This window comes from Aedes albopictus, chromosome 1 (assembly GCF_035046485.1).
Source record: "Aedes albopictus strain Foshan chromosome 1, AalbF5, whole genome shotgun sequence".
NCBI lineage: Eukaryota > Metazoa > Arthropoda > Insecta > Diptera > Culicidae > Aedes > Aedes albopictus.
The window spans coordinates 37,484,759-37,585,860 of record NC_085136.1 but is presented as its reverse complement, the minus strand read 5'-3'; the positions used below and the strand labels follow the sequence as shown (position 1 = coordinate 37,585,860).

Sequence of the window (101,102 nt, the reverse complement as noted above, 5' to 3'; positions counted from 1 at the left end):
CCAAAATCGCAGGGGTTGACGGTTCTATAGTGAAGGAGAATGTGTTGTAATTATTCTTGTTTCTCAACGCTTTAGATTCATAAGGGAACTACTACATAATGTGTTGTTGAAGGTCGTTGTCCAATTATCCGGTAAGTTCAAACAGCTGCTCAGCTGCCTGCCACTATCAAATGACTATTTAGGTTGGCTTGACGGGGGTTTAGAGGTTAATCTGGTTATTAAACCGATGATTAAGTTCATATACAAAAATACGGCAAGGCGCAAAACGATATCTCGGCAAAAAGCGGAGTGGCGCCTAGTAGCGCTTAGGTTATAGGAAACGTGTAACTCGTGAAACAATTAATAGCGTTTTTTTTTTGGAGTATCTTTAGGAGTTATTCTAAAACATTTTTCAAGAGTTCCGCCCATTCCCCTCGAAAATTTCCTTCAACATGTTTTTTTTTGTGATTTCATGTAGACATTGCTGCAAAAATTTTCCCAGTAAAATTAATATTTTTTTTCAACGGTTCATCAAGACACATCCCCGGCATTTTAAGCGTAGCTTCAAGAATTCTGAGTTCTCTGGTGTCCCATTAACAGTACTTCAAATTTTTCCATTTCACGAAGAAATTTCTTAATGAATTCTTTGGGAAATGTCACAAAAAAATCCTACGGAAGTTCTTTCATAAAGTATAAGTGTTACGGACATTTCTGCAGGAATAACTGTTTGAGTTTTTTGATATCCTATCCTTTGGAACTTGTCTAAAAAGTTCTCCAAAAATTACTCTAGGAATACTTTCAGGATTCTTTTAGATTTTTTAGGAGATCTGTTGGAACTGATTCCTAATTTTTATTTCTGGAACTTACTTCAGAAATTCCTCCAGTAGCTCCTCAACGATTAGTTTTGGATGTCTCTTGAACAATTCCTCAAAGATTTTTTATGCCGAAAACCCACCAGCGGATCTACCAGGAATTCCTCAAGTAATTCTTTCAGGAGTTCCTCCAGGAGTCAAATATTTAGGTTCTAATCTAACCATTAATTACTTTGAAGTAAGTAAATACACCTGAATCTTTTTTTGCACGGGTCGTTATTTTGCTATAACTCAGTCAATTTTGAACCGATTCTCATGAAATTTTGTACACTGATAGTACTAATCGTGCTTACATGTGTACAAAATTTCATAAGAATTAGTTTAAAATTGACTGAGTTATAGCAAAAACCAGAACCGTGCAAAAAAAAGTATCGGGTGTACATGCAAACACGTTATTCTTCTTTATGGCTCGACGTTCGCATTGGAACTTGGCCTGTCGCTCTTGAACTTAGTGTTCTTAGAACACTTCCACAGTTATTTATTGAAGGGCTTTCTTTGCCTGCCATTGTATGAATTTGTACATTGTGTGGCAAAGTACAATGATACACTGTTGCCCAGGGAGTCGAGAATTTTTTTCGACCGGAACGGAAATCGAACCCACCGTATCCGGATTGGCCTTATCCACCAGGCTAACTAGAGACCCACTCCAGTTGCATTCACGTTACATTAATGATAGGTGCTATCAGGGATCACACAATAAAACAAAGGATTCTTCTAATTTATTGCTGTTTTTTCCTGTATTTTTAAACGTTATTTTTCCTTTTCTTTTCCAGCCCGGTAGCCATCAGCAAGTTGTGACAACGACTGCCACACCCACCACTTCCTTTCAAAGTCAGTTCAATAATGCCTACGTAGACGTCAATGCAATATTTCGTCCATCAGCAGCATCACCCACCACCACTAGTACCGTTACAATGCAGCATACCTTTTCGTCAACGCATCATCCGCTGCCACACATAACGAATAACAATAGCAGCTCCTTAGTGTATATAAACGGGACCCATCATAGCTCGGCGAAGCAATCGTCGCCGGATCTTCATTCTCATAATCATCAACATCAACAGACTGTATCCGAGAGCCAGACTGCCAACACCACCATCGATTCCGCACGGTCCAAAGCCGCCGCTTCCGACGGATACGGTGAATGTGGAAACGGGACAGACGAACAACCTGCCACTGCCACTGACGCGACGGAGGACGGAAGTCTTGATGCCGCAAAATCCGGTGCCGTCGTCCCTGCTGCCGCCAGCGAAAAGGAAGAGGAGCAGGAACAGGAAGCGGAACCGGAGATCGACATTGTCATCAACAACGTGGTGTGTTCGTTTAGCGTGCGCTGTCATCTGAACCTCCGGGATATCGCACTCAAAGGTTTCAACGTGGAGTTCCGACGAGAAAACGGAATGGTAACGATGAAACTGCGGCGTCCCTACACGACCGCGTCCATATGGTCGTCGGGCAAAATTACCTGCACTGGTGCTACATCGGAAGATCAGGTGAGTTTGGCTGCTCCGTTTCCGTGAGCGGAAATTTAATCACTGTCCATTTCCCTTCATCATTTTAGGCAAAGGTTGCGGCCCGGCGTTACTCGCGTTGCCTTCAGAAACTAGGTTTTAATGTTAGGTTTAGGAATTTCCGAATCGTGAACGTGCTGGGGACGTGCAGTATGCCGTGGGGCATCATGATCGTCAACTTCTCCGAAAAGTACAAGAAGGATGCCAGCTACGAGCCGGAACTGCACCCGGGTGTCACCTACAAGCTGTACAACCCGAAAGCGACGCTGAAGATCTTCTCCACCGGTAGCATCACAGTGACGGGTGAGTGAGACGATTGCGAATTGAAGATGCTTCAAAGTTACAGGATTTGAATAGGTACCCGGGGAAAGATGGTTAATCTGAGTCTGTCCAGTGTCCTTTCTATAGGACAGTATTTTTGAGATTTACACAATATTTTAGCATACTGTCTCTAGAGAAGTTATTCAATACGTCTTATTTAAATTTGTTCCCCTGATCTCGACCATGTTATGTAAGGGCTCCCGTTTAGTTACGTGTGAGAGTGGGAGTACGTGTGTGCGAAGCCGCAAAGAAGAATATCAACAACAGCAAATCCAAGCAAATCCTTTGGAAGTGCACTCCCACTCTCACTTTGACTCGGCACTGTGGCAACGCAGTAATACCTCCATGATTCACTTTTCTTTCTGTTGAATTATTTTAGGCAGGAATTTCTTTAAAGATTCTTTGTCGCATTTTTCGATGAATTCTTCGAGAAATGTTCCAAACAAAATTTTAAAAAATAAGTGTTTTATAAAAATTTTTCCGCAGCATTTCTTCGAGGATTTTCTCCGGGATTGATACTGCCGTTCTACGCATAGTTGTCCCATGTTATATGGGATTCCCATATAACATGGGTCAATTATGCGTAGGACGGTAGTATACAAGAACTCCTCCAAGAATTGCTTACGAGCTTCCTTTCGGAATTCTACTAAAGTTTCATTCCGCGATTCCTCCACGGACTTCTTTCAGGATTCCTCTAGAGATACCTCCCAAGTTCTTCAAGTAAATCATCCAGAGATTGTTCTGAAGTTGCCTTTTCTTTCGGGATTCCATCAGGAAGTTTTGTTAATACTTTCAAGGATTCCACCCGAGATTGTTAATAGTTGTGCATCTTTTGGGTTAGTATATGGAACACTTTAAGAAGAAGGTAACGATGATTTGTCATACAGTGAAGATCTGATCCGTTGTCGACCGGTCGTCGATAAAGCCGGCTTGATAACTTCCCACGAACTCATTTGTTTTAGGTGACAGACGACGGAAGATGATCTGGGATAGCACTTTGTAAGCAACGCTCAAAACAGTGATCGCTCTGCAGTTCTCACATTCCAAATGGTCGCATTTCTTGTGAATGGAGCTGATTACTCCATCCTTCCACTCCTTCGGTAGCTGTTCCAACCGGTGCTATCCTGGCTATCAACCGGTGCAGACAGGTGGCCAACTTTTCTGGGCCCATCTTGATGAGTTCAGCTGCGATACCATCCTTACCAGCTGCTTTGTTGGTTTTGAGCTGGTGAATGGCATCCTTAACTTCCCGCAGCGTGGGAATTGGCTCATTTCCGTCCATAGATGTTTAATCCATTGCCGTGGTCTCCACGCCATTCAAGTACTGATTGACGTGTTGCTTCCACCTTTCGATCACCTCATACCCGTCCGTCAATAGGCCCCCATCCTCATCCCTACATATTTCGGCTCGCGGGTTGCGTTGCCCAAGTAACCATGGCTTCAGAGCCGTGGTTACTTGGGTGAGCTTCTGATTTAGTTCCGTGTTTTTAGGTACGATACAGTAGTTTCATTTCTTTGCTCTACGCTTCTTCCAGGCGATGCTGTTTCTGCCGAAAGAGGTGCGTCTGCTGTTTCCGCTTCTGCTTGTAGCGTTCTGCCGGGTTCCTTGCTGCAGCATTACCGTCCGTGTTGCGTTTTTCTCCTCCAAAATTGGACCGTGTTTGAAATACAGACTAACTTAAGCTCATTTTGGCTTTGTTCTGTTACTAATAAGTTTTTTTTTTTCTTTTTCTCCGACAGCCGCCAGCGTTGCCTTTGTGCAGGCCGCCATCGAGCACATCTTCCCGCTGGTGTACGAGTTCCGAAAGAAGCGTACCCCGCAGGAGAAGATAGAGATGCTAAAACAGCCCGCGTTCGATCCAGAATCGCTGATCGAAGAAGAATGTGATATCGAGTCGACCACCATGTTCCCCGTCGGGAACAACGACGACGAGGATGCGGACGCGTTCGATGACGACGAGGACGTCCGCGTCAACCCGAATGACACCAAAGCAATTAGCCACCTGCGAAGAAATCGCCGTCGATTCTGCAAGTCCCGCTACAGCAGCTCGCGGAACGGTGGCCGGCGGCGTCCTTCTGGAAAGGCAGACAACGACCCCACCGAGGACGCGATGATCGTGTCGGACGACGACGACGACGTCGAGGAGATCGAGAGTGACGATGAGTAGACAGAGATCAACCGCAAAATAATGCACATATAGTAGATTCCTATTTTCCTCTGGCTTTACTCAACTCGTTTCTTAGCGAAACCTAGTAATATTCGATGCTTGTTCAACAATGTTTTCTTTATTACGTTTCATCCATCGTTTTTCTATTGTTTTCTAATAGAAAAACTGTGGTTTCATGTGAGAAACACTGGTCATAGACAACTTACACATACACATACATACATACAGACATTGAGCAATTGAGCAAGCCTCTCCTTTGAAACACATTTACCTTAAAGAAAAACTACAACAAATCCTGTGAAAAATTACGATTATGTATGAAGCCAATAGCCAGCATGGAATCGAAACCATTCAGTTTCGTCAATGTGTTACGCCAAAATAGGGTAGCCTTATTTTTTAAAGAAATGTAACGCATAATTTCAAAAGAAAGGTGCAAATTGCGCTGTCCAACAATAGAACATACTCCCATTCAACGCCACCATCGCCAATTTATAGGAGGGTGAATGAGTAGAATTGTCAATCCAGGCACGCAAACTGTTGGCAAAGTCGATACGAAAACAGCAATTCTTCGATTGTCCAAAACGCGTTGAGATATTTACGGTTTTTGTTGCTTTTACACTTTACGTTGGCGACAAAGAAGCTGCAGTGCACCTATCGGTTCTGCTTTATCAACTCTTGTGGCACTGCTGTCGTCGTCCAGTTGACTCTCATCGTATTGAAATAATAGCACGTTGCTTCATTTGCTGTTAAGCTGTGCGGAATGCATACTCAAACTTTCAAACTGTTGCAAATGCGTACGTCATAAATTATTGAATATTTTTGAGCTAACGTTACATAAAAATAGTCTTCGTATGAAATGAGATACACAACAAAGATCACCAAAAAATCACATTCAAGCTTACACACCAAACGCTTTCAGCAATATTTTGCTGAATTTTGCCGAGCTGAAGGGTCCAGCAAAATTTTTTGCTGAACTTTCAGCAAAGTTTGCTGAATTTCAGCAAAACGTTACTGATGATCAGCAGAGTTTACTGAACAAATCAGCAAATTTATTGCTGAAACTTTCAGCTCGGCAAAATTCAGCAAAATTTTGCTGAAACCCTCAATCGATTTTTTGGTGTGTAAGTTTGAACGTCGTTCAGCTTTGGCAGCTTATTTTTTTTTTGAATGAAAAAAGTACAAGAAATGTAAAGCTTGAACGCTGCTTTACACATGCCATTTCGGAAGGCTCAGTTTGACTCATGTTTTTGACTAAATGAAAGAACAAGTATCGTTTTGGGTAGGTGATGATATGCTGTTAGTTTAATAATATTCGATTTCGTGACGTTCCCGTCTTTGAATAGACGTACTTTCAAAAACTTATGATAGAAATAGCAATATAAACCAAGTGTTTTTTTTTTTTAAGTTTTGATAGTTTGTGTATCCAAGATATCTGCTGAACGGAAAATGAAGCACCGTGCTAAACATGATGTGTGTTACATTAGACGAGCTGCGTTCCTAAAGCAACTAAATCAAACATAACATGAAGAAGGATCACCAATCGAATAATGTGACTAAACGCATGGGCATTAATCACGTTCTCTGTGACCACTTTCATTACTACATATTAGGAATGTTGGAATATCATTGTCGGACAGAGGAGGTGGACGACGACGGTGGTCCCTTTAATCACATGTTCCGAATCAGACCAAAAACTAAAACAAAACAGTAAACGATTGATATTTCCACCGCCACCGACGTCGTTGTTGTCCATACAAATCAAATCCCGTGTAGATATTGTATTTATTTTAGATCAAGTTACAAACAAACACACCGAATGCGCGAGAGTGTCGCTGTAGAATTTTGTCTCGTATCTTCTTGTCGCTTTATTTTACTGTAATTGTGGGAATTTTGATCCGCGTTTCCATTACACAATTCTGTTATTCTATCTGTTTTCTTCAGATTGTTCTTTCTGTTATGATATTCTTTATTTCAAAAACAAAGTAGAAACCGAAAGGGAATACTATGTTGCATTCGTGATGAGCACCGCGTCGAACTAGCAAAATCAAGAAGTGTTTGTATTCCATTTCGAGCCTAAGAAGGTTGTTCAAGCACTGACTTCAAAAGAAAAATGTTAAAACTCATAATTTTAAACGTTGGAATCATTTTCCAGCGGCATACTTTACTATATATTTAAGACACTTTACCACTTAAGTGGCATTCGTGTCTGAATTAACTACGGCATACTTTGTTCTAGAGTAATTGTACGCGATTTTTGTTTATCTTTTGTTTTTCTGTTTTAAATATTAAAACAAAAAAAATCCTATCGAAACCTATCATATATTTGTAATAATCAAACGTGAGAGCTGCATGCGCCCAAGTAACCACGAAGCCGTATATAAGTGCATCAATTTTGCCATATATTGATAATTAAAATTGTGCATATAATGCTGCATTACTTTAAACCCCTCATTGAAGCAATATTAAAGTCGAAAAGGGCCCCACTAAAATCAAATTAGTGCCACATTTTGCAGCACGCTGACAGCCATTGCTAAAGTAACATAAATGCATGTGCTGTATATTTGCATTTGCACATGCTGAATACGTGCAACACGAAAAACCAAAACAAAAATCTATTTTTAGCACCGTTTCGTTATCGACGGTACTGATGCCCCCACACATGACTGTTTTAACCATTATTTTTTGTCGCCGGGTCGGGAGTCGAACCAGAAGTGTTGTAGACCACTAGATGAGTTCCATCGCGCTGGCGCCTTGGACCGTTTCTGCTGCAGTGATAACAACAGATTTTTCATTAACTAAAAGGAAACTGATCTTCTGTCTCAATCATTGCAGTAAAAGCTAAAACGACTATGTCATATGTAATAGAATACAGTAATTTATCACGTTCTAAAGATATTTAATCAATAAGAAAATTAAAACGTCGATTAAAACACCCTTCTTGCCCCTAATTGTGATTTCCATCATTATTAGCATGTGATAGCAACCTACAGAAAAGAGAAAAGGTCATCTACAAAAAGGTTTTGCTGTCGTCGATCGGTGGCTCAAATGAGGATTAAGTTGGCCGGAGTCGAACCAGAAATGTTGAATGCTGATGGAGTTGACCGTAAAGTTGTTGAATCTTCTTGATTTGATTTGTTTACCATTAGAGTCAAGTTTTTATAATTGTATTGTTAGAGCAAACTTTGCTAGTTTGTACATTGCATTTATTCAGTTTTTGCAGTGCTGAATTATTGAATTATCGTATATCACCTTTTAATGAACCCTAATGTAAAGAAAAATGCAATGCATCATTACATTGATAATGCCAATCTAAAGGATTGTTGCATGACAAGTGTGGAATTACTGCATTTCACATTGCAGATGTTGATATTCAGTCTAATTCGTGCAATGCTATAATGCTTGTGGTTACTTGGGCGGAGCGAAAGGTGTTTTGGGTGCCTTGTGCGTGATAATATGTATCGGTTTTCAGTTTGGGTGTGTCGTCATTTTCCACAAGCGTTGAATGAATGATTTAAAAAGCAAGAATAGAACCCCCTGATCAACTTTTATGTACCATGTTGTTTGAGTAGTTCGGTTTTATAGCTTATCTTTGTTGAATAGAGGTTGGTCAAATTTTAACTTTGTGAATGTTGATGTTCCAGTCAGAAGGCATTTTTGATATTTCTGTCATACATCTTTCAGTGCTTTCTAGGAAATAAATACTTAAGGGTTTCAAGAATACTCGGATACTTTTTCAAATAGACCTATACATGCAAATCCTAGTTAATACGTCCATTTGAAAAAGTATTTGAGAATAGTTAAAAGGAGTTTGTGGGAAGACAAAGTATGTAGGAGAGAAAATCATCCCATTTCCCTTCATTCCATCTTCACGACATAGGTACCTAGTAAGTTCAATACATTATATTACGCCTACAAAATGGCAATCCGAGAAATGTGCCGCATCATCTTCCTTCACAGTAAACTTAACGGCAAACCACACACCAATGTGAACCTCTTCCAATCAACAATTTCCCAAACACTTCAACGTCTCTACGCGAACTTTCGCAGTGGTATACTTTCGTACCAATATATAGTAGAATACAACATCTCAAAATGGATATTTAATCAGCAGTTTTCTCAGATGACATCATGCTAAGCCAAATGGAATTATGACAAACAGAGTGGACCCTTTTACTTGACATACTCCATTTAACATAGTGGCAATCGACATAAAGTTGTGTCAGGCCATTTAGTAAAATGTTGTTTGGGATAACAAGAATACAAAATTTAAAATAGTAGTTTACGCAACAAGGTGCAGAATGACGATTTTTACAGCACGAGTCGTACATTTATCCAACGAGGCTTGCCGAGTTGGATAATTACGACGAGTGCTGGAAAAATTGAGTTCTGCACCGAGTTGCGTGCAACGTTTTTTGCAATTCTATAAATTATCCTTGAGGATAGTTTTCAACAAAATTTTTTCATCAAACTGCACACTGATGTTCATAGTCATGTTTGAGAAAATCTGAACATAACAGGTTATATGTACTGTGCAGTTGTAACAATTTTTCAAAACTGCGCCCAGAAAGCATCAAGAAGTTGACCAAAACTGAAAACAGTGCTGTAATGGTTCATTACGCAACGCAAATCAGTGCTGTAATGAACCATTACAGCACTATTGATTTGGTGTGGGAAAGTAGGCCTTTTCCTGTCAGATTTGCGTGAGGTAAAACAGCCTATTACGATGAGAAATTGCAAAAAAAATGGAACGTAATTGTTGTTAGACCAAACGTTACTACGCCAAAATGTGTTATTCCCAATCCTCGGGAAACCTCCAACCTTTAAAACTTTATCTCTGCACATTATTCTACAACATTGGAAAATGGCGTCCACAAATCCAATACATGTGTTCATTTCAGTTCCTACTTTTTTATTTATAATCGGAAACCAAAAAAGCAACCCTCATTCGTACTGATTCGCGCCAAGGCACTCACTAGTGAGCGCAATTCGTTCGCAACGACCATATCGCAAACGATCGTTATCAATTATCATCAATTCTCTCCTCCTGATGGAATCGAGATCGAGAGATTATCATTTTTTGTGTGACAGCAAGCAGCAAGTAAACGACATAATATCGGACAAGTGAACCAAGTCAATAATATCACGAAGTAAAACAAATCTATTTTCATCGAACCAATACCACCTTTCAAGAAGGGAAAGTACGTTTTTCCTGTATTTATTCCCTAATTCTAAATATCGCGGCAAATTGTCAATTGCTTATACCAGTTTTCTATCTTTTATTACGAAGGCGTTTTCTAAGTATGTTTTCTACTGGTTTTTCTTTGCTTTGTTCCGTATCCGCATTAGGCTCCCAGCTGCTGAAAACACGTTGTCCAGCAAAAGTTGTTGTGGAGATTTTAGCGGTCAGTGCCCACACTCTCGGTTTAACCCTTTCCCGCCCATGGTGTCTGTAGAGCACCATAACTTTCAACCCCTGTATCTCTGAAACTAATGAAGTTTTTTTGAATGTTTTTAATTGTAAATCATGATTTCACATGTTGTTCTTTATCTAAAGGCATTACACTAAGTATGCGTATACAAATTCAATGTTTTTGTCAAAAAAAGTTTTCTCGAAAAGCTATTTTTTCGACAAAAAAATAATGACAAACTTTGACGTCTTAATTAATGGCATAGTTATCCTCGTGGGTTGAAATAAAAATAGTTCCTTAACAGATTTACTATTTATTTGTGTAGTCTTACGTTGAAAAGAACTGAAATGTGTATTTAAACCCTTAATTTGATATAATATGAATGGTGCATATATGCACCACTGGGCATATGGCGTGCAAAAAATAAGCAATTGTCCAATGTAATCATTGTTTGTATCCCATTCTAGAATTCTGGCGTCATAAAAGTTCGAAGGTTTTGAGAACAACTTGTCTCGAATTGTAATGAATTAGCATAAAACTGGTTCCGAAAGTGATTTTCTTGGATTGTCAAATGAAGCATCCTGTGCCTTGACCATTTTTAACGAGAAAAATCATGAAATAAAGTTCTTCAAATGCCTGGTGGTGCTCCAGAGCACCACCTCATATTTCAGTTGTAATAGCCTTAAACGATAATTTTGGCATAGAAAATAAGATTTTGTTCTACCATTTTGAACAAAAATAATAAAAACTATTTTTAAACACTAAAAGAAGTCATGGGCGGGATAGGGTTAATCTGTACTAAAATAGGAGATACAATCAAAAGATTGGAGCAAATCTGTCATTAAAATTGTGGATGCAAAAATAGAACCAGAATAAAGCAAAGGAATTTGAAAACAGAGCAAAAATAAAGGACGAAAACAAAAGTGCTTTTTGTAAATTATTTAATAAACATATATAAAGTTACTCGTAATAAGGATGAAAGCTGACATCTAGTATTTGGAAGATTTGTTTAGGAATAGCCGTGCCGTAACTAAGGCAGAAAAACATTATAGAAACGATAAGCAACATAATAACAAGCCTTCCCTTCTTCTATCACACGAACTAATGGGAAACACATACTCGGTTAACTCGGAAACCCAATTGAAGAGACAAATAAACCAAAAAAGAAATCCCAAATTTTTCCCATCTCCCTTTCCCGTCCAAAAGTGAAAGCGCCCCCTTTGTGTCCAGCAGTGCTAAATACAATAAAACAAAGCAAAAACAGAACAAAAAATATGTGAATCAACATCAACAACAACACGTAAAATGCAACATGAGGTAGCGTAACAGTAATAATTGTTCAGAATAATATAACTCTTTAATGAAAACAAATAAAAATACGTGAAATGAAAATGAAAATCATAAGAGTGTAAGTGACAAACCAAAGACTTATAAGTAATTTATAGTAAAACAAAAAATAAGGCAAAGAAAACATAACAAAAAAAAACAATTAAACATTGTGAAGAAAATGCAAACCTATTAGCGACAGAGGATCAAATACACACTATGAAAAAATAATCAATTCAATTGTACTGCGAACCGAAAGAAACAACAAAATCACTATAGATATTAAGGAGCAAAGTATCACTTAGAACCAGTTTTGTACATCCCTTCCTGCATCCCCTGTGTTCCGCCTGGCGTCTCCTAACGTATATGTATACAAAAAAACAACTGAAATCTCATCCAAATTTGACGACTTTGCTCGGCACACCGTCGCTGTCGAAATGCCGAATCGGAAGGGGGTACCCCAAACGTACGATTCCCGTACAGGAAAGTGATAGAAAATATGTTTTATTTTGGAATATTTATTTAAGAAAATAAAGCAAACGCAAATTCACAAAGAATAAGCCTTGGCCACCACCCCCGCCACCAGCACCGACCGAATGTCGTTCGGTTTTATACCGATGAATCATCTCTGGTAGCATTTCAGGTTTTATTACAGCAATGATGACCATCACAGCTAGTTAAAACTTTCATAAAATCAAAAATAATGCTACGAAATTAACCGTGTGAAAACTGTTCATTTTCAGTGTAATCAAACCACGTCAAACATACAAAAACACCATGTTGAAAAAAAACAAACAGCTGGGACGAAGTGGTGGATTAGGATGAACTTCATTCATTAAGAAATAGTAGATTTTAGATGAAAAATATACTCTTTCTCAAAGGTAAGTTCATCCAAATTCATTCTAGTGTATTGAGTTTTGCATACAAATTTAACTTCAGTTTTCTCCCTAAAAGAAAAGAACGACAACGAATGTTGATTCCCAAGCCATCGGAAACGATCAAAATTCGTGTAGGAGGGAAGAGGACGGGAAGAACAAGGATGAACTGAACGTTCATTCGTGACGTTATCGTGCAAAACGTAATTATCACTTTCTCAGCTGTTTGCTTACCTGATCAGATTTTTTTTTAATCTTCTTTCACGCATCATGGATTCTAAATTCATGACGTTCATCCTAAGTGAATCGATGAAATACGTATAAAAAAACTACTGGCAAAAAACACAGGTCAACGAAAGTAGTTCACTTAAAACGAATGTGGATGAACTTATGGTTAAGAAAAAGTAGATTTTACCTTTAGAATTTTGTTTTTCTCAACGATAGGTTCATTTGCGTTCATCCAGTTCTAATGGTCTATGAATTGCTAGCATCGTAAACTCTGTATATCATTTTACAGTACTTATAACAGTGAATCATCATGTCGTGAACTTTTCTACTCGAAATTGAATCTATTGGTTTCTAACGAAATAATGAACTTTTTGCCAGTCATGAATATTGGACATGAACATGGTTCATATCTAAAACTCCGTCAAAATCATCTTGTGAAATCAAATGTGCATTTGTGGTTGTGTGTGTTTGCGCGAACCCGGTGGTCGCATTGTAAACGAAATGTCTTTTTCAAAGTGCCCATATCACTTTCCCTGGTACTCGTACCTTTGGTATAGGTACGTGGTTCCGGTAACGGATCGCTCCTGTACCCGCAGTAGGAAAAAAAATCCCAAACTCATGACGGATGAACGCCGGCGGAGTTATTTTTCTCCCAAATCTTCCTACATGGTTTAAAAACTTTCTTCAGTTCAGTGAAAGTCGAGGGAAATGTCTACTATCTGACGTTTCCAAATCACTCATATTTTTTTATTTGTGAAAAGAAAATTCCCTGAACGAAAAGAAAATCAATAAAATGGGGAACAAAATATATATACCTAATAATCAACAAGCAAACAAAATAAGGAAAAAAATGTATGCGCGGTGACAGTACGCCTCTGTTCGCACTCAACAAAAAGAGGGCACTCGCGCGTACACACGGTGAGTTTAGATATGGAATAAGGTCGCAACATGGTCGTGATTGAAATGGAATTTGGTGTCTTTATTGAAGCTTTTTTAATTTTTAATAAACGGATTATTTTGTTTCCTTTTCGTACAAGGAAAGAGAGCAATCAAGATAAGGAATGTGGAACAAGGTGAACGAATAAAAGAGTTAAACACACATATAAACACATTACACACACTGTAAAGAAACTACACGTACATACACGTAAGAGGAAAAAAAGAAAGCAAAAGAGTAACAAATTTTGTTATAAGTAGGAAAAAACTAATAATTTTATATATTGTGTTTGTAGTACGAAAACAAAAACTAAATAAAAAAATGCCTAAGACTAGAAGAGAGAAAAAATGAAAAACAAATAAAACGATAAAAAAATAAAGTCTAAACGAAGCAAAAGCAGAAAAATGAGGAAAATCTGAAAATCAATGGTATAGCGAAAAATAATTTCAAAAATCATTGATGGATGAATAAATAATTTAAAAAGTAAAATGCAACATCGTTACGCGGGTGCAATTTGTGATGACATGCCCTCAATTTATTTTAAGGTTATTATCCCAACTAACATTTTTTAGTCTTATAGGCGATAAAAGGATCTGAAAACTATCATAAAACCAAAATAAATGGTATTAGGGTTTATGACGATTCTGAAATCCTCCACAAGTCTAATCGGTTGTCAAAATGTTACTTGGACCTATTTGCTGTGACAGCCTATTTTACAAGCTTGTCTACTTGAACGTCAACAGTTTCCGAACCTGCCGCAAAAGCAGCTAGCTACCAGTTCGCGTCGGTTTATTTGGCGCGATGGTTTTAATGAGCTTGTGCAAAGGACAACTGCTGGTATTTTTGCGGGATTCGGCCGATAAGCTCTTCTCGGACTTTCTCTGCGATGGACACAAGGATGGGTATTCATTGGTGAGCTCTTCCCATATTATTTTAAAAAATAAACAATGTGAAAAAAATGAAAATATTAAAAAAAAATCTTCTGTATTTACTCAACAAGCTTTAAAAGGTCCGCTATTTGTTTTACATTTTGACTTAAGGGGTTTATGTATGTTGAGGTCGAGCGATCCCGTAACGTGGGCAGATCACCTTACAATGGTGCGTTGCGGTGTAAGATCTTACCATACCTTACCGATCAGGCTAAGGCCGGGGTGGCCTCTGCTGTACATAGTTGCCGCCTTCATTCCACTCGGTCCATGGCTGTTTGTCTCCAGTTCCGCATTCTGCGTAGGATCCGCAGATCGTCCACACGATTGCAAGAGGTTTCGTGGGGCCAGGCTGGATTCTTGGGTGAGCGCGCTACAACGAACCAGATGTTCGCCATCCACCCAGGTGTTGCAGAAATGCCGCGAATACAACGTGCCCACTCATCACCTGTTCATCGATTTCAAATCTTCGTATTATACAATCGACCGAGAACAGCTATGGCAGATTATGCACGAATACGGATTCCCGGATAAACTGATACGATTAATCAAGGCGACGGTGGATCGAGTGATGTGCGTAGTTCGAGTATCAGGGACACTCTCGAGTCCCTTCGAATCTCGCAGAGGGTTACGGCAAGGTGATGGTCTTTCGTGCTTGCTGTTCAACATTGCGTTAGAGGGTGTAATAAGGAGAGCGGGATTAAAAACGAGTGGGACGATTTTCACGAAGTCCGCTCAGCTGCTTGGTTTCGCTGATGATATTGATATTATAGCTCGAAAATTTGAGACGATGGCGGAAACGTACATCCGAATAAAGAGTGAAGCCAGTCGAATCGGATTAGTCATTAATGTGTCGAAGACAAAGTACATGATGGCAAAGGGCTCCAGGGAGGAATCATCGCGCCCGACACCCCGAATTTCTATCGACGGTAATGAAATCGAGGCGGGTGAAGAATTCGTGAACTTGGGCTCACTGGTGATCGCCGCTAACGACACCAACAGAAAAATTTGAAAACGCATTGTGGCAGGAAATCGAGCTTACTTTGGACTCCGCCAAACTCTACGATCGAACAAAGTTCGCCGTCGCACGAAGTTAACCATCTACAAAACGCTGATTAGACCGATAGTCCTCTATGGGCACGGACTCTACGTGCAGATGATCAACGGGCCCTTGGAGGTTTCGAACGAAAGGTGTTAGGTACCATCTACGGCGGAGTGCAGATGGAAGATGGGACTTGGAGAAGGCGAATGAATCACGAACTGCATCAGCTGCTGAGAGAACCAACCATCGTCCACACCGCGAAAATCGGGAGGCTACGATGGGCGGGTCACGTTATCAGGATGTCGGATAACAACTCGACTAAAATGGTTCTCGAGAGTCATCCGACTGGTACAAGAAGACGTGTTGTGCTGCGAGCGAGATGGATCGATCAAGTGGAGGATGATCTGCGAACCCTTCGCAGAGTGCGTGACTGGCGACGCACAGCCATGGACCGAGTCGAATGGAGACGACACCTACCTACTTACTGCAGAGGACACTCAGGCCTTAATCTGACCGGTAAGTAAGTAAAGCTTGTGTATTTTCCCTTAATATGTATATCATTCGTTTAATTACTCAACAAGCACTGTAAAGTGCGTCACTTCAAGCTCAAAATCTCAATTTCAACGTTTTTTCATACATAACGTTACCTAAATTTAGTACTGTTCACCACTTCAGGGTGCTGACCACGGTTTTTTTTTCGTAAAATGTTTCAGTATTGACTTCCTTAGTTTGCACGTTTCCACGACTCCGAGAAGAGGCTGCACATTTTTGGTGGGTGTGGGTGAAACTGGAAATAAAATTTTCCACAAGGATTTTACCAAGAATTCCATCAGGGATTCTTTCTGGAACACTTATAGAAATACCTCTTGAAACGCCTTTCAATTTTTTTCAAACGGTTTCTTTCTTGTACGATATTTTTCTTACTATTCAAGTCCTGTCAGAGGTTGTGCCAGATTCCTACTGCCATTTTTTCAAGATTTCAGCAATTCTTTTCGCAATTCCTCCCGGCAAACCAGAATATCGAAAGATTTTGCCTGAAGGCTCTCGCAGAGATTTTTCTAGCAACAAAGCTTTTTCGATTCCTTTTAGCGCTCAAATCAACTGTGCAAAATTTGGGAGCGATTGGTTGCTTCCCCGTTTTCCGCATTGCGATTGAATTTTGTATGGAATTTAGTATGGGAAAACGTGCTTTTTTGCATTTTTCTCATAAATTGAAATTTTTCGTCTAAATCAATCTAACTAATGACGTTGAAGTATAGCCTAGGATATGCTGAAAAACTTTGCCCTAGGCTGCAAAGTGATCCGACACTTGTGAAAAAAGTTATAACGTACAGATTGCCCGGTGGTGCATAACTTTCAACATGTAAAGGAATAACATCAATAATAAAATCTCAATTTTTGGCCTAAGTTACCGGGCGAATAACTTTTTACACAAGCATCGGATCACGTTTCGGTCTTCGGCAAAGTTTTTTGGCATATCCTAGGCTATACTTCAACGTCATTAGTTAGATTGTTTTAAACGAAAAATTTCAATTTATGAGAAAAATGCAAAAAAGCACGTTTTCCCATACTAAATTCCATACAAAATTCAATCGCAATGCGGAATACGGGGAAGCAACCAATCGCTCCCAAATTTTGCACAGTTGTTTTGGACGGTAATATAGATTGAAAAAGCTGTGTTCCGGGTTGATACGATCAAATTTTAAGTTTCTCCATACAACGTTGATCCACTTAAGTATATATATTTCCTCGCGCGATTTCTCCTAGCATTATCTCCAAGAAATTTCCATGAGATTTTTCCAAGGATTTCTACACGAGTTTCTCCCAGGATAGTTCTTAGATGTTGTTACGGGATTTCTCTCAGAGCTTTTTCCGGGATTTTCCCGAATTCGTTTCTCAACCGTTCTTCCAGGGATTTCTCCCACAATTCCCACAGGAGTTATTCCTGGTATCTCTAATGAAGTTCCTCCCAGAACTCTTCAGAAGTTTTCCATGAGTATTCTGCAGTAGTTCATTCCAGAATATCTTCCAGAGGTCCAGCAATTTCTTAAAAACATCTCATGAGCTTTTGTCTAGAGTTTCTAGTGGGATTTCTCCCTAAGTTCCTCTTGAGTTTTCATTCGGAGTTTCTTCCGCAATTTATTTTAGAAGATTCCCCTGGGTGTTTGAGATGCTGTCAGTAGGATTTTCAGGGGAGCCGGAAAGCCGGGGGTTCAGGGGATCCTATAATAGTTCCCCGAATACCACTTCCCCGAAAACCAATATCCCGAAAGCCATTACCCCGAATAGATCGTTATCCCGAATGACACATTACCCCGAAAATCATTTCCCCAAATGACACATTACCCCGAATACCATTTCCTCGAATGACACATTACCCCGAATGCCATTTCCCTAACAATTAGCATGTGTCACATGTGCAAAAACAGACAATCGAGAAAATCGCGTCCAAATTTCGAAAAAGTAAATTGTGTCAACTATGAAGCATAAATGCCGAATCGTGTTCTAACATCAACCAATTTTGAATTTGAGCACTAATTTTTGTTTTAGAGCGATTTTAAAATTTCATAGGTTTTCCAATGAAACGTGACACTTATGCGTCCACTTTTCAGAATGTGACAAATCGGCGTTGCATTTTTTCAACAATTTTCGGAACAAACTACCTATTTTTATTTCCCTATATGGTAGTACCCCATGATACATGGTCATGGGCTGCAAAATCTTAATATTGCCAAAACTGCACATGACATGTGACAATTAGGCTTCCACCGGCAGTAATCACTACATATAGCAATATAAGACGAAAAAACAATCTATGATAAAAGAAGGAAAAATCTGTATCACATTTATTTGCTCCACATCATAATCTTATTAAATATTAACGCCTAAATCAGGCCTGCCCAACCTTTAACGATCGCGGGCCATAAATTACACTCCACACCAGTTGACGGGGCAGAATTGAAGTTTTAAAATCCTACACGTTTTCCTGACACTTTTCTGAGCATTTCTGGCCAAGCTAATGGTTTTTCTTATTTGCTTTTCGAATCTTAAGAAGAAAATTACATTTATTTTCTGGAAGAATTTTGGAGTTCGTGTCGAAATTGTAAAAATTGGTATTCATAAACGAAGATTCTTCTTTTTTGTGTTGTCCCAGAACTTGCCGAAATTTTGAGATTATAGCCACATAAATGAGAATTTTTCCCCCAACAACGGAAATTATGAAAAATGAATAGAATTACTCTGAGGTTACGCTGAAATGTTTGTTTTTAAAAATTACAATGTCAGCCAGAATACTCAAAATTTTGCAAATATTTCAAAGTTCATTGCAAAAATTGTATGCTTCTCCTGGCCGGAATCTGTAAGAAGCTCAAAGTAACTGATTGAAAATCTTTAAAAATAGGGTAAAAGCACTAGACTTCGCCACTGCTCTAGTCTTCGACCCTCTATATAAATTCCATTTTTTATGTATGAAGTGGCGAAGATTAGTGCAGAATTTTAGGGGGGCGAAGTGTAGTGTTTTTACTCTATTTACTCTATTAAAATGTCAAACTTGTTTTGAAATTATAATTCATTGGAAAACATTAAAAATTACTGCGCCACCGGCTAAAAGTAATTACTTTCCTTCACTCGTGCCGCGGGTCGCATGAAATGTCCTCGCGGGCCGTACGTTGGGCAGCTCCGGCCTAAATCTTGAAAGAATATCCTAAGCACAGAAGAAGGCAAAATCTCTAATGGAAATTTGAACCATTTTTTCACAGACATAAGTTTCCTTTGACAATTGGCAAATATTTTTTTCGGGGTAATAATCTCTTTTCAATTAGGTTAGTAAGCTCCATATATAATACTGTTTTGTGTCTGTTGGAACTGTTGTATGGGTTTCTTTTAAAGTTCACGCTAGTTTATTTTGACTATGGCTAACAATTTTCTAATCAATGCCTCTGCGTCTGGGTTGATTCCTAGAGCAGTTTTTAACGCGGTTTTAAGCAAAGATGCATTAAATATATGCCACATAAACGTACAGAGCTTGAGTGCTCGGAATTTCTCCAAGTTTCATGAACTCAAGGCAAATTTTTTCAACAGTAAAATGGATATTATATGCATGACTGAAACATGGCTTGGTGATGTTATTAGCGACCAAATGATTGCCATTGAAGGATACAGCTTACTGCGGAACGATCGTGATCGACATGGAGGAGGGTTATGTGTTTATTATAAAAACAATTTGTCACTGAAAGTTATTAAATCGTCCTCGCCATATAACTCACCGAATAATGCAACAATAACGGAGTACATGTTGATAGAGGTGAAAAGTGGTTCAGAGCCTTTTCTATTGGCTTTGTACTATAATCCTCCTGATAACGATTGTTCTGAGATTTTAAGTGGGCATCTTGAAGAATTTACCGTTAAATACCACCACACATTCTTTATTGGTGATTTTAATACTGATCTCTTAAAATATAACTATAGATCAAATCGTTTTCGTGATAAACTGTCTTCTATGTCGTGCACATGTCTTAATAACGAGCCAACGTACTTTTATCCCAGTGGCTGTTCTTTACTAGACCTATTCATAACTGATTCTCCTGAAATTGTGTTTAATTTAAACCAAGTCTCAATGCCATTTGCATCAAAACATGATCTAATTTTTGCTTCTTTACGCTTCAGCAAGACTAACGAAACGCCCATCATATATAGGGACTATAAAAATTACAATGCGAGGCGTTTACATGATGGATTTCATAGTTTTGATTGGACTCCCTTCTTTGGAATTACTGATAGTGATATTCTACTGGATATTTTAAATAATCGTTTGAAATTTTTACATGATGAGTTCATACCACTACGGAAGCAAAAACTCAAAAGTAATCCATGGTTCAACCGGGCCATCGAAGTTGCTATTGTTGATAGAGATACTGCATATTCTAACTGGAAGCGTACTAGAAATTCTTCTGATGAATTGCACTTTAAAAGATTGAGAAATAGAGTAAACATATTAATACGTGATGCCAAGCGGCAGTATGATTCTAATAATTTTAATGTAAGATTGTCCAGTAGGCAATTATGGTCTAATGTAAAAAAGCTAGGTGTCTCTAAGACTAATTCTTTTGAAAATAATTTTGAATTCTCTGGGGATGAAATTAATGATTTCTTCACTGCAAATTTTACAGTTGACAATACATCGACACCGTCAATGATACATGTTTCGGAAGGGTTTAGGTTTCGTTCGGTGAACGATACCGAAATAATTAGAGCTTTATATTCAATTAAATCAAATGCTGTAGGCCTAGATGGAATTCCGATTATCTTCATCAAAATCATGGCACATTTTATACTACCATATATCAAACATTTGTTCAATACTATAATATCTAGTTCAAAATTTCCGAGAGGTTGGAAAGCAGTGAAAATTATCCCAATTAAAAAGAAACCTAGAGTTAACTCTATTAATAATCTACGGCCAATCAGTATATTATGTGCCCTTTCTAAAGTTCTAGAGAAGCTTTTAAAAACTCAAATTTCTACTTTTGTATCAGAAATGGATTTTCTACACCCACTTCAATCGGGATTTAGGCAGGATCATGGGACCAATACAGCGTTAATGAAGGTTCACGATGATATAGCTAAAGTCGTTGACAAAAAAGGTGTTGCTATTTTGTTACTGATAGATTTTGCGAAGGCTTTCGATCGCGTATCCCATCGGAAACTGTTAATGAAGTTAGGTGAGGTATTTCAATTTTCATATGAAGCAACTAAACTGATTCGGTCCTATCTAATGTCGAATTCGTTTATTCCCGACGGTGCACTGCACCGGTGTAGCAATTGACACCGGAAAAACGAACGGTTTCGGTGCAATTTGTTGACAGTTTATGATGGTATTAGTAGGAACGCGTGAGAGCGTCAATGAAAACAATAAAGGATATCAAAAATAAACATAATCAATGTTTTCATGATTTCCGTGATGAACAAAATTATTTTTATTATTTTTATTTTTTACTTTCTATATACAATTTAATAATTTGAAAAGTTTTCAGTAATCCACTTGTATATGATACACTTGTAATGATAAATGTTACTTGAAAATTGTAATCCAATGTTTTAACACTCCTACATTATTTATCTTCTTCCAATTCTTGTAATATCATAATTTTTCAATTAAAAGCAACTTTTTAGAATTTAACAATTTCCGTTGCCCAATAAAAAGGATGCTAACATACAATTGTAAACGATCTACGTGCACAAATTTAACACAAAAAATGTTAAAGGCAGTTCAATAGAAAACGTTTAGCTACAACGTAAAAAGGAAAATATGACGAAATGCTTTTTAAAACATAACGTCATTGAAACGCAACTCACATCAAAACGCTTTAGCCATTCTTTAGCGACATTTGTTTGACTTTCAATTCAAAAATTCAATATTTGTTGTAAGAAAAAAACATAGAATTTACGGTTTTTGAAACTTCAGTGATATTTAAGTCCAATTTGAATTCATAGATTTTTATTCTATTCTGGACTTATCAAAACTTTATTACGTAATTTTTTTCATATATCATAGATCACCATGCGACAGAAAATTCTGATGATTAAAATCATTAAAAGTAACCCACATATTTGCGATAATAAAAAAAAAAATAGTGATGGGAAAAATATACGTTGAATCAACTCTTTGAAATTTCATGTTACCGATAAATTTTGAAGATTCCTCAGAAGTTGAAAGACGTGATAATCATCGATCAAGTTTAAATAATTTTTAAACGCACAGATTTGCTGTTTGGAAATTAAAACATCTCAAAATAAACGAATATCCAAGAAAACTGTTTACCTAATGCCGAAGAGAAAATCATCATTCCTACCAAAACAAAACCACGATACAAGTTCAGCGATATGCATGTATTGGTAAAACTAGCTTTGTACCTGCTACACCGCGCTCAAACTGGGTGTAGCATTTTCTTGCACCGGTGCCAATCGGGTGTCAAAACAGAACAGTACCTGCGAATAAACGAACGGTTTCGGTGCAAGTTTGCTACACCCGGTGGCAAAGCGGTGCAGGCGGTGCAAATAAACGAATTCGACATAACTGATCGATCGCAGGCTGTTTTGTGCAATGGTAATCTATCCCGTTTTGAACATATTTTATCCGGTGTTCCTCAAGGATCAGTGTTGGGACCATTGTTATTTTCATTTTTTATTAACGATCTACCTACAACTTTGCGCTATTGCTCTGTTCATCTCTTTGCTGACGATGTTCAAATATATTTGTGCGAACTAGATCCCAATAATTTTGCTTCGTTAAGTGAACGAATTAATCACGACCTTCAAAGAATTTTTGATTGGTCTCAGCGAAACTTACTACCTATTAATTCAGCTAAAACTAAAGCAATGCTTATAAATAGAAATCGGAACGCTTTGACACTTCCTGATTTGATGTTGAACGGAGATAAAATTGAGTTTGTCAATCGTGTAGTAAATTTAGGAATAATTATGACATCTAATTTAAGTTGGGATGATCAGATTAATTCGCAATGCGGCAAAATCTATGGGTGTCTGAAAAAATTAAACTTAGCTACCAAACATTTTAATTCATCTATAAAACTTCAACTTTTTAAATCCTTGCTTCTACCCCACTTCATTTACGGTGATTTCATTAATTTAAATGCCTCTGCAGCTTCGTTAGATAAGATGAGACTTGCATTGAACTCATGTGTTAGATATGTTTATAATTTAAACCGATTTTCGAGAGTAAGTCATCTGCATAAGGAGCTTATTGGCTGCAATTTCTCACATTTTTACAGGTTTAGGTCATGCGTAATAATATTCAAAATTTTACATTTGAAAAAGCCTGAATATTTGTTTTCCAAGATTTCTCCAATGCGATCTGATAGAAATAGAAATCTTCTAATTCCACAGCATAGTTCTTCGTATTATAGTCAATCTCTGTTCGCAAGAGGCATTGTCTTTTGGAACCAATTGCCACTAAATATCAAAACATGTGTTTCAATAGTGAACTTTAAAAGGAGCCTGAAACAATTCTTAACAGTATAATTCTAGTATATATTGGAGTATATGTAATTGTAGATTTTTGTATTGTATGGAGGCATATTTGTCAATCGATTTCTACCAATTGTAGCGATTTAAAAGGCTGCAAGCCTTATGTTACATGAATTTACCAAATAAATAAAAAAAAAAAAAAAAAAAAAAAAAAATCTCTTCTGGGAATTGGGTTATTCGTGGCATTGGAATTCGGGGTACTGGACCATTCAGGGTATTGACCAATCCAAAAGCCTCTGTTGTAGTGATTTGTGTTCAAATTTACCGTGTATAAAAAACTGTAAGAACTTTGTAAACATCTTTCGTTCTCCCGTATATGAATAGGCTTGTGATAGGTTTCGTGAGATAAAATTTGGAGAACTCAATTTACTTTCGGGAAGATGGTTTTCGGGGTAATGAAATTCGGGGAACTGTTGCAGGGGTTTTCAGACCCTTTGGCTCGCGGTGCACTTTTTGTAAATAAATCTCTACGCGGTGCATCTGGTCATAATGCATTGTCAAATAATACAATTTCAAATTTGCTAAAAAGGCTGTCGCTTTTTGTTTTCATTACTTGTTGGAGCTTAGTACGAGTGACACATTTGTTCACCGAAAATTTTCTTGCTGGGGATATTATTGGAAATATTCGGGCAAATTCCTTTGGAAATCTGAGCGAGGGTTGAGCAGATTCAGTGTGAAATTTCTGCAACATTGGTGATATGTTTTTGGACGCATTCTAAATGAGAACATCGGAGAAGCCCTGCGTTGAACCCTGACTAGTATGGTTTTTGAGCGACGTTTTTCCGAGGCCATTACTCGATTTTTGGAGAATTGATTGGCAAAATCTCTGCAAGATTTTTGAGAGATAAATTTTCAAAACATTGGTACATTTCTTACAAGATTTGTTAAAAGTTACAAAATCGGGTTCAGAAGAATTCCGGGTAAACTTATCATTGATTATTTTCGGCCATGCCAGTCGGCCAGTGTGTCTAGAGTAAACGTAAAAATGCTTCAATTGAAGACAAAGTTCGTTTAATTGGCAAATTGAGAGATAAATTTGTGAAAAAATACCACTTGTTTTGTTGAGACTCGAACCCACGACTCAGTATCGCTAGTCCAGCGCTTTAACCAACTAAGCTACAGAATAAGTGACTATTCTGTAGACTGGAGACGAAGCTCAACCCTGGACTGGATTGCTTTTGAGAAATTTTAGCGAAGATGCTCAAGGTATACTCCTTCTAGTATGTTTGGTGCTTTGAAAATACATGAAAAATACAAAAAAAACGTTATGATATTTCCACCCAGTCATTTGATACATCATTCTTCGTGAATGCCAGGTATGGTTCTGCTGGATTCCTTTTTAAATTTGGCTTAAATCAAGGAAATTTATCCTTCGTCCACTGAAGCACCAATGTTTTAATCGTGGGCTTCCCTTGTTCTCATTCATTTGTTTTTTCATCAGCAGGTAAAGACTTTTGAAGTGAATGCAGAATTTTTGAAGTGCCGCGGTGCACTTGTCAAGACTTCGCGGTGCACCAAGTGCACCGCGGTGCATGATCTGAAAACCCCTGTGTTATAGGACCCTAAGGCCTAAGACCAAGTATGGAATCATAGATTTGCAATCATTTGCATTCACTTGCGAATAACTTCAGAAACATCGTAGCAAAAACTAATGTATGGAACACTTTTTCATTTTTGTTTTACCTGAAACTTTGTAGAACAATGTACTAGCGTAGCGTCAATAATAAAGTCAACAGAAGGCTGCAAACGCAACTCTCGACAGCGTGAATGTAATTTACATTCACCGCGTGGAGAGTTGCCTTCACAGATCGTTCACGTATTTGGTATGCGTGTGCGACCCTAATGCTATTCGGCGAACTTTCATATAAATCTACAAGGTTCAATTCATCCATACATAGTTTTTTTTGATAGAAAGCTTCTGAACTGAGATAGTATCAAGTGAATGTAACTCTTTGCATATGAATGATCCCATCCCTGCCTAAGACCCTCTACATATACCATCCTAAACTCTCCAGCGATTTCCCTGAGACTCCCTGAAACACTCCATTGAACCCCTTGGAATTCCCTTAGAAAACCTGAACCGCCCCTGGAACCCCTTTGAAATACCCTGAAAACTCTAGAAACCCCCTGAAATCCCCTGGACTATGACGTCCCTGAGAGCCACGGGATTCCCCCTTGATCCCCTGACACGCCTCTGAGACCCCGGCAGATACCCATGAGATCCCGTGAGCCTCCCTGAAATCCCATGAAATCCTTCTGAAACACACCAGAAACCCCCTGAAAATTTACTGATTATTTTTGAATCATCCTGCTTGAGATCACCTAAACCTTCCTTAACCCTAAAAGGGATACCTTCATGGCCTCAGTTTCGTCACCTCGCTGAGTGTGTTCCATCAAAGACGAGCTCTAAAAGGCGCCTGGGGTCCAATGGACCCCAGGTATCCCTTTTAGGGTTAAGATCCCCTAAAACGCCCTGAAATGATATTCCTTCAGTAGGTCGGCTCCAGAGGCCCCGAAGTGAAACTCCTTGCTTTGATATCTTCGATACCCTGGAACCCCTCGAAATGCCTTTAAAACACTGCTGGATGCTTCTGAGATCTCCTCAAACGTCTCTGAACCCCCGTCACAACACCGCTTAAATTCTCTTCAACCAAAGAATAAAAATAGAAAGAATGCCCTCTCTTGTCTTTTTCTATGTAAACGTCAAGCGACAAGACAAGCGTTTCAAGGTGGAAGCTCCATGTAACAGTGTGCGTGATTTGTCATAAGAGAAGGTGGTGTGCGTATGTTTTGGTATCCGCATACAATCAGTAACGCACACCACCGCATGAAAGTTGAACTTTCATCCGCAGATAGCGCTGCGGTAGTGTCCCCCCGAGCATCAGCGGAGTGGGCTTTCTTGATATTCTTATTCTTTGCTTCAACGCTCTTAAACTGAAACCAAAAAATGGATATTTCTAAGATATTTGTTCTAGAAATTACGAAAAAAAATGCTGTAGTGACACCCCGATAGAGTATATTTTCTTTCTTTACACCAAATCACAGACAAACAGACGTATCACTCAACCCACTTTCCATCGTTTCCCTTTTTAACAGATAATTCAAAAATTCTGTAGTTCGCAAATGCCTCGCGCATGGCGCTCGCATAGTTTTTGTTCCTGTTTGACGTTTGCTCACTACCGCCATCTACTCAGTGACTTTACGAAACACAGCGTAATTAGCATTGGGTTATTATGCTTTTGCGACGATGATTTTAATCGCATTTTGTTCCAAGTGTTACGTCTATTTGTCTGTGACCAAATGAAGAGAAGACCCTTAACTTTGATATGGTGGATGGATTATGCCTGGTTTACATTGTTCAACTGAAACGAACATTTCACTTGCTAACTTCTCAAAGATGTTCAATCCAATGGAATGATGTGTTTAGACTGAGCAAATGACTTGAGTGTTCACTTGAATGCTCTTGAATGCATCTCAGTTGCAGCATGTGTTTACATTGTTCAACTCGTGCGGAGCGTAAGTAAACTGAATTGAATTCATCTCACTGACAGATGACTTGAATTCAGCTCACATGAATCGCGGGTTTAGACGGGGCAAGTGAGACGATTTCGTTTGACTTGAATGAAAAAGTTCAACATGTTCAACTTTCGTTCAAGTCAAGTGAGTTGCTCATGTGAGATGAATGGTGGTGTTTACACGTTCAATTCGCATTCAATTGGGCATTTTCCATTGACTTGAATCAAGTCACTTGCACTGTCTAAACCAGGCATTAGTGATTCTTATTTTTTTCGATAATATGTTTTCCCGCAAACATCGTAGGAACAATAAAGTTGAGTCACAGACAAACAGACGTATCACTTGAACAAAGTGCGATTAAAATCATCGTCGCAAAAGCATATTCGCTCACGCTATTCGTTACGCTTTGTTTCGCAAACCCACTGAGTAGATGGCGGTAGTGAGCGAACGTCAATCAGGAGCAAATACGATGCGAGCGCCATGAGCGAGAGATTTGCGAACTACAGAATATTTGAACAATCCTCTATTAAATACTAGATCGTAACTCCAACTCCAAATATGTTTAATGTTTTCGCTAATCGCTGTGTACTTTTATTTTAGCGTCGCATGCACATGCGTCAGGAGAGAGAAATCCCGCGGCTAGCTCAACTCAGCTCGAACTCTCTAAAATAAAAGCTCTCATTTTTGAGTAGCGCCCATGCCGCACAGGGACTGTGTTGGAAACACACATTTTTTTAAATTGCTCGCACGCTCACATTTTTGCAAAATATCAATATTTTTCGGTATTTGAAGGTGGTTTATAAACCCAGTGAGGTTGCCATGTCGAAATTATTGCAAAATACATGCTCATATGAGCGTACGAGCAATTTTTAAAAAATGTGTGTTTCGAACACAGTCATGTGCGGCATGGATGTTTACTAAAAATGTGCAGGCCGAACACATTTTTGAGCGTAGCCGTTTTTGCGTGAATCGAACCTTGGCTTGCTCACACTTCACAGTTGGAGAACGATACGAACGGTGTGATGACATCAATGGGAAGTTTGTAGCCTCTGCTGCTCCTGGTGGATGGATAAAAAGTTCGCTTTCATTCCCTATTGGGTGCTTATTTTGCTGTCCAGCTGACGGTACAGATCTTCTACGGTGAATACGAGATTATTGCAAAAATTGACTTCCGTAGTCCCTGCTGGTTCGTCTACGGGACCCGAAAAGTGTACGATCGAAGAAAAGCGCCGAGGGAAACCTTTAGAAAAATCGAAGATATTACGTTGTAGTTTTCCTGTCTTCGATATCACCGTGTGAAAAATAGGGTGTTTTAGTGAGCATAGCAGACGATAATATCAATATCACATATTGGTGCGAGTTTTAGTTATCACGAATAGTTTTTATCTTCAGAACGGTTCTTCTACAGACAGTGGATTTTTGATAAAGAAAAAAACGATCGATAACCTCAGTAGGCTGATTCGTCTGAGCCTACTGTACCTACAGCTGCAATCGATCATCAATCAATCAATCGAGTGAAAAGAGTGCACATCAAGAAGATCCTCCCCCAAACTATGAGTGAAAGTGGCTAGCTCGTCTTATTCAGCTTTGAATCTAGGTAGGCCTATCGTGCACGAGACCGAGTGAGGTGTGTTATATTTTTGCACAGCAGCCCCCCCCCCGTCGTCGTCATCGTGGTATGTTGTGAAAAATTTTGTACACTAGAATCTCAATTTACGCCCAGAACGAGGAAGCTTTATATGCGCATTGAAAAGGTGTCATTTTGTAAAGGACAAGTTTAACATTGACATTTATTATTTTTTTTTTCAAATAGATAAATATTTAGTAACTATAAAGTAAATCTTAAACTGTTTATGCAGCACAATAAAATAAAAATCATAGTGTACTCACATTTTCTTGTTCTTCAGGAATAAACGTAACCCGTGATCTCATATTGAAAACCACTAAGCATTGTAACACCATTACTGTAGTTGGAATACACACACGAAGCATAACAGTTATGTTAGTTACTAAACAAAAATTAGTATTTTAAATTCATGAGAAATTCAGGTGACCCTCACCTAAAATTGGGAAACATTGAATTCAACAACATTGCTGGTAGGACCCCAATAAGAAACTTTCAGATTCGCAATATATTGAATGTTTAAATTTATATTTCATTTCTTGCTTTATATTTGTGAATACATGTTTATAATTCATTGTTCAAAAATACCTAGACTTCCTTTTAAGTCCTAGAAGCGTGACTTGAGGGAGTGAATCCCAAATACAATGCGTAAACTACGGGGCGTAAACTTTATTGTAAATAAAGTGAGCGTAAATTGAGGTTCCAGTGCACCCCAGAGTGCTTTGACTGCCGTGAACCAGCAATAAAAGTGAGAAAAACGCACACCATTAAAACGGAAGAAAATAACATTAGAAGCAGGACGACGACGTCCGTCGGTGAGAAGTTTGTTGTGTAGTGAAGCAATCCATTTCCGGTAGTTCGAAGGGGTGTGCGATGAAACCGTGAAGGTTGCCATGTAGACATGTGATATTGGTGGTGATTATTCATGAAGCAACATACATAGTGATCACTGTTGATAGGTTGCGGTCGAACTGTGGTAGAAAGTCTGCCCGATGATAGTGAACCATAACAACAGCATATAAACAAAGTTTTGATAAAAGTACGAAAACCTATGCTCTGGTTGGAAGCTTTGCCTGTGTGTGGGAAAGACCAAAGCTTGCACCAACACTGCAGAACCTGAGGCAACTACAGGGAGTAACGGAGCGATCTTTACGACTATCGAACTGGTGAGTGAATAAGTTTTATTGTATTTATTTGTATTGCATAAAATTAACATTTTATAAGGAATAGGGTCTCCAGTTAGCCTAGTGGTTAAAGCTATGGATCGCCAGTCCGGAGAAGGCGGAACAATGCTAAGTTGAAGCGAGGCAGGCCAAGTTCTAGCACAGAGAACAGACCGTTTAAGCTCGAACAAAAATACGTCAAAATCGTGTGTAAAGGATTTAGGTGTAGCTCAACGCCACCAACGGAGACTGCCCCAAATATAAAGTCGATTTGACCCCACGATGGCAGTGTTCATCGTTAAAATACACTAGCCCACAAAGCGACACGAGCGCCAAACGGCCAAAAACGGCGAGCACTGGAAACAAATATGACAACACAACAATGTAAGGGATGGGACGCTAGCGCCGCGCAACGGGAGCATAACCACATACTCCGATATGACCGTTACAAAGTTTTACACAAGGCAGAAAGCGAAGATAGACGTCTGTTCTCTGTGATTCTAGTGCGGACGTAGAGCCATAAAGAAGAAGAAGGAATTATGAAGTATCGGATTTGATAGATATATACTCTATACTTGATATATATTATACTCCAATGCACAATGACGTCATGAAGAAAACGTTTTCTTTTTGTCCTACTGACAATTAGAAAACAACAGGTCCAATACCTGTCAAATTTGGCAGATACCGGTCCTGTTGTTTTCAAATTCTCTTGAAGAGCATAATGAACCGTTTCCTTCCCACGACTTTGAACGACTAGGGTAATTGTTCCCATCGTTGTGAAAGTACCTAATGTTGCGGTAATGACAATTGAGCACTTTTTCGACTGAAATGTTACCAAAAGGTATTTTTAATAGATGTATGGTGCTTGAATTATGAAATTGCACCATTTGTTTGCTTAAGATTTGCCCAAAAACCTGTTTAAAAAAAATATTGTCCTTAATGTGTTTGCTGCTGTGTTCCTATTGTTGTGGTAGTGTTCCTAATGTTGCGGTACCCCATATGATTTCAATGGGATACCGCAACAATAGGAACAAATACCGCAACATTAGGAACACAATGTTCTTTCAGATAAAAACAAATAAAATGCTCATAACAACATCAAAGTGGCAATATTTCATTGTTTTCCCGTGTAGATTAAGGATGGATTTTATTATTTTCAATTCAATCCATGTAAAAAGTTTGCTTGGGGCGACACAATTGTGGTTTAAACATGAGCCCAGTGCTTAACTCCTCCATGATCGGATCAATTACCCTATATTCCAAAAAAGCGTTTCCGAAAAAAGTGCTTTAACAAAACTGCCCCCGCTCGCATAACAGTCCCATTTGCAAAAAGTAGGAATTGAAAAAACGGCATTTGAAGTTTGAAAACTTGTTTCCATGTAAAACTTTGAGAAATCGCCAAAATTTGAAAAATATTTCGATCATTTCGAGACTTTCACAGATTGCTTTGCACATGAATATATAACTGTAAAAAATAATACAATCACTACAAAGTTGTTCAGTTTGGTGTTACGTAACACAAAAATCCATGATGGGACTGTTATGCGGGTACTTTTGATATGGGATGCTCATAACTTGGTATTTTTTTACACATTGACATAAAAATTCGTCATTTTTATTGTTGTTTTTGGAAGTACATAAAAAATGATAACTATTCATAACATTAACTTAAAAGTGATGAAAAGTCAAATGGGACTGTTATGCGAGTAGGGGCAGGAAGGTTATTAGCCAAATTTTTCAAAATCAACGAACAAATATTTACTAGTAAATCAATAGTTTTTTGATTGTTTATCAATAGTTCCACTGTAAAAAAATATCGAAAAGCGGACGTCAAACAAACCGAATCAGTTTTGAAACGGATTTGTATGCGAACGGTTGTGTGTGTTGTCTTTCGGTGTTAATCGCGAGTGTTGAACAGCGGAAATTCCGGAATTCGCATTCGATTTCGATTTCGGAATTCACGACAAGTTGTTCCTGGGATTTCTAGCAGAGTTCTTCCCAGGATTTCTACGAGATTTTTTCACGGGTCAGGAGTGCCTGGTATTTCTTTCAGAGGTTTCCCCGGTATGCTTCCTGAGAATTCTCCGGCATTTCTTCTGAATTTCCTCGTGGGGTTTCACCCGTAATTCCTCCTGGAGTTTCTCTTAGAGATTTTTTTATGTGCCCAAAGGTTTTTTTTTTTCAAATCTCCCAGCTTTTTCCCGAAGTTCCTCTCGGAATTTCTCCAATAGGTCTTTACGGAGTTTCTTGCAAGATTTCACCTGAATTCCTTTCCATATTTCGCCGGAAAATTCGAACTATAAGTTTTGTAGGTTAGCCCAGGAAGTATTCCGAGAAAATCCCTGCAAGAACTTCGGCAGCAAGTATTGAAGACTTTCCAAAAGTGACACTCAGAATCTCTGGACAATTTTCGGTATGGATTCCGGGAAGAACTCAGGGAGTAATCTCGAGAATATCTCAGAAAAATAATCTCAGGATGATTACTGTTAGAAATCCTGTAAACAACTACGAGGAAAAGCCTGGTTAAACCTCTGAAACAAATTGCGGGAAGAAAGAACTCAATGTGAAATATCAGCAATAGCCTCTGCAGAAATCTCAAAATGCATTCCTGAAGAAACCCCGGAAAAAATGGAGAAAGTCAAGGATAAATCCAGAAAAAAAACTCTGAGAGGAATCCCAGGAGCACCGGAAAAAAAGTCTCGGGAGAATCTACCATAGAGATCTCAAAAACTGCACATTTAGTCTAGTCTAGTCTAGTCTACACATACACAGCCATTCATTGAAAGAATCCTGGAAAATGATAGAATCGACAACTTCTATCATTTTTCTTGTCATTATTAATGATTGCAGTACATCATAGATGAATTACAAGCATTAAAGCGGCCAGGCCTACTGTGCAGCGTTATTGATTCAACAAAGAAGCCATTGCACTAAGGGCCAGAATCGCAATCTAGCGGAACTAAATCAATTACTCCTAAACGAAGCATTTCCGACACATAGTCTCTTCGACAAAGTTGTTTGACATCAGCAGGGGCATCTATTTCTTAGAATGTAGTAATTCGCAACTCGTCCACATAGGTGGCGCCACCATCTAACTTCTTTGTTTTACGTTCTAGAGACTTGGCGTCTTCGGCAAAGTTGTTTATATTGGCAAAATAAACAACTATTTCTCAGACGTCAAAATTCCACAGCCTACTGTGAAATAATAAAAGTAGTTCATAGTATTGTATCAAAATGTGTTTTATTGTTATTTTTTATTAATATAATCTAGTTTATATGCAATAATTCGAAAACAGTAGGCCGTGGAATTTTGACGTCTAGGAAAGAGTTGTTTATTTAGTCAAAATGAACAACTTTTTCGAAGACATAAACTCTCTAATGTGTAAGAGTAAAAAGTTACATGCTGACATTACTGATATTTATACGGTTACTAAAAAGCTATTATCTCAAAAACACCAAAAAATACCTCTCCAAATTTTTGGCAGCATGTTCACCTAGTATTGCTTCGTATTTGCTGAAAATTTGATGTTGCGATTTTGTGCGCTTTGTGAGATATTGAGGCTTGAAATGCACACTGTTTTTTTCGAATTTGTATTTTTATTTTAAATTTTTAATTATAATATTCAACATATTCCCGTACAATGTGATTGGCTTGACACATATACATTAGGAAAAAATTTAACCTCTCATAGTTTCTGGTGAAAATGTCAAAATTAGCTTAAAAAACTGTTTTTTCATTGATTAGTTTTTATTTTTTAAATAACTTAAAAACAGTAGGCTGTGGAATTTTGACGTCTGAGAAAGAGTTGTTTATTTTGCCAAAATAAACAACTTTGCCGAAGATGCCAAGTCTCTAGGACGTAAAACAAAGAAGTTAGATGGTGGCGCCACCTATGCGGACGAGTTGCGAACTACTACATTCTAAGAAATAGATGCCCCTGCTGATGTCAAACAACTTTGTCGAAGACACTATGTATCGGAAATGCTTCGTTTAGGAGTAATTAATTTAGTTCCGCTAGATTGCGATTCTGGCCCTTAGTGCATTGAGTGGGGACATCTCGTACCAACTAGAGATCTCAAAAACTGCACATTTAGAGCACCTTTACCGGTGCGCGACTAAACTAAATTACATAGCGCAGTATCATAGCGCTATACCTTATCGGGGGCTACTAACCGGGCTAGTAAAATAGCAGCGAGGCTTTCGGGAAACATCGGGCGCACAAATTTAGGCGCCCGATAGTAGCGCGGGAAACGATTGCTATTTCAAATATGTCAAAAGTGATGTATTGTTTTTATTTGCGTGTTTCGAACGAAACGCACCAGTGGTAAGCAACAAATTTTGTATTCACTTGCAGTTAGATAAAATCTGCGAATATCACAAGCGAAAATGTCCAGGAGTACCCGTCGCAGCGTTCGGGTGAGAGAAGTGCTGGAAGAATCAAAAGAAAATATAACTCCCAAAGAATTTAGGAGATTCCTCCCAAAGAATCTAGGAGATTCCTCCTAGAATTCCTTCGAAGATTCCCCTAGAAATTCATCCGAAAATTCCTCAGGTGAATTCCCCGAGGAATTTCCGTGAGGATTCCCTGGAGAAATGCCTGGAGCAATCCTCGGGGAATAGCCGGAAGGAATCCCCGGAGGAATTCCTAAAAAACCCACGGAGGAATTTCCTGAAGAAACATCCGAATAAAATTCTGAATGAACCCCCGGAGGAATTCCTGGAGAAACTCCTGGAGAATTCCTGGAGAAAATCTTGGAAAATTTCCCGGAGGAGTCCTCGGAGGAATTCCTGGAAGAATCCTCGGAGGAATCCTCAGTGAAATTCCTGGAGGAATCCTCGGAGGAATTCCCGAAGAAATTCTCGGAGGAATCCTCGGAGGAATTCCCGGAGGAATTCTCGGCGGAATTTCCGGAGGAATTCTTGAAGGAATTCCCGGAGGATTCCTTGAAGGAATTCCCGGAGGTATTCCTGGAGAAATTCCCGGAGGTATTCCTGGAGGAATTCCCGAAGGTATTCCTGGAGGAATTCCTGGAGGAATTCCTGGAGGAATTCCCGGAGGAATCCCTGGAGGAATTCCCGGAGGAAGCCCTGGAGGAATTCCTGGAAGAATTCTCGGAGGAATTCCTGGAAGAATTTTTGGAGGAATCCTCGGCGGAATGCTCGGAGGAATCCTCGGAGGAATTCCCGGAGGAATACTTGAAGGAATTCCCGGAGGAATACTTGAAGGAATTCCCGGAGGAATCATCGGAGGAATTCTGTGAGTAATCCCCGAAGGAATTCCTAGTAGAAACCCTGGAGAAATTCCTGAATGAATTCCCGGAGGAACTCTTGGAGGAATTCACAGAGAAATTCAAGGAGGAATCCTGAAAAGAATGAGAAGTCCCAGTAGAAATTTTAGGTAAAATCCCGGAAGAGACTCCTGGGGAAATCTTAGTACGTATTGCTCGAGGATACTCAGTAAAAATTCATGCTAGTATATCAGAGGGAATTCCTGGGGAATCCCAGAAGACATTCTTCCAAAATAGGTTTTCAAAATATTTTGTTTATACCGCAACAGTATTTGGCAACGACCGGTACGCAATCCGGTAACTAAATATAGTAGCGACCGGTGTGGAAATGAGTAACTAAACTAAAATGACAACTCTGTGGGCAATCATTTTACTCACCCAGATAGTAGCCCCCGGTAAACTTGCTCTTAAAAAAAAATCCCGCGTGAAAGAAGCGATATTTTTTTTTTCGGGAGGAGCTGCTGCAGAAAATTTAGAGCTCTGACAGAAATCTCAAGAGGAACAGCGGAAGGAATCTCGGAAAATTATTCAAGAGAAATCCCGTCTGAACAGCGTCTGAGAAATATCCTGAGAGAAAATCCTGTAGAGATCCCGAGATAAATTCTACGAAAAAATCTTTCGGTAAAACGTGGGAGGAATGTCAGGAAAAATCCCGCGGGGACAAATAACGGGAAAAACTGTATTGAAAATTTTGAAGGATCCTCGTAAAAACCTCAGGAGACATCGGTGGTAATTCAGAAACCCTGGAAGTTTCTCAAGAAGGAATCCCGGAAAGAATTGCTCGAATAATTGGAAAAATGCCGGAAGAATCTCAGAGAGTAATTCTAGAAGAAAATCAAAGAAAATTGCCGTCAAAATTTCGGCTGTTCTTGAAAAAACTTACAACTAAGTACTTTTTTAACATGGAAGCAAGCGGGAACGACCCAACATAATCATCGATCCCACAGAAAAACAGATGTAACACTGGTAAAACTTCCATCGACCACGCTTTTAACGATCTTTTATAATCTTTTTATAGTTGTGTCCGGTTGTGAAGGACAATGCGTGCGAAATGTTTTTCTTTGCGTCTGCAGCATTGGCGTAGCTAGGACTTTTTTCTGAAATGGACTTAGCGGGGGGGGGGGGGGCTGACATGAGATGACTTTTAAGCGGCATGGACGCCCGATATGTGAATATGCAAATCGGTATTGCAGTTTTGAGGAATTTATTTATCTAGAGATTTCACCAGACATTTCTTCGGAGATTTATCCTGGAATATCTTTAGAGGTTCCTCTAGTAATTGTTCTACTGCTTTCTTCGAGTTTTCCTTCAGGATCCTTTACGGTATTTCTACAGGAATTTACCCATATATTTTTTCCAGAATTCCATTAGAGATTGCTCCAATAATTCCATCTCGAAAATGATCTCGAATTATTCCAAGTATTTTTGCAGAAATGTTTTCCATAAATTCGTTCAGAAAATTTTACTAGAGATTATTCAAACATTAATCTATGAATTGCTTAAAAATATTGTAAAAAATCCTTTAGGAGTTCATCCTAGTATTTCTTCAATAATTCGTCCAGAAATGGATTTCTTCAGAATTTTTATCCAGGGATTCCTACAGAAAATCGTTAAGAAAGCTCTCCAGAGATTCCCCAAGAATTTCTCATGGGATTGCTTTCGGGATTCCTCATGAGTTATCTTCAGAACTTCCTTCAAAAATTCCTCCAGGTATTCACCCGGAAATTCCTTCTGTGATTCTTTCAGGAACAACTTCCGGGATTATTTTAAAAATGCCTCCAAAAACTCTTCTTGGGATTCCTTCAGGAATTCCTCGTGAAATTCTTTTAAAAACTCTTCCAGGAATTAATCCAGGCCTTCCTTCAGGAACTATTCAGAGATTACCTTAGGAATTCCTCTTGGGATTCCTTCCGAGATTCCTTGTGGGGTTTCTTCAGGAACTTATTCAGGGATTCCTTCAGCAACTGCTAGAAGGATTCCCCCAAGAGCTCCTCTACGTACTCTTTTAAGGATTCCTCTAGAATTTACTCAGCAATTTCTTCAGTACTTCCTCCTGGGATTTCTTTAGAAACTCCTCCTGGAATTCCCTCTGGAATTGCTCCTTAGATTCCTTCAGGAATTCTTCCTGGGATTCCTCTAAGAATTTCTCAAGGCATTTCGCCAGACATTCTGCCAGGAATCCTCTGCAGGGGTTCCTCTAAATATTCCTAGAGGGATTCGTCTAGAAATTCTTACAGGAATTCATTTAGAATTCCTCAAAAGTTTTCTCCATAGAGATACCTCGAGGAACTCCTCTAGAGATTCCTCCAGGAATTCTTCCGTTGATTCCTCCAGGATTTTTTCCAGGGATTCCCCCTGAAAGTGCTTCAGTGATTCATCAAGGAAATCCTCCTGGAATTTCTCTAGCGATTCCTAATAGAATTCCTGCAGGGCTTCCTCCAGCAATTGGGTTCTTTAGGGGTGTCCAGAAAATTCCATAATCGGAATCTCCGTCCAAAAAATAGTCGAAATCCAAAATTTCATCATTTTTGGTGCCCGGGAGCTATTTTAAAAATGCATTTCAGGTTTGTATGGGGATATTTTTTGTTCGGGATGAACTGTCATCCTATCTAAAAAAATAAAAACTATTTTGGTTATTTAACCATCAAAACAAAGATATTGGAATGCTATAACATCACGTTATACTCAGAAAAATGAGCTCTTTCTATTAGGATATAGAAAATAGCAATATTTTTTTCACTAAACAATCCAATTCCTTTAAAGTTTTCTCATGGAATTTCTCTAGAGATTTCTCCAAAAATTCCTACAGAAATATCTCCAGGAATTTCTCAAGGTTTTCTCCAGGATTCCCTCAGGTATTCCTCCGGGATTTCATTAAGGGACTCCTTTTGGTATACTTTCAAGAGCTCCATCAGGAATTACCCCAGGGATTCCTTCAGAAATTCCTCCAGGAATTGATCCAGGAATTCCTCCAGGATTTTTTTTTCAGAAATTACTTCAACAATTTCTCCAGGGATTATTTCCAAAATTCCTCCAGAAATGTATCCAGGTATTCCTCCAGGAGTTCTTCCTGAAGTTCCTCCAGGATTTCATCCAGGGCCTCTTCTAGGAATTCCACCAAGAATTTCTCCGAAAATTACCTCAGGTATTTCTTCAGGAAATCCTCCAGGAATTTGTCCAGGAATTGATCCAGGATTTCCTTCGGAAATTCGTACAGCAATCCCTCCCGGAATTTCTCCAGGAAATTCTCCAGGGACTCTCCAATTTCTTTCTTCAAATTCTTTTATGAAAATTTTCAGGAATTCCTTCAGGATTTTTTCAGGGATTTTTTCGGAAATTCTGTCACGGTTTCCTCTAGGAATTTATCCAGGAATTTTTCCTCCAGGGATTCCTCCACAAATTTCACCAGGAATTTGCCAGGAATTCCTTTAGGGATTCCTCTAAGGATACTTCCAGAGATTACTTCAGATGCTCCTCCTAGAATTTATCCAGAAATTGCTATGGGAATTGCTCTAGAAATTTCTTCAGAAATTTCTCCAGAGGTTCCTCCCATAATTTGTCTAGAGATTCCTTCATGAATTCATTCTGGGATTCCTCCAGGAATTCTCCCAGGGATAGTTCCACGAAATTTTTCAAAGAATTTTCCTCCCGAAATTGCTTCAGGGAATCATCCAGGAATTCCTCCCGGGATTTGTTCAAGAATTCCCCTGGGATTCTTTCAAGAATTTCTCCAGAAATTTAACTTAGTATTCCTCCAGTACTTTTCATCAGAAATTTCTCCAGCGATTCCTCCCAGAGTTCTTCTAGGGAATTTGTCCAGAGTTGTCTAGGGATTTGTCCAGAAGTTCCTCCAGAAATTGCTTCGGGGAATCATCCAGGAATTCCTACCGTTTTTTTATAGAATTCCCCCTTGGATTCTTCCAAGAATTTTTCCACAAATTTAACTAAGTATTCCTCCAGGAATTCCTCAAGAGGTTTCTTCAGAAATTTCTTCAGCGATTCCTCCCAGAGCTCCCCTAGGGAATCCTTCAGGAATTCATTCTGGAATTTCTCGAGGGAGTCCTCCAGGTATTCCTGTAGGAATTCCATTAAGAATTCCTCCACGAATTCATTCAGTGATTCCCCCAGGGATTTCTCTATGAATTCATCTAGGGATTGCTCCGGATACTCTTCCAGAGATTCCTCCCAGAATTTTTGTAGCAATTCCACCAGGAATTCATCCAGGGATTTTTTCGGGCATTCGTCCAGGAAATCCTCCAGTTCGGCACCAACATTTCAAAAGGGCGTAACAACATCTGTGGATCGTATTTCAATGCCGCCATGAAAATCACCGCCAGTATAGGAAAGAAGAGCAATTTCTCTGTCTAGTAATGTTTGTGAGTTTCGTGGGAAACTTCAAATATGACCCACAGATGTGAAAGAGTGGTTTGTTTCAAAATGCAGTTACGCCCTTTTGAAATGTTGGTGCCGAGTTATTCCTTCAGAAATTTCACCAGGGATTCCTTCAAGAATTCCTTTAGCGATATCTCCAGGAATTCCTTCTGGTGTATTTTCAGAAATTCTTCCCAGGAATTTGTCCATAAGCTTTTCCAGGATTTCCTCTTAGGATTCCTCTAGGAATTGTTTCAGGGATTTCTCCAGGAACTCCTCCAGAGATTTCATCAAGAATTCTTCTAGAAATTCCTTCAGGATTTCGAACAAAAATTCTTACAGGGTTTACTCCAGGCATACCTGCAGAAATTCCTCTAGGGATTTCTCCAGGTATTCCTCCAGGGATTGCTGCGGGAGTTCCAGGATTACCTGCAGATTTTTTGAAGGATTTCTAGAGGAATCCCTCCAGCGATTTGTATTGGAATTCTTTAAGATAATTTTAGAGGGATAGAGGAGCCAGGATTCTCCAAAAAGTCATCCAGGAATGCTTTCACAATTATCTCCGAGAAATCTTTCAGGAGCTCATCCACAGTTTTGTTCAGAAATCCATCCATAAATTCCTTAAAGAGTACTCCCTGCAGCTTCTTCAGAAATTCGTCCTGCGATTCTTTCAGGAATGTATTCTGCGATTTTTTCACAATCACCGTGACTTACTTTAACCCTAGTAGGATGCCGGGGTCAATATGACCCAGACAGGCACGCTGAACGTGCACTACACCATCGTGGGCCGAAAAAACCTAACATCTTAGGAGGGTGAAACATATAAGTACTTACATGCTAGAAGCGCGCTCAGACATTTCTTCCGGAAATCCTTCAGGAATTCACCCACAGAAGACGATGTCAGAATTCTCCCAAAGTTTCTTCCCGGAATTTCTCTAGAAAATGCACCACAAATTCCTTCTTAAATTTCTCCAGACATTTCTTTTTGAAGACATCCCAGCTATTCGTCCAGGAATGCCTTCAGGTGAATTCAAGGTTTTTTCTAAGAATTCCATCATTCGCGGAAGGCATTCAATAGACATGTGCTTCTAGCTGTAAGGTACCTCGAGAATCATATGTAACAAAACATTGAACAGAACAAAGAAAAAAGTACAAATCACTGTTCCGGAGGAGAGGAACACAACACCATTCCTATCGTTCATAGTACCAGAGCTAGGGAAACACTTCTTCCGGTAACGAAACCGTTTAAACTCAATCGATCAACAATCTGCAGTCCCATTAAAAACAAAAATCATGGCCAATACCTTCGCACAAAACAGACTGATCGAAATGTTTTTCGTTGCGGCGGAGAAGGAACCAGTTTCGTTTGCCGCATTTTTGCACACATAAATCTAATCGTTTAGCAGCGTTCTGCTAAGCCATCTAGCCAGCCAGCGTGCTCGACCCGCGAGGTACATACGATCTCACGACGACTTGGCGAAAATTTCCAGTCAGCATCGGTTGTTTTGTTATTGATGCTATCATCGTACATATACAGTTGCTGCTGTCTCACTCCTTCGTGTACCGTGTCCGTGTGGCATTCGTGGTATACCTAGGTATACGATTTCGCGAATTCGCAAATATACCAAGTCACATGGCCCTCTAGTGGTAGATATCAAGCGCTTCACTGGTACACGGTCTATGACGGTCTTTCTATGGTGAGGTTTGACACATACTTACTGCCTGCAAGTTGTCATCAGTGGCGTAGGCGGAGATAACAAGAACGGCCGTACGAATTTGGGATTTAGGTCAACATGAACTTTGATGATATGTTTGGTCAAGGAACCAAAGTCTGACAGCTCCATCATTAGAGTAGATGCACCTTCGTGAATATCCAACGCCATGGAATTATCTCATATGCTAGTTGAAATCAAACAGGTACGACCATGTGCTCGTCGAGTACTTAGGGAACGTTCAAAAATTACGTCCATTATTTGGGGGAGGGGGGGGGGGGTCTAGGAAAGTGTGACAGTACGTGTATTAGGTATAGGAAAATAGCGTGACAGAGGGGGGAGGGGGGGTCTAGAAATCCCAAAAAACGATGGACGTAATAAATGAACCTTCCCTTAGTACTCACCCACCACGAGGAGGTGTTGTTGATATATCATATTCTATGCCGTGCCGGTTCATAATCGTAGGCTACGGCTACGGATGCCGTGCACTGCCGCCGTGGACCGTGGTATGCGCTAGGAGCGGTGTATGGGGCTGCTATAATAAAATCCATTTGTATTCTTGGAAGTGGCTCGATACTTCTTAAACACAGCCGGCGACCGACTGCTACGGTAGCGACGCGACGATTTCATTTCAGTTTATAGCTATCCGCGTGCGCAGTCAGCTGAGCGTTCGTTAGATCGCCGATCGCCCATCTCCCGAACTTGAAAAGACGTTCTATTACACACTGACTGGCTGCAACTGCATGCAGATAAAAAGGTTTCACTTTCACGATCCGATCTTCATCTGATGGAGTCATCCGCGAGTGGTACGGGATTGTAATTGCAGTGCAGTGCAGTGACGCGTCGTCGCCGCGAGTGTTCAAGAGTGTGGATCCGTCGACACCGCGAAGCTGTTGTAAGCGGCACCACGTAGGTATACTCCGTCCGTACCTACAGCCACACGCGGATCAAGTGATTTGAACTGTAATTGCAGTCGAGGGCCGTTGTTTATGCCGGATCCCCCAGTATAGGTATAGGAATAACCGCGCCTTTGTGGACTGCGGGCACGACTGCAAGTTCAAAACAACGCAGCAATTAGCTTGCAAATTGTTGTGAAAATAAAGAGGTAGGGAAATTTTCCGAGTTATTAATCGCTCGCAATGACGGAGATGATTGGAGAATTGTTGTGTGTAGTTAGAAGTCGGTTTGCTGGTTTGGATGGCGCGACGCGACGGTTCAGTGTACTGGTAATGTGATGATTTCACTTTCATCGTTCGATCGATTGATCGGAAGGACTGTATACGATCTTGCGATTAGGTAATATCGATGATCTGATCGATTCGATGAGCTGATTAGCGACATTCGAGTGTTGTCGTTGAAATTGTTGGTAACGATTTGAGTCAATATGTTTAATAGTATTTTGCCACATGATGTTGACGCTGCCATCAAATTAGTGATTAGAATACAACATATTTATGGACTTTGTTACTGTTAAGGTCCCATTGGACGTGACAAATATTTGGCCAAACAGGCCCAACAAATGACCAACACAAAATGAATCATAGCAACCTTGGATAAATGTCGGATTTCAATGACAAATATTTGGCAAAATGACAGTCTAATGGCACTTTTACACTTCTTTTAAATCTCTTTACATGGTGATTTCTTGACGATTGGCCTGACGCGAGCTGCTGATATTTTATAAAATCTCCGCATATCGTTCCGATTCATACTTTTTGTGTATCACACTTCTCTTGTGCGGCATTATGTCATTGGGGTATATATTTCGCTTCTTTCCACTCTCAAATGAATCGTATTCTAGTAGCTGCATGACAACAGAAGTTTTACTTGAACTTCCAAAACGTACTCATCCTGTAAAATCATCGTGCCGCGAGCCGAAATATCCTGGGATAAGCATGGGAGTCTCTTAACGGACCAAGTTAGGTGATTGAAAGGTGAAAGCAACATTTTGAAGAACACCAGAAGATTGGTTGATGAATACCAGCGGATAAAAAGACTACGTGTGTAAATTTAGGTACCGTCTAACAACTCAAGAACAATAAGGCAGCTGGTAAGGATGGTATAACACCAGGATCTGGAAATCGGAGCAGTTACAAGAGGAGAGGAAGAATGTGGTATCTACAAAAAAGGAGACAAGTTAGAGTGTGCCACATACAAAATGTTATTCTAGAAGATCATCTTTCGATACGATATCTATCATCTATATCTATAACGAATGAGTTCGAGGGAAGTTAACAATCTGGTTTCATTGATGGGCGGTCACCAGATCATTACCGAATATCCAGAAAAGTCGCGATCCCCACGCATCACCTGTTCGTTGATTTTAAGGCGGCATGCGACAGTATCGGACGCCAAAGAAGTAATAGTGTTGGTAATAGCGCGAGTATTCAGCAAGATCATGTTGAGGTTTCATCAATGAGCGTAAGATTTTTTCTTAAAATTATGTTGAAGTTGTTTAACATTTTTTGAGGAATTACATCAGGTTAAATCCTTTAGGAATTCCTTCAAAGCTTTGCCGTTTTCTTTAAAAAAAATCTTGCTTGAATAATAATTTCTCTTCAAGAATCGTTCAAGTGGTTAATACAAGGGTGTCATTCAGTATTTCTCTAAACACTCCTTCAGGAATTCTTACAGTCTCCGAGGATGTTTTGAAAAGTACATCAGAGTACTTCAAAAGATTCTTGCAAAGGCTTCATCGAGTATTTCTCGAAGCATTTCTTCAGGAAGTCCACCAAGGATTCTATCAATAATATCTCTATATCTTTAAGATCAAAGAATTCATAAGAAATTCTAAAAAAAAACGTCTTTTTTTCAAAAAAAGATATCTTTCCAAGAAATTACTTCGCAATTCCGGAATTCGGAAGAGACGTCTTTCTAGAATTGCTTCAAACATTCCTCCATGGTTTCTTTCAGGAGATTCTCTAAATGATTTTTCTACGGAAGTCAAGTATTGCTCCACAGATTTATTCACGAGTTTATGTTGGCATTTCCTCAAGCAGTCATTACTCATTTAGGCGTTCCTTCAAAGATTTCTTAAGAATTTATTCCAAGGATTCCTTTAAAAATTCCTTCAAAAATTACTGCAACTCATTTTTTTTTGAAAAGAAATCTGCAAGGATTCTTCAAGGAGTTTCTCTAAAGTTTCAATAAGATAGTCATCTTAGAAAACCTCTAAGAAATTTCCAAAGAATCCATTGGTTAATAATTTTAAAAAATCCTCCAAGGATCCCTACAGGAGCTCCCTTGGGAGCTCCTCTAAGAAAATTCTCAGGGGAACTTCTGTAGGATTTTCTTCCAAAAATCGTTCTTGATGTCTTCCCACGATTTCTGAAATATCCATCTACTCTAGGAGTTTCCCCAAGGGTTCCTTCAGGAATTTTTGCTAGCATACCTCTAGGAACTCTCCTAAAAATGTCTGTTGCGACTTTTAATAAGACTCCTTAAAAATTCTTTCTAAAAACCTTTTGGAAAACCATTCCATGTTCCCATCAAGCCATCTCAGCCAAAAATTTCTCCAGGGCTTATTTTGATTTATTATTTCTTCAGAAATTCCTTCGAAAATTTGTTTAAAAAAAATCTGAGGATTCCTGGAAGGGTTAACGTGCCTTAGTAATCTTACAGTCCCAAATTCATCTTATTCGAAAACAAAGTGATTACGGTACCGATTGATTACGTAATTTTTGCTATCATTCGTGCCACTTCTAACAAACAAGTGCTTCATTCCTTTGTTTTCAGTAGGATGAAAACAGGAGCGTATATGCTTATATAGTAAAGGAACAGATACCTGATTTAATAAGAGAAAATAAAATAATTTCTTCAGAAGTTTCTCCAAGGAATCCTCCTGTTTTGCCACTTTCTTCAGAAATTCTTTAAGAATGCCTAGAAGCATATTTAAAGTGATTAATGCAAGTTTAAGACTTCATATAGGGTATCCGATTCTTCAGGAATCGCTTCAAGAATTCCTACGGGATTTTTTTCCAAGGATTTCTTAAATATTTCTTTAAAAAAAAAAATCTTTCGGAGTAGGAACCTCTGCGAAGGTTTTATAAATCGGATGAAGCAATGATGCTTAATTTATTCAATAATTTCTCCAAGAGCTCTACAGAGGATTACTTTTGGGCTTTTCCCAGGGATCGCTTTAAGAATTCTACCAAGGTTTTATTTTGGTTATAAGAGGCCTTTTGGAATTCCTTCCAAACTTCCTTCAGGAGTTTTTTCCAAAGATTTCTTTATTAGTTTATCCAATAATTCTTTTGCGTTTTCTCCAAAGATTCAACTGTTTCAAATAAAAGATGTAAGATTTTTTTTCTCACAGAAATTCCCTCGAAAAAATCTACTGGTATGCCTTCAATCATTTTTGTGATTTTTCTTAGGAAATGGTTTGTGAACATCCATAGATTTTTGGAAATTCTTTGTAAATAAATTAAAAAATATATACACAGTTAAAAAATGTTACAGCATATAACCTGTAACAAAAGGACCCCATCATATCACACGCATATTTCCAGCAGTTTTTAAATTTACAGCTTGCTCTCAATATGAAGGTTGCGTTCAACATCCCATACGAGAAATTATTTGATGTAAAATTTAGTTTAATAAAATAGACATTTATATGTCAAATTTGTTTACGTCGGGTGTAATTTTCAGAAATTTTTGCTGTGTATATTTAGGAAATTCCAAATCAACTTCCGAAGAAAATTTTCAGAGTATCTGCCGTAGGAGTTTCCAAATTAATTTTCAAAGATATTCCTTAACGAATTCCTGCATGAATTTCAAAAGTAATTACTGAAAAAGATCCGAAAAAAAATCCGAAAGAAAATTTTAATAAAAAAATGCAAGAATTTGTTCAAGAATTCCCACAGAAATTCGTCCAAGAAAACATTTCTTGGAATTCTTTCAATAAATTCTTTAGGTATTCTTCCAAGGTTTCTATCTATTAATACCATTAAAGATTTACTTAGCGATAACACTAATTTCATCCGGATTTCCTCCACGATTTTCTCTGAAAATGATGAAAACAAACATCTATTCCAAATGAGGAACTCCAAGAACTTTTTCTTAGATTTCTTTTACGATTCATCTAGGAATCACTTCAAGGACTTCTTTACAAATTTCTTCAAGATATGCTTCGAAATTTGCTACAGCGATTGCTTCGGGAACTCCTCCAAGTGTTTCTGAAATAATTTCTTCAGTAAGGTGTTTTTTATTTAAGATTTCAAGAAACGGTTCTTTTGGGGCTACCCCTCATGATCCCTTTAGCAAATTTCCCAGAGGAATCCTTAGGAATTTCTTCAATATTGTTATCAGAAATTTCTGCAAGGGTTCTTTTTGAAATGCCTCAAATGGTTTTTCTTGAATTCCTTTCAAGGATTTCTTATGAAGCATGGTTTAAGCAGTTCAATGATTTCTTCAGAAATTCTTACAATAATTGCTGTATGAAATCGTCCAAAGATTCCTTATGCATTTTTTCAATTCCTATTTCACAATTCGTTCATGAATCCTTTAAGAAATTCCAGTAAAGACTTAATATTTTTCTTCAAGGATTTTTTTCAAGCTACGTTACAAAGGTTTTTCAGTGATTTCTCAAAGTTTTTCCTAAACACAGCGTAACAAAAATTAACTTTTGGTCTGTCTCAAGAGCAAACTGATGTGACTCTGAAAGGTTTTGAGCCGCTGAATCCGAATCCAGGCTCAGATTTGCTCCAGCACGTCACAATTTTGAGCTATTCCTCAATTTATAGGGTAAAATATGCGTTTTTGACTGCAAGCCATTAAGCATGGAAATATTTTTTTAAGCAATCAAAAGGTAAATTGATCAATTCACATCTAAATTAACGACTCATGCAAAATATTTCGGTTTTACCAAATCGAATTTGATAAGCTGGCAATCAAAAAAGCTCAAAATTGCATATTTTACCCTATAAAATGAGGTACAGGTCGGACTCGATTATCCGGAGTCGGGTTCTGGCGCTTACCAAAATAATATCTCGCAAACGGAATGGAGTAAGAAGCTGAAATTTTGACTGATAACTAATCGAAGTTGGCTTGACAAAATGTCAAAATTACAGCTTTATACAGCTCTCCGTTGCCCAGATATATGGTTGATAAGCATCAGAATCTCACTCCGGAAAATCGAGTCCGACCTGTATAGCTTTAAAAATTCCTCCAAAAATTCCTGAAAGCATTTCTACAAGGATTCATTCGGGAATTCCTCCAAAATTCCTTTAGAAAATCTCACTAGGATCCATTCAGGAGCCATACCTGATCAAGCATGATCTCAGAGATTCATCATAGATATTTTCCATGAGGAACTCCTGCAAGATTCCTTCTTGGAGAAGTTTCTAAAAGAATCCTTGGAGGAATTCCTCTAGGTTCATCTGAAGGTTTCGTTAATTGATTTCATGACATAATCCTTGAAGGGCTTTATGAAGGGATCCGAAGAGGTATTCCCGAAGAAATCAATTCAAGTATTCCAAAACCAATGCTTAGACGAATTTCTGAAGCAAACTCTTACAAAAGTTCTGAAGTAAATCTTAGAGATTTTTTTTTGAGGAAGTCTTTGAAGTAACTGCTTGATAAATCGTAATACGTATTGTTAGCTCCGGCACGATGGAATAATTTTCGAAAAGTTGCTCATGCTACAGAAGTCTAAAACGTTGACTTTTGAGTTTACATCTCACTATACTAAATGAAACCAACTAAATTAATAGACAAAAGCTTTACACTGCTATTTCAGTGATGATATTCAATGAATTGGCAAGTATAGTCAAAATGTGCTTGTTTCTATGAAAAAGTCATAAATACATTATATAAAGCCAATTTTGGTCAAAATTTGCCACAATAGGGATATAATCAAGTTTTGGAAAAGACAATCATGTGTTAAACTCAAATATAACGCAGCCTTGCTTTTTTACAAAACAATCATTAAAAGAGGTACAGCGACAATTTTAGCAATTTTGAGGATCAAGATAAAATGAATCCGTACTTCACCCAATCTAAATCTTATAGACTATTTCGTATGGTCATAGTGGCTGCTACTAATGCTGAGAACAACAACCTAATTTGATTTAACCGTTATGTGGCCGGCAAACTTTTTGCTTTTTTCTACACCGTGTATTTTAAATGGGTGCTGGGTACCCGGGTACCCTGCCGGCCACATAAGGGTTAACTTAACATCATTACTCAATGAGAACTAGACGAAATACCAATGAAAGATTTACGTGCCGGCCGAAAGGAACTTGAGATACATTTGCAATTACTAGGTACAAAAGGATAAAGGACCGTTTATTTCAAAACACATACTGTATTTAATCAGCATTATGTGAGCTTTCAATTAATACATTGACTTTAAAAATCTGAATTACAGATGGGAAATAAATTCAGTTTGATTGTGTATCCGAACTTATTGAACACCGTGTACATATGTACATATGGACAATTTTTTGGTTAAATTAGGAAAAAAAAAACACAGCTCAGTTGGAATTTTAACTCGCCACCTTTATAATTCGGATAGATGCAGTTCATATAATTTAGGCATATTCGCGTGCTTACGTCACAAGTTGGCGCCTATGCATGTTATAAGTTATGACTAAGTTTCTATAACGCGCTCAATCCGTTTAACTCCTGCTGGTCCATCCGAAATCCACTTCAATTAAAACTTTAGAACAGACAATAAATATCATCCAAACTACTTTTACCCTTTTATTGCATTTTTACGTCGATGTATTTTTGCTTTTAATGAACTCTTTCCATTAATTCAAGTAATGCAAAATAAAATTGCAATGAAACGGCCATAAGCCGCGTGTCAGTCAGCTGCTGTTGCGACTGGCTGTAATAAAAAACGCTAGAACCGGTAACAAGGACACCCGACCCAACTGAACTGAACTGAACTGACTGTAGAGAGCACCAACTACGAGCAATAAGCGACACAAATAATGACAGATTTTGGTCATGGACGACACGAATTCATAATATATGGATTATTTTGCAGCGTTTGGTGCGGTTTCATTCGATTGGGGCAGATTGTAGGAATGAAAAAAAAAACTGGAAAATGACGCCATTCTCGTCCGATGAATTTATTTAAGTCACAAACATCCAATGGAAAGCCACCATGCGATCTCTTCCGCATTCGCAGCAGAAGATAACATTTTATTTATCAACCACACAACTTGAGCTGTCCGTCGTCGGTATAAGAATCGCCAAAACAGCACCTTCTTCTATATCGCGACCAGGCCTCGCTGCAGCGCACCATATGGATGTGGGCCAAAACACATCGTCGCAGCGCAGCGCGCGTCGTACATCGGTTTTTCCGCGCGTAAACAAACTGCGCCGGGTTTAAATTTATCCCGCACGCCAAAAGTCGTCACCGACCGGGTGCGGTGATGTCGCTGAGCGCGGGATAGAAAACGCAAATCACGCTTTGCCTCACTACTACAGGTCTTTGTGAGTGAAAGATCCCACAAAAGTTGCCAACTGCCGACCGTACTGCATAAATACGGAGGAAGGGAAAAGATGAAAAGCGCATATGATCATCAAATTTGTTTGTCGTCTCACGCGGTGGCGTTTCGGAATTTGAAATTCCGCTTCCGTTACCTAAGCATGTTTTTAACTATGTTTTCTGTTAGAACTGTGAAGATAATTAAGGTGGGCACCAAGTCAAAACTAGGAAAAACATGAAGAGACCACAGCAAGAATCCTGGCATGGATACCTGAAAAACTCCCGCAAGATACCCTGAAGGAATCTTTTAAGGAATACAAGTAGGAATCCCTGAAGCCTAGCAGGAACCCCTAATGAAATGCTTTACAAAATCCCGGAAGGGAATTTCAGCAGTGCTCTCTGAAGGAATGCCAACTAGAACATTTGTCAGTTCAAGATTTTCTAAAGTTATTCCGGCAGAAATCCCTAAAGGAATCCCGGGAGGATTTTCTGATAGAATTCTGGAAGTCATACTACCAGATAATCCTGAGTCGGGCTTCTAGACAGAAAGAATCACAGAAGAAATCCCGGAGGGAATTACTAGAGAAAGCCCGAGAAAAATCACTGAAAAAAAATTCCGAGAAGAATCTTTAAAGGAACACCAGCAGGAATCCCGGCACGTATATCCGAAAGAATTGTACCAGGATTCTCTGAAAATTATAAAAATCTTTGAAAGAATACCAGGAGGAATCTGTGAAGTAATTCCAGCAGGAATCTCTGAAGGAATGCTGGCTAGAATTTCTTAAGGAATCTTTTAAAGATTTGCTAAATCCGGGATTACTTTATTTCTGAAAGAATGTCGTAGAGAAATTCTGAAAGAACCATAAAAGAAATCCCGGGAGAAATTATTGAAGTATTTCCTGGAAATACTCGGCATCAGAAACTTCGGCACGAATATTTAAGAAATCTAAGGATGCCTAAAGAAATCTTGTCAGAAATCTTGCAGAAGTCAATGAGTAGATCTCAGGAGCATTCCCTATTGCAATTCCGGAAGAAACATCTGAAGGAATCCAGGGAAGATTCGCGAGAGGAATCAAGAATGCCTGAAGAAATCCCGGAAAGTATTCGTAAAGCAGGGTGCAAAATGTTCATAGTCATTGACTGAAAACAGCACGAATTTGCATGATTCTGCACTGAATATTCAAAACAAACAAATTCATTTTCGCTCTTCATCTTCACACAGTCATTCAATTCGTAGTCATTGAATATGAAGCCGATCGAGAAACATCTTCATAATTATCTACGTTTATGGCTACGATTCCTTCCAAAAACACTCCACAACAATCAAATGGGAAAAGATCTGTGTAAAGCACCGTTGAATGTAATCGAAACGTTAATATTTTATCAGCAATTTAACACTTTATAAGATGTTTACAAATATTCATTGACTTTCATTCAGTTGACAAACGAGTATCGAGTAGCTTAATATGAATATGCAGGCAAGTGAATGAAAATTGCCGCACGTTGAACTAGTCTGCTCAAAAATTTTGCGCCCTGTCGTAAAGGTATCTCGAGAAAATTTCATCTTATCAAATTCTAACCGTCTTTCCGTTCAGATGGACCGTCTTCTATGCCCTCTATCCCAAATCTATATCCTACGCTGTATCCTAACTCTCATCCCTACCATTTGCCCTACCCTCTATCATAACCTCTACCCTATCGTCCACCCTACCTTTTACCGTACCCTCTACCCTAATCCTTCACAATACGCTCTTCAGACACTATCCTCTATCCTACCATCTAACCAAACCTTCTACCCTACCATGTGCCCAGCCTTCACCCTTTTACTGATCAAGCCCGAACGATATATACCGATATTGCATGGTATCATAGCCCAAATTACCATTCCGTGGCCACCATCTTGGATTTCAAAATAGCGTCGAATATCGCTTTTTGGCTTCTATTCATCATGCCCATATTTCATGGTATCATAGCTCAAACCACCATTCTGTAGTTGCCATCTAGGATTTCAAAATGGCTTTAGATATTTACTTTTTAGTTCCACTTATCAACCCCGATCAATAAAGACTCATTGCATCGGTATAGTAGCTCAAACCACCATTCCGTGGTCGCCATCTTGGATTATGGTACACTATCTTGAATTATGGTTCTCCATATTGGTTTTCAAAATGGCTTCAATTATCAATCATGAAGCCCTATCGATAGATCCCCATTAGGCTGCGGTTTATTTTTCAAAAGTTGTTGAAACCTGGAGTTCGTAAGCTCTTCTGGATTCAAATGACATAAATAGAGAAACCTCTGATTTTGAGCCAGAAATATTGAGATTTAGAGGTGGCGCAATCGCCTCAAAGTTGAATTTTAGAGTAATAAAAAGGTTGATTTGATTGATTTGTCTTTATTAGAGAGACTTTCAGCCCTTGGCTGGTTCGTCTCTAAATAATAAAAAGGTGTTTTCACTTCAAGTGCCATAACTTTCTCCATTTTCAACCGATTTTCATTAGTTTTTTTCATGATTTTTTCACAAATTAAATTTCGAATAAACTCGTAGAAAATTATTTTTTTTCCAAAGTCACGCAATATATGAGTTTTTGAAGATCTAATTTATTTTTTCTCCTTTTTACAAAAAAAAATAACTTCAAAGGTTGACCAATTTCAAATTTTTTAGCTTGCTTTTGTAGATATTTCTGTTGCTTATCTTTGTCCGAAACAAACTATTCATCAAAGTAGTCATTTTTATGATACTTTTCACGAAAAACTGCCAAAACATGCCTTAAAACTTGTTTTTTTTTTTCAAGTAAATTTGGAGTTTTTGACGATTATTTGCAATTTAGAGTGTAACGTCTGTTATCAATTTGTTCCAAGCAATCACATTTTCCTCATGCTCTCTTTTCTTTTTGCGGTGGATTCGTTTTTCGGCTTCTTTCAGATCTCTATATCGCTACTTGCTCTACCGAGTCCCCGACCTGAGCATCCTGCTTCTGACAGTAGTAGTAGTCACTCTACACATTTCATTTGTGCCGACGTTTTTTTTAATGTGCCTACTAGTGTGCACTAGTGTGCCCTAGTGTGCCGAGCGTGCCGAGGTGCTGAGGTGCCTAGGACCATGCACTGAACTGAAAACATGATAAACTTATCTCAGCAAACATTGAATCCAAAGAAAAAAATGTCCATTGTCATGAAAACCGCTTCCACAAGTTTTCCTGGTTATTCATATTTTGGGTTTCTTAATTAAAATTATTTATTTTATATTTTAGGTTTAGGAGCGGAGCATATATCTACAGCATGATGCCCATAGATTGGTTCCTCAATAATATACGTTAAGAAACTGCCAGAATCGTCACTTTCTTTTACGGAATTGCCCAAATCTCCTGTTTTCATGTCACGGCAGTCCGGTTAAATACCTTAGTCCTAGGGCGTACTTATCGGGTGGAAAGAACTTGAGTATTTTCGGTAGTTTTGATTACTTTCTCATGAGGGATTTTGTCGGCCAAATTTTCTGTAAGCCGTAAAATTCAGTTCAGTTGGAAATGGTTTTGAGCTTAATTTTGATCTCCATGATCTACATGACAAAGAGAACAAAACTGGCGAAATTTAAGTTCTCGTACGTTGAACAAAGTACGAAATACGAAACAGGTTATTCTCGTAAAGTTTTCTAGGACAGATGTGGAGTTACTATTGTACGTGCAGTTGAAACCCGGAATTTTCGACTAGCGAAGTTGGATTTTTCTCCAAATCCGTGCGTCGGATCTAACTTCGGAAGTGGTGCGCTGTATAGCGGACCAGGTTTGCTATACAGCACACCACTTCCGAAGTTAGGTCCGACGCACGGATTTGGAGAAAAATCCAACTACGCTAGTCGAAAACACCGATTTTCAACTAAATTGAGAATACTTTTACTATGACCCTAAAGGGTAGTAGGGGTAACGGGTAAAGACCTGTAGAGATAGAACAGATGGTGGTCCTTCGAGGTGAACCTTAGACCTGATGATGAAATGATAGTGTATTTTGTTGACTTGATTGTCATTAGGAATAAATGTTCTCCAAACTCAAAATATCCCGACCATCGTTTCTGAGATCAAGACGATTTAATTCTTAAAATTAAGCAACATCAGGGGTTGGTCAAACAAAGGCTCTTGTGGGAGTTATTTATTCACGAGCCTCTCGTGGGGATCAAGTATAATGCTGCTACGACGTAGTCTCCATATGATGACCGATTGACAAATTCATATCACCAAACCAATAAAGGCAACAGTCCGTAATGTGGATTTACGTTTTTGAACCTAAAACATGAAGAAAATAATGTAAAATGGCCAATGGAAATGAAAAAAAGACAAATTCTTGCCGAAACCACTTTTACGTTTTGACAGCTGGACATTTTTTCCTGGTTTCAAAGTATGCTGAGATTGTTTTCTCATAATTTCAGTTCAATGTTAATCTGTGCCAGCCGGTGCCACTGGTGTGCCCTGTGTGCCCAAGGCACACTGTGTAGGGTGACTGGCTTCTGACAACATTTTTCTCGCCAGTTACCCTCAGGTACTCCTCGTCGAACCATTCGCTCCTAGGAATAGAGTTAATAAACTATAGAGGAAGAATGTCGCTGGCGTCGCTGCCGCAACATCTTTTGCTGGCGGGGATAGGCAGGGATATAAGTGTCAAGGCGAAAAAGTATGCAGTTTGACAGATAGATACCCGGGATGTTTGCGAAGGAGAACAAAGGGAACAGCAGCGACATTCGTCCTCTATAGTTTTTTAACTCTATTCTCCTAGGTCATCTTTATGCAGTGCCTATTATCTCCTGCGGTGCCGTACTAATCGCTCCGTGTATAGTCATCTCCCACAGAGTGTTGAGATTATTGCTCTCGTTGATTTCACTTATCCGCTCGTCTAGCTTCTGGTGATAGTCAGCTACCATACCGTTTGCTGAAAACTACTGAATGTTCGCATCGATCGGTGGTTCCGAGAGTTCGACACGTATGATAACCGAGTTCAAATCTTACCAACTATGAGATAGTTCTGATAGAGTTCGAAACGGTTGATAACCGAGTTCAAGTCTCACTAAAGATAGTGTCTAGACCCCTAAAAGTTCTGACATCAATGACGTCCGAGAAGTGTCGGCCATCTACCAGCGTATTGTAGATCTGGTTAGTGACGGAGTTAAGGCTCTCCGTACCGATGATTGGACGGAAAAAGTCCTATCTTCCCACGCTTCAACTTGAACGACGAAGCCGAAGCATTGCAACGTATTTGGAAATAAACAAATACTAAAAAGTTCGATTTAAACGCAGAAACCAACAAACGAAACTTCTGACATGCATGTCAGATGTCAGCTGTTCGTAACTTCACATATCCAACAGACGTCCATATGTGCATTGATTCAGAACGCAAGACGCCCCTGCTTCTTCGTCATTCATTCATACCGGACTCACGTGAGGTGACTTTTTCTTCTCTAGAAAAGAAGCTGCAGCTTTCACACACCATACATTTATTTCAATGATATAAATAGCAAAACGGTCCCTCTATTTTTATTCCGAATCTATCCATCTCCCATTCACCGACCAATCTGTGTGTCCGCTTGCGCTTGCTGCCAGCCAGCCAATAATGTCTATCTGCAATGTGGTGCAACGTGGAGGAATCAATCACAAACTCACACCGAAGGTGATGGCAGTTTACTAAATCGTACATCTAAATGACGATAGAGTTTGCTGTCAACGATTGAGCAATGCAAACCGGTTGACATCGGGCCGCACACGCCTAGGTCAGTGCACATCATACGCGGTTTCCAGGCAACTTTTCCTATAACCAGCGCTGTCAGTATAGTCAGAGAGATTGCGTTCAATATTTCCAATAGTTCGAGTATACAGAGTGGTACAAATGACGACAGTTTCCTGTTTTTAATGCCAAATGAAAATAGTTGTTAGTTTAAGGCTTCATTCACAATCAACGTACGTTATAAACTTGATTATGAGAGAAGAGAAAAGATGCTAACTAAACTACAACACATCAAGTTTTAGTACTGTCACAAGTGTTCCAAGATACGCAAACAAGTTCTTCAACAACTTCAATCTCCGTCAATCACTACCTCAGCACCAACACCACTGTGTTGGTCTGCCTCTGTCTCTACCTGCAATCAAGCATATCATCTTGGTCGTTATTGTCAAGCCAATTCTCGTTGTCTCCCTCTTCAGAAGAGGACCTCGAAGAGGACAAGCTTCCTTGACTGCCTAAGTACGCTCTAGCGTTGATCTGCAGATATGTAGACTAAGTAGACTTAGTTCCTTAAAACCTTGAAATATGCAAGGAAATATGTTTATTTGTACCCATAGGAACTCTAGTTCTAGTACTGAATTGCCTCAGGAGTCGATCTAAAACAGTTCCAGACACTCATCTCAGAGCTACCAATCGTTTCTAAATTTAAGTCATGGGCATCACGTGCAGCATGCCAAAGCGTTCAGTGCTCCCGAATTGGCAGTTCCAGCGTCATACAATAAGCCGCCACAGAGCACTCAACTTCGAAAACAATAATATTCGTCACACATGAATGAACATTTTTGTATCCAACACATTACAATCGTGGCCACGGGTTGTACCTCCCACCCACGCATTCTTTCTTTCGTTGTCAACAACAGCATCGATGATGATCGGCGCGGCGTAATGTACGGGAATAGAACGGATCGGACGAATCGGCGGCGCAGAATTGGTCTCGAATCGAGCGCGAAAGACGGAAAAAGATGACTGCGTCCCATTAGAACACGCGACCTTATTTTTCCGGACAATCCGGTCGATTGGTCGCGCCGCAGACAAGCACCCTGCCGGCAGTATGAACCGTGAAGCAGGGTGTGCTTGAGAGCCACGAGATGTTTTATAAGTTGTTTACGTGCAATAGTAAAATTCAATAACGCACAGTAGGCCTGGTCGTTTCAATGCTTGTTATCACGATAAAAACATGAGCATGAACATCGTAGCTGGTACTCCGTGATTGACCTGAGCTAGCGGAGAACAGAGCACAGAGAACCAATAGGCTTGGGGATTGGGATTTGCCACCATCCTCAATGTACACGTTTCGAGAGCTCAAACTTTATTGGGTCAATAACGGCCCTGGCCACGTCCTTACGCTCTACCGGGGAAGGGAAGGAATGTTAGTTCGACAACCGTTGCTACTAGAGGTTGTACATATGTACTACTGGACCCTCCACAGTTGTCACGGGAAAGAGTTTTGTTAGTTGGGAGGGATGGATAGTTGCATAGATCAAGGATTCACTTTGGTAAGTGATGCGATTCATGCAACCGTAATTGCTTGTTATCACAATAAAACGACATAAACTAAACTTGACAAGAACGAAACACATTCATTAAAAACTAACTGTCGTACTGCCTACTGCGTTTAGGTTATATATAGAAAAGTTACCTGTGAAATGTGGTTTCGGATTTTCCTGTGTTTCTCTAGAGCCTAAACTCCATTCCATTTGTATTTATATATGTATAGATATAAGGATATGTAGTTTGTTTTCAAGAAACTTAACGTTGGCGTGTTTGTTCAGACTCTGAAAGGAATTTTAAGTAATTGGCTATATGGTATTTCTGTTTCCTTACAAAAACTTAATTAAAGTTTTTGTTTTTTTAAGTATGCTGTTCAATACTAAAACACAGACAAACAGACGTAACACCTTGAACGATTTTCATGGAAATCCATCGCCCAGTTCACACTACCATCACCTGGTGGAAAAGTTGCACGAATCACTGTGTTGTGCAATATCGTCAACAGAAGGCGCTAGTGTGAAACGTCAAACGCATATAAAAACGATGCGCGTGCCTCTGGTTGTGAAAGCCACAACTATAAATATTTAAAATGATCGTTAAAAGCGTGGTCGATGGAAATTTTGCAAGTGTTACGTCTGTTTGTCTGTGACTAAAACTTATCAATTAAAAACTGAATAAGTCGTTTGATAGAGATTGACAAAATAATAATCATGGGAACTTCTTAAAAACGGATCAATTTGACCCCGGGTAACAGTCTGTGTAGTGTCTGAGATCATTTTTCCGATCGCCAAGCCATTTCCTCCACATTACCAACCAAAAGACACGGTCTGTCAGTGGGGGCCACCAAATCTAGGACGCAGTTTGATGTCTACCACCTACCTCTCATTGAGAATTACGTACCCATATTTGTTTGGCGTTATTATTAATCTTTTTGTTTTGTTCTGTTCCTCTCTCTCTATTTTTGCAGCCATTATAGCCGCCGCACCGCGCTTCGGGGAAAAGCGACCGAGCGGCGAGCGCCGTCACCAACAAACAAGGCAGGCTTCCGAAGCGAGACGACGGCGTTTCAAAACGAAAGTGAATGTGAACGTGACAGGATCGAATCACCTGCTGCGACCACGCGCGCTGAACTCGAGTGTTGTGATTAGTAAAGTTTCCGAGTGTGTAGAACGATAAGTGATAAAGTGACGCGGGTACAATCCTAGTGGGCCGATACTGCTAGTCGAGATTATGATTAAAGTTACCAAAGCAACCGGGGCGTACGCGGCCCTGGTTTCCGTCGTGTCTGGAACCATCGTATGGTACGTTTGTGATGCGCGCGAAACGTTGCCAAAGTTTTCATACAGAAAATATTACCGTTATGGGCCCATACTCTCGGTGCCCGCAAAGCAAAACGAAGACGATTTTCTGTGTGAACTTGGACCACATTCGAACGAATCATCACTATGTGAATGTTCTTTTGTTTTGAACACGCAGGTTCAACTTCCGACCGTTGGGAATATTCTTCTTCTCCGGATTGGTGGTGTTTTGGTGTCGGCAGTACGCCAATCTCCGCCTACAGATGACCCCGCTGGTGGAGGACAAACTGCGGCAGTTGGGCCACCGGGCGTTGGATCTCCGGAATGAAAAGCCCGGCTTGTTCTGTGCGCTCATATCGGGCTTCCTGGTCGTGCTGGCCTTTATCGGTCACGTGGTTTCCGGAGCGTACATCGTGGTCGCCCTGCTGGTCCTCTCCATCGTGGTATCCACCAAGTACGACATCAAAATTGTTGCCGATCGTGAACAAAGTAAGTAACTGAATAGAAAACACACACCTTGCGTTATTTACCGTCCTTGTTGTTTGCGCCCATTAGTGGCGGCGTTTCGATTTTTGTTCTTGTTCTCACGTAATTCCTCATTCTGGTCGGCTTCAATTTCCATAAATTTATCGTGGGTTGCATACCGAGCAAAGCACTTGCTATACCTAACTACATACTAGCAATGACCGGATACTAGTAGCCTGCCACGGATAACTTACTTGTGGCTTACATGTGTCAGTAGTGCCAGCAGAGTGTGACCTTCACCGTTTCTCAGCTGGTACCTAGGTGACGCTCGCGACGACGTCAAAAGCTTGAATGACTGTATCTTTTCTTTCTGGAGCATGCCGGAAAAGCATTGCAGTTTGTTGTTGCTCAATCTGAGTTTCTTTCCATTAAAATTATTACTCTTTAAAGAGTTTCTTCCGGTATTTTCCAGGAAATATTTCTGGATCTCATCCTAAATTTTTTTCATAAGTACTTTGTAGGATTCCTGCAGGAGTTCTTTTCTGCGTTCGAACTTTGATTTTAAATAGGGTATCGCGCCACTTGGGCGGTGGCTTCTATATTCGTCTGTTTTCCACTATAACTCAGTCATTTTTGAACCAATTGACTTGAAATGTTGTACACGGGTAGATACTATACCTATCTTACTGCATTCCAAAAATTGTGTCAATTGGTTCAAATTTGACTGAGTTATAGCGGAAAACAGACGACAATAGAACCCGGATAAAAACTAACCATAGGGTATTTGGTGAAAACCATTCCTGTACCATACAGTGTATCAGCTACAATATAGTGTATTGTAATGGAATGATTCGCTAAAAGCTTTGCACATTGGTAGCTACTATACATTTACATCCGATCTTTATGTAACAATATATTATACTGTTTTTCTTACGTTTGAACCATTCACTATTCCGAAACAATCTTTCTCCGTGCATTTTTAATTATTTATTTTAGTTTATGATTTTTTTCCGTGCTTTGTTTTGTTGATGTTCGTGACTTTTTTATTGCAAAGGAAATGAAAGAGAAAAAAGTGAATAAGTTGAAACATCTATTCAAAGTCAATAAAATGTTTAAATAAAGTGATAAACCAGGTGTCCTAAGGACTGCATATCCAAGAGATATGATGGGCCAGGTATGTAGAGTGCGATGAGAGGAATACGAATGTAGGTCAACCCGGAAAGACGCAGGCCAGATTACCGTAAATCAGTGGATGAGTTCAACACTATTCTTTCTCCTCTTCTCTCATGTGAAATTGCCTTGTACAACAACCGAATTAAATGCGATTTATCTTTGATATTTTTAACATAAGGACTGGACTGGACACTGAAACGACTTCTGATATAAGTTCGTTTTCGCTTTTTAACCTAACTTATAGTTGAATCGAACTTGACAGTTTTCTCATGAGTTGTTATGTACATATTTCATAGTTCAGTCAAACTGGAGCCTCAATATTGCAATAACGGTTAAGCACGCTGTAATGATACTTATGTGCCTCGTCACCCACTTCATGCAACTACATTAGTGGTCTAATAACACTTAGCGCGCTAGGCATAGTTCCATCATGCCGCTCAAAGTGTTGCCACAAATAATGCTTAGTTTGCAAAACCCAGTTATCTGGCTGGTGGGACATGGGAGCCTAAGCTTCAACTGTTAATGTAATCAGAGGCTACTCAGACTTAGACGAGTTTAGGTTAGTTTGGCTAGAACTGCCATTATCGAAGGAACATGACGAGATAATATAACATTATATGGTTTATCTAATGTGAAACAATACAACATAACAAAAGAGAACCATTCCAAAACCATGATTAAATTTATAACCAGTAGTGAAATTACAATTAAAAACAATATATTTACGGTACATTTTATTGTTTGAAACCATACGTGTACCATACAATGTATGGTATATGAAAGCTCACGTATCAGTATTTTGAACAATTCATTTACAATAAAATGTATGGTTTTGTAAAAAAATATATATGGAGAAAATTTTTTTTTTATATTGTTACGATACTTAACAACCCGTATAGTGTATTGTAAAAATCTTATTTACAATTCACTGTATGGGTGTCTACATTACATCTTATTGTTTTTGTATTTTTTATTTTTACAGTATAGTTTATTGTAACAATATGGTTCTAAATAGTACTGTTACAATACAACATTCGGTTTTTCTACTGTATTTTTTATTCGGGAAGCCACCGCCCAAGTGGCGCGATTCCCTACATTCTGGAGATTTTGTATTCTGTCTTTATTCGTCTTTCTCCGGGATTTCTTACTGCGTTTCATCCAAGAGTTCCTTCTGAGAATCATCCGGGAGTTGGTTCTGGGTGTCCTCCAGGAATTCCTTCTGCAAACTCTCCAGAAGTTCCTTTTGGGAGCCCTCCTAGTTTTGCTTATAGAAATCTTCCGGAGCTATTTCTGGAAATCATTCAGAAGTTTCCCCTAACAATCTTCAAGAAGTTCCTTGTCGAAGCCCTTCAAAAGTTCTTTGTTGGAACCATTCAGAAAATTCTGGTGGGAATCATTCAGAAGTTTTTTTCTAGGAATTCTTTAGAAGTTCATTCACGAACTCCTCCAAGAGTTCCTTGTGGCAAACCTTCAAAATTGATGGGATTCCTATAGGAGTCTCTTCTGGAAATCTTTAGTTTCTTCTTTCAGGAGTTCTTGTAGAAACCTCTAGATCGAATTCCTGGATCCTAGACTGAACTCTTGTTCCTTAAAGAAAATTATTCCTTACAGACTGAATTCTTAAATCACCTAAAGGATTTTTTGGAGTATGTCCTGGAGAAATTCTTAAAAGTGATCCATAGAGGAGTCTAAAGGAATCTACAGAAGGCATACAAGAGGAATCCCTAGCAGGAATTACTGAAGAAATTCATGAATGCATTTTCGGAGTTTATCACGACCCTACTAGATGAATTGATGATACCACCTCCTCACTATTCATTCCACAGCCACGCATCCGCTACTTTATGTCTCTATCGCCCTCGTCTCCGTGAGCCCCAGTTTAGTCAAGTGAATATGCGAGAATAAAAATATAAACACTCGGTCACATGTTTCCGCAGCTCCGCGCGCGCAAAGCTCTCGGACGGACTTATTGGAAGGAACTTCAGCTTCAGCTATACCAGCAGGCTGTGCTTTGAGGAGAGAGCGCGCGGCGCGGCGGTGACAAGAAGGGGTTGTTTATTTCTATCGCCTCCCTTTGGGGCATTCTCATTCCGCGCGAGCCGCGCTGCTGCCGCCAGCCAGCCCCGCTTGGGTCCACGTTGGGTGAGGAAAAAATGGGGGCTCGACCAGCAGCAGCAGCAGTCAGCAAGCACCTCGGCAGCTTTATATGCGTTGTTATAACGAATGACGGGCGATGATAGCGTTTGTACGCTTGGGGGTTTGATTCTCGCGCGGCCATGACTCCTATATGGACAACAAGCTGAACTCGCGGAGGGTCAAAACAAAAATAAAGACGGTCGATCGTGAACAAGTAGGCCATGCTTTGAGTTTAGGATCGAGAAGGTTTCAAATTGGTGTGTTCTAAACAATTGCTCTGTTGTCCATAATTATTTTAAGAAACTTATGAGGTCTAACTTATGAAACGTCATTTAAATAATTCATAGTGATTAGAATGAATGTCGTAAATGTAGCCATATGAAACGGTTCGATTAACAGATAGATTTTTATACAGTGTAAACACAGACAAGCAGACGTATCACTTGGAACAAATTGCGATAAAAATCACCGTCACGAAAACATAATCGCCCAATGCTAACCACCCTAATAAAAATGTATTATATACTGCTGATAGGGTGAATGATTGTATCATTCCTTGTATAATCAAGATGATAGCCCGAAACAGGTGTTAAGCTCGTTGTATCATATTTTTCTATTAGGGCAGGCTGTGTTACGAAAACCACTCAGTAGGTGGCGGTGGTGAGCAAACGTCAAACAGGAGCAAAAACGATGGGAGCGCCGTGACCGAACGATTGGTGAACTACAAAATATTTGAACTAATCGTTAAAAAGGGTAACGATGAGGAGTGGGTAGTAGATTGAGACGTCTGTTTGTCTGTGATATAAATATTAAACGTTGATAGCCGAGTAAGTTAAACAGGAGCTCAGTGATCTTTTGTGCAATTCACAAGTTTTCTTATAAAATTAAATCGTATACGACCAATTTTCATAAAGGATCCTTATGGAATTCTTGACTTAAAAACAATAGGCAAAAACATACATTTATCAAAATACATTTTTTAATCATGCCCTTATCTGAACCTGTCTGATGAATTTTGAAAAATTCCAACACTAAGTAATTTCTGATAATGCATAGAATTGTTTGGTATGCAAATATTTCACCATTGAACAGGTAAATCAAACATTTGTTTGTCATCTGTTTGTCTGTTATTCTTTCAAACAACGAGATAGTTGGCAAACACTGACAGAAACTATTTGAACAACTCAGCCATGCGGTTGTACATCCGCACAGACACCATAAAGCACAAACATTTGCCAAAACCTCGAGGATGGACCATGAAGTGTTTTGCTGATCAGCATTGGCGTAACTAGAGGGGGGGCCAGGGGGGCCAGGCCCCCCCCAGAATCCGCCAGGCCCCCCCCCAGATTTTTTTCATGACTTTATATATGGAAATTAGAAAAAAAAAATCTGAAAACCACTGTCGTGGTGACAAACAGATCTATATTCTCAATTTAGTTGAAAATCGGAGTTTTCGACTAGCGAAGTTGGATTTTTCTCCAAATCCGTGTGTCGGACCTAACCTCGGAAGTGGTGCGCTGTATAGCTGTTTGCTATACAGCGCACCACTTCCGAAGTTAGGTCCGACGCACGGATTTGGAGAAAAATCCAACTTTGCTAGTCAAAAATTCCGGGTTTCAACTGCACGTACAGTAATAGAAATTTATTTGCCATAATATGTGTTTAAATTGGCAGTTATTGGAGACAATTCTCAACTTGTCAGTCTTTACAAGATCATTGTCCAAAATGGTCTATGTAATTAGTTAGCTGTGTTTGGAAATATAGAATTATATAAAAAGCAATACTTTGTACATCTTCTCTTTTAAATCGCTGAGAAATTAAATCTAAATGATAATTTCCAGGATTTCCTGGATGGGTATCTTTAAGAATCACTGAATTTTCTAGCAGCATTACTGCAAAATATGGTTAAGTGATTCTGTATGGAAATCAAGTATCATGTGGGAAAAAAACTCTGGTTGAATTTGCAATGGAATTTCAGCAAAAGTTTGTGAATTCCTAGTGAGAATAGATGTACGTAGCTGAAGCGTAAACGCGAGTGTATTCATTAAAACCATGCTGGAGGTGATTTCTAGTCGGTCACTATTAATTTCTTTTACTTCGTGGGCCAGGGGTACTTTTGCGTCTATCAAACAACGCACAAATTCAAATGGTCATTGAGGAAGTTTTAATATATTTAAAAACTGTGCTGCAAGATGTAATCGTAAGTTTGAAGGTATTCATGATTGGACTTGTAAAAGACTTGGTATTCATGAGATAATTGTGAAAGAATTCCTGGATGACTTCTTGGAGAATTTCTTGGCTTCTATGTCCCTCTAAAATTATCTAAAAAAATTGCAATACAAATCGCTGGAGGAATTCCTCTAGAAATCCTTCAAATTATTCAAAAAATCTACAAGTAATCCTGAAAAAAACCCTGGGGTGAATCCCTGAAAAACATTATGAACGGAATACTGTAATTTTTTAACTTACCACTGAAAAATTTAAAAAAAAAATCCCGAGAGAAATTTTGGAAGAAATCATTATAAGAATTCTCAATACCTGCAGAAATCCCTGGATGAATTCCTGGAGGAATCCGAAAAGCAATTATGCTAGGAATTTCAGGAAAAAAAATCTGAAGAATTCGCATCAGAAATCCCTGTAGAGATTACTAGAAAATTTTTTAGATGAATCCTGGAGGAATCCTTAGAGGAATTCTTCAGGAAATCACAGGAGGAGTTCCTAGATGTATTTCTGGAGGATATCCGGGAGAACCTTCAGGAAAAATTCCACGCGGAATCTCTGGAAAAGTTCCAGGACTAATGCCTGGAGCATTAGGGGATTTTTTTTATTATCGTACAAATTGGTATGAAGTTTGTGAAGGTTAATGAAATTAGGTAGGGATCATATATATTTGAAAAACTAAATTGAAAAAAATCAGGGTCGCCTAATTTTCCGGAAAACTCCAGTGAAAATCAAACATTTTCCACAGACACCACCTACTTTGAAAAATCATAGAACGAAGCATCATAGGCACATTTTTTTGTGAAATCATAAGCAAATTTTCTCAGCAATTCCAAGATGGATTTCTGGAGGAAATCCTAGAAAATTTTTTGGACAAATTTCTGGCGGATTCCCTGGAAAAGTTAATGGATTCATTGATTGATTTGTCTTTTTTAAAGAGATTTTCAGCCCTTGGCTCCAAAGTTAATTGATAAATTTCTGAAGGAGGCATCCCTGGAGAAATTCCTGGAGTAATGCCTGGAGCATTAGAGAAATTTCTGATGAAATTCCAAGATAAATTTCTAGAAGAAATCCCAGAGGAATTTCTGAAGGAATTTCAGGAGGAATTCTAGGAGGAATCTCACGGAAGAATCATTAGAGGAATCCCTGCAGGAATTCCTGGTACAGGTCGGACTCGATTATCCGGAGTCGGGTTCGCATGCTTTTCAAACATATATTTGGGGAGTGGAATGCTCTATAAAGCTAACATTTTAACATTTTGTCAACACAACTTTGATTAGTGATCAATCAAAATTTCAACTATTTTCAGCATTCTATTTGCGAGATATTATTTTGGGAAGCTTCTGAACCCGACTCCGGTTAATCGAGTCCGACCTGTATATTCTTGGAGGAATTCCTGGTGGAATTTCTAGAAGAAGTCGTGAAATAACTCCTGGACGGATTTCTAGAGGAATCCCTGGAGTTGAAATTCATGAATTTATTCCTAGAGGAAACCTGAAAGAATTTTCGGAGGAATCCCTTGGAAAAATTCCTATAGAATTTCCTGAAGAATCTCCTGAAAGAATATCGGAAGCAATCTCTAAAGGATTTCCTGCAGAAATTCCTGGAGGAATGCTGTAGGAATTTCGGAAGAAATTCCTGGAGGAATGCTGTAGGAATTTCCGAAGAAATTCCTGGAGGGATTCCTGGATCAATTTCTGAAGAAATTCCTGTAGGAATTTCTGAAGAAATACCTACGGTAAATCTTGGTGGAATTTCTTGAGGAGTCCCTGAAGACACTGCGGTAGTAATTTCCCAGGAATTCCTGAAGGACTTTCTGAAGGAATTCCTGGAGTATTTCTGAAGAAACCTCATAAGGAATTCCCGCAAAATTTCTTAGAGAAATTTCTACAAAAATTCTTGAAAGAATCCCTAGAGATATTCTTGGAAAGAACCCTGGAGAAATCCCTGAAACAAATTTCTGCAAGAACCTTAGGAGGGATTCCTGGAGGAACTTCCGGACAAGTTGCAGGTGGAATTTCAGGAGGAATTTCTGGACAAATCTTTATAGGAAATCTTGGAGAAATTCCATGGAACTATTCATGGATGAATTCCAGGAGGAATCCCTTAATCAATTCTTTGAGGAATCCTTTAATGAATTCCTGGAAGAATCTCTAGAGGAATTCTTCCTTCCAGAAATTTCTGAATATATTCATAGAGAAATTCCTAAAGAAATTCCTAGAGGAATTCTGAGAGGAATTTCTAATGGAGTTCCAGGAGAAATTTCCAGAGGAATTTCTGGGGGACTTACAGTAGCAATTTCAGAAGGAATTTCTGGAAGAATTACTGGAGAAATCATTGGAGGAATTTCTGGAGAAATCCATGAAATAATTCCTGGAGGAATGTGTAGAGGAAACCTCGGAGAAGAAATTCCTGGATTAATTCTTGGGGGAAACCCTGGAAGGATTTCTGGAGGAATTCCTGGAACAATTCCTGAAGGAATTGCTGTACGAATTTCCGAAGAAATTCCTGGAGGAATTCCTGGATCCATTCCTGAATAAATTACCGAAAGTATTCCTGAAGAAATACCTGGGGTAATTTTTGGTGAAATTCGTGGTAGAACTCCTGGAGAAATGCCTGGATGAAATCCTGGAAGAATGCCAGGAGGAATACCTGAAATAATTCTTAAATAAATTCCAGAAAGAATTTGTGGGGAAATTTTTAAAAGAATCCCTTGAGGATTTCCTGGAAGATTCCTGAAAAAATATTTGAAGGAATTCCTAGAGATATCTCAGGAGGAAATCATTCAGGAATCCCAGGAAGGATTATTGGAATATTTCTTGGATAAACTCTGGGAGGAATTCTTGGGGTCAATTTCTAAATGAATCCCTGGAGGATTTTCTAGATAAATTCTTGGAGAAATTTCGGTAGTAATTTCTGAAGGAATCCCGGATTAATGCCTGGTGGAATCCCCATAAAAATCTCTGGAAGAACTTCTGGAGGAATGCCTGGAGTAACCCCTGGATATATCCTGGAGACATGCCTGTATCAATTCCTGGAGGAATCTTTCGAGAAATTCCTTAAGAAATCCCTGGAGGATACTCTGGGGAATTTCCTGAAAAAATCCCTGGAGAAATTCTTGGACTAATGCCTGGAGTAATCTCTGGATACATTTCTAGATGAGTTCCTGGTGGAGTTTTCAGAAGAATTCTGGGAGCAATCTAGTGGAGTTTGGAGTTTTTAGAAGAACTCCCGAAGCAATCTCTAGATGAATTGCTGGAGAAATCCCGGGATGAGTCCATGGAGAAACTCCCAGGAGAAATTTCTAAAGAAACCTCTTGAAAAATTCCTAGAGGAGTCCTTAGAGAAATTTCTGGAGAAATTCTTGGAAGAATCCCTGGGAAAATTGTTTGAAAAATCCCTGGAGGAATCCCTGAAGCAATTTCTGGAGAAACCTCAGGAAGAATGCCTGGAAAGTTCTGGACAAATTCCTGCTGGAAGTTCTGGATAAATTCCTTGCGGAATCCCAGGAAGAATTCCTGTATTAATCTGTAAAGGAATTTTTGTGGAAATTCCTTGGAACTATTCCTGGAAGAATTCTTGAATGGATTCCTGGAGGAATCTCGAGAGAAATTCTGGAAGCAGTTAATGGAGGAATTTCTGAAGAAATTCCAAAAGAAATTTCTGAAGAAATTCCAAAAGAAATTTCTGAAGAAACTCCAAGAGAAATTTCTTGGAGAAGAAAGAAAATCCAAGAGAAATTTCTAGAGGAATTCCCAGAGGAATTTTTGCAGGAATTCCAGGAGGAATTCCTGAAGGGATTGCGGTAGTAATTTCTGAAGGAATTCTTATGGGAGTTCCTGGATAATTCCTGGAGGACTTTCTGAAGGGATTCTTGGGGTAATACTTAAGTAACCACTTGAGGAATTCCTGGAGGCATCCTTAGAGGAATTTCTAGCGAATTACTTGGAAGAATTCCTGGGGGAACTCTTGCAAAAAAAAAACTGGAGGAATCCCTGAAACAATTTCTGGGAGAACCTCAGGAGGAATTCCTGGACAAATCTCTATAGGAAATCTTGGGGAAAATCCGTGGAACTATTCATGGAAGAACTGTAGGAGGAATCCCTAAATGAATATCTTGAGAATCCCTGAATGAATTCCTGGAAGAATCTCTAGAGGAATTGCGTTGTCGGCTGTTCGGGTTCGTTCGGAAGTTGACCATCAATGTTAACTTCTTTTCCCGATCAGCCCAGATAGCTGTGTAGTGTCGGTAGCGGTTGTCTCAATTGGCTAAGAACAACACTACGGACCGCCTGATCCAGTGGTAGAAGTCCACTAAACAGGTGACCCCTAATTCATGGTGTTATGCGGCTTTATGCTTACCGTGCCAAAGAATGAATGGTTAGGGGGGTCTATTAAAAACCTAACCACAAACGGAGCCTGTGGAGAATTAGGGCGTCCTCCACAGTATTACGCCCTTACTGCGCTAACCGGAGCAATGGTGCAGTGGACCTTGCGTTTCTCCGAGATAATCAGTTGCCCTTCTTAAGTCTCAAATTTGAGGCTAAATAAGGGCGGGGTTATTCAAATGTTGTTAATTAGCTTACAATACTGCCTATATGGGTTCGCTTAATGCGTTTTCGCCATTGGCGTTTTTCAATTGACACCGATTTGGTTCGTCGTTGATGTTTCCTTTTTGTGCTGTGATTGTGAAGAGTGTAATCCTGTCTAGTTTGGGTAGTGGCTACGGCAAGGAAACCTCAGATCAATTTTCAGCGTAAAAAGCGTATGTAGCCCAAGTGGATCTACTTCAAAAAGTTCATTTTCGTAGGGTAACTTCTGTATAGGTTACCTTGTGAACCCAGCTTTGCTTTTTTCATTATAGATGACCGTGCCTCCAGCATGCTATATTTTAGAATAACGTTAACAGTATGTTTCAACCTTTCCTTATGGATGCCATCAAGCAAGCTCTTGTTTTCAGCATCTTTTCGCTGATATTTGGCATCTGAAGTAGCTCAAACATTGATTTGAGATGCTTCAGTTTGATGGAATACTTAGGTAGTACAGTTCATGGTTAACTTAACATAGAATTGCACCTAACCCAACTCTGCACGAGCAGAATTTGTCATGAGTTGACTGTTTGGCATGTGTCAGATAAGGACTCTCCATTTGACCTTTTTGCACTTTAGAGTGTTCCTTCGCAAACTTTGCGTATTCAGGCGTCCCTGCTCAACAAGCTTGGGAACCTGTAATAATTGGTTGCGATCACATTTTATGGATAACTCGCTTCCATTGCTACTCTAAGAGAGTTTCATTATGGTTTTGTTATTACAACGCACTTCATTGTGGTATACCATATCTACTGCTTTGAAAGAAGCTTGTTCTCTGCGGTCTGTGCGGACCGCAAGAGGTATTTCTGAATGGAACTCGGACCTGTTCAAGTTCTAAATATCTTCGGATAAACCAGTCTTTTGTATAGCTACGAATCTTTAGCTTCTACCCCGAGGATTGTAGCTATAGAATCGATTTAGTGGGCACTAAAAAGCTCTGCTTACTTCAAATCTCCTGGAGCAAATGGGGCTATGTCCTATTTTTCTCCAGAGGGATTTGAGTTTTTCAAACATGTTTTGAACTCTTGTAGTTTTCTATTGGGTATTTTCATGGCGAGAAATTACTCTGTAGTTTTATCCCGAAAGGGTGCGTGCGTTGTAAAAAGAAGGAATAAGTTCCAGATTTATCTGGTTACGTCGTTCTTTCTGAAATACTCGAAACGCATTGTCGATTATCACATCTGTGATGTTCGTCTGGCTAACATGCCTGTTCATGTGAACTCACATGTCTCCCAATTTGGGATGTCCACAGTGACTCTTTTACACAAAGTTGTATACGTTTTCAAGAAAGCAACCGCTCAAACGTAGTTTTTATCTTGGGTGATTTCTTGAATATTGAGGATGCTTTTGATGACGTGCCTTTCTATGTCATATTGAAAGTCGCATGACGTCGCAAGCTACATCCAATGAGCTACAGGCTCTTTTTACGCTTATGCGTTTTACAGTGTCCTTTTCAGGGCACTGATTAACCCCGTTGTGGCATGAGCTATGAGCTCTCGTTGCGCTTATGCGTTCATTCCCTCTTCTAGGGCACCCCTTCCTATTTCATCACCTTTCCCTTTCCCAATTCCTATCCCTTGTCCCATTCTCCCTCAGGTAAATGATGAAATAGGCTCATATGTATGGCGATGGCACAAATGTCCCAAATGGAGGATAACGTGCCTCTGGAGCCGGCCTTCTGATACCTGATAAGTAACCACTTGAGGAATTCCTGGAGGCATCCTTAGAGGAATTTCTAGCGAATTACTTGGAAGAATTCCTGGGGGAACTCTTGCAAAAAAAAAACTGGAGGAATCCCTGAAACAATTTCTGGGAGAACCTCAGGAGGAATTCCTGGACAAATCTCTATAGGAAATCTTGGGGAAAATCCGTGGAACTATTCATGGAAGAACTGTAGGAGGAATCCCTAAATGAATATCTTGAGAATCCCTGAATGAATTCCTGGAAGAATCTCTAGAGGAATTGTGAAAAGAATCCATGGAGAAATTTCTGAAGGAATTCCTGGAGAAATTTTTTGAGGAATTCAGAAAGGAATTTCTGGTGGAGTTCCAGGAGGATTTTCTGGAGGAATTACTGCAGAAATCATCGGTGGAATTCCTGGAGGGATCCATGAAATAAATCCTGGAGGAATGTGCAGAGAAAAAATTCCTGTAAAAATTTTCGGAGGAATTCATGGAAGAATTCCTGGATCCAAACTTGAATAAATTCCTGGAGTGATTCCTGAGGAAATGCCTGGGGTAATATCTGGAGAAATTCTTGGTAGAACTCTTGCAGAAGTCTCTGGAGAAATGCCTGAATGAAATCCTAGAGGTATGCCAGGAGGAATACCTGGAATGATTTTTGAAAAAAATCCGGGAGGAATTTCCGAAGGAGTTGCTGGAGGAATCTCATGATTCATTCCTGATGAAATACAAAGTTCGATTTCTGAGGGAATTAAAGGAGGATTTTCTGAAGAACTCTCAGGGGAAATACTGAAGAAACCGCTGAAATTACTGAGGAATTCCTGAAATCCTGGATTAATTCCTGCGGGAGTTTCTGAAGGAATCCCAATAAGAGTTCTTCTAGAAATGTTTAAAATAATCTCGGAATTCGTTTTTGTATGAATAACAGAAGAAATTTCCGGTGAATCCCTGGAGGAACTCTTGAAGTAATTTCTGATGAGGAATCCCGGAAGCAAGTCGTATTAGGAACTCTTTATGGAATCTCAGGAGAGTTTTCTTAGCGAATACCTGGAAGAATTTTTGTAGGAATATTCCTGGATAAAAAAAAATGAAGAAATCAATGTCTGCAGTAATTGTTGAAGGAATACTACCCAAGCAACACGACTTGTTTCTAAGCCAGTAACAGCAACCTTAGTGCAATTTATTCACAGTTCGTATCACGGACAACTGAACACAATTGCTTCTTATCTGAAACCTAAAAAGTGCAGATTCTGAATTCTTATGCAACACAAACGAGGGGAATGATAAACAAAAATGAAAAAAAAAATCGTCCAGACTCGAACCATGGACACCAGGAGTATTATCTACTCACCTTGCATACTGCACCAAGAGCTCTGTGAGAGAATCGCTGCTCAACGCATCATAAAAGCTACTGAAGTTACTTGTTACTTTATTGCACCTTCTTAGTCACAAGTTAGAGAACTGTCAAAATGGAAAGACGCTCAAGTTTTCTGCAACGCTCTTGGAACCTAATCTGAACAAACAAACCAGAGTTAGATGTTTCATGCATGTTACATAGAACTTTTAATGTGAGCTAACTGTATTATCACTTGCGAGGAATATGTAAGCTCCGCCTCCACGAATCGATGTCAAACACGTGGTAATTTGTGATTTCTATGAAACAAGGCCACAACTTTACGAATTTCGAAGTTTAAATGCAACTCAATTGACAAGATGGAAGTTTCATGTGCTTCTAGTGCAACTCATTTACACCAAAGCATAGAAAACCACATTTAAGATGATGTTACAGGTGCTGCTTGGGTAGGATCCCTAGTGGAGCGGACCAGGTGGGATGGTTAGAACACTTGACTATCACGCCGAGGACCTGGGATCGAATTCCACTTCCGACAATTTCGCAAAATGTGAGTTCTTCCTTCGGAAGGGAAGTAAAGTGTGGGTCTCGAGATGAACTAGCCTAGGGCTAAAAATCTCGTTAATACAGATAAAAAAAACTAGGATCTCTAGAGGTTTTTTGTACAAATTTTTCAAGCAATTCTTGGAGTGTATTTTAAGAATCTCTAAGTAAAATTTTCTAAAAGAATTTTTGGAATACATTCCTGCAGAAATACTTCGCATCATTCCAGATGTAATTATTGGAGCAAACTCTTGAGGAATTTTGGAAGGCATATATGGAGATATCCCTGTAGAAATCTCTGAATACCTGCAGAAATACCTTAAAGGATCTCTAGAGAAATTCCTGAAGGAAAACGAAAAAAGCACTGGAACAATTACTGGAGGAACCTCTAAAGATATCCCAGGACAAATCCCCGAAAAAATGTCTAGTGGAATCCCTAGATGAATTCTTGATTGAATTTCTGGAAGAAGCCAAGATGGAATCACTGAATTAAGCTATGGAAAAAAAAATCTTGGAGAAATTGTTCGTACTCATATAGTTTACAAAACTATGAACAAATCTGAAAAAGTAATTTTGATTACTCAAAACTACAATACTGATTTGCATATTCACATATCGGGCGCCCATCCCGCTTAAAATTTATCTCAGGTCAGGCCCCCCCTGGGCCCCCTCCAGGAAAAAATCCTAGTTACGCCAATGCTGATCAGGGGAAACCACGTGCTCGGACCGCAAGAACGTTTACATCTATACGAACAAGATAAGCTTTCGAACTTCATATTCATTACTCAAAGTAGAAAACCTAAGCAGAGCAAAGTAATCACTTTTCCGTCTGCTGCGTAAGTCTATTACAGCAAATTAACATCAGCAATTTTCTAGCGATATCGGCCCAGAGTTGGTTGGTAAACAAAGCTGAAGCTGAGCTTCCTGCTAATAGTAAAATCTCGAGGACGACCAGTTTTGTACGCGGTGCTTTCTTTCGTTTCACCGCAGCCATAGATGTTTGCCTGTGTATATACACAGAGGCCCACTTATTCATCTAAGAACGTAAACAAGTTCGCCAACGCGTCGCGTCGCTCGCTCTCTCTCTCTCTGTTTCTCGACGACGATAAATATGATGACGAGTCATAACAACGCAGTCACCCGCTAGTTGCCCCTGCTTTGTTTGCGCATTTCGCACTGGTTTGCCCTTCACCGACGACGACGATGATGTGGTGGGTGTTGTCGATGGAGGTGACTGTAAACACACAAAGACCGGTAGAAATGCGGAAGATTAGGCGTACATATTTGCTTTCTAACCGTACAAGATAAGGTAAATGTCCAGATTAGTTCAATAGAATGTTGCAAATTGATTAGTAGGAAAATTTAGGCCGATGCAAACTTGATAAAATAAGAAAAGACTCCACACACACTTATAACAGATGATCCTAGAACAAAATTTAACTCAAAACTTGTGTAAAAACTGTAAAAACCATATACCTTGAACTTTGCTTCCATCTGTACAACGAATTGTTGCAGTGATTGTTATCTGACAGGGACTACAATAGAGTTAATAAACTATAGAGGACGAATGTCGCTGCTGTTCCCTTTGTTCTCGCTCGCAAACATGTCGGGTATCTATCTGTCAAACTGCATACTTTTTCGCTTTGACACTTATAGCCCGGCCTATCTCCGCCAGCAAGAGATGTTTCGGCAGCGACGCCAGCGACATTCTTCCTCTATAGTTTATTAACTCTATTGGGACTACTTGCGTTTGTCATTTGCATTCAAGCGCTATAAATGTGATCGTTGCGCCATCTCTAAATGATTGCCAGTTAGGTTTCCTCACTGAAATGACGGCTGAAAGGGTTTACACACATTTCATATGTTAGCATAAACGTCTGTTAGCTGTGCTAAACCCAATCTTCGTAGGATTGTTATCCGGCATCACGGTGCTTCATTTACCGTTATTATCAAAAAAAATATACCATCAAAACCTGAAACGCCATTCTCTTTCTTCATCATTCCTACACCTCTGGACAAATTAAAAAAAAAATCGTTAGACGAAATTTTGAGTTACGCCCTTTTAAAGGGCCTAACCCCTAAAAAATCAGGGTTTCTATAGAAAAACATCATATTTTATAACAGAAGCATGTTTCTGCCATCAAAATTTGAAACGCCATTCTCTTTCTTTATCATTTCAACACCTCTGGACAAACTTTGAAAATAGTCGTTAGACGAATTTTTGAGTTACGCCCTTTTAAAGGGCCTTACCCCTAAAAAATGAGGGTTTCTATAGAAAAACATCATATTTCATAACAGAAGCATGCTTCTGCCAACAAAATTTGAAACGCCATTCTCTTTCTTTATCATTCCTATACCTCTGGATAAATTTTTAAAATAATCGTTAGACGAAATTTTTAGTTACGCGCTTTTAAAGGGCCTTACCCCTAAAAAATAGGTTTTTTTATAGAATACCATAATATTTCATAACAGAAGCATGCTTCTGCCATCAAAACCTGAAACGCCATGCTCCTTCTTTATCTTTCCTACACTTCTGAACAAATTTTTAAAATAATCGTTAGACGAAATTCTGAGTTACGCCCTTTTAAAGGGCCTAACCCCTAAAAAATCAGGGATTCTATAGAAAAACATCATATTTCATAACAAAAGCATGCCTTGAAGTCCCAAATAATAAAACGTATTATTAATAATGCTACAATTTGATACTATGTGCTAATATTGGCTATTTGTATTGATGTTTGTATACAAATTGGCCATTACGCTAATATAAGGGAAGTATTTTCAAACATGTAGGAAGCAATCATGTTTGTATCAATTGCCATTCATAGCGTGGGACGTAAGTTTTTTGTATTGCTTTTTTAAAGAGAAAACAAGCGATGGCATGTGCCTATCTCATTCGTTAGATTTTTTGGTGAATGCTGTTTTCAATTAATAAACATACACAACTAAGGATTGAGATGATCAACTGTAATGATAGTTCTATATTTAACTGCTAAACTACGTTACCGAAGAATAAACGTGATTAAATGAAACTAAGTTTTATAATAATTCTACTATAAGTACTTATGACCTTCAAATGGGCGTAACTGGAGAATTTGACCAACATTATTTTTGAAATTCAGTTTATGAGTGTGCATTAACTATATAAATGAAAAAGTAAATGAACTGTCGTTTATGTTTTTCATTGTATATTGTTCTGGCTATAATAGTAAATGAAGCCAACAACGTCCGTATCCTACAGGTTAAAGAATACTTCCCTTATACTGGCGTTATGGCTAATTTTTATACACAATGCATTCAATATTAGTGCATAGTATCAAATTGTAGCATTATTAATGATACTGTTCCTTATTTAGGACTTTGAAGCATACTTCTGTTATGAAATATGATGGTATTCTATAGAAACCCCTATTTTTTTAGGGGTAAGGCCCTTTAAAAGGGCGTTACTCAAAATTTCGTCCAACGATTATTTTCAAAATTTATCCAGAGGTGTAGAAATGATAAAGAAAGAGAATGGCGTTTCAAATTTTGATGGCAGAAACATGCTTCTGTTATGAAATATGATGTTTTTCTATAGAAACCCTCATTTTTTAGGGGTAAGGCCCTTTAAAAGGGCGTAACTCAAAAATTCGCCTAACGATTATTTTCAAAATTTGTCCAGAGGTGTAGAAATGATAAAGAAAGAGAATGGCGTTTCAAATTTTGATGGCAGAAACATGCTTCTGTTATGAAATATGATGTTTTTCTATAGAAACCCTGATTTCTTAGGGGTTAGGCCCTTTAAAAGGGCGTAACTCAAAATTTCGTCTAACGATTTTTTTTAAAATTTGTCCAGAGGTGTAGGAATGATGAAGAAAGAGAATGGCGTTTCAGGTTTTGATGGTATATTTTTTTTGATAATAACGGTAAATGAAGCACCGTGGGCATACTTGCAGCATACCCTTTTTTGAACGCAGTTTCATCCGAGTTCCGTTGATGTGGCGTCCTCGTATTTCACAGCTCAAATTATTGTCCGCCGTTAGCAAGTAAACGAACTCCTCGAACACCAGGAGGATATCCTCGTCTAACACTGCTGCCAAAACTTTTCTTGTCTCGCTAAGTTCCACCTGTCAGCATGTACTTCGTTTTTGACGCTTTCACCATCACTCCGACTTTTGATGTTTCGTGTTTTATGCGAGGTATGCACTTCAAACGGAATCGCTCAAGTAATTTTCGTTCAGTGCATTATTTTTCCGTGACCGGAATTTAACACAGCAAGCCCCATTTGATTTGACGTTTCGTTTCAGCTCCGTACTAGGATCCGGAATAAAGCGACGCTTTATTATTTCTTGAGCGATTCCTTGCCTGAATTTTCCACGCATCGAGATAGGCCAAGAAATTTCTTGCCATCTGCGTACTACCCATTGAGCGGGCCCCAGACGGCAGAAGTATTGTCAATATTTTTCTTGTCAATAATTTTCGACAATATTTTCACCGAGACCGACTCGGGTCACCCACACTGAGTCGCTCCACACAAAAGTCGAAATTTTTTATGATGCCGATCGAAACAAATGCCGGTGACATGCACAAAACATACCTCGCTTCGGCTGCTCTCGGCTACCGCTATCGAACTGAGAGGGGAAATGAGGGGAAATATTGAAACGCGAAATCAAACTTTCCTGATTTCCCTCAATATTTGCATCAATATATTGATGTCGCCTTCATACGGCATCGATATATTGATGTGTTTCTTCAAACCAACAATATATTGATGTCGTCTGGGGGCCGCTTTAGACGAATTGCTTTGACTGTATTCTAGTAGTCCTCCAAAGGGGCTACGTCCAGTGTCCAGTACACCATCATCCAGCAACGCTGCCTCGAGATTTGGTGCAGGAGCGACATCCGCTTGCTTCAGTCGCTCTAAATCGTACCGGGGAGGTCATCGGTACCGACACCGTACATTATTAATGACGAAGAGTTTTTGGCGAAGTTTAGCCATCTGCAGGTAGTGGCCAGAGTAGATGTCTGTGCCACGATAGGTCCTGACGTCGATAATGTTGGAAAAGTGTCTCCATCAATCAGAACGTGGTCGATTTGCGATTCAGTTTGCTGTGGTGATCTGCAGATGTAACTGTTCAGGTGGAGGCCGTATCTATTCTCATTCTAAACCTTAGGGGGGAAATCTGCTCAAAAGATACCCGAACAGGAAGGTCTGGGTAGTGTGGGGTTAAGGCCGTCTTCTACAACAAAAGTAAAAGCCAGGACTTCCCTTCTCCTCGACCCACTAAACAACATTCCTATGGTCGCCAAACCCTTCGTCTCATTTGAACCACCAAGTAGGCATAGCTTCAGAGAGGGGCTAGTGCACATCGCACCCTTAAGGTTAGCTGCGTAGCCTGCAGAAACGAACATCGATGACTCGCTTTGGAGAGTCCATCACAATAGCATGCTGGCGCTTAGCACGAGTGGTCCTCACCATTCCCTTTGTCCTGGGAAGGCGAGCAGGATCAACCTTACGCCTTCGCCCAACTGTTTTGCAGTCATCAAGAACTGATACCTACGTGCAACCAGACCTGTTGAAGGTAAGGATATCATTACCCTTCAGACCCTATCAACAAATATACTATATTAACAATATAGGTCACTCTTACGATTTTTTGGCGACACCTTTTTAGTGAATGTGGCGCCACCAAGCGTCAGAAGAGGTACTACTACACACTAAATGCATGCGCTAACCGAATGACGTTTATTCTGTCGAACTGTCATTGCATGATGGGGATGCCCATTTCTTCTGAAATAATCGATTAAGATTAATCGATTTTTTTCAACTATACTCAAATTAGAACAAATTTAATTCTCTCTTCTTAAACAATTTTTGGCGTATATTATCGTGGCAGCACCAAATCGAAGTCGCGACTCGCGACATGCGAAATAACTTTAACCCTTTTTAAGGCAGTGGCAACTATATTGCCACCTTATACACATATTTTTTTCTGTTCGTTTAGAAAAATTTTACAACTTCTGTTTTAACTGATGGACACATTAGGCCTTTGTGAACACTCATGATTTTTTTTGAGCCATAACAAGTATGAATGGGCTTTTTTAGAACAAAATGTCTGCCCAAAAACTTCCATTTTTGGGTGCATAAAGGTTTTTAAGCTCGAACTTCTGTTGTGGTCAGCAAATTGAAAATCAAATGATGGGGAATAAAAGGCCCATGTTCCTTATACTTGTGGACAACATTTCAACTTGACTGCTTCATTACTTTTAGGAACTCAGCCATTTGAAAAAATGTACTATTTTAAATGGGCATGTACTAAAATTGCCATATCGTGGCATGTACTAAAATTTCCTTATCGTCCAAAATGATTGACCAATCGACTTCAAATCCACATATGTAACTCATGAATATTGGGGCAATAACTTATCAAAAAATCAGCATGATTGATAAACGCATCACAAAATAACAACATTTTAAACTTTGTTGACAAAAAGTTGAAATTTAGACCATTTTTTTTCATACAAAATCGACCATCGATTTTTTTGAAAATAAAATCGTATTTGATCATTACACCACATGTGCTTTATATTCCAATGTAGAACGAGTTGATTCCGTGCCTGGTTTTCTCGGCCTTATAAAGGGTTAAACTGATAAACGTACATAACAGACTAAAACACAGAAGACCCTAAACGAGCTTTCCGTTGGCGAGTTATGAACGGTATTTTCTCCGGAAATTACACAAGAATTTTCTTGTGGGATCCCTTTAAGAATTGCACCCTGGATTGTTTTTCTCCAAGATTCCTACAAAAGCTCTTGGGGGATTCCTCCTAGAAATAATTCTGGAATTATTTTAGGAGCTCCTTTCGGGATTGCTTAGGGAGAGCGTTCCAGCGTTCCTCCTCCATCCTCCAACATTTTTTCTTATCAAATTTCTCCAGCAGTTTTGAAAAAAATCCTCCAGATATTCGTTCTGGTTTTTTTTTCAAAAGTTCCTTCTGGGATTACATATCTCCATGAATAAAACACAATCAGTGAAGTACTAGATTTGTAGTAATAAGCTGAATTTTTGTATAATGAGAAAGTAAATTCTCCGTTACTGCAATAAAATGGTAACTGCAATAATGGTAATAAAAAAGCAAGGGTTTTATGACTGCTAGACTGATTTGATGTTGTTTGAGCAAAACTTTGGGTAACTGTGTTGTTGTATTCTCATTTATTGCAACTTCAATAACATAGTTCCCCAAAGTTTTGCTGAGGCAGCATCGCCGTTTCAATGCAGTAACGGAGAGTTTAGCATCTCACCATACAAAAAACCAACTCATTACTACAAATCTAGTATTCACTTATTCCTTCTGGGAATCCCCGATAAAGTACTTCTGAAGACATTCCAAATTTATAGAAATCTCGGAAGGAATCACAAAAATAATTCTTGGAGGATTTTTGATACTTCAAAGAGAAGACTTCTGAAGGAATCCTGGAAAGATCCCTCGAAAAATATTAATTAAATTGTTCATATAAAATCGCGTTGGAGATTTACAGAGTCACTCCATCCCAGAAGACCTTGTGGAAATCCTTAAACGACGGAGTGAATTCCAGAAGGAACTTTTGGAGGAATACTGGTACAAATCCCGGTTGAAATTCCCAGAAGGAGGAATTTTTGAAGGAACTCTTGGATAAATCACTGAAACAACTTTGGAGGAATTCAAGAAGGAACTCCGGGAGGTATTCGTAAAAAAAACTCCTGAGGGAATCGCTGAAGGAGCTTCTGCAGGAATCCAAGAAAGACTCCAAGAAACTCCTATAAGGAAATCCTGTAAGGAACTTCTTAACGAATCCAAGAAGAGAATTCTTGAGGATTTTTAGAATTAATTCTTGAAGGAACATCAGAAGAAATTGCTGTAGTAATTTCAGTAGGAACTCCTGGGGGTCCCTCGAAGAACCTCTGGAAAAATTTCAGAAAAAAAAACTTTAAATCAATCTCTGAAGGCACTCTTGGATGAATTTCAAAAAGAACTCCTGAATGAATCTCTGAAAAAAAAAACTCTAGGAGAGATCAAGGGGAATGACATATCCTTTTTCTAATTGGAAAATCCGCATTTATCCGTTCCTAACCGTCGCTAACCGCTGCTAACTGAGCCGCAGGCGCAAGGAAACGGATTAGTCCGGAATAAAACTATCAGTATTCGAATAAACTCACAGTTCACTTCGGAAGAACAACGAAATTAATCGAATTTAAATATTTTCATTCTCAGGTCCGGTCCCGGAGCTTATTTTTTGTAAGCACGGAATGGATGCAATGTCTTGCACTCTGCCACAAGAAATTTGACGTGCCCTTCTCGCGCTTTGTATCATACGGGCGTATCTACAATGATCGATTTCTTTTCACCGACTTTTTCTTTGGTTAATAAATTGACCAGCAAATCATTTTCGGCTGTTTTTGTTGTTTTAGATGCTAGTTCTAGTAGTCCTTTACTGAAACACGCCCAGAGATCATCCGAATATTGGTCGTATTTCCCGGAATAATCCGAAGGGAAAATCGATGAAGAGAAATCGATCATTGTAGATACACCTGTATGATACTAAACGCGAGAGTTGGTTGGTGATCTTCCGGATTTTTTGTAAGCTATCCAATCCGATGTATGTATGTCAGCGTGGACATTAAGAAAGATGACATTAAAAGCCATTGTCAAAGGAAAATAGCAACCACCAGGGCAAAATATAAGCTAATTTTGTTGGAGTAAAGTAGTAACAGCCCCCTTGTACTAGAATTATAATAACGATGAATGATGATGACTGATGAGATCTGTCTGATCGGAGCTAATCGCTAATCGGGGCGCAGTCGTGACCTAACCAGCGAATCCGGACTGTATAACCGTGTCCACTACGAGGCCAAGTTCAACAAATTTTGAGGGTGAAAATTTAAAATTTCGAAGTTAAACGATTTCGGTAACATTACAATGAGGGAGCATTCAAATTCTACAGATATTGAGTATTTTACAGATAAGTAGACTATTTATATTCGTAGATGTCATCTAATGAAATATTATTTTGTTTGTGTACCTATATTGTAAATCGATTATTTATTAATCGATTATTTGGGAACAAAAAACTTCGACACCCCTAACATCTTTTTTTTCGAGAAATGTCACCTTGCACGGTAAACTAAAATTGATCAAAATTCAATTATTGACTTTTTCTGACAACAGGTGGTGCTGTAATCATTCGTAAACGGCGTCTCCATGTCGTTGTATGTGAAAACACGAAGTGACCTATATTGTTAATATAGTATATTTGCTATCAACTGCACCAGAAGGTTGCTGACAGTAGGGTCTCCACCTGCTCCGGCCTTTACCTGGGACCCCTTTCCGACCGTGGGCTTGGACCCAATTTAGAAGACCGACGCCACGACCCCGAACCCATGGACCACCTCTTGTACTGCCTCTGAACTAGTCGTTCTCCGAGTCCACGCGCTACCTCCTCTGTAGCTTCAAGACGATGTGGGTTATAGCCGTTGAAAAGGCATTCCAGCCAAACTCATCCCTACACATCCTCTGGACAAGTTTGTCCGGAGTTGTGTCCTCCCAGATATAGACATGTAGAATATGATCATAGGCAGAGGAAGCTCTCAGTTAATAACTGTGGAAGTGCTCGAAGAACACTAAGCTGACCTTACGCCAAAGAGAGGGTATTCCCAAAAATGCGTTGACACCCTGAATTACTAATCAGTCAATATCAATAATGTTTGCGTTCATGAGAAATTCCTTCATTGATTGTCTTTGTTCGTACACAAACGGTGGCTCGACTCGAACTATATCAAATCAAGTCTCAAACTCCCAACCGAAAGTTCAAGGACAGTATATAACTGCTCTTGTTAAGTTTCCGAACTGTAAGTATAAATATAACAAACTAATGCCGCGTGTCGTCCGTCCGTCCATTCACTTCCGTTCATCGACGTCGCCACTACTGCACGGGCCACTACGGGCGCGGTGCGGTGGTGGTTGAAGAAGCTTTGTTTCGTCGTGTTTGCCACCCTCCTTTGTGTACATACCTAGTCGAACTACCGTCCGTCACCAAAACACATTTTCACTGCCACCGCCAACAGTAGCTTGTATAGTGAGTGAGTGATTCACCACTCAGCAAGCCAGTGTTCGGTGCGATTTTGTTGTTGTTTTGACTGGTCACTTGGATCGTCTCCCAACCAACCCTCATCACCGAACTCGTCATCTAGTGCTCCTTGGTTCGCCTCCCTACTCTCTTCTAAACGGCTAAGCTCGTTCACCCACTGTCGTCCTTGCGTCTAAATAACGCCCTGACCAAACTATCGACCTATCATAGTCAACGTGGTAGTTTTGCAGTTCTATCGGATGATTTGGAAAATTTACATGTGAGCACCCTATCGGAAACACATTTCAAACTCGAACAGGTGAGCGCGCGAATACCTAGATGAATAAGGTCATGCTTGAAGAAGTTTTTTGCTTCAACAAGCTGGTAGAACCTCATGGAGCTTAAAGCACGACTACCCGATTGTGTTGGTAGATAGGTAGGTAAATGATAATGAATCAGCTGTTGAAACAAAAAAGCTAAAAGGTGGTGTGATTCTCTAGGCGATAATTGGAAAATTACGCTTCATTATCGAATTGTTATAATAGAGTTAATAAACTATAGAGGACGAATGTCGCTGCTGTTCCCTTTGTTCTCGTTCGGAAACATGTCGGGTATCTATCTGTCAAACTGCATACTTTTTCGCTTTGACACTTATAGCCCGGCCTATCTCCGCCAGCAAGAGATGTTTCGGCAGCGACGCCAGCGACATTCGTCCTCTATAGTTTATTAACTCTATTATTGTTATTATGTTTCCAGTTCAAAACCGAATTAGCGACATTTTTTCTTTGACTTTCGCTGCTTTTGCCTTGCGTTAAACACAATGTCGGAAGTGGGGCGCTGTATAGAGCACCAGGTGTACAATACAGCGCCCCACTTCCGACATTGTGTTTAACGCAAGGCAAAAGCAGCGGAAGTCAAAGAAAAAATGTCGCTAATTCGGTTTTGATCTGGAAACATAATATTGATGTTTACTTCCCGGGCAGATAGGTAAAAGAAAAGGCTTAATTCCGTAACATGTGTATTTGTTGTCGTTATCAATTAGAATCGCAATAGGACAGTACGCGCCTTCAAGGTTACAACACGATAAACAACAAATGACAGTGTCGTCATCAATAATTTCGTTGATACGTAGTTTGAGTGCAACGAACAGCAGATTCTTGGGAACAGCGTATTTCTTCGTTCATCATTTGACGTAGTTTCGAATGATTCCCGTGTTAATTTATCCGTCGCATGGTTTGTTTTGTATATGAAAGTGGAAGGTACGCTTCATTTATAAACACACTTTTGCCACAACAAGCAGTTATAGTCATAGTAATATAGTTATAGCAACGTCAGTTACCGAACTCACGTGCTGGTGCACATACTGCACCGCTTGTGCATTCTTTGTGTGTTGCTCTTAATAACTTGAGAGTCATCACAGTCATATAGCTTGTTATCTACACAGTCATGTACTGGGGACTGGGGTGGTTCGAAAAAAAGTAGGTGGTTGAGTTGCATACCTTAAATAGTAACCTATTTTACTACAAACTAAATGTTAGAAGATTTTTGGTAAATTAAGCCTGAACGTTTGCATGAAATTTGACAGCTTGCATGAGTTAGATCACAAGATTTGTATTTGTATTGTATAAGCGAACGATGTCTGATGAACAGAACACGTTCATCTGGAACATAAAGCTGAGAAATATTGTGTTATTCATCAATGTTACTAATTACTAATTGCAAAATGTTCAATTGGCAAGAAAGTTTTAAGTTAAAAGCTTCAGAAGCATTCATAGAGAAGCAGAACTCTATCGCAGTTGTGTAATTATGCCAAAACAAGAATAAGAAAAAAGAAAGACTGAAATCACAGACAAACAGACGTCTCACTCTACTCCCTTCTCATCGTTACCCTTTTCAACGGTTAGTTCAAATATTTTGTAGTTCGCAAATCGCTCGGTCACGCTCGCATCGTTTTTGCTCCTGTTTGACGTTTGCTCACTACCGCCACCTACTGAGTGGTTTGCGTAACAAAGCTTGGTTAGCATTGGGCGATTATGTTTTCGTGACGATGATTTTTATCGCAATTTGTTCCTAGTGATACGTCTAATTGTGCTGAAATAGAACAACGCAGGAAGTATTGCAAATATCAATCCTTATCACATGCGCAACTCAAGGCCTTCTACCGTAGATAACGTCATACGAACGCGTTATTTTCCGCACTGCTGAATATGAATTGCACGCAGTAGGTACATACGTATGTTTTTGTTTTTGTACAGGATGCAATCGTGGCGAATAGGCATCGTTTGACCGTTAGGTGTAGGTCCTGCAATATAAATTTCCCTTCAGTTGTAATCCATCTACGAGCTTTCCCTGGGCAAAGGCACAACCTTGTGATCAGCTTGATTGCTGTCAGGTCTCGGGGCTTAAATGCATCTTTACTCTACAGAGAAAGATGCACACTCGTGGTGCCACCAAGAATCGATACTTTCCATGATCAGACAAAGAAGCTCTGGCGTCCTTTTTAGTTGTTTTTGATATATTTTATTTCTATTTGCAGGAAGGAAGTCGATACAAAATTTTCCTCCACTTTGTTATAATTATTAACTAAACTTCTTAGTACTGAAGACACAAGAACAAGAAACACAAGAAACTAACCTAATCTGCTCACTGAAAATCAAGCATCGTTACCGTTTTGTATGAAAATGGATTGCCGATAGTTTTGCTTTGTCTGACACTGTATGTCCAAAATTCTTACTGCATTATTGGTACCATTTTTTCAAAGGTAAATTACGTTGACCATATAATTAACAACACATTCTTTCACAGCTCAATACAAAGTTAATCTCCCACCTTTCCTAATCCTTGAGGTTGCAATACCTACTCCAAAATTCCACAGATTCAATGTTAGGAAAAAGTTTTTGATACCAACGCAGCTTGACATGACGAAAACTGATCACTTATTTAGCAAGATGGACAACTTAATTTATAACGACAAAGTAGATATCTTTACAAAGCCAACGTGTGATCAATACTCATTTCTTAAAATACATTATTGATGTCAATGAGTTCTATCTGATACTTTGGACAAACATTTATCATTTCTTACTAGCTGAACTGAAAACTCATAAAAAAACATCATACTCAATGAGTATTACTCATCTGACCGAATATACAAATTTTTGTTGATCTCTAGGTAATATTAAAGCATGACAGAAAGATAAAAGAAATTTTGTTAGACGCTTCTTTTTGATAACGACATGATTAGGATTACAGCATACTTAATTGAACTTCAATGAAAATTCCTATAATTATTCTATGGTCTATAACTCAAATTTTAGTATTGAAATATAATTTAAAATATAATTTTCTCTTTTTTAATTCAGAATAGTTGATCTTATTTATTATTCTATCAATTAATTGCATTTTAAATCAAGAAGTATATCACATACTTTTTGTCTTTGATAATTACCATTATTTTTTATTTGGATACAATAATAATCAACAATGATGATCAACAAAATTTTTAAAATTTCGTAGTATTATTTGCATTATTGTGCCAAGTCTAATCCAACCCCTTTCCCTAACCCATACCATTACCCATCCGATGGTGTTCATGTGGTCCGCACGGACTATTACGGCCATTACCCCTCCTTGATCTTCGGCTTTGGATTGACTTGCGCTCTTATTGCCCCACCAAACGCTGCAAAATGAAAATGAAAATGAAAGTTGTAATCCATCTACGAGCTTCGAAAGTATTTCTGCAGCAGGATTTCCTCTGGGAATAACTGTAGATATTACTTCAGAAACTTCTACGGCTATTCACATAGGTGTAGCTAGATGCCTGTCTGTCGGAATTCATCCCACGATTCCAACCGTATTTCTTACAGATACTTCTGCGAGGATGCATCGAAGAATTCCTCCAGGAATTTTCCTATAGCTTCCTTCGGTGAGTCTATCATGGATTCCGCTGGAGATTCTTTCAATAATTCCTGTAGGGATTTCACCAGTCAGGGAATTTCTCCTTGGATAACTTTAGAGGTTCCTCCAGTGGTTGTTCCAGTTCTTTTATCGTCATTCCTTCAGGATTTTTTTCCAGGGGTTCCCAAAGGAATTTCACCAGAGATCCTTTTAGATATTTCTGCAAAGACTGGCTTAGTGGTCTAGAGGCTACCGCTTCTGATTCATGTGCAGAACGTCCTGGGTTCGATCCCTGGCTCGTCCCTTTCCTGCTATATTTGTATGTTCGTAGCCATCGCTAGAACCAGAAAACGGATTGAAAAAAGTCGTTTCTCTTACTTCTAATCATATGCCGCCTACAAGTTATGTAACAAAACGAACTGTGCCGCCTCACAGTAATCTTCACATAATCTATCACTTTACGTCTGGCATCCATGTACCAATGCGTGAACCATATGTCAAAAATAAACCGCAGACAAACAGACGTGTCACTTGGAAGAAAATGCGATAAAAATCATCGAAACGCAAACATAATCGCCCAATGCTAATTATGCTGTGGTACGCAATTCTACTTTGTAGATGGCGGTAGTGAGCAAACGTCAAACAGGAGCAAAAACGATGCGAGCGCCATGAGCGAGCGATTTGCGAACTACGGAATATTTGAATAATCCGGAATCTGTGAATAAACATTTCCCATCAACACTCCGACATCCGCATGATCTTGTCTTGTGGAGGCGCAGAGGACTCATCGGCCTGTTGGCAATAAGCGATTGCAGTCATCATTTCCCTCCCCTTCCCCACATTGACCTGCAACCTGCCGCAGCAGACGCCATTCTCATCTAAAATAAGAAGATCACTAACGCTCACACACTGAAAATGCCTGTTGGTTCCAAACAGCTATATCATTGGTTCCTTGTGTGAGTGTAGCTGATCTGGCGATACTGGAGTAGCAACGGCGAGCGGTCAATCAAGCTCAAGCTCAAGATCCTTTTAAATATTTCTGCAGGTATATATTTCTCCAGGAATTCCGTCAGAGATTGCTCCAATAGTTCTATCATTCTAACATTCGAAGTATTTCTGCAGGAATTTTGTATCGGAAAATTGTAGCAGAGATTGTTCAAAAATTAATTCAGGAATTTCTTCAATAACTCGTCCAGAAATTATTGCAGACATGGATTCCTTCAGATTTTTCCAGGGATTCCCACGGAAATTTCTTCCAGGACTTTGTTTAGAATTCTCTCCTGGAATTTAAAAAAAAAATCCTCATGGGAGCTTTCGGGATTTCTCCAGGGGTGTCTTCAGGAATTTCTCCACGAGTTCCTCCAAGGATTCACTCGGGAATTCCTTCAGGGATTCTTTCAGGAACTGCTCCAGGGATTATTTTAAAAATTACTTCAAAGATTCCTCCAAAAACTCTTATTTGGATTCCTCCTGCAACTCCTCTAGGAATTACTCCAGGAATGGTTTAGGGTTTCTTCCTGGGATTCCTTCATGAATTTCTTGAGGGATTCTATTCAGGAACTGCTATAGGGATTCCTCCAGGAGTTCATACCCACAAACTCTTCTTGGTATTACTTCAGGATGTTTTCAAGATTTTCTCAATTCCTTCGGCGATTTCATCAGGACCTCCTCGTGGGATTTCTTCAGGAAGTCCTCCTGGAATTCCTTCAGGAATTTCTTTTCGTATTTCTTAGGGAATTGTTCCTGTGATTCCTCTAGGAATTCCTCTGCAAACTCTTCCAGGAATTCCTCTAGAGATTTCTCCAGAAACTCCTCCAGGGATTCCTTCAGGAACTCCTCCAGGGATTCGTCCAGGAATTCTTTCAGCGATTTTTCCAGAAATTCCTTCAGGACTTCCTGCAGGCATTACTCCAGGAATTGCTGCTGGGAGTCCTCCGGGTTTTTTACAGATATTCCTCCAGAAATTCCTCTAGAGATTTCTTCTGGAATTCTTCTAGGCATTCGTCCTCCGGCATTTCTTACAGGTATTCCTCCAGAAATTCCTCTAGAGATTCCCCCAGTTATTCTTCTAGGCATTGCTCCAGAATTGTTTCCAGGCATTTTACCACACATTCCTTCAGGATTTCACCCAAGAATTCCTCCAGGGACTTCTCCAAGAATTTCTCCAAGTATTGCTCCACAAACTCTTTTAGAAATTCCTCCAGGATTCCTCCGGGAATTCTTAGAGGCATTCCTCTGGGAATTTTCCTAGAGATTCCTCCAAGAATTCCTCGAGATATTTTTCCAGGAATTCCTCTGGAGATCCTCCAGGGATTCCTCCGGGAATTCTTAGAGGCATTCCTCTGGGAATTTTCCTAGAGATTCCTCCAAGAATTCCTCGATAGATTTCTCCAGGAATTCCTCTGGAGATTCCTACATGAATTCTTCTGGGCATTCTTCCAGGAATTCTTTCAAGCATTTCACGAGGAATTCCTCCAGGCATTCTTCCAGGATTTCATATAATAATTTCTCCAGGGACTCCACGTAGAATTATTCCAGAAAATTCTCGAAGAAATCCTCCAGGAATCTCTCCTGGTATTAGAAGTTCCTCTAGGAATTCCCACAAGAAACCCTCTAGGGATTCCTCCAGGAATTCCTCAAATTTCTTCTCAAGGGATTCCTCTAGGAATTTCTCCAGGAATTCCACTAGGCATTCCTCTAGGCATTTTGACACGAATCCCCCAGGCATTCCTTCAGGAATTCATCCAGGAATTCCCACGGGCACTTCTCCAAGAGGTCCTCCTGGAATTTTTACAGGAACTCTCTAATAAGGCATTCTTCCTGGAATTTCTTCAGGAATTCGTAATGAAATTTCTCCAGAACTTTTCCAGGGATTCCTTCAGGAGTTCCTCCAGAGATTACAATAAAAGTTGTACCTCAGTATTCGATAAATCTCAAACTTGTTAAGATCCAGGATTCCTGGTTTCAGAAATTCTTGGGATGTATATTATACATAGTTATATTCCATGTAATACTGTTGATAGTGTTGATGCAACTATCGAAGGTGCTGATAACGATCTGTTTTCCTTCCTTTCCAGCTCCATCTCCACTTTCGGCGAACTTCCTAGACCAAGAAGTTGAAGAGTTCCTGCCGGAGATCAACGAAGCCAACGCGTCGCTCCTCAAGCAGGTCGGTGAGGAAGCGGACATCAGTGCCGTCTACAAGACCGATAGTACCATCAGCGAACGCAAGGGCACCGGTGACGAAGAGGACGATGACGACGATACCTATTCGGATCTGCTGATTCCGCAGAGCAGTATTAAGGAATTGGACGAAGCCGAAGAAGAGGAGCTATCCAACGCGTCCAGCAGCGACGAGTTGTTGCTCGGCAGTGGCGGTGATCAGCCAAGTGCTTCCTCCGGCGCTGGCGCCGCCGCCGCCGCCTCCGATGAGATTAGATTTAAGAGTGGCCATTTCAATGCCAATACTTCCTCCGACTCGGACGACAGCATTTCGCGGGGGTTGAGCTTCGACGACGTACCCGACAAGGCGGGTAGTCGGAAACGGCTCCATCATCATCCGCAGCAACCGCAGTATCAGCTGCTGGAGCAACGACCGCAACAGCCGCAGGATCAACTGGCCAACTTGGCGGGCAATTTGCTATCGAGCGGAGTGCTTAGCTATTTGACATCTGCCATAGCCAGTGGTGCTTCGGCGGCAATGAGCCAATCGCATCCGGCTCCGAGTCTCAGCAGTAGGCATCCCAATAGGATGACGGTTTCCTCGGCGAGTGGCGACCGGAGGACTTTTGGAAACGACGGAGGAGATTCTACGGATGAAGACGAGGATAGCGACTTTGAGATGCTGAACCCGGACGAGCTGAACAATGTGTAATGAGGTGGGTTGCCGACCATGTAAGGTACTTTTTGCGAGAAATTATTATTTTTTGTTTGTGATCGAACTTTCTTTTTTTATGGGGCAGTGGCTTATTCTGTTGGGATACTTTCATGTGTTTCTATCTTGAAAAATACTTGTTATATAAGTTTGGCATTTCTGATCTTGAATACATGTGATAACATGTATTATATACTTGTTAAAACAATGATTCTCAAACTAAACTGTCCTTTTTAATGCATAGCTTGCACTCCCCAACATAAGTAAATGTCTTGAATAGACTTGGGAGTTTCACACAGACGGACTTGCCGACATACCAAGTAATATTTTGAAGACCAATTAGACTTGTAGAAGTTTTGAAAACCACCATGAAACCTAATGTCTTTTATTTTTGTTTTATGATGGTTTTAAGAACCTCTTCTAGTGTATTCGATTAATAAATATTACTTGGAATGGGGTCTCTATCTACCATGAACCTGCGAGACCTACGCTGGGTGGAAGGTTACTTTCCCATTGTTGACCCAGCTATCTACCTTCCTATACCTATAAATAAACCTATGGGACCACCTGGCTTTCGTGGAACTGCCCCATGCTATTTCGTCATTGAGGCCAAAAGACTGTCCTTCTGTGACTGCCCATGAGGTGAATTGCGTTTCCATTTAGCAATGGCTTCACTATTTGAACAATGAATTTATAATTTGATTCGTCTCCAGTGTAAATTCGGTAAAGGTATGTGAAAACTCTAACATACATTGTTTAGAATACGTCTCCTTGATGTAATGTCTCCCGTTTTGATATTCTGAAAACAATTCATGCAAATCCAATCATTGCCCCAATGGTTGATCACACACCCTGTATTGTGTAAATAATTGTACATGCTCATTATTATTCCTATTAAAAATACTTTTCCCATTAGCTTCCCCTCTATCATCTCGCAAACTCTATCATTCGTTCGTTATACCAAACGAGCCAACAGGAACAAGAACAAAAAAGATAAGAAAAACATCTTTAGCATTCATAATTTTATCGTAGAGACCCCGCATAGCGAACGAAGTTACGAAATTGGAGCATTTTTAGTTAGTTTACCGAATCCACCACCCAAACCATCCAGGCCATTTAGAGATCCGATTGAAGCGTAGACCACAGAAAAATACGAAAAATATGTGCAGCATTATAGCAAGTCAACTGTATGATGCAAAACAAACTAGTCCGCAGTGTGTTAGATTTTAACGAATTCACTACAAAACAGGAAAAGCTCATGGATGGCTTTGGTATCATTCGTATAGTACATAAACCCCACCCTCTTAAGTCAACGCTTTGAATGCTCTAAAGTAGGCGCAGCGAAATTACTGCAACCACCACCATGAAAATGGATGAACCTTGTGAAACCTTTTACGATGTTTTATAGAAGTCTTCTTTGATGGGTGATTTCGTTTCGTTCGTAAGTAACCGCACTCGATAAGGGGTTATGTCGTCCCTGGAAAGTCAAAATTATTGAAGAAGTGTGGTCCACAAGGAGGCAAATTAAAAGCAAGAGTTGTTCTTCTAAGAATTACGTTCACTTTTTGTTCTGTGTAGACATGCACTAGCTAATCGATGTGAATCGAATCTTCAGATAAATAAATTCGACGAGGTTTTTAGAACGTTTATAAAACCAAAATAAAATCATTTAGTGTTTCGAGATTTGTTGATTTTTTTCACCGAAAAAAATCAACAAATCTCGAAACATAAAATTCAACGGTGACGAAAAAACCCCACAAAGTAAAATCATTTAGGTTTTATGGCAGTTCTTGAAACTTCTCCAAAACCAATTAAACCAATCGAATTGTTGCTTGGTATGTTTTTCAAACACTCTTTCTGTTTGGAAGAATATAATTTTATGATTTTTTTATTTCATTAATTTTTGTCTTCTTGTTATTAAATTCACCTCCTGATTGGATCACATGGACTTGTATGGTGGACTTTATTTTCTGAGATCTCTCCATTTATTGTTTGAAGCACGAATCAAATGTATTGACACATCATCTGTTCAAGCTGACAGATAATATGCCAACAAACCATGACGCTTAAGGCTTACAAAATGGAGAAACAATCAGAAATTAAATTGTTCCCCGTTATGAAAACGAAATTTGTGATTGCGAACGGAACAACTTAAAAATGAATGAATGAAAAAAAAAACAATATTTATTAATGCTACTACTACGTGTGATATGATTTTATTATACTCTACATTACATATAAAATACATACTTGTGTACCCGTAACGACTATTGTGACGTAAATGAAATGAATAAACCACTATTCGTGATTAGTCGGAATGAGTGATCCACTTGGGTAGAACGGAAAGAAACAGCCTTTGATCGTTGCTGAATTACATTTGTACCGAGTGAAGCATTCTTCTCCACTGGAATCGGTGCTAAACCAATAGATTCCAGTCACTTTGGAAGTTGAGATTAAGCGGTTGAGCGCGGTGTGCCATGGAAGTGCTGGCCCGCCATGATTTTCTACATTAGAATAACCAGCCACAGAAATCCAATGTCGCGACTTTTCGTGTGACTAACATCTAGTTTGCCTCGCCCTTACAGCGTCAGTAGCGGTACTATAAGTGTCAAATAAATTTTGTTTACCAAAACAAAAGGTCCTCTACAAGATGGGCACTTAAACATAATCAATTATAACAACTAAAGTTATTAAAATAATTAAATAGGAAAACTGAGTACAGCGCCATTGGCGTTCTAGTGTATTTCTATTTTTTCTACTGAATGCTATCTTCGGCTGTCACTCTCCCTGCATCCAGTCGGCGTGCCTTATTTTATTAGCTTGGAAATAACCTACCTGGATATCTTGTTGGCTACAAAGTAACATTAACGAGCCTGGATAAAACAAAGAGGAGAAACGTCAAAATTGGAACAGTCGATCTAGTGTCATCCCCATAGTTCCAATCGAGCAGGAGACCTGTCAAAACGATAAGGATTCTCCACTTTGGTATACTCGAGACACTTTAAGTAACATTACTTCAATGCCGAGCGTATACTGCCCCCACTCGCATAACAGTCCCATTTGACTTTTCATCACTTTTGAGTTAACGTTATGAATAGTCATCATTTTTGATGTACTTCCAAAAACAACAATAAAAAATACGAATTTTTATGTCAATGTTTGAAAAAAATACCAAGTTATGAGCGTCCCATATCAAAAGTACCCGCATAACAGTCCCATCATGGATTTTTGTGTTACGTAACACATAACTGAACAACTTTGTAGTGATTGTAATATTTTTTACAGTTATATATTCATGTGCAAAGCAATCTGTGAAAGTTTCGAGATGATCGAAATATTTTTCAAATTTTGATGATTTTTCAAAGTTTTATATGGAAACAAGTTTTCAAACTTCAAATGCCGTTTTCTCAATTCCTACTTTTTGCAAATGGGACTGTTATGCGAGTGGGGGCAGTATAGTAGAGCACCATTTTCGTCGGTCTTAGGCGACGTTCCTCCAGGTTCCCTGTTCGTGCAGGTTTCTCATGTCTTCTTCAACCGCATGCAGCCAACGCGTTCGCAGCCGCCCATGAAGTTGCCGACCTCTTCCTGGTTCCATGCTGAATATTGTTTTCCCTGTTCTTTCTTCCGACATTTGCACTACGTGTCCAGCCGTTTTACAATAGTCGCCTCTTTGCACAACTCGAAATTCATGCGACTGCGTCATACATCATTTTCCACCAAAAATTGTCCGCAGCTCTTTGGGCTCAAAAACTCAGAAAGCTTTTCAGTCGACCTCCTTTAACGTCCACGGCTCGTTACCGAACAATCAGCGTCTTATATAGAGCGTTTTCATTTGCAAATTACGGGCCCTAAGCTGGTTACGCAATCGAAAAAAGTCCATGTTCGACGCTGCAATACGCCTTTTCACCTCACGGGAAACGTTATTTTCACATGCCATAAGTTTTTGAAGATAAACAATTTCTTCAAAAAACTTCATATACATCCCCATCAATCACCACCACAGCACTAACACTAGTAGGCCTGCCATTGTCTCTATCCGCTATCATGTACTTCATCTTGGAGGAGTTTATCGTCAAGCCTATTCTCGCTGTCTCCGTCTTCAGAGAAGCATAAGCTTCCTCCATTGCTATACGATCGATGCCGATGAGATCTACACGGAGAAATCAAACTACCTAATTTTTGGGTCGATTTTACTCAAAGCTGAGTATATCGAATAAACTAGTTACCCAAAATTAGGTTGTTTTCCCTCTTTCCCCCACCGATGTTGTCAAAAACAAACAGAGATGCATCTACCCAATGGGGATCCTTGAGCCCAATAAGCCAATTTTGAGTAAATGTAGGTATACTCAAATTTGGGTTGAATGAGGGGGGGTCTTGGGTTGAATTTACCTACTCTTAAGTATATTTTTTTGCTAGAGGTAAAGGTAATTTACCTAGTGTGAGTTTATTCGATTTACTCAAATTTGGCTTATTGGGCGGAACTATGGGATTGCGTCAAAAGAACTCAATTTTGGGTAGTTTGGCGGTTCCGTGTATATCGTCCGCAAAACCGAGGAGCATGTGCGACCCTGTGATGTTAGTGCCATGTGTTTTGTACGCCAGATCTTCTAATCGCCTTCATTCTAGTGCAATTTTGAACAGCAAATTTGAAAGAGCATCACCCCGTTTGAATCCATCTAAAAGGTCACAAACGAGATAGACGATCCGAATACTTGATTTTGATGCATGCAGCGTTGCGCGTATCAGCCTAATTAGTTTCGCAGGAAGACCATGTTCTGATATTATCTGCCAAAGCTAATTTCTTTTCACTGAATCGTACACTGCTTTAAAATCAATGAAAACATGGTGAGCCTGCAAGTTATATTCTATTCCAGAAATTTATCTAAGATCATCCACAGGTTAATCATTTGATCGGTCTTTGATCGGCTCTTACGAAAACCAGCCTGGTATTCGCCGACGAAGGACTCCTCAAGAGGTCTCAGTCTGTTGAGCAGGACACGCGACAGTATCTTATATGCCGTATTTAAAAAAGGTAATCCCTCTGTAATTGGCACACTCTAGTCTGTGCCCTTTCTTGTTGATTGAGTATATGAAGCCATCCAACCAGCTAGTAGGCAATTCTTCATCCTCCCAAATCTTTACAAGAATCTGGTGGATCCGTGCTTAAGAAGTTCGACCGAGATCATGTCCTTCTCAAAAGCCTTGGTGTTTTCAACCCCTCAAGGGCCTTTTTAACCAGTGTTGATGGTTCCAGTGCTTGATTATCCTGTTCCTGGGTGCTCCTTCATTGCTACATTGCTACCATTCAATCTTCGAAGTGCTCCTTCCACCATTGTTTCGTATGTTAGAAACCCTCCGCATATCGTTCCTATCCATTCTACCATCCGCTTCAACAATCAAAATCTTGCCACCCTGTACCGCTCCCTGTTGAACCGAGTACCGGCCACTAGCATTCGACCGACTTCTGGCGGCATCCTTATCGTTCGTCACTCGTTGGCACTCCACGTCAAACCAACCATTACGTTGGTGTCACTGATCGATAGAGGCTTGCAGCAAATACCTAACCTCATCGAATTCCCATACGATTTGTAAACATTGCCCTCAAATTTTTTTTGAGGGCAAGGACGGCTTTATGGACCGACGCCGAAGGAAAGAAAGAGAAGGAGACAGTGATGACGTCAGCGTGCAAGCGCCCATGCCTATCACCTCTTGGAGAAGTAGAGTCTGTAGAGTTGTCACTGCTGCTTGGATAAATCCTTATAAACTGTGGACATCTCCTGATCCATTGCACAATGGGTCCAGAGCCGCATTTACGAAGACAAAAATGTTTGTGCCTAAACCATATGTTTTAGATAGAGTAAGGTGGGGCAAAAGTTCGACCTTAGTTGAAAATTCAATATTTTTCGAAAATCCAAGGCAGATAAAAATAAATGAATACCGTTTGGTGATTCTACCATCCATGCGCTAAAACTCTGCTGAACAAAGTAACATCAAATGTCTTTTCAATTTTTAGTTGCAACACGTTTTGTAAGTGTGCGTCCAATTCGAACTCTTGCCCCACCGCTGGGGCAAAAGTTCGAATCTAGTGTTTGTCGAGTTTAGTTAATCGTAACACAATATTTTGACACTTTAGTAATAGGAATACCAGAAACCAATTAATATTTGATGTTGGAATTGGAATACACTTCAAAGTTCGATCTGGATTTTACCCAAATCAGGGTAAAACTTACTACATCAAAAATTAGTAGTTTTCCGCCAAATTCAGATAAAACAACATTTTTTTTCAACTTCGATCGAATTTTCCCACTAATTCCATCATTTTTAGAGATAATATGTACATTTTGCACAATTTTAGGTTTTCACGTAGAGTTGCCACATGACTCGAACTCTTGCCCCACAATTCGAACTTTTGCCCCACTATGTGTAAAATATGATTTCCAAATCGTTTTTGCAAAAAGTTGTACATGCCAAAGCATCTTCAAAATATACCTAGTTTCGCCCCAAAATAAAATACCGAATTCGAATTCATTACAATTCCATTTCATGCGTTGAAAGTACCATCGCAAATTACAATTTTTCGATCAAAAACCAACATTTACTCATAACTTTTCGAAATATTAATCAATTTTTATAATTTTTGGAGTGAAAGACTCTTATTCTAATAGGTTTCGAACAACCTTGACACCCGAAAGAAAAAGTTTGAATTGAGCTCAAAAACTTCAAAAGAAACTTTTACCCCACTCGAACTTTTGCCCCACTTTACTCTACATGGTGTCTTTGGAAAAGTTTCTTCATATTTTTCGACCTTTTTTCTCATCATTGTGAAATTAGGGTGGTCCCTCTAATTTAGCTGATCCAAACATCTGCTTTTTAATAGTTTTATGTACGCTTACAAAATGGTCTACAAAGTTGTAAAAGAACTCATTTGGAGCAAGTTTGCCGAAGAAACCATTATTCTATCTCTTATGGTTCCTAACTTATAGTTTTTTGAAAGAATCATGTTAGGGTGATCCATAAAATTAAATTTTTTTGTAATAACTTTTAATCCATTTGTTTCTCGTAAAAACTTTGTTCCGAGCACTGTTAGGACTATAAATGACGCATATTTTTTTCCAAAGAGCTCAATATTCTATCTCTCATAGTTAAAAAGATATTGGCTTTTTTCTTCAAAAAATCACTTTTTTTTTCAAAAAGTCATATCTCAAAAAGGAGCAAATGCCGGATTGCATTAAAAGGATCGTATTCTGTTCTATTAATGGTGAAAAAATTGTGAGTACATTTTTTGTTTGAAGCTTTTTATTGAATTTAAAAAATACGGTTTTTTACATAGAAAATCAGTTGTAACTCTTCAAATCGATGAGATACAAACTTGGCGTCTTCAACAATATTGTAAGTTTTTGGATGCCCTGAAAGTGCTCAGAACAAAGTATAGCGAAAAAATCAACGCATAAAATTATATTGAATAAAAACGGGTTTTCATATGGAAAACAAAACATTTCAAGAAAATTTAAATCTTCTTTCCTATCTTCTCGTCGAGCTTCTGATGGTACATTGTAGCAACCTCTTCGGCTGACAAGCGTTGGATATTAAAACTAATGGTTTTGTTGTTTCTTGAACTTCAATAACCAATATTGTTGTTTTAAAAAAGTCAACTGTCAACACATTCAAAAGAATTTTTTGTTGAATTTACAAGTTTTTATGTTTTGGCAAAATAACAAACTTTTTGCTGGATGTATTGCTGTATTTACAGCATGTCAAAAACCAGCCAAATTTTGGTGGTTTTCAGCGAAGTGAAAATAGTGTGTACATCCAGCAAAAAGTTTTTGCTGGCTATTCAGCAATGCGTTTTGACAGCATATTTTGCTGGTTGACCAGTAATTTTGTCCGCGCTCAATTCCGGCTGGATTTTTTTGTTTTTTGTTTTTTTTTTTGCGGGAGAATAAACTTTAAATAATCAATAAAATTCAGTTTTCCTGCAGTGCGACAGCACTGGAAATGTTCATTTTAAGTGTGGCACATTACTTTAGCTGCTTCCGACGTCCTTTTCCGTTGGAAATCTTATGCATTCCTTTTAATTAACCTTGAAGTGAGGGTGCGTGCGTAATTGTTTTTGGGAAACTGTAAGTGTTTGACAGGTATGTTGCTGATTATCCAGTGATTCGAATGTTTGCTGATTTATCAGTTGTCATCACTGATCTCTCAGCAAAATATAGTTTGCTGATGTCCATCCAGCAAATTATTTTGCTGGATGAGAAATCCAAAATTTGGTGTGTAATAGAGTGGCAAATAAAAATAAATATCACAAATAACATTTCCGCCATTTCAAATCAACTAGTGGATCCGTTTTCGTTGCCTTTCCGGGTTATATTACAAAGTATTCTAACCCAGAAAGAGCTTCTGCGCTAATACACACGTAGTACTGAGAGCGGTGATGTCAATTCCACAAAAACACGCTTAATACAAAAACGATCACAATCTCGCTAAAGGAATCCTTGTAGAAATCTTTAAAGGAATTCCTTGATTTGTCCCTGGAAAAATCACTGGAGGCATCCTTAGAGAAGTTTGAAAGAAGTTTCCGAATCACTACGGAAATTACTGTAATTCATAGAAGATCTCTGTAAAAAAAAAAATTGAAAAATCCCCAGAGGAATCTATGGACAACATCCTGAAGCTCTATACCCGAATAGGAACGAATTAGATATCATACCAAGACAAGGTATTGAGTCATCGACAAAAATACCTCAACGAGTTATTGGTTTGGTGCTTGAGGTATTATTGAATTATAGAACACGCATCATTTATTGTTTTAGGTTTTGCATACCTCAGTTTAACCATTTTAACATTCAACACCTATTCTCTCCTGCTCGGGTATCTGGGAGTTCCTAGAGAAATCCCTAAAAATGTCCTGAGGAATATCTGGAAGAAACTCTGAAGTCCAAGCACGAGTTTCTGAAAAAAATGAAGGAAAAGGAGCTCCTGGAATAATCCTTGGAGAAATTTCAGCAGTACTTTTGGGACTTCCTCCTTAAAGCACATGTTATGCTCCACCAACAGAAAGTTCTGGCCGAAACTTTAGGAAAATCCCTGGAGAAATCTTTCCAAGAATCGCAAGAATAATTCTTAGGAAATTTATAGAGGAAACCCTGGTGATATCATAGGTAAAGGAAGGTAAGGCAAAATCTGCAGCAGTAATTCCTGAAGAAATCCCAGGTGAACTGAAGGATTCCATACGGAATTCTTGAAGGAATACCAATTGATACTAAGAGGAATTTGAATGCTTCTAACTGCTGGAAGTCTGTACATACCGGGAATTCATCATAAAAAAATATCTGGAGAATTTTTCCTTGGAAATTCTAGAGGAATCTCAGCAGGAATATCCGAAAGAATCTCTACAGGCATTGGTTGGGAAATTCCTAGATTGGCGTCTGTTTTCAAAGGATACCGTAAATTGTATTTTGGAAACAGTCGCAAATTTAGCATTTTTTTTCGCTGAAACGAAATTTTAAATTGTTTGGCCCTTTTCAAATATAACGGGAGATTTGTTTGTTACGTATTTTGAATATGATTCCAAAATATATCAACTGATATTAAGATTGATTGTAAAATGGTACCGTGAGGTGCCCATATTTCGTGCACTTAAGAATTCTCAAAGTTTGATAAACTACTGAAATTTTACCATAAAGTATATCAGATTATTTTCTTCAATAATATTTAGTGCTGGCTCTGTAGCTCACAAGAAAAATATAAATTAGGCAAATTCACATTATACAAGATAGTTACATCATTAGTTTCGATTTGTTTAAAAGTGCCAAATTTCGTGCATGGGTTCCAAATTTCGTTCAAAATGGGTCCAAATTTCGTTCACTCTTAAAGACATAGAATTCGCCTAAATGTATTAATTTTCAAAACGTTGCATACTCGTATAATACCCATGAAACCATAACGTGTAGATAAAATCGAAGTCTGTGACAAAATATGAGTGAATATTTGTTGTTTCCCATGTTCGTCCCGGATGTTTACATTAAGATTTCCAAAAATCCTTCTGTAGTTTTAAGGGTTATTATTTTGACGTTTCTTTTGGATTAAAGACCATTTTAATCAAACAATAAATTGTTTGCTACTTGAATCAAATGTTCACTAACTTTCCTGATGATCAGTAATGTGAATCAATTCATTTTTGTACCTTATTGTAGCTTTTTACCTTTCTATTATGTCACATAATTTATATGCCATTAATAGGCACATTCCTTGGGAGGTTAGTTCTAGTAAAGTGTCGTCTCCCAAATTTGTGTTCTGGCAATAAGGCTTACGACAATAATTTGCTTGAGTGAAACTAGCGACTGTAAGCTACTACTCCCAATGTTTGGATAAAAAAATCATCCCGAGCTTTCTTAGTATTCCCACATTTATAAATTTGTTTATTTTTTTGTTTTAATTTCTACGTGGTTTATGAGGTGTCCTTAGCTAATTTTAAACCAATTAAAATAGTTATTAGAACTATTATTAATAACCGAATCATGCGATGGCTACAAGTACACATGAACCTCTAAAACAAAGTTATAAAAAAGAGTGCACGAAATTAGGGACCCATACAAATTGTTGAGTGTGAATAAGAAAAAGATTTGGTTAATATTGTTTTAACTTGTATTTCCATTTGCGCACCCCTCAGGCATTCTTGATGTTGTTATATTTCCTTGAATTCTTTGATTTCCGCTTATCGGGTGTGCGCGAGCTCTGATATCAGAACAAAAGAGCTAGTTACATTAGCAAGACAAG

At 39.1% G+C, this 101,102-nt stretch overlaps 2 protein-coding genes across 7 annotated transcripts; both read left to right on the top strand.

Annotated features, from left to right (window-relative positions):
- Positions 1-1,624: 1,624 nt before the first annotated feature.
- On the top strand, positions 1,625-14,119 carry LOC109416871 (uncharacterized; the record flags this gene model as incomplete). Its single annotated transcript, XM_062844379.1, is given in 4 exon segments — positions 1,625-2,344; positions 2,413-2,665; positions 4,424-10,272; positions 11,046-14,119. Coding segments are annotated over 3 exon segments (1,401 nt in total), but the record flags the coding sequence as incomplete, so codon positions are not given.
- A 14,045-nt stretch (positions 14,120-28,164) lies between these two features.
- LOC109428574 (uncharacterized) lies at positions 28,165-92,632 on the top strand. 6 transcript variants are annotated; one of them, XM_062844380.1, is made up of 5 exons: positions 28,180-28,279; positions 29,372-29,945; positions 57,979-58,312; positions 58,488-58,798; positions 89,527-92,632. In XM_062844380.1, exons 3-5 carry the CDS (start codon positions 58,242-58,244, stop codon positions 90,321-90,323), a joined length of 1,179 nt encoding a protein of 392 aa, XP_062700364.1. In that variant the 5' UTR covers positions 28,180-28,279; positions 29,372-29,945; positions 57,979-58,241; the 3' UTR covers positions 90,324-92,632. The 6 variants fall into 6 exon arrangements, with proteins under 6 accessions (XP_062700367.1, XP_062700364.1, XP_029712654.2 ...); XM_029856794.2 differs by lacking the exon at positions 28,180-28,279 and having other exon boundaries at positions 29,744-29,945; positions 89,527-90,327; positions 91,240-92,632; XM_062844383.1 differs by lacking the exon at positions 29,372-29,945 and having other exon boundaries at positions 28,165-28,279.
- Positions 92,633-101,102: the final 8,470 nt, after the last annotated feature.

Excerpts from the sequence above, each read along its gene's own strand:
- LOC109428574 (XM_062844383.1), top strand. The coding sequence starts at position 58,242 with ATGATTAAAGTTACCAAAGCAACCGGGGCGTACGCGGCCCTGGTTTCC. Across the intron at positions 58,313-58,487 it reads GTGTCTGGAACCATCGTATG|GTTCAACTTCCGACCGTTGG; the intron begins GTACGTTTGTGA and ends TTGAACACGCAG. Across the intron at positions 58,799-89,526 it reads TGTTGCCGATCGTGAACAAA|CTCCATCTCCACTTTCGGCG; the intron begins GTAAGTAACTGA and ends CTTCCTTTCCAG.